Source organism: Cetorhinus maximus, chromosome 3 (genome assembly GCF_964194155.1).
Source record: "Cetorhinus maximus chromosome 3, sCetMax3.hap1.1, whole genome shotgun sequence".
NCBI lineage: Eukaryota > Metazoa > Chordata > Chondrichthyes > Lamniformes > Cetorhinidae > Cetorhinus > Cetorhinus maximus.
In genome coordinates this window covers 8,265,853-8,410,031 of record NC_135881.1, presented here as the reverse complement: position 1 = coordinate 8,410,031, position 144,179 = coordinate 8,265,853, and the positions used below count along the sequence as shown (strand labels likewise).

General features: G+C 49.8%; 1 pseudogene; it reads left to right on the top strand.

Annotated features, from left to right (window-relative positions):
* The first annotated feature begins 33,914 nt into the window (after window positions 1-33,914).
* LOC144672620 (DNA polymerase epsilon subunit 3 pseudogene) lies at window positions 33,915-34,365 on the top strand (annotated as a pseudogene).
* The last annotated feature ends 109,814 nt before the right edge of the window (window positions 34,366-144,179 follow it).

Genomic DNA, 144,179 nt, shown 5'->3' with positions numbered 1-144,179 from the left:
CATGGCTGATCTCATTTTGGCCTCAACTCCAATTTCCCGCCCATAACCTTTCAATCCTTTGCTAATTAAAAATCTATATCTCCTCAAATTTATTCAGCGTACCGGCATCCACTGCACTCTGAGGTAGTGAATTCCACAGATTCACGACCCTTTTGAGAAAAGTAATTCCTCCCGATCTCCTCTGATTTAAATCTACCACCCCTTAGACTAAAACTATGGCCTCTCATTCTAGAATGCCCCACGAGGGGAAACATCCGCTCCACGTCTATTTTGTCTATCTCTTTTAGCATCTTATATACCTCAATTAGATCTCCTCTCATCCTTCTAAACTCTAGCGAGTATAGGTCAAAACTGCTCAATCTCTCCTCATAAGACAAGCCCCGTATCTCCAGAATCAATCTAGTAAACCTAGGAGATCGATTCTCTCCTTCAGAATTTTTGCCAATAGTTTCCCTACCACTGACGTGAGACTCACTGGCCTGTAGTTCCCTGGCTTCTCTCTACAACCCTTCTTAAACAGTGGAACCACATTAGCTGTTCTCCAGTCCTCTGGCACCTCCCCCATGGCCAGAGAGGAATTAAAAATTTGGGTCAGAGCCCCTGCGATCTCCTCCCTTGCCTCCTTCAGCAATCTGGGACACAAATCATCCAGACCTGGAGATTTGTCCACTTTTAAGCCTGCCTACACTTCCAATACCTTGTCACTCCCTCTATCAATTTGCTCAAGAACCTCGCAGTCTCTCTCCCTGAGTTCCATACCTTCATCCACATTCTCTTGGGTGGGTAAAGACAGATGTGAAGTATCCGTTCAACACTCTACCGATGTCTTCTGGCTCCACCCATAGATTGCCCCCTTGGTCCCTAATGGACCCAATTCTTTCCCTGGTTATCCGCTTCCCATTGATATACTTATGGAATATTTTGGGATTTTCCCAACTTTTACCAGCCAGAGTTTTCTCATATCCCCTCTTTGCTCTCCTAATTGCTTTCTTAAGCTCCATCCTGCACTGTCTGTACCACATTGATCCCTCCGCTGACATGCTCCCCTTTGTACCTGCTAAAAGCCTCTCTTTTCCTTCTCATCGTAACCTGAATATCTCTGGTCATCCATGGTTCTCTGGGCTTGTTACTCCTTCCTATCACCCAGAGGGAACATGTTGAGCCTGTACCCTCCCCATTTCCTTTTTGAATGTCCCCCCCACTGCTCTTCTACAGATTTCCCCACAAGTAACTGTTCCCAGTCTAACTTGGCCAGATCCTTCCTTATTTTAATAAAATCTGCTCTCCCCAATCCAAAACATTTTTTTTGCAATTTGTCTACTTCTTTGTCCATAACAAGCTTAAATTGTACCATGTTATGGTCGCTATCACTAAAATGCTCCCCCACCACCACCTCAGCCACTTGTCCAGCTTCATTCCCCAGAATTAGGTCCAGCACTGCGCCCGTCCCTTGTTGGACCCTCTACATATTGACCTAAAAAGTTCTCCTGTGTACACTTCGAGAAATCCACTCCATCCAAGCCCTTAACACTGTCTATCCCAATTAATGTTGGGAAAGTTGAAATCATCGAACATAATTACCCTATCGTTATTGTTTTTATACACCTCCACAAATTGTGTACATATTTGCTCTTCAATTTCCCACTGACTATCTGGGAGTCTATCATCACCTAACAATGTGGCTGCCCCTTTTTTATTCCTAAACTCTACCCACAAAGCTTCATTCGATGCCCTCTCCAAGATATCTTCTCTCCTTACTGCTGTAACTGACTTCATTAATAATGCAATGCCTCCTCCTCTTCTACCCCCTCCCCTATCTCGCCCGAAGATTCTATATCCCGGAATGTTGAGCTGCCAATCCTGCCCCTCCTTCAACCATGTCTCAGTGATGGCTACTATATGACAATTCCATGTATTAATCCTCACTCTTAACGCATCCGTTTTACCTGTAATACTCCTGGCGTTAAGGTAGAGGCCATCTAGCCATGCCTTACTCCCTTGAAACTTAATACAGCTGTACTCCCTTTGACTTTATTGTATTATGATGTGCCCCTATTCTGCTAACGTTGTGTCCCCTCCCCCTGCTGAATTAGTTTAACTCCTTCCAACAGCACTAGCAAACCCGCCTGTAAAGATGTTCGTTCCGCTCAGGTTCAGATGTAGACTGGTCCCACTTGTACAGGTCCCACCTCTCCCAGAAACGGCCCCAGTGATCCAGGAATCTAAAACTCTCCCTCCTGCACCAATTCTTAAGCCACGTATTCATCTGCGCTATTCTCCTATTTCTGAGCTCGCTAGCACGTGGCACTGGGAGTAATCCAGACATTAAAACCTGAGAGGTCCTGCTTTTCAGTCTACTGCCTAACTCCCTGAATTCTTGATGCAAGACCTCATCCCTCTTTCTACCTATGTCATTGGTACCAACATGTACCATGACCTCTGCCTTATCACCCTCCCCCTTCAGGATGCCCTGCAGCTGTTCAGTGACATCCCAGACCCTGGCGCCAGGGAGGCAACACACCATCCTGGAGTCACAGGAGTGCCTATCTATTCCCCTGACTATAGAATCCCCTATTACTATTGCTCTTCCTCCCTTCCTGTACAGACAGGCTGCTTGTGGTGCCAGAAGCTTGGGTCTGTCTGCACTCCCTGGAGGAACCAGCCTCAGCCTCCAAAATGGAATATTGATTTGCGAGTGGGACCCCAGGGGACTCCTGAACTTCAAGTCCCTTCATCTGCGGTGTGACCACCTCTCTAAACGTGCTATCTACGGTGCTCTCAGACTCGCGGATGCTCCACAGTGTCCCCAGCCGCCATTCCAGCTCTGAAACCTGAGCTTCCAGGAGCTGCAGCTGGACACACTTCCTGCACACATGCTGGTCCCGGGCACTGGAAATGTCCCCGGCTTCCCACATGGAGCATACCACGGCTTTGAGCTCTCCTGCCATGACTTATCCCTTTAAATTAAACCTTTTTTGAATCAATTACTCTAGGGCACTTTTTCCCTGATTCTCATTAGTACAGAACATACAAACTATAAACCACAAAAAAACCTTAAACTATAAGCGATAAAAGTAGTAAATACTTACCGACCTTACCCTACTTACCAGTCATTTCTCTCCCTTGTATCCTCTACTGCTACAGTAGGGCTAGGCCCCTCTCTGAAGATTTAAGTTGGATAGCAAAGAAAAAAGGCAAAGAGCACCTCTTTCCCCTCTGCACCTAATTCCCACTGTGCACCAAATTGCCAATACCCACACTCACTCTGTCTCACTCAGGGTGAGGTCTCTCCCCTGCTCGTGTGCAAGATCACTGATCATATGCTTCTAATAGTCCCTTTCTCAAATAGGGCTGAGACACTAATTAAGCTTCAAATAGTAATCAGCACCTATTCAGGCCCTAATCCTGCTTCAGGTGATTGACAGTTAACTGTCACACAGCTACCCTTTTAACTAGACAAATTGAGCTCTGAAGGCATGAGAGGAAATGGAAGAGATGATGTGAGATCGGGCATAGGGGATGGGGTGAGCTTTTAGAGGAATCCGGCCCCATTGGCTAGTGGAAGGGGGAGATACGGCAGAGGCAACTTGAATTGGATGGACTCATTTCTTGGTCACAAGTCCATGAGCTCCTCGCACTGGTTGGAGGTGAAGGTGGTGGGGACAGTGGAGGGGGATTTTGATGCACAGTCTGCAATAGAGAAAAGAAGCTGAGGGTTACAGTTGCACTCAGGATGTTGCAGGAATTGTGAGCAGTTTGTGCTGTGGCGTTTGAAGTCCATCCCAGTCTGGCAGAGGATGTTGAAACCAGGTGTCTTTATCCTTTCAAGTCAGTGTGCTTGAACTTGGTCAAGTGAAGATGAGCGCGTGAGCAACCTGGGGAGTTAGCCATGTAAAATGAATAACTATCTCTCTTCCTCATGTTGTGGATTGTTGGAGATCGTTGCTTTTAAAGCAACTGAATAATTATTTGAAACAGTGGAAGATCTAGGGAGAATAAGAGCATGGAGCAGAGATTCAATTTGGATTGTTCCAGCCAAGAACTGGGAAATATTTAGTGGTCTAAATGGTAACTTTCAGTGCTGTAAACTTCTATGGTTCTTGTGGTGACAGTGTCATTGATGTAAGAATTCATGGATGTGACAGTCATTTGGTAGAACTTTTTTATCACTTAAACCAGGCAATACTTGTAGATGACTGCATGCTTTATTTCCTGTAACCTTGAACATGAAGCATGCTACTCTGCTTGGACCTTATTGCTGCTGCCTTGTCTTGTCTTCACAATGGACAGCTTCGACCATGTCATGTTCCTCATCTGCCTTCCCTTCCTCATCTGGCTTCTCTGTTAGGTCCACCTGGCTGTGCTCTTTCCTGTTTCAGATGTGCGGGTTCCATTGTGTGTGATCCGTTCTCTACCTGAGGTTCTGAAGGCACGTAACAATTGTGATTGGTCCAAGTTGGCTTGGCTCTGTCCATGTGTCTTACACTCATAAACATGGAATGTTGAAGAAATGCAGTCACACTGAATCATCAGAATATTTGAGGGGACAGTTGATTAATGGTGGGTAAAGTGGATACAAGATCTTGCAACTGGTTAATTTGGAAATGAGATCCTGACTTCTAATGCATTAAAACGGTGGTGAATTGATGTTTTTGGTAAAAATCAAAGTATTTTGAATAAAGATTTCTATCCCCTTGGCATTTGAAACTGTTACTGGGATTGAAATCACAACTATCATCAAACTGAGCTACCTGGGATGTGAGGGATTCCCTGCACAAAGCCTTAACATGTTGGGGGAAAATAGCATTTGAATAAACTCGCTTACTTAGTCTTGGAGAGCCACTACATTTGTGGATGTAGTGAACCATGAGGATGAATCCCATCGTATGAGCTACAAGGCAGCTTCGCTACACTTACAGGAATGTAACAAATGTCTTTGCAACCTGGGGCAGAATTTTCTGCTTGACATGTTGGGGGGCAGGCCCCACACGTCAGGGCGTAAAATGACGCGCGGTGACGTCGGACGAGCCATCGCGGTATTTAGCTGGGCGGGCGAGTGATTAAGTTTGAAGCATGCCTGCCACTAATTAACCAGCTAGTTAAGGCCCTTAAATCGGCAATCGACGCCGATTTTCAGATGCCCGGGCAATCTTCGCCTCGGCGCAACGGGCAGGTGGGTGAGAGATTTTTTAATAAAACTCATCCACGGGCGGGATAAGAGGGCTCAGTGGGGTTGTCAATCTGGTCTGAGTATTGATAGCAAATAGTTTTTTAAACTTGCCTCTGTGATCTGTAACAGCTCAGAACGAATTCTAGCAGCTTTCTGTGTACTTCGAACTTCTGCTCCGCCTCCTAGCCCTGCTCCAATGATGCTGAAAGGAAGAACAAGGACAGTGGATCAGTTAACGTGGAGACAATTGACAAAGTGCATCCCAGTCCCCCAGATCATCATGCGCTCATCCTTCCATAAGCAATGGTCAAACCATGTTGCAAAACTAAATCAATTAACATTCAGCACTATTGGGAGAACAATGTTGACTTCACTAGGCATAAATATCTGGCCGTGGCACCCCAGCCTCACCGACACCAGTGGACCTGGGCACATGGCGCCTCTCCAAATCCAGGGCCTCCCCTCGAACCGGCTAAGAATGGTGATCTGCGCCTGGCCGTCGCCAGTCCTCACACGCCCTGCCGCGTTATGAGCATTCTCCTCCTGAAAATGAGACGAGCGTTGATTGGTGCAAATTATACATGGACTGGCTTCGCGCCCCGGCCCACCCCAACCAGAGTGGGACATATCAGGGCTCCAGAGCCTCCTCACCCCACTGCTGCCGAACACTCTCTCAAAGATGCTCAGCCTGTTTCTCTCCCAACCGCCCCCCACCCCACCCATATGTTGCCCAGATCGCATTAGGCACCCCACGGTATATCCTTCCATAGCAAGGAGGCGCAAGCACGTGGAGCGCAGAGGGCAGCAGATGGTTCGTTGCCAACGCCACCTTGAAGCTCCCCTCCCAGCATCTCATCACCCTGACTTTGACATGTCCTGGAGTTCCAGCACTGCGTCTAGGTGCAGCTCCTCCAGGTTGCCCCCAAACCAGCCATGTGGGTCTCAGTGTACCACATGCTGCGGGGGCAAAACACATCTCTTCACCACCCTCTCAGGGTGACCTCGGCACGGGCAATATCTGCTGGCCCACCCAGCGAAGGACACATTCTGTCAATGATTCAATGCAGCCACTACACTCAGACTTGGGGGTGGCGAGGGTGGGTGTGGGTAGCAGTGGGGGAAGCCGACCTGGGTTAAATGACCAATGCCAACATGGTACTCACCCTGCCAGAGTGCAACTAGTCATTGACGCACTTGAGACACTGGATCCAGGTGCGCTGCACCACTTGCAGGAGCTCACCACCACCTCCCCAGGCACATTCCGTCATGTGGGGGGGGGGCTGCCTCCTCCCATCCTGGGGAACCAGCACCTCCCCCTGTGCTGCCACTTCCTCGGAGGGCAGCAAGGCAGTCGTCTGAAAAACGATGGGCACACTGGCCCCCTGGCCTGCCCCGAAGGTCTACCCTCCGGACTTGCATGACCGTCATTGCCCCCCCTCTGTACAGCCCTTCGTCCAGCCATTGACAGCCGCCTTTCTGAGGCTGCCAGGGATCTTCCTTTATACAGGCTGCCGGGTCCCCATTGGATCTGGCAGCTTGAGCGTGCCCGCCCACTCCCGCTATGCACAGGAGTCGTGAAGTACACTGGGCGGACCTTAATTGGCCTGCCCGTGTAAAATGGCGGCTGCGACCCAACTGCAAGCGGCGATCAGGTCCGCTCCTGCTCCGCCCTCCCCCCACCAGCCAGAAAATTCAGCCCATAGTGAAAAGCACTCAGCTGAGGTATTATGACGGTATTCATGTCCTGTCTCATATCTCTGAAATCTTTAATATCAAATTCCCCCCCCTGCCTTCACTGGTCACACTTATCTGGTGCCCCAAGTCCCGTCCCTATCCATTTCTGCACATATTTATTAAATAGCCCCTTGCTGTATATTACAATACTAAACCCTGTAACAACAACTTAAATTTATATATCGCCTTTAACATAATAAAACATCCCAATGCGCTTCGGAGGATCATCATAAAGTGAAGTATGATACTGCACCACGTAAGGAAATGTTTGGTCAGTTGACTGAATGCTTGATCAGAGGTAGGTTTTAAGGAGTGTCAGAGACAAGCCAGATGGAAGATGTAAAGGGAGGGAATTCGAGGTTGGGGCCAAGGCAGCTGAAAGCATAGCCACCAATGGTGGAGAAATGATGATTGGGAATGCACAGATATCTCAGTGTGGGGTTAGAGATTGGAGATCGGTGTTGTTTCAATCCCAAGCCAGCTGAAGCATGAAACTAGTGAATATTAATCTTGATAATGGCTTTATTCACACACGCAGCATTACAGGCATGTCTGCTTCCTCGGTACCAACCCATCAGTCTCTCTATTTGGCAAACTAATCAAAACATACATTCAAGTGACAGTCCCTCTTTTTTTAAAAAAAAAAAGGCAAAATCTGAATGAAACCTTAGCAAACCTGTTATTTCCAGGGCTGACTATGCACTCCAGCCCCTACGGTGCCCACTGGCTGCGGAAGGTCTCGAGTGTGCCAGTGGACATTGCTTGCTCCCTCTCCAAAGACACCTGGTCATGAATGTAGCTGTGAAAGAGGGGCAGTCAGTTGGGCTGATGCTCCCCCCCCCCCCTCAACCCACACACCACCTGGGCCTGTTGATAACCACCTTGGCCAGGCCCAAGAGCAGGCTTACAAGGAGGTTCTCCTCCTTGCCTGCACACCCCTCACCCCCTGCACCAGGTGGCCAAAGATCAGGGGTTGGCGGGGGTTGTGGCTGAAGTGCAACTAAAACTTAAGTAATTCACGAAACAAATAAAAAGGGAGTACAATCTCTCTCAATCTATGGACGCATGGAACACTGAATCCTCAAGGCCACAAAAATACTGGTGGCTTGGGAGTCCTTGAGCCATCATATAGCATCGGATTGTACAGGACTGCTGTATACAACTCCCTCCACACCAGATTTCCAATGGGAAAAGGGAGGTCTCACACGTAGAGAGTCCTCCACTGGAGATCCCTGCCACTGTTGGATGTCAGGATGTGAAGGGTGTGCAGCAGCAGCCTTTAAAAAGCCCTCTGCACCAAATGGAAAGTCTTATGACCGATGCAGTTGGTAAAGCGGAAGTTATTTAAAAATCCCAGAGGGAAACTTTAAACAACTGTCATAACCAATAATTTAAAGTGTTAGGTTTGAGATGCAGCTCTAAATTCAGGAATCAGACCACCAGTTCTCGAGGTTTTACTTTCAAATAAAGGGAACATTTTATTAATTTACACAGGTTAAAATATATATACACATGGTGTCAAATTACTATTGTAACTTATAACAAATTCCCAAACTAATCTCCATTAAGGCAACAGCAACCCATAGACTTAACTAGACACCAGGCAAAGCATTTTCACCTTACGAATTCAGACTGAGGTTCTTTACACTGGAGCCAGTTGGAGGTTTACAGCTGCGTTTTGATCCTTCTTTGCCTCTGCCTCTGCGCTGCGCACACAAAAACTAGTTGAAGTTATACCCTACCACCACTGAATTCAAATTCTCATTGTCTCACCAGCCTCTTTGAACTTCACCTTTTAACAATGAAACTTCTTTCACAGTACCAATTTTATGAGTAATATAAACATGTTGCTTGGTTCCCATCAAAGCACCCAGACTAGCTGGCTTTAATCCAATTAAGACACCCACGGACTAACCTCCATTTTAAAAAATATACATGAATAGCTTCATGATACCTCCCACGGTAATGCCGTACCCTGTCCATGTTAATACCAGATGGAAGAATCCCCATGCTGCCAAACCTCGACAGCAGTGCTGTCAAACTTCAGGACCTCAGTCTGGTTCTTCAAATTGTTCCACCATGCTGTCCAAATCCAGGATAATCCCCATGTGCGACCTGAGCACAGCTGCATCCCATTTCTCCTCCGCACTGCTCACTACAAGATACCTATTTCCATTTGCATATCATCTTGCTGTGTATGTTTAGCTTTAAAAGGCAAGGGCTAAAAATGAAATACTTAATGGGCAGAATTTTATGGCTGATGTGTGGGTGGTGGAGCACGCAGGTCAGCGCGATATTTAGGTGGGTGGACGCGCTATGAAACATGACGCGCGCCCGCCATTAATTAAAGGCCTTGTTAAGGCCCTTAACTCGGCAATCGACGCCGATTTTGAGGAGCCCGTGAGATCTTCGCCTCGACGCACGGGCCCAACGGGCAGGCGGGTTACTGATTTTTTAACAAACCTCATCCACGGGCGGGATATGTGGGCTCAGAGGGGTTGTTAATCCTTTTTCTGAAGTATTTAATGCAGAAAGTGTTTTAAACTTGCCTGTGTGATTGTTAACAGTTCAGATCGATTTCCAACAGCTTTCTCTGTACTCTGAAGTTTCAGCTCACCAGTCTGCAGACAGTAATCTTTATCGGGCCTGCAGCTTTCCGGAGGCCTCCATTTAGCCTGGGTATGGGTTCTGACATCTCCATTGGAGGCAGCTCCTCTGAGGAGGAAGGGAGGGCTAGAATAAGGAGGAGGCCAGGAGTGGACAATCAGCCTCCAGGGGAGCCATATTTGGGAGGCCAGGTGCGGGGCAAAGAGGTTGTCCAAGGTGGAAGGGGCCGCACAAGATGCCACTATCCTGCTGCCGAGGTATACAGGCGGAGAAGCAGCTACCTCAATATGACTGAAGTGCAGTGTCGAAGGACTCTCAAGGGGGATAGTGAACTATATCTGTCAGATGATTGGCACTGAGATCTCCCCTAACCCTGTGGGTGGACACCCCATGCCAGCGGCTCTGAAGGTCACAGTTGCCCTCCACTTCTATGTCTCTGGCTCCTTCCAGGGCTTGGTGGGTGATCTTTGTGGTGTCTCCCAATCAGTTGTCCACACTTGTGTCAAGCAGGTTACAGACGCTCTGTTCAGACGTGCATTGACCTTCATCCACTTACGCTGGGACCAGGCAAGTCAGACACAGTGAGCCAGAGGCTTCGCGGCCATTGCTGGCTTCCCCCGCGTCCAGGGTGCAATAGACTGTACGCGTGTGGCCATCAACGCGCCAGTAGGTGAACCCGGTGCCTTCGTCAACAGGAAGGGCTTCCATGAACGTGCAGATGGTGTGTGATCACAGGAAGCCGATTCTACAAGTTTGTGCAAGGTACCCAAGCAGCTCCCATGACGCCTACATCCTCAGACACTCTTCGGTGCTCCGGCTCAGCTGGATGGTTGGCTGGTGGGTGACGAGGGCTATCCCCTCAGAAGGTGGCTCATGATGCCTCTCCGCCATCCAAGAACAGAAGCTGAGGAGCGCTACAATAGTAGCCACGGCACCACAAGGGCTGTGGTGGAGAGAACCATCGGTCTTCTCGAGATGCGCTTCCGTTGCCTGGACCGTTCAGGGGACACACTCCAGAACCCCCCCAGATCATGTCTCTGTGATAGTGGTAGCATGCTGCGCTCTGCACAATCTTGCGCTGGAAAGGGGGGATGCAGTTGACGATGAAGACCTTGATGCAGTGGATGAGGCTGCACATGATGAATCCAGCAGTGGCTCAGAGGGTGAGGAAGCACAGGCCAATGATGAGGGGCAGCACGCTGACCCACTACTACACCAAGGAGGCAGGGACATCCGGGACACATTAATCCAACGAACCTTCAGCCAGCTCCACACACACGTGGATCAGCAGGACCAGCATTGCCTGGCTCTTCCACACGTGGCACTTAGGTGCTACATCTTCCACCTCATCAGCTGCAACTAAGGGCTTAGTACAGAAACATCAATGTCCACTCAAACACTCGAGATGTCTGTGAAACATACAAATGCAGCACAAAGGAAACACCCTCAGTCATGGTCAGAAAAGTGGACTTTATTGCCACCAAAATAAAACACAACCGTTGCTCAGACGTACATAATGATAGATTCCCTAATCTAGGGCCAACACAAAATCACCAGTGACAAACCCGTAGAGTGCCTAATGTGTCTTATGCTTACGTTTGCGGGTGCTACGTCTAGGTGTCGCCCCATCGCTCGGAGTGGCTTGTGAGACAGCCTGCTGACTCTGCTGTCCTGTTGGCCTCGATGACCTTGGCGGCCGTCCTCTGGCCCGTGGAGCCTGTGCTGGCCCCGACTGGGAGGGAGTGGCCAGTTACAGAACTGGCACCTCCCCAGTTGTCGCAGCCTCAACGGATGCAACGGTCACTGGTAGAGGGGCGGAGGAGCTGCTGTTCTCATCCAGAGCGCCGAGAGGAGCTCACAGCGACAACAGGCAGCTGCTGCGCCAACATGAGGTCACATTGGACCTACCTGCTCACTGCAGATGGATGGGCACCGAGCAGCAACACTTGGTGCCTAGAACATCTCCCACATTGCGAATGACCACCTGTGGCCGTTAGTGCTGTGAGGGCTTGCAGGTCAGAGCATAACCCAATCAGAAGATGCTCAATCCACTGGAAGCCCCTCTCCATGAGAGTTGTCAATCTCTCAATGGAGGAAACCTGAAGCTCTGTCCTGAGGTTCATGCCTTCACTGACACTCTGCCTGGATTCTTCCGCCACAGAGACCAAGTGAAGCACACCCTCGTGCAACCCTGCCAGATGCTCCCGCGCACCCTGCCGCTTGTCCTGCAGCTGCTGCATGGCTGACATCTCCAGAGGCACATCATCGCTGCCGGACTCAGCATATGCCTGGTCCCCTGCAGTCCTCCGGCTGCTGGCACCATCGGCACTCTGTCCGTGCCATCTCCTCCAGAGATTGTGAAGTGCCCTCTCCACTGTGCCCTGGGACACTAGCCGACGTCATAATCCCCATGAAGTGTTTGTCTGGTGCCTAGTTCGCTGAAAGGATGTGACGCAAGTTGCAAGTCTTGGCCCTCAGATGTGGAGGGGGGCTCTGGACGTGTTGGGGGAGGCTATGCAGTGGTGATGCTGAAATTAACAACAAGGACACTGCATCAGTTAGCGTTCAGTCAGTAACACCTTTCATCCCTCCCCCCCACCCCACCCCCCCAAGCCTCATAAGTCTCTCACCCTTCAAGAACTTAAGGAGATGAACATTGATGGTGTGGTAGTCAAGGGGAGGCCCAAACATTACATGCACATACAGACAGGCTGGTCAGATGGCACAAGGAATGCCACATGGTATGTTATGTGCCATTAGAGTGGGGAGAGTGCAGAGGTTCCTGACCTGGATGCATGCTGGCCTGGAGAGTTGGAGTGATGAGGAAACATTGCAAACACTTGCAACATTTGCCGTGGAGCACAGGAGATTGACAGGTCACATTATTGACCTTCATAACGTTATGAGGGGCATAGAACGGGTGGGTAGAAGGCAACATTTCCCCCTGGCACAGGGATGAGTAACGTGGTGGCATTTGAGTGCCATGAGGTTGACAGGTGAGGCGCCGAGGACCTTTTGGACAGAGTAATGTGGAACGCACTGGCTGAAAGGGTGGTGGAGGTACAAACCCTCCTAAGATGCAAAACGTCTTTGGATGTGCAGCAGCGATGCCATGGCATGTTAGACCATGGGGATAGTGGTCACAAGTGGGATAAGGCAACTTTGGAAGGTGCTGGAGACGCGCATCCTCAAGGGGCCGAGGGACCTTTATGTATGACCCACATGTCAGAGTCTCAGTCTATGAATGAGCAGTGTTGCTGCATTAACCATTGCAGCAATCAACAGTGCTTTGGATGGTGGGGGGACAGAGTGGATGGGACTGTGGCCCTCAAATACCTGGCCGCTGCACCCCAGCTTCGCCGACACCTGCCTCCTCCCCAGCTCCATGACCTGCTCCTCAAAGGTGGTGAGGCACTGGAGCAGGGCGTGCCCACCACCAGTCCTCTGGTGCTCCCTGAGATTGTGCTCAGTTTGCCTGCAGGAGAGGATTTATTGGGGTTGATCGCTCATGTACTCTGCACGCGCACCCCAACCACAGTGGCCCATCTGAGGCCTCCAGTGGCTCCTGGCCACACTACTGGTGATCAGTCCCCAGAAGACAGTACGGCTGGTCCCAAACCCCTCCCCCCAACGGCCACCTTGGACACATTCAGCGTCCATCACTTTGAATATCACATGGGTTTTAGCGCCCATGACAAGGAGGCGTAACTAGGTGCGGCGCCGAGGCCAGCAGATGGCTCTTGGCCACGACACCTTGAAGCTCCCCTTCCACCATCTCATCACCATCAAAGAGACATGTGTTGGAGTTGAGTATGTGCTGAGCTGCCTCCCCTGCAGGTTGCCCCCAGACTACTCAAATGTGACAAACACCAACATCTGCTGCGGGGAGAACCCATCTTCTCCTCAACCACTAAGGCTGATGTAAGCATGGTCACTATCTGTTTGCCCACCCAGCGTGTGTCAAATACCCAATACAATAAGTAAGATTGATGGGGGGGCGGTCAAAGGCTAAGGCTACCTGCTGGGTAAAATGGCCAAGGCCGACATGGTACTCACCCTTCCAGAGCGCAGCAAATCATTGAAGTGTTTACAACACCGGGTCCCTGTGCGCTGCACATCATGGGCGCTTACTGCCTTACCCACTTCCTGCCAGGCCTGCCTGGTGACGTGGGGGGCCCTCCTCCCATCCCCATCCTCTGGATACAAAATATCCTGATGGCTGGACACCTCTTCGAGGAGGGCAGCAAGGCAGGCATCTGAGAAGCGAGGGGCACAGTGGCACAGCCTGCGCCCATCCTCCTCCTCCTGCTCCTGTGCTCTGAAAGTAGCATGTCACTCTGAGTGGCCATGGTGCACTGCCTCAACGAGGCTGCCGGGCCACACTTTATACAGACTGCCAATTCCCCATTGGAACCGGCGGTCTGAACACGCCCGCCTCCGCAACGATTTTCCCCTTCTCCACGGGAGTCGCTAACCCGCTGGGCGGGCTGTGGCCCACCCGCACAAAATGGCGGCGCAGCCCGTTTCGGCGCCGGCGATTGGCTGACCGCCCGCAGCAGAGTCGGTCGGGCATGCCCGTTTAGGGCAAAATTCTGCCCATGGTTTTTTCCGTACTCGTGGCTGGCTCTGGGTAGCACCAGCTGACCCATGTAAGGCAAGGGAGGGCAGAGTGGGGTGCAGCTGTCTTTTTTCACAGCATGTGGTCCAGCATTTATTGCCCATCCCTAGTTGTAAAGATTGTGACGTCACCGCGTGCTAGTGCGATATTTTGGTGGGCGGGCGCGCGATGATCTGATGCATGCGCCCACCATTAATTAACGGGCCTCTTGAGGCATCAGTTGCCAGCGATTTTTTTTTTTTTTTCCATCGCCCGTGTGATCTTCGGGTCGTCGCACGGGCGCAATGGGCAGGGTAAGAGACATTTGTATAAACCTCATCCACGGGTGGGGTAAGAGGGCTCAGTAGGGTCGTGAGTGTGCTGTCAAATATTCAATTTGCAAAGTAACTGATACTTGCCTGTGTGAGCTGCAATACTTCAAAACGCGTACCAGCTGCTCAGACTGGACTCTCAACCTTCAGGTTAGCACTGCAGTGAAGAATTGTTTTGGGGCCTGCAGGTTTCAGCAAGCCTTCCCTTAGCCTGGGAATGGGAGATGAACTCTCCACTGGAGGCAAATCCTCTGAGGAGGAAAGGAGGGCTAGAAGGGGGAGGAGGAGGCCAGGAGTGCACATTCAGCCTCCAGGGGAGCCTCCTTTGGGAGGATGGTGCAGGGCCAAGAGGTAGTCCAAGGCAGAAGGGGCTGCAGAAGATGTCACTATCCTGCTGCCAGGGTATACAGGCGGCAAAGCAGCTACCTCAATATGTCTGAGGTGCAATGCTGAAGGAGGCTCCGTCTCTCAAGGGAAATGCTCAGATGATTGGGCCTGAGGTCTCTAGAACCACTGGCATGGGGTGTCCACCCGCAGAGTTAGCAAAGGTCACAGCTGCCTTCAACTTCTATGCCTCTGGCTCCTGCCAGGGCTCAGTGGGTGATCTTTGCAGTGTCTCCCAATGAGCTGTCCACACGTGTGTCAAGCAGTTTACAGACACTCTGTTCAGGCGTGCATTGACGTTCATCCACTTCTGTTGGGACCAGGCAAGCCAGACACAGGGTTCACGGCCATTGCTGGCTTCCCCCGTGTCCAGGGTTCTATAGACTGTACACACGTGGCCATCAAGGCACCAGCAGGTGAGCCCAGTGCCTTCGTCAACAGGAAGGGCTTCCACTCCATGAACGTGCAGATAGTGTGTGATCACAGGATGCAGATTCTACAAGTCTGTGCAAGGTACCCAGGCAGCTCCCACAACGTCTACATCCTCAGACACTGTCATGTGCCGGGGCTCTTCAGTGCTCCAGCCCAGCTGGATGGGTGGCTGCTGGGTGACGAGGGCGATCCCCTCAAGGTGGCTCATGATGCCTCTCCGCCATCCAAGAACAGAAGCTGAGCAGTGGCACAATAGGAGCCACGGCACCACAAGGGCTGCAACGGAGAGAGACATCAGTCTTCTCAATGTGCTTCCAATGCCTGGACTGTTCAGGGGGCATACTCCAGTAACCCCTGCCCCCAGATCGTGTGTCACTGATGGTGGTTAGATGCTGCACTCTCAGCAATCTTGGTCTGGGAAGGGGGGATGCTGTGGACGATGTGCAGCCTCAGCATCTACATGATGAGTCCGAGGATGAGCATGCACAGGGAAATGCTGAGGGGGTAGATGCTGACCCGGGCATACTCCAGGGAGGCAGGGGCACCCAGGAGGCTTTAATCCAAAGAACCTTCAGCTAGCACGGCACATATGGACCTGCAGGCTCCATACTCGATACTTGAGTGCAAAATCTGCCTGGATAAGAACATGAACTAACTAAGGGCCTTGTCAATAAAGTTCAATGTCCCACAAACTGCTAACCATCCACCTGCAGAAGAAAAGAGGCACCTCAGCCATGGTGACATGTCTAAATTTAATGGTATAATGGAAAACAAAATGACAAAGATGTTAAATGTCACACCAGCTCATAAAGACCTCATCTCAGGCCAACACAAAAGCACCAGTGATAAATATGTGGTGTGCCTAAGGTGCCTTATGTTTACGCCTTTGGGTGCTACGTCTTGGTGCTGCCCCTCGCTGAGTGTGGCATCTGAGACAGCCTGCTCACTCTGCTGTCCTGTTGGCCTCGAAGACCTTGGCGGCCGTCCTCTGGCCCGTGGAGCCTGTGCTGGCCCCGCCTGGGAGCAAGCTGCCAGTTCCACAGCTGGCATCTCCCCAGTTGCCGTTGCCTCACCGGATGCAACGGTCACTGGCAGACGGGTGGAGGAGCTGCTGCCCTGAGAAGAGCCCACAGACAACAGGCAGCTGCAATGTGAGGTCGCTTTGGACCTCCCTGCTCAGCCACTGACTGAGCATATGCCTCGTCCCCTGCAGTCCTCCAAATGCTGGTGCCTTGGGCACACTGTCTCCTCCAACGTCTGTGAAATGCCCTCACCCCTGTGCCCCAGGACACTAGCTGATGATCTAATTCCCACCGAGGTGCTAGAATCTGCGCTGGTGCCTGCCTGGCAGAGATGGTGAGACGCTGGTGACTCTGAGACTTCAGGACCCTCCGGTGTGAGAAGGGGCCCCTGTGCTGCCTCCTCCTGGCTCTGATCCACTGATGCTGAAAGGAAGAACAAGGACATTTGATTAGTTAACGTGGAGACAATGTTAATGTTCATCCCTGCCCCCCAGATCATTATGCACTCATCCTTCCATAAGCAATGGTCAAGCCTTGCTACAAACTTCAATCACTGAACATTCAACAGTGCCACGGTTGCTGGGACACTAATGGTGACCTCAGTGCTAGGCTAACATACCTGCTTGTGGCATCCCAGTCTCACTGACAACGGTGCACCTGGGCGCATGGCGCCTCTCCAGGTCGAGGGCATCCTGCTCAAACTGGCTAAGCATCGCCACCTGGGCCGACCCTCCACCAGTCCTCACCCGCTCGGCGGCATAATGTGCATTCTTCTCCTGAATAACAGAATCTCACAGTGCAGAAGAGGCCCTTCAGCCCATCGAGTCTGCACCGACACGTGGGAAACACCTGACCTACCTACCTAATCCCAGTTACCTGCACTTGGCCCATAACCTTGAATGATATGACGTGCCAAGTGCTCATCCAGGTACTTTTTAAAGGATGTGAGGCAACCCGAATCCACCACCCTCCCAGGCAGCGCATTCCAGACCATCACCGCCTTCTAGGTAAAGTTTTTCCTTACATCCCACACCCCACCCCCACAAACCCTAAACCTCCTGCCCCTCACCTTGAACTTATGCCCCCTTCAACTAAGGGGAACAGCTGCTCCCTATCCACCCTTTCCATGCCCCTCAATCTTGTACATCACGATCAGGTCACTCCTCAGTCTTCTCTGCTCCAACGAAAACAACCCAAGTCTATCCAACCTCTCTTCATAACTTAAATGTTTCTCCCAGGCAACATCCTGGTGAATCTCCTCTGCACCCTCTCCAGTGCAAACACATCCTTCCTATAATGTGGTGACCAGAACTGCACACAGTACTGCAGCTGAGGCCTCACCAATGTTCTATACAACTCCGACATGACCTCCCTACTTTGGTAATCTATGCCTCGATTGATAAAGGGAAGTGTCCCAAATGCCTCTTTCACCACCCCACTAACATGCCCCTCTGCCTTCAGAGATCTATAAACAAAGACAAAAGTCCCTTTGTTCCTCAGAACTTCCTAGTGTCATACTGTTCATTGAATACTTCCTTGTCAAATTACTCCTTCCAAAGTATATCACCTCACACTTTTCAGGGTTAAATTCCATCTGCCACTTATCTGCCCATTTGACCATCCCGTCTATATCTTCCTACAGCCCAAGACACTCAACCTCACTGTTAACCACCCAGCAATTCTTTGTGTCATCTGCAAACTTACTAATCGTAACCCCCACATAGTCATCTATGTCGTTTATATAAATGCCGAATAATAGGGGACCCAGCACAGATCCCTGTGGTATGCCACTGGATATGGGCTTCCAGTCACTAAAGCAGCCTTCTGTCATCACCCTCTGCCTCCTACAACTAAGCCAATTTTGAATCCATCTTGTCAAATTACCCTGTATCCCATGTGTATTTACCTTCTTTATAAGTCTCCTATGTGGGACCTTGTCAAAGGTTCTGCTGAAATCCACAAACTATATCAACTACACGACCCTCATCTACACACCTGGTCACCTCCTGAAAAAAATTCAGTCAAATTTGTTAGGCATGAGCTCCCTCTGACAAAGCCATGCTGACTATCCCTAATCAAACCTTGCCTCTCCAAGTGGAGATAGATACTCTCCTTCAGAATTTTCTCCAATTTTCTCCAATAGTTTCCCTACCACTAATGTAAGACACACTGGTCTGCAGTTCCCTGGCTTATCTCTACAACCCTTCTTAAATAGCGGAACCACATTAGCTGTTCTCCAGTTCTCTGGCACCTCCCCCGAGGCCAGAGAGGAATTAAAAATTTGGGTCAGAGCCCCTGTCATCTCATCCCTTGCCTCCCCCAGCAGTCTGGGTCACAAATCATCCAGACCTGGAGATTTGTCCACTTTTAAGCCTGCCAACATCTCCAAAACCTTGTCACTCCCTATATCAATTTGCTCAAGAACCTCATCCATACCTTCATCCTCATTATCTTGGGTGAAGACGGATGTTAAGTATTCGTTCAACACTCTGACGTCCTCTGGCTCCACCCATAGATTGCCCCCTTGGTCCCTAATGGGCCCTACTCTTACCCTGGTTATCCTCTTCCAATTGATATACTTATAGAATATCTTGGGATTTTCCCTACTTTTACCAGCCAGAGCTTTCTCATATCCCCTCTTTGCTCTCCTAATTGCTTTAAGCTCCACCCTGCACTTTCTGTACTCCACTAATGCCTCCACTGATTTGCTCCCCTTGTACCTGCTAAAAGCCTCTTTTCCTTCTCATAGTAACCTGAATATCTCTGGTCATCCATGGTTCTCTGGGCTTGTTACTCCTTCCTATCACCCTAGAGGGAACATGTTGAGCCTGTACCCTCCCCATTTCCTTTTTGAACACCCCCCACTGCTCTTCTGTAGATTTCTCCACAAGTAACTGTTCCCAGTCTAACTTGGCCAGATCCTGCCTTATTTTACTAAAATCCGCTCTCCCCCAATCCAAAACATTTATTAGTCCATAACAAGCTTAAATTGTACCATGTTGTGGTCACTATCACTAAAATGCTCCCCCACCACCACCTCAGCCACCTGTCCAGCTTCATTCCCCAGATTAGGTCCAGCACTGCGCCGTCCCTTGTTGGACCCTCTACATATTGACCTAAAAAGTTCTCCTGTACACAGTTCAGGAAATCCACTCCATCCAATCCCTGAACACTGTCTATCCCAATTAATGTTGGGAAAGTTGAAATCATCTAATATAATTACCCTATTACTGTTTTCTCACACCTCCGCAAATTGTGCACATATTTGCTCCTCAATTTCCTGCTGACTATCTGGGGGTCTATAATAAAAACCTAACAATGTGGCTGCCCCTTTTTTATTCCTAAGCTCTACCCACAAAGCTTCATTTGATGCCCCCTCCAAGATATCAGTTCTCCTTACTGCAGCAAACTGACTCCTTAACTAATAATGCAATGCCTCCTCATTTCATCCCCTCCTCTGTCTTACCTGAAGATTCTATATCCCAGAATGTTGAGCTGCCAATCCTGCCCCTCCCTCAACCATGTCTCTGTGATGGCTACTATATCACAATTCCACGTGTCAATCCTCACCCTTAACTCATCCGTTTTACCTGTTATACTCCTGGCATTAAAGTAGAGGGCATCCAGCCTTGCCTTACTCTCTTGAAACTTAATGCAGCTGTACTCCCTCTGACTTGATTGTTTTACTATATTGTGATGTGTCCCTATCCTGCTAACATTGTCCCCCTCCTCCTGCCAAATTAATTTAAACTGCTTCCAACAGCACTAGCAAACCCGCCCACAAGGATGTTAGTGTTGTTTGTCCCGCTCTGGTTCAGATGTAGATCGTCCCACTTGTACAGGTCTCACCTTCCCCAGAAACAGTCCAGTGATCCAGCATTCTAAAACGCTCCCTCCTGCACCAACTCTTAAGCCACGTATTTATCTGTACTATTCTCCTATTTCTGTGCTCGCTAGCACGTGGCACTTGGAGTAATCCAGAGATTACAACTGCTTTTCAGTCTACTGCCTAACTCCCTGAATTCTTGATGCAAGACCTCATTCCTCTTTCTATCTATGTCATTGGTACCAACATGTACCATGACCTCTGCCTTATCACCCCGCCCCCCTTCAGGATGTCCTGCAGCTGTTCAGTGACATCCCGGACCCTGGCACCAGGGAGGCAACACACCAGCCTGGAGTCACACTGACATTAGCGCCTATCTGTTCCCCTGACTATAGAATCCCCTATTACTATTGCTCTTCCTCCCCTCCTGTACAGACAGGCTGCTTGTGGCGCCAGAAATTTGGCTCTGTCCGTACTTCCTGGAGGAACTAGTGCCCTCATCAGCCTCCAAAATGGAACACCGATTTGCGAGCGGGACCCCAGGGGACTCCTGAACTACTTGCCTGTTTCTCTTGGACTGCCTGGTGGTCACCCATTCCCTTCCTTCCTCAAGACCCTTCAGCTGCAGTGTGACCACCTCTCTAAATGTGCTATCCACGATGCTCTCAGACTCACAGGTGCTCCACAGTCTCCCCAGCTGCTGTTCCAGCTCTGAAACCTGAGCTTCCAGGAGCTGCAGCTGGACACACTTCTTGCGCACATGCTGGTCCCGGGCGCTGGAAATGTTCCCGGCTTCCCACATGGAGCACACCACGGCTTTGAGCTCTTCTGCCATGACTCATCCCTTTAAATTAAACCTTTTAAATCAATTACTCTAGGGCCCTTCTTTCCTGATCCTCATTACTACAGAATATACAAACTATAAACCACAAAAAGACCTTAAGCTATAAGGGATAAAAGTAGTTAATACTTACCTGCCCTTACCTACTATTTACCAGTCATTTCTCTTCCTTGTAACCTCTATTGTTGCAGCAGGGCAAGAGCACTCTCTGAAGATTTAAGAAGTTGGATAGCAAAGAAAAAATGCAAAGAGCACCTCTTCCCCTGTGTACCGAATTCCCGCTGTGCACCAAATTGCCAATACCCACACTCACTCTGGCTGTCTCACACTCAGGATGAAGGGTCTCTCCTGCTCGTGTGCAAGCTCATTGATCGTGTGCTTCTAATAGTCCCTTTCTTAACTAGTGAGACTCATCTCAGCTCTATTTAAGCTTCAATTAGCAATCAACAACTATTCGGGCCCTAATCAGGCTTCAGGTGATTGTCACACAGTCGGCTGAATCAGTTACCTTACCAACCTTTTAAGTAGACTACTGAACTTACAAAAATCTAAAGAGAAATTAAAGAGAAGAGCGTTGATTAGTGCTACTTGTACCTGGATTCTCTTCACGGCCGGCCCACCCCAACCAGAATGAGACATTGCAGGGCTCCAGTGCCTCCTCTCCCTTGCTGTTGCCGAGCACTTACAGAAAATGCCCCAAAACAGTAACATGGGTCTCAGTGCAGCACATGCTGTGAGTGCAGAACCCATCTCATCACCACGCTCTCGGGGTGACCTTGGCATAGGCAATATCCGCTGGCCCACCCAGCGAAGGACACATGCTGTCAATGATTCAATGCAGTCACTACACTCAGACTTGGCGAGGGGGGCGGGGGGGGGCGTCGGCCAGCGGGGAAAGCCTACCTGCTGGGTTAAGTGACCAATGCCAACATGGTACTCACCCTTCCCGAGTGCAAGAGGTTGTTGCAGCGCTTGCGGCACTGGGTCCAGGTGCGCCGCACCACATCGTGGGAGCTCACTATCTCCACCACCTCCTCCCGCCAGGCACGTTTGGTCATGGCGGGGGGCCCTCCTCCTGTCCTGGGGAACGAGGACCACCTGCTGTGCTACCACCTTCGTGATCAGCAAGGCAATCGTCTGGAAAAATGAGTGGCACTGCCCCATCCTCCTGCCTTGCTCACCGGCAGTGCTCTGCATGTTTGACAGCTTTTGAAAGGCTGCAGCAGCTTTTTTAAACAGTCTGCCGCGTTGCCATTGGATTTAGCGTTCATTGCAGTCCCTCCCGCTCCTGCTGTCCTCAGGAACCACGATTCACACTGGGCGGGCTTTAATTGGCCCGATCGCAGATGGTGATCATGTCCCGCTCCACCTGCCTGCCAGCCAGAAAATCCTGCCCAATGGTACAAGCGTCTCTGACTCAACCACCCTTTCAGGCAGTGAGTTCCAGCCTCCCAACAAAAACATTTCTCCTCAACTCTCCTCTTATCCTTCTACCTCTTGCCTTAAATTTATGCCCCCTAGTTATTGACCCCTCTGCTAATAGAAAAAGTGACTTCCTCTTCACCCTATCTATACACCTCCTATCAGGTCCCCCCTCGATCTTTGCTGCTGCTCCAAGGAAAGCAACCCCAGCCTATCTAATCTTTCCTCATGGCTCAGATCCTCCATCCCAGGCAGCATCCTGGTGAATCTCCTGTGCACCCTCTCCAGTGCAATCACATCCTTCCTATAATGTGGGGATCACTACTGCACACACTACTCCAGCTGCGGCCTAACCAGCCTTTTATACTGTTCCAGCATAACCTCAGCTAATGAAGGCAAGTATCCCATATGCCTTAACCACCTTATCTACCAACCCTGCTATTTAAATACACTCACACAAGTGCCTTATCCCAGTCTTTACGTGGCTGGTCCACATGTTGTAGACCTTTAGCGTTCCACAGCTGGGGAGCCACTGGCCACACCGATGTTAGGTTGAGGACAGGGGCTGCGATTTTCCGGTCCCGTTTGCGGGTGGGGCGGCACTTGCGGAAGATCCCGCCCAGGGGCTGGGGATATACAACATGATCCAAGATCGGATCACTGGGCCATGCCACCAGGGGCAGGTGTGGGTCATCACCAGGACAATGCTGAGCAATTCAAAAAATCTTAACACATTTCATCTGTCACTAAAAATTTGCGAAATTGAGCGTTAAGGATATCACAAGTCTAGATATTTGTTGGGCAAAGGACTCCTATTTCTACATGTTCAAGAACTGCATAAGGCTGTTATTCAGTTCAAGCCATTTCCCTCTTGCACCTAAAACAAAACCAAAGAATTTTTGGGCTCAAGACCCCCTGTCAATTCCATAATCTCTACCTCTAGATGTTTATTTCTGTCTTTTCCTCCCATGCCTTCTCGAGCGCTATTATCATCTTCGTTAAGGATTGTTACATTAGCCAAAGCGACCTTAGTTCCTTTCCAGAAAATGTCAGGTTTCCATAACGATCCTTCTTTAGCTGTAAGCCTTGGCTCCGGGTATGATGACCAGCCGTACTTGGCGACATACCTTATGGTGGCGCTTAATTCTCACATTCTTTACAAACAGGCAATATCCAGAAATATGGGCAAGGGATTCATTAGGGGCCTCACACCTCCTGCAACTTTTGATCATGTATGGCCGGCCTTGAGTTAAGGTCGATCGTGCGGGATACAGGTTTCTCCGTAATAAAATATTGATAAAACGGGATGATTTGATATAATAAGCAGACTTAATCCAAGTATTTGAAATCTTGTCATTTTTGTAATATGAAATACCAGCTCCTTGGCTTGGAAGCCTAGACCATTTTGCAAATTCCCATTCCCTCCCAGCCACGTAACTGGACGTCGGTTTTCGTCTGACCTGGACCTGGCTGCTTGGGACTTCCAAGGTAGATTTGGTAGGGTCTTTCTCTTCCCAGATACGGCCATGTTTCTTCGTCAGAAATCGTCCATTTCCTTGAGGACTTGAAGTTCTTGCGCTCTTCTAACCTTGTCACTGTCTCTCTCACCCCAGAATTCGAAAGACGCTCGTATCACCACATCCATAGATCTTTCGAGTGCAGCTCGTTTATAAATAATTAATTATTTATATAATAAATAAATAAATAAAACTGGAATTTGAACTTGGAGCTTGGGCATGCCAAGCCCACCATTCCTGTTACTCGAGTACAGGAGGCCATCGGTTACGTGGGAAGGGAGATGTAGGAACTGTTTCATGGCATTTTTGATAATTTAATTCAGTTTAACAACTGTGTTCTGCAACACCTCAGGATTAAGTGGAAATGCACTCTGGGGACGATATGTGTCTTCAAGATCTCGATTCCTTGTATTGGTCGAAGGGCAGCTGCCCGTAAGCTTTCTATCGAGGCCTTAAGCTTCTCCTCCCAGTCACCTCTGTCACACCACACCTGTCCGGGGATCTATCCGGACAACCAGGTATTTCTCAACCTCTCCTGGGGGATAAAGGGTACAGATTCAGTCCTCTGCTTCCATTTTTTTGCTGTGGTTATATAAAAAGATCTTCCCCTTGTATGTGAAGTGGAAACCTTTCATTTTTGAAACATTAATTTTTAGTCCCGTATTATTGCAAGTTGACTGGGCTAGCTTAAGGTTCCGTTTCACCCCAGCGTGAGTCGCTTAGAAGGGCAATGCAGAGCAGTTGACTTTCTTGCCACCCAGGAGCAAAGAGACACCTGAGTTGGCCTTCTCCGAGGAGCATAGCAGTGGGTCCAGTACTATGTTGAATAGAATTGGTGATAATGAGTCACCTTGCTTGACTCTCCTAGCAATTTTTATTGCAGAGGTCTTAAATCTGTTTCCTTCGACCACCATAGTGTTGTCAGAGTACAGATCTTCAACCAACGAAATGAAATCTGTGGATAGACTCATTCTGTGTAATGCTTTAACAAGTAATTTACGTCCAGAGTCGAAAGCTTTGGCAAGACCAACAAAGACAACTGCAAGGTCCTTCCGGTTGTTTTTAGAGTCTATAGTGTTTTCAAAGATGGCGATGTTTTCATTGCATCCAGGAGTTGCTGCCAAGAAGCCCTCCTGCCTGGGATTAATTTCAACCTTCTCACTTGGCCGTTTTGCCACGATCTTCGTAAAGAGGCGGAGCAGCATCGGACCTATGGTGGTAGGGTGCCAGTTGTCAATGTCTCTCGAGCGCTCTGTGTCCTCAGACTTTGGAATTAGGACCATTCGACTCTTAAGGATGTCTGAGATTACACTTGATTTCAACCATAAAGAGAAGAGTCGAGGAAGCCTGGTGGCATCTTATTAATATCCTGGATAGCTTCTAGGTTCATTCCATCTGGGTCTGTTGCACTTTAGATCCCCTGGATTGCAGCACTCACTTCCTTTTCCTCTATTGGCTTCATCAGTGACCTGTCATCCTTCTGACCAGAGTATTTAGCAAATTTACTGAGATTTGCTTTATTGCTGGCTGTTGACAATTTATGAAAATTCTGCTCCAGCTTTTCCCTGGTGAGAGAGCATGAAGGTATGGATAGCACCCCTGTGATCTGTCTAGCAAGTCGATGCCTATTGAATTTGTAGAGTAGCTGGATTACTCTAAATAATGCTTTCTTGGTTGTGCGTCTTTTCCTTGCACCGGTGTTACCCTAACACTTTTTTCTTTCCTTAACCTTCCTTCCTGACCTCTCAGGGATCCTTTAGCTTTACATGCGAGTCTGTCGCTGTCCATCAGCATTTCAGTGATGTTTTCCACTAGCCCAATACCTAGAGCCCTATTTTTATGGTTGTCAGACATGTCCATCAGTTCTTCGGCCTGGGTGAGTTGGTCATCGACATACCGATGCCTCAGGATGATGGCCAGGACGTAGAGCTCTCCCACTGGGGTTGCTGTATTCCCCCTCTAGCCCGACTTCAGGGACATCTTCCGTGAGATTATCTGCTGTTGTTTCTGGGCCGACACCCGGATGCGCCGCAAAACACTAGGTTTATCTGAGATTTGTTTAGCAGTCTTTGTCTTGAGTGTGCTTGCTATTTCCTTGTTGATCCTGTATCCTGCAAGTTTCAGTTCTGTCTCTTGAAGGGGATTAATTTCTTCCTTGGACCACTTCTGAGCCCTCCTTCCTGTTGTAGATTTAGGTTTTTGACCTTACTGGCATTTCTCGTTTCGCAGTTTGGCGTGCCTATGCCTCTCATATTGGCCGAGTCCAGACTTAAGTCGTAAACCTCATCTTGCACTCACTGCATTGGTAAGCCCCCATTGCCATGCCACTGCACTTTGGGTAGTGGGTAAGCAATTGCATTGTACTCTCTGCTTTTATTACAGCATGCGCATCTACTTCGCATGTCCTTGACCTGGTCCTTTCCAGCCATATGTATGTTAAATAGGCCGACTGTCAGGGGGATGGTGTTGCAGAGTTTGTAGAACAGCCCATCAGTGGGGTAATGCATCACCACCGCCTGAGTTGATATTCAATTTTGCGTTGGCTCGATTATGACCCCTTCAATGTAGGCAGTCGTCTTGAGATGTTTCACAACCCGCTATGTCATCAATCTTATTGGCCGTAGTCACCATTCCCACGTTCGAAATCTGATGTTTTTTGTTATAGGTTTGTGCTGTCACAAGAATCGCATTATCCGGTGGGTGAGGGGGGGGGCAGTCTGTCTGGACTCCTCTATAACATCGATGTTGTCAACGTCCCTCGGGGTTGCTGATCTTTCTGGTCTGGCTCCTGGACGCCATTCCCAATAGGGTAGATAATTTTGTTTGTTGGGTCTCGGGTCCCCCTCATTCAAGGTCGAGGAGGATTTTGAGGGTTGGCCTGATGGGAACAAGGCTAGCACTTATGGGGCATAGACATTTGGCACAGTACACTGATACTGACACTGCAGGAATGTTGTTTATCCAGGACACTTCCCAACTGGGCTTCTCTAAACCATCTGGGTTCTTCATTTTTGAGGACTGATACCGTCGCGAGACTAGGTATCCAATTTCCGCAGATCAACAGCTGTTTCGTGTTTTTCCAAAGTCATTTAGCCAGCGGGGAGGCACGGCTTGTTGCTGTGGTTGGCCAAAACACAAGCACCACAAAAATAACTAGCCAGAATTGACTCTCCGTAGAGACCCAATTTATAACGCACAAATTTTGTAGCACCCAATCTGAGTATTTACGTGGCTCGTCCGCATTGTGACTTAATCCAGGAGTGACCACAAGGGAAATGTCGCTGATGGTAACAGAGTTGGGGTAAAAGCAACTGGCCTTGAACCTCTGTCGACCAAGTGTGGAAATTCATCACCAAAGGTACTAGCAACTAGGTAGCCGATCGCATAGTTCGTGGTCCGAAGACCTACCCTGAATACATTGTGATGTGAGTTGCCGCTTTTATTAATTTACTACATTAGCACAGGAAAAGCCGATTTAAGTTAACACATTGATAATTAACAGCATGCACCCACCACCAAAATAATGCTAGAGGTAAACGCCAAAACCATGAAGCTAGATTAACCCAGTCAACAGTCCATTTTAAACAAATATCCACTCTACCCGCCCACCGGGAATCAGGAGTTGGACTTCCCACTCTGGGGGCAGAATTTTCTGGCTGACATGCGGGTGGCGGAGCTCACACGTCAGCACAAATGTCGCGCGAGCGTCCCGACGTCAGTGCGCGGCATCATGATATCTAGCTGGGCGCACTATGAAACGTCACGTGCGCCCGCCATTAATTAAAGGCCTTGTTAAGGCCCTTAACTCGGCAATTGAAGCCGATTTTGAGGAGCCCGTGCGATCTCCACCTCGGCGCACGGGCCCAACGGGCAGGCGGGTAACTGATTTTTTAACAAACCTCATCCACGGGCGGGATATGTGGGCTCAGAGGGGTTGTTCATGTTTTTTCTGAAGTATTTAATGCAGAAAGTGTTTTAAACTTGCCTGTGTGATTGTTAACAGTTCAGATCGATTTCCAATAGCTTTCTCTGTACTTTGAAGTTTCAGCTCAGCACTCTGCAGACAGTAATCTTTATCGGGCCTGCAGCTTTCCGGAGGCCTCCATTTAGCCTGGGTATGGGTTCTGACATCTCCACTGGAGGCAGCTCCCCTGAGGAGGAAGGGAGGGATAGAACGAGGAGGAGGCCAGGAGTGGACAATTAGCCTCCAGGGGAACCTCCTTTGGGAGGCCAGGCGCAGGCACAAGGGGCGCAGGGCCAAGAGGTTGTCCAAGGTGGAAGGAGCTGCAGAAGACGTCACTAACCTGCTGCCAGGGTATACAGGCGGCGAAGCAGCTACCTCAATATGACTGAGGTGCAGTGCCGAAGGAGGCTCTGACTGTCAAGGGGGACAGTCAACCATATCTGTCAGATGATTGGCCCTGAGATCTCCCCGAACTGTGTGTGGGTTGACATCCCATGCCAGCGGCTCTGAAGGTCACAGTTGCCCTCCACTTCTATGCATCTGGCTCCTTCCAGGGTTCGGTGGGTGATCTTTGCGGTGCCTCCCAATCAGTTGTCCACACTTGTCAAGCAGGTTACAGATGCTCTGTCAGATTGGTATCCACCTTCATCCACTTCCGCTGCGACCAGGCAAGTCAAACACAGCGAGCCAGAGGCTTTGCGGCCATTGCTGGCTTCCACTGTGTCCAGGGTGCTATAGACTGTACGCATGTGGGCATCAAGGCGCCAGCAGGTGAGCCCGGTGCCTTCGTCAACAGGAATGGCTTCCACTCCATGAACGTGCAGATAGTGTGTGATCACAGGATACAGATTCTGCAAGTTTGTGCAACTTGGCAGCTCCCACGATGCCTACATCCTCAGACACTCCCAGGTGCCGGGGCTCTTCAGTACTCTGGCTCGGCTGGATGGTTGGCTGCTGGGTGACAAGGGCTATCCCCTCAGAAGGTGGCTCATGACGCCTCTCCGCCATCCAAGAACAGAAGCTAAGCAGCGCTACAATAGGAGCCATGGCTCCACAATGGCTGTGCTGGAGAGAGCCATCTGTCTTCTCAAGATGCGCTTCAGTTGCCTGGACCGTTCAGGGGGCACACTCCAGTTCCCCCCAGATTGCATCTCTGTGATAGTGGTAGCATGCTGCGCTCTGCACAATCTTGCGCTGGAAAGGGGGGGGATGCAGTTGACGATGAAGACCTTGACGCAGTGGATGAGGCTGCACATGATGAATCCAGCAGTGGCTCAGAGGGTGAGGAATCACAGGGCAATGATGAGGGGCAGCACGCTGACCCGCTACTACACCAAGGAGGCAGGGACACCCGGGACACTTTAATCCAATGACCCTTCAGCTAGCTCCACACACATGGATCAGCAGGACCAGCATTGCCTGGCTCTTCCACACGTGGCACTTAGGTGCTACATCTTCCACCTCATCAGCTTAGTACAGAAACATCAAAGTCCACTCAAACACTCATGAGATGTCTGTGAAACATACAAATGCAGCACAAAGGAAACACCCTCAGCCATGGTCAGAAAAGTGGACTTTATTGCCACCAAAATAAAACTCAAAGGTCGCTCTGACGCACATAATGATATATTCCCTAATCTAGGGCCAACACAAAAGCACCAGTGACAAACCCATGGAGTCCTTAACATGCCTTATGCTTACGTTTGCGGGAGCTACGTCGAGGTGCCGCCCCATCGCTCGGAGTGGCTTGTGAGACAGCCTGCTGACTCTGCTGTCCTGTTGGTCTTGATGACCTTGGCGGGCGTCCTCTGGCCCGTGGAGCCTGTGCTGGCCCTGCCTGGGAGGGAGTGGCCAGTTCCTGAACTGGCACCTGCCCAGTTGTCGCAGCCTCAACAGATGCAACGGTCACTGGCAGAGGGGCGGAAGAGCTGCTGCCCTCATACAGAGTGCCGAGAGGAGCTCACAGCGACGACAGGCAGCTGCTGCGCCAACGTGAGGTCACATTGGAACCCCCTGCTCACTGCAGGTGGATGGGCACCGAGCTGGGACACTTGGTGCCCAGAACATCTCCCACGTTGCCAATGACTACCTGTGTCCATTAGTGCTGTGAGGGTTTGCAGGTCAGAGCGTAACCCAATCAGAAGATTCTCAATCCGTTGGAAGCCCCTCTCCATGAGAGTCGTCAATCTCTCAATGGAGGAAGCCTGAAGCTCTGTCCTGAGGTTCATGCCTTCACTGACACTCTGCCTGGATTCCTCCACCACAGAGACCAACTGAAGCACACCCTCATGCAACCCTGCCAGATGCTCCCGCGATTCCTGCCACTGGTCCTGCAGCTGCTGCATGGCTGACGTCTCCAGAGACACAGCATCACTCCTGGACTCAGCATATGACTGGTGCCCTGCAGTCCTCTGGCTGCTGGCACCATCAGCACTTTCTGTCCGTGCCATCTCCTCCAGCAATTGTGAAGTGCCCTCTCCACTGTGAACCGGGGCACTAGCCGACGTCATAATCCCCACCGATGTGGTAGTCGCTGCGCTGGTGACTGGCTCACTGAAAGGATGTGACACAAGTTGCAAGTGTTGGCCCTCAGGTGTGGAGGGGGGGCTCTGGACGTGTTGGGGGCAATGTTGAAATTAACAAGGACAGTGCATCAGTTAGCGTTCAGTCAGTAACACCTTTCATCCCTTTTTCCCCCCCCCAGCCTCATAAGTCACTCACCCTTCAAGAACCTAAGAAGATGAACATTGGCGGAGTGGTAAATAGTGAAGAGGCGGCCCAAACATTACATGCGCATACAGACAGGCTGGTCAGATGGCCTAAGGAATGCCACATGGAATGTTATGTGGATAAGTGTGCCGTTAAGCACTTGGGCAAGACAAGCAAGGCACGGGAATACATGAGTAATGGTAGGACCGTGGAAAGTCACGACGATTACAGGGACCTTGCTGGACAGACCCGTTAAGGTAGCAGAACAGGAACGTAAGGCGTTTAACAAGGTCGAAGCCAAACTTGCCTTTATTTGACGTGGAATAGAATGTAGGAAAAGGGAGGTCATGTTGCGAGTGTAGAAAACACTGTCGAGGCCACAGCTACATTTCTGATTTCAGTTGTGACCTACGCTTAATGGGAGGGATGGCATTAGAGTGGGGAGAGTGCAGAGGTTCCTGACCTGGATGCATGCTGGCCCGGAGAGTTGGAGTGACGAGGAAACATTGCAAACACTTGCAACATTTGCCGTGGAGCACAGGAGATTGACAGGTCACATTATTGACCTTCATACCGTTATGAGGGGCATAGAACGGGTGGACAGAAGGCAACGGTGATGACTAACGTGGTGGCATTTATTTAAGTTGAGTGCCATGAGGTTGACAGGTGAGGTGCTGAGGACCTTTTGGACAGAGTAATGTGGGAAGCAGTGGCTGAAAGGGTGGTGGAGGTACAAACCCTCCTAAGATGCAATAAGGTAAGAAGATAGCACGGCTGCTCCCAACCCCCTCCCCCAACAGACACCTTGGACACATTTGGCATCCATCACTTTGAATAACACACAGGTCTTAGCGCCCATGGCAAGGAAGCGCAACTAGGTGTGGCGCCGAGGCCAGCAGATGGCTCTTGGCCATGACACCTTGAGGCTTCCCTTCCACCATCTCATCACCATCAATAAGACATGTGTTGGAGTTCTCTGAAGTCTCCCCCCACGTCTGTGTCGTTACTGCATTGGGCATTTGGCGCACGCTGGGTGGGCGAACAGATAGTGACCATGCTTACATCAGCCTTAGTGGTTGAGGAGAAGATGGGTTCTCCCTGCAGCATATGTTGGTGTTTGTCACATTTGAGTAGTCTGGGGGCAACCTGCAGGGGAGGCAGCTAGACACATACTAAGGCTAAGGCTACCTGCTGGGTAAAATGGCCAAGGCTGACCTTGGTACTCACCCTTCCAGAGCGCAACAAATCATTGAAGCGCTTGTGGCACCGGGTTCCGGTGCGCTGCACAGCATCTTGAGAGCTAACAGCCTCCGCCACCTCCTGCCATGTCTGCCTGGTCACGTGGGGGACCCTCCTCCTCCCATCCTCCGGAAACAAGACCTCCCGATGGTTGGACACCTCTTCCAGGAGGACAGCAAGGCAGGTATCGGAGAACCGAGGGGCACAGTGACCCCCCCCCCGGTGGCCTACCCTGCAGCCTGCCCCCCTCCTCCTCCTCTGCCCTCACCTCGTGGTGCCTGGTCGCTGGCCATGGTCAACAGCCTAAAGAAGGCTGCCTGACCGCTCTTTATACAGACTGCCAGTTCCCCACTGGAAGCGGCGGTCTGAACACGCAGGCCGCCGATTTAATTTTCGCGATGAGCACTGGAGTCTGAAACATTCTGGGCGGGCCTTAATTGGCCTGCCGATGCAAAATGGCAGCGTGACCCGTTTCGGTGGTGGGGATCGACTCCCCGCCGATTCGGTCGGGCCCACCCGCCCGACAAACGCAAAATTCAGCCCTGGAGGTATACAATACCCATCTCTTACGTACATCCTGTCTTCCGTCTTGGGTCTTGTAGCATCAAACCAGGTGGGCTCTGGGCGATCCTCTGATCACCTTGTCTCTGAAAATTTATAAGAGTTCCAAAGTCAGAGATCATTGGTCTTGAGATAAGCTGGGTGAAGGACTTATACTTATGAATTCCAACGAATGGCGTGAGGCTGTCGTTCCTTTCAAGCCACTTTCCTCTTGCTCCCATAATGAAACCCAAGAAGTTGACTGACGTACCCCCGGTCAGTTCTCTTATTTCATCATTCAGGTGTTGGTGGTACTTCTCTTTCTCTGCCCAAGCTTTCTCCAACAGGTTATTGTTCTCGAAGCATACTGTAACATTGACAACCGCCACTGCTCCGTCTTTAATGAATACCAAATCTGGTTTCCAGAGTGTCCAGTCCTTCGTGAAGAGTCTCTGTTCTAAGTGGGATGTCCAGCCGAATTTTGAGACAAACTGCTGCAGGTGGTCCAGGGCTTTGTCTCTTGATTCTTGCATCCTTTACGTACAATTAGCAGAGATTGTGAGGCAGTGATTCAAATGGGGTCTCATCTTCTACGAGATTTAACTGTGCCCAACAAGATCCACCATGACACAGGGACACCCCTACAGAGGTTGCACTGTAACAGTATACTATTAATGAGTTTGGCTTGTTTTGAGATTGAAACATGTTTTGAGCCAGGAGTTGGAGGTGTAGTCATTACCATAATATTTGATGCCTGATCCTTGACTTTGAAGTTTGGTCCACTTTAGGTATACTACCTCCCTCCAAGCCGCATATCTGTTCACTGGTTTGGGTCTGGACATTTGGGTAATGTCTGCCCAGTCCATGTCAATGATATATATCCTCTTGGCTCTTTTCACCTTAGCTCCCTCTCTCTCCGTACTTCTGTCTGAGGGTGTCCTCGATCTCCTGGAGCATTTTAAGGTTCCTCAAGGAGTCAGTTGATTTGTTATTGGTAACACTGTATTCGAATGAGGCTTGAGTCACCATGTCTGGCCAGCTCTCCAACGCCTCTAACTTGCGAATAATAGCCAAAAGGATCTGAACTTCCAGCTTTAGCACGGCTAGCCCTCTGTTTCTGTTACTGCTGTATAGTACTCCGTCTGTAACGTGTAGCGGAAGGTGGAGGATTTCTTATGCGTTTGTGATGGTCTGGTTGAACTTGACCAATGTGTTCTGGGATACCTCAGCAAGAATCAAATGGAAGTATATTCTCAGAATCATGTGAGTTTTTAGGATTTCAATCCTCTGGTTAGGTCGAAGTGCTACCGCCTTCAAACTCTCGATCCATGAATCAAGTTTGGGCCCCACTGCTCCTCAGCTACCCACTCCCAAGGGTTGATTCTTGCTCCCAGGTATTCCTCTGCGTCGCCAGGTGTTATATACAAGATGGGGCCGTCTCGCAACTGCCAGTTCACCATAAAGTTGTAGCCAGGTGGGTGAGCGTGTGGTGAAAACCAGAGAAGCGGTTATTATAATGAGCCGGCGATAATTATTATAACTTAACTGATTTCGATGGTGTCCGTTTAAGTGACAGAGATGGCTGAGAGACCAGAAGACTTGAATCTGCTGAATGCAGTCATTACCAGGATTATTAAAGAGGCCCTTCCAGATGGAGAGAATGTCTCAAAGGAAGCTCGTAGCGCAATATCCCGAGCAGCAAGTGTCTTCGTTCTTTACGCAACCTCGTGCGCAAATAACTTTGCAATGAAGAGCAAGAGGAAAACACAGTGCCTCTGATGCGCTTGCAGAAATGGAAGAGATGGAGTTTGATCGCTTCATAACCCCACTGAAAGATGCATTGGGAGCTTACAAGCGAGAGCAGAAAAGAAAGAAAGAAGCTTCAGAACAGAAGAAGGATAAGAAGCCTGAGAGTGAGGAACATGGCAAGAGCAAGGAAGATGAGAATAAGGAAGAGACTGAAGTGGTGAAAATGATGGAAGATGATCAAAAGGAGATAGAAAACGAGGAAGAGGATGTAGAAAATTGAGATGGCTGCGAATGCTGTGCAGGGGCTGAGAATGATGCTGTGTTGGAGTTTGGGCACGATCACATGGATTACCCCTATACGCTTCCACAGGCCTGTTTAAGGACTTTGTGCCATTGAGTTGGCATCACAAGGAGGCAGTGGTGGAGCTGCACTGTGCTATTTGTTTTTTGTATAGTTGGGTGAAATTGAAACCTTTTCTAATTTGTTAATCATTTGTCATCTCTTTGTAAAATTGAAATTTTGAATAAGGCATTCAAAAAGACAAAAAAAATTCTACAGGAAGGTCTTAGCTTGCGTATGAGGTGGAAGCCCTTGGTCTTCCCGGAATTCACTTCTAGGCCTGTACTCTGACAGAAGTCCTGGTCGATGGCCAAGCTCTTGACCGTACCTGCGTGGGAGTCGCTGAGCAGAGCAATGTCATGGGTGAATGCCAGTGCTGAGCAATTGATCTTCCCTCCCTGAAGGGGCAACTGGATGCCCAACTTTGCCTCCTATGAGGAACAGATCAAAGGGTCCACAGTGATGTTAAACAGAATTGGGGGATAGCAGGTCCTTGCTTCACCCCTCTCTCGATATTGATTGGGTTGGCCTGACTGCCTTTGCCCTCTATAACTCTGCTGGTTTCAGAGTATAAGTCTGTAATCAGTGAGGTGAATCTCTTTGACAGCCCCAAACCATCACAGGTCATGAAACATTGTATGCCTGACTGAATCAAACGCTTTTGCCAAATCGACAAAGACAACGGCCAGCTCTTTTCTGTTATGTTTAGCCCCTTTCACGTTTTGCAATATGGCTACATTTTCGTTACAGCCTGGGGACGCCACCAGAAACCCATTCTGCCGAGGGTTGATCTGTACTGCCTCACTCAATCATCTGGCAATGATTTTGATAGAGCTGCAGTAGGATTGGGCCGATTGTGATTGGTTGCCCAGTTGTCCGTTATTCAGCTTCTCGGCGTTGTCTGATTTAGGAAGGAGAACTGTGCAACTCTTTTTCAGAACTCTCGGGATGGAACCTGACTTAAGCCAGAGGGAGAGACGAGACGTGGGAGGAGCCTGTCTTGTATACTACCTGTGTATCCATGATGTCAACTGCCTTCAATCGCAGCCTCTACTACTTCCCTTCGTATGGGTTCATTCAAAGAATCATATCTCTCCTTCCTTTGTATTGTGCAAACTTGTTGAGGTTTGCTTTATTATTCAGATTTGAGAGTTTACTGGTGAAACTCTGTTCAAGTTCAGCTTTGCTGAGTGAACATTCCCGGGTGGACGGCGCACCCATGATTTGCTGTGCTCTTTTCCCTTTATCTGTTTTGTAAAGGTCCTGAGTGGCCTTGACTCTGGCTTTCTTAGCTGCCCGTTTTCTTCTTTGAGTCCTTGCTTCAGTCTTTGCAGTGGATCTCTCTCTTTCCTGGACCTCCTGCCAGTTTTCTCTTTTCTGCCTTCAGTTATTAGAGTCTCTGTTGTATTTTCAACGAGGCCGATACCCAGGGCTCTCGTCTACGGGTCATTTTGTACTGCCATTAATTCTTCAGCCAATTTCAGCTCACGATCCAGATCCCGGTGCCTAGGGATACTGTCTGGGGGTCGCACCTCTCGTACTATTTGGGGCCTATTGCCCACCTCTCCCTCTTCGTCTTGCCCCTCGTGTGGCATCTCCATGCCCCAAGCAACCTTGGGGCTAGTCACTTTGTGACGATGGTGCATTTACCACGTTCTGCAGAGCGGATCTTTTCTTTGTAGCAATCTACTTACTGGTTTTGGTTGTAATGCGGACTGCTATTTGCTTTATATAGGAGCAGCCTTCGTACCACTTCATTAAACCTCGGAGGTCCGATTCCTCTTTGGTCCACTTGTAATCCTTCCGACTGGGTTTTTTATGTGACATGTGCGTTGCCAGTCATTTTGCATTACGTACTTTGTGTCTGTGATGCTCATGCTGGTTAAGACCGATCTGCGATGTAAATTGCAGTTTGCAGTTTTCACATGTGAAGATCTTTCCAGATACAGGTGGTCTTCCACTGTTGCATCTGGCCCTGGCGAAGGAACTCTTAGAGGCGGGGCAATGCTTCCATGCATGGCATTGCACACCGTACGCTGACCGGAAGACCTTGTATCCAATCCCCTTGTGCTCTACAAGGAACCCGCCCTCCAGTACCACTCCCCAGGCCAGGATTATAAACACCTGGCGCCAGGAGTGTACATGGCATAGGCCAGCCTGCCTCAGGCCAAGCATGACCCTGGACCTGATCTCTCCAAGATGGTGGAAGTGGGGGAGGAGGAACTCACCAAGTATAAAGGGCAGGGACATTAGAGAGGAAAATTCTCTGTGCGGTAGCCTGAAATAGGTCCACCAACAGGAATGACCTGCTCAAGGTGAGTCCCTTGGCCAGGACCAGGTGCACTGTCTGCTCAGTCCTTAGGAAAAATACAGCCTTGCTGTACACGTGGGAGGTGGCAACAATGGCTAAGGGGCTGACAACCCAGCCATGGCTTTCACGCATTCCTCGATGGTCATGTTGGGATGGGTGTAGCTCTTTACCTTGGGGTCCTTTTGGTTAGATGCTTGAAAGGTGATGGGGCCCAGGAGCAGCAGGGGCTGAGGAGGCAGCCACCCCTGCATAGGACTTGAGGGCCCTGCCATCGGCAAAGACTGTGTTGCCATAGCATTGAGAGCCAACCCTTGTTTTTGGTTGGCATGTCCAGTCCCAGGCCTTCATGGGCTGCCTCCTGTCTGCAGGGTTCTACACTTAACTCAGCAGTTGTGTCTCTGCCATAAAAGTCCCAAAGTCATATCCTTGTTGATGATATGAAAAATGTGGCAATTTTGAGAACCCTTCACTCCTCTCCCCATTGCAGCGCCAGGTTGTAACGGGTACAGCAGACGGTAACGATGCGTGACACTTTCTGTGGACTGTATTGCAGGGCTCCACCAGACCGGTCCAGGCACCAGAACCGCATCTTCAGCATCCCGATGGTCTGCTCCACCAAGTTGTGAGCTGCAGCATGAGCCTCATTATACCTTCGCTCTGCTGCAGCCTCAGGCCGCCACACGGGTGTCATCAGCCACGGCCTCTGTGGGTGTCCCTTGTCCCCAAGGAGCCAACCCGGCAGCCTCTGTGGACCCTGGAAGACTGCAGGGATCTGCGAGCGACTCAGGATGTCGGCATCGTGCACACTCCCTGGAAACCGTGCTCATACCTGCAGGATGTGTTTCTGGTGGTTGTACACCAGCTGCACGTTCAGTGAGTGGAAGCCCTTGCGGTTGATGAAGTTCACTGAGTGTAGCGATGGAGACCTGAGCACCACATGGGTGCAGTCAATCGCACCCTGCACCTGTGGGAATCCTGAGATCCAGGCGAATCCAATGGCCCTTGTATCCTGGCTGTCCCGGTCCCAGGCAAAATGCACAAAGTTGTGTGCCATGGAGAAGATGGCATCCGTGACCTCATGGATGCATTTGTGGGTGGCAGGTTGTGAAATCCCACAGAGGTCACCTGTGGAGCCCTGAAAGGACCCCTGAAATGTCCCCTTGGCACCAGGTCCCTGGACATGCGCAGTCGTCAGCAACACTGGTTCTTAGTCATCTGCAGGAATGGCAGGTGGCGTCTATAGACCCTGGGTGTCGCTAGGCGCTGACTAGCCATGGCTCACTGCCGGTCCTGGGCAGTGTGCACAGGAGCCCCTGCTGCCCCTTCATGAGGTTGCTGCTCCTGCCTTTGCACGGCCAGGAGCCTCAGTCACTCTCTCCTCCATCTTCTACAGTCTCTCTAGGCCATCAGGCACACAGCTAGGTCACCAGGATCCAGGATCCTGACGTGGAGCATGAAAAAGAGAGATGCAGTTATCATGGCAGCACTTAGCGTCTTTCCTGGCCCTTGTGACCGCCCCTTAATGTTTCCCGGAGAGTGCTGCTCACCCCCAGATGGCCAGAGATGAGTGCGCTGCATGGCTGCCCTATCAGCCTGCAACATGGGGGACACTGGTCCAAACCAGGATGCTGAGATTACAAGGGGCTGTGAGCGTCTCCAGCAGTGACTGCTACATGGCCAGTGTTGGTGAGGAGATTGTACAACGTGTGCAGTCCAACTGCTCCACGGTCCAATAAAGTGGTGGTGGACTCCAAGTCTGTGCCGGGGGGTGAAGGGGAGGGGTAAGGTTTGGAGCGTTTGGTGACCCTTTGGTGCCTCTGCGATGTTTGTGTGAGTGGGCAGGCTAGGAGCCTGACCCCAATCATATCCCTGTGGCTGTGCCTGATCTGTCTCAGTTACAGAGACATGGTCAGTTTATACAGGGTGTCCCTAATGCACGGCCACTCCCCTCACTTACCCTGCCCCCCACCTCGATTGCCTGTGCGCGGGAATGAAAACAACCCAAATCTATCCAACCTCTCTTCATATCTTAAATGTTTCATCCCAGGCAATATCCTGGTGAATCTCCTCTGCACCCCCTCCAGTGCAATCACATCCTCCCTATAATGTGGCGGCCAGAACTGCACACAGTACTCCAGCTGTGGCCTCACCAAGGTTCTATACAACTCCAACATGACCTCCCTACTTTTGTAATCTATGCCTCGATTGATAAAGGCAAGTGTCCCATATGCCTTTCTCACCACCCTACTAACATGCCCCTCTGCCTTCAGTGATCTATGGACACACATGCCAAGGTCCCTTTGTTCCTCAGAACTTCCTAGTGTCATGCCGTTCATTGAATACTTCCTTGTCAAATTACCCCTTCCAAAGTGCATCACCTCTCACTTTTCAGGGTTAAATTCCATCTGCCACTTATCTGCCCATTTGACCATCCCGTTTATATCTTCCTGTAGCCCAAGATACTCAACCTCACTGTTAACCACCTGGCCTATCTTCGTGTCATCTGCAAACTTACTAATCCTACCCCCCACATAATCATCTATGTTTACATAAATGACTAACAATAGGGGACCCAGCACAGATCCCTGTGGTACGCCACTGGACACTGGCTTCCAGTCACTAAAGCATCCTTCTGACATCACCCTCTGTCTCCGACAACCATGTCTCTGTGATGGCTACTATATCATAATTCCGTGTCAATCCTCACCCTTAACTCACCTGTTTTACCTGTAATACTCCTGGCATTAAAGTGGAGACTATCCAGCCTTGCCTTACTCCCTTGAAACTTAATGCAGCTGTACTCCCTCTGACTTGATTGTTTTACTGTATTATGATGTGTCCCCTCCCCCTGCTGAATTAGTTTAAACTCCTCCCAACAGCACTAGCAAACCCGCCCACAAGGATGTTAGTCCCGCTCTGGTTCAGATGTAGACCGTCCCATTTGTACAGGTCCCACCTTCCCCAGAAACCGTCCCAGTGATCCAGGAATCTAAAACCCTCCCTCCCTGCACCAACTCTTAAGCCACGAATTCATCTGTGCTATTCTCCTATTTCTGAGCTCGGTAGCATGTGGCACTGGGAGTAATCCAGAGATTACAACACAAGGTCTTGCTTTTTAGTCTACTGCCTAACTCCCTGAATTCTTGATGCAAAACCTCATCCCTCTTTCTACCTATGTCATTGGTACCAACATGTACCATGACCTCTGCCTTATCACCCTCCCCCTTCAGGATGTTCTGCAGCTGTTCAGTGACATCCTGGACCCTGGCACCAGGGAGGCAACACACCATCCTGGAGTCACGTTGATGGCCACAGTAGCACCTATCTGTTCCCCTGACTATAGAATCCCCTATTACTGTTGCTCTTCCTCCCCTCCTGTACAGACAGGCTGCTTGTGGTGCCAGAAGCTTGGCTCTGTCCGCACTCCCTGGAGGAACCAGCGCCCTCATCAGCATCCAAAATGGAATACCGATTTGCGAGCGGGACCCCAGGGGACTCCTGAACTACCTGCCTGTTTCTCTTGGACTGCCTGGTGGTCACCCATTCCCTTCCTTCCTCAAGTCCCTTCATCTGTGGTGTGACCACCTCTCTAAACGTGTTATCCATGATACTCTCAGACTCGCGGATGCTCCACAATGTCCCCAGCCGCCGTTCCAGCTCTGAAACCCGAGCTTCCAGGAGCTGCAGCTGGACACACTTCCTGCACACATGCTGGTCCCGGGCACTGGAAATGTTCCCGGCTTCCCACATGGAGCACAAGGAGCACACCACGGCTTTGAGCTCTCCTGCCATGACTCATCCCTTTAAATTAACACTTTTAAAACAATCACTCCAGGGCCCTTCTTTCCTGATCCTCATTACTGTAGAATATACAAACCATAAACCACAAAAAGACCTTAAACTATAAGCGATTAAAGTAATAAATACTTAGCTGACCTGACCCACTACTTACCAGTCATTTCTCTCCCATGTAGCCTCTACTGCTGCAGCAGAGCAAGACCACTCTCTGAAGATTTAAGAAGTTGAATAGAAAAGTAAAAATGCAAAGAGCATCTCTTCCCCTGTGCACCAAATTGCCAATACCCACACTCACTCTGTCTCACTCAGGATGAGGTCTCTCCCCTGCTCGTGTACAAGACAAGGGATCTGTCATTGGCCCAGCAGCGTAAAGAGCTGCTGATGGACCCTGTGCCTTTTTTCCAGCGAGTAGAAGAAGGGGGAGCCACGGTCCAGGTCCGTGAGGAACCGGATCCGTGACCTCACGAACGTGCCCCGGGACCCGACGAGTTGCAGGTCCCGCAGCGCGCCCTTCTTCTCATCGTACACCGACCGCAGGGCCGGGTCCGCGTCGGGCTGATGGAGACCTGCCTCCAGGTCGAGCACCTCCTTCTCCAACTCCTTGACCCTGGATTTCCACCTCTTTATCGACCCCCTCGCATACTCCTGACAGAAAACACGGACGTGAGTCTTGCCCACGTCCCACCCGAGCCTCAAGGAGGGGAGGCCTCCCCGCTTCCTTCTCCAGCCGGCCCAGAAACGCCGAAACGAGTCCACGAACCGCTCGTCCTTCAGCAACAGGTTGTTAAAGGGCCAGTACGCGGACCCCGTCCGAGCGCAGAACGGAGTGAGCTCCGCCCACACCAGACGGTGGTCCGTGCACGGCACCTGCTGCACAGAAGCCGCCGGAACGCAGGACACGTACGCCTTCGAAACGTAAAGACGGTCGAGTCTGGACGCTCCGACTCCAGGTGACACAAAGGTGAAAACGCTGGAATCGGGATGGAGATTTCACCAGACGTCCACCAAGTCGAAGGACCCGACCAGGTCCCGTTACTCACACCGAGCGAGCGGTGCTGGGAACCGTGACGGTCCCGGGCCTCGAGGGTGCAATTAAAATCCCCCCCGAGGACGATGCACTCGCCCGTGTCGATGGAGCCCAGATGAGTGGACACTTCCCCAAAGAGTCTCGCTTGCTGCTGCGCGCCCAGGGGAGTGACACATTCACACAGTGAAGCGCCGCCCCCCAGGCGCACAGTCAGGTGCAGCAACCGGCCTGGCACCGGCTCCTTCACCCCCAAGATCTCCGGCTGAAAATGCGGGGCCAACAAGATAGTCACCCCGCCAGAATTGGAGGCTGGGTGACTCATGTACACCCCTCCCTCGCCACTCCAGGAGCCACGTAGCTTTGTCTCCCGGAACGGTCTGGGTTTCCTGCAGGAAGCACACCGCATACTTCCCATCCCGGAGGACCGAGAGGTTCTGGAACCTGCGCTGTGCGTCCCTGCTGCCCTGGATGTTGAGGCTGGCTATAGTCGTCTTCATTGTCAAAGAGTACATACAACCGTCACCTTATTTAAAAGGAGAGGACTTTTAATCCTTCCTCTCCCTCAGGAGCCCAGTGAGAAACGTGTGGACCCTCCGCCGGGCGTTCCTGTCCAACTTGGGAGCCTTGAGAGCCTGGTGAGTGAACCAGAACACCAGCGGAAACGAATACCACCGGGCCAAGGCCAACTGGACTCTGTTTCGGCGACCGCGGTGACTCGCCAAAAAGTCCCGGAGTTCCCGTGGGGGGATGAGGGGCGAGTCTGTGGAGGGCACCAGGGGATCCACCGCCTCGCTTGAGAACGAGTCAAGGTCATCCCCGGTGCTCACCACCGAAACTCCGTTCTCCTCCGGGTCGTCGCCTCCAGCTTCCAACCCCTCCCCCGTATTGAGTATGGGGGCTGGTCCGGAGCTGCCAGTCGGCTCCACCTCCACCTCGATCCCACCCCCAGGATCAAGGCCAGAGGGGTCCACTCTGGTCTCCTCTAATAGATTCGGGTCAGAGGGTGGCGGCACTACGGATGCCCCCCTCCTCCCGGCACCGGGTCGTCCGGGGAGCTCAGGACGAGCTCCTGACCTAAAACTATGACGCCCGGTGCTAAGTTTTGGGAGGGAGCAGGAAGGCCTTCCTCACCACCACCACCCAATGACCCAGTTAAATTTTTTAAATCGGGGAGGCTGCAGTCCCCCGATGGGCCAGAGGATACCTCGGGGGTATTCAGTGGGTCTAAAATAGGCACCCCCACAAGGGAGGTGCCCTCAGTGACCCCCGAGGGGCCCTGCTCAGGGGACTGCAGCAGGTTGATGGGGGGAACTGTGGGTGTGGGTGTTGGGGATTCCCCCAGAGGGCAGGTCGAGGTCTTATTGGGTGGTGGAGACGCCACCACCTCCTCATCAGGGGAGGGGACACACCCAACCTCTTCAGATTGGGCGTCGCTCTCCCCCTCCTCTTCCTTCTCCGAGGGGTGGCGTCTCTTCCGAGGGAGGCTGGGGGGCTAGGGAGACCTCCATCTCTGGGGCCCCCTCCACCTTGTCCAGCCTTCCCGGACGCCCCGCCCTCAGGGGTTTGGGATTGTCTCCTACCGGCTCGGGGGCACGAGTCTCGCCCCCGCTGGCCCCGGGAACCCGCGCAGGGACGACGCCGGGCCCAGCACATGGAGCCTCAGCGCCCACGGGCCCGGGAGCTCGCGGGGAGACGGGGCCGGGCCCAGCACATGGCGCCTCAGCAGCCACGGCCCCGGGAGCTCGCGGGGAGACGGGGCCGGGCCCAGCACATGGACCCTCAGCGCCCACGGGCCCGGGAGCTCGCAGGAAGACGGGGCCGGGCCCAGCACATGGCGCCTCAGCGCCCACGGCCCCAGGAGCTCGCGGGGAGACGACGCAGGGGCCGGATGTTGTTGTTTCCCCCGAGCCGGTGTCTACAGGTGTTTGGGGCATTTGAGGGGTTTGGGGAGTCTCGGGCCGCCCCCAGGTTGCGGGTCTTCCTCCGCGCCTTCTTATGACGCGGAGGCTCTCCCCCCCCGCCTCACCGACAACCGAGATGGCAGCAGCTGCCGGCGACGCCTCCCCTTGCGGGGATGGAGATGGAGTAGTGACGGTGGGGGGGGGAGGGGCGGTGCCAGCCGCGGCCGCCTGAGTGGAGCTGGCGGCCTTGAGGACGGGGCAGTTCTTCCTTGCAAGCCCCGCCCCCTTACAAGCCCTGGCACCGCACGCCCTCCGCGGTCCAGAACACCCGGTAGGCGGTCCCCTCAGTTTATATTAAAGGCCCCCCCCCCACCACCCCCCAGGCACTCCTCCTGGGGCAAGCGGACGAATACCTGGCGTCGGAAGGAGTACACGTGGCGGAGGGGCCACGTCCCTGAGTCCGAGCGGGATCGGCGCTACCCCCGACCTGACCCCCCCCAGTTTAGAGGGTGGGGGAGGTGGAGCTCACTGGACATAAAGGACGGGACGTTGGAGATAATAATCCTCTGGGCGGTGGCCTCGAGGGTCCCCGGCCAGAAAGGTCCCGCCCACAGTGAGTCCCTTTTGCAGGGCGAGGTGCACCGCCCGCTCGGACCTCAGGAAGAATATGGCCTTTCCGTACATCTTCGAGGCCGCGACTATGGCCGAGGGGCCGACGACCCCAGCCAGAGCCTTAACGCAGGCCTCTATTGTCATTTCAGGGTGAGCGTAGCTCTTTACCCCTAGGGCCCTCGTGAGGAGGTGGAAAGGTGACAGGGCTGCGGGAGCAGCAGGAGCTGCAGAAGCAGCCACCCCCGCATTGGGCTTTATCGAAGGCCCTGCCACCGGTGACAACATCCCCTCCACATTAGCCTTTGAGGGCCTGGCCACAGGTGATGGCAAACTGGCCTTTGGGCCAGAGCCCCACACACCACGGGAAGTATTGGCCATGATATGTTTTTTTAAATTATAGCTATTAGTTTTTTTAAATAAATTCCTCCCTGGAGAGAGGAGAGGGGAGAAAGGTTGAAATATCCTCCCCCTTTTATGCAGGAGAGGAGAGGAGGGAGAGGGATAGAGGACAGGGAGGCACAGGAGGGAAAGGGGGGAAACTCTAGGTGGGTGTCTCTGGTTCTAAGATGGATGGTGGGTGGGGGCTTGTTGGTCTTCCGGTAGGGGGAGGCGATGGCTTCAGCCAACACTGGCCACTGGAAAAGGCTGGGTTGGGGGTGGGGGAGGAGGGGTGGCAGCAAGATGGTTTGTAACCACACACACCCTCCCTCTTCCTTCCCCAAGTCCTCCGGATGGTCTTCTGGCCTCCCCCTACAATACACTGTTTTGTTTTCAGGTGGGGGTTATTAAGAACTAAGTCCAAGCACCCACCTAGGATGTTAACAGTCTCAAGGTCAGGCCTCCTGGCCTTCACGTCCTGTAGCAGCCAAACAAAAGAAAGTGGTCGTCTTCCTCTCTGGCCTCTCAGGAGCAGCAACAGCAGTATCCAAAAGTTGAACTCAGTGTTAGTCAATCCTCAGCAGCAGGCACAGCAGCAGTAACACCTCCTCTCTCCTCAGGAACCTGCTCCACACTGAGCAACCAACGATTTCAATGAGGTCGTTGGATGTAACTCTTTGAGTTATCAAGAGTCACAGATTGTAACTCTTTCGAGGACATTCACAGTTCTTGGTTTCCGGGAGTGGGACATGAACCCACAACCCTCTGATTCAAAGGCGAGGGTGCTATGAACTGAGCCACAGCTGACACCTCGTTGAGGTCGTTAGATGTAACTCTTTTCGAGTCAAAACAATTAACTAAATTAACAATAACAAGGGTGAAACCAAGCACAGCCCCTAAGTCAGGTCAGCTGTAAGATCAAGGACAAAGTTTAAAGGAAACTTACAAACATTAAACCAAAATGTGATTAAAGGGGTCAACAAACCACCCCAGTCCCTGCGGTGCCCACCGGGCACGGAAGGCCTCGATGGTGCCGGCAGACACCGCGTGCTCCCTTTCCAGGGACACCCAGCCACGAACGTAGTCGCGGAAGAGGGACAAACAATCGGGCGGGACTCCCCCCTCGATCGCCCGCTGCCTGGACCTGTTAATGGCCAACCTGGCCAAGCCCAGGAGCAGGTTCACGAGGAGGTCCTCCTCCTTCCCGACCCCCTTCCGCACCGGGTGTCCGTAGATCAGGAGAGTGGGACTGAAGTGCAGACAAAACAGTAACAAAAGGTTCTTCAAATAACTGAAAAGGGAGTGCAGCCTATCACACCCGATATAAACGTGGTCCACGGACTCCACAAGACAACGAAGAATAAAAATGTTTGGGCTTTTGAAACTCAAACCTCCCAGGCGGGATCTGAACTGCACAAAACAAAAAAACCCTCTGTTTTTACTGCGACTGCCGAAGATGTGAAATGTCGATGACGTCCTCGCTGGGAGAGAGCGGAAGCGGCACCCACCAGTTTAGCGGAGGCCATGCTAAGATCTACCAGGACTCCAACTGCTGAGCAGGATTCTGTAGGATCTTTTACAGAGTCCATTTAGGTTGCTGATCTCCCAATTTCAGAACCGGCTGAAGGGGATAAGCCAGGGATGGATACAAACAAGGAGCTGAATTACAGAAAGGAGAAGCGATGTATTTGGAACCATCCTTCGGATGAAGAGAACTTCAATTTTTATAATAATTCGAGACGGAGATTTCCACCGGGGGACTTGTTCAGATTCTATTAGCCTGTTTAATACATTGAACGCTGTTATAGGTAACGAATCGAATAAAGGCTCTAATGTTACTAATTAAAGATCGGGTGCGGATGAGGTACGAGGGCGTGACAGTGCCCCCGGAGGAAGGAGGAGGAGGGGGCACAATGATAATATCATGATCCATTATCCGAGTGATCATCTTACTTGCAGGTGCCGCTTGGAAATTTAACACCTCAGTCAGTTCCTTTAGAAAGATAAACATTTGATTAAAAGATTTTGAGCGATCTGTAGTAAATGTGGGAAGGAAGGTGACTCTCATTCCAGCGTCTATCTTTATGCTAAAGGTGGTGGTCAAAATGGGGGAGATCCAATGTAATATTTGTCGGATGATATTCGAGACCGTGCGGGTCTAGGACAGCAAGCAAGGCTTCGTCATGTTGAAGTACAGGTTGGAGAGAATGGATTAGGCCAAGGTTCCCCAGAAGATAACGGATAAGAAACCTAGATGGACAAAGGAGGAAATCTCTTATCTGCTTAGATTAGAAAAGGAATACAAGAGTCATTAATAGGATTAGAAAGGGACTTTCAATCAAGGCCAATAAACACACTTTGGACAAAAGGAGATGCCTGAATTTGTTAAACTTATAAAAAGAGTGCAAAGTTAAACCCCACTTGAACAATTACAGAAGTTGGTGAACTGGTATTAGAGGCAGAAATTATAGAGCTCCAGGGTGATGATACTTCTCTTCATATCACTGAATTAGGCACTAGAGTGGAAAATGAATTGGAATAGGATCATATCTTTGATTAACTTAATGGAACAAGTATAATGAATGAGGAGACCGGTGATTGGGACTGTTTGGTAAATGAAGAAACAAATTGGGAAGAATTGGATGTAAACAAATCAAAAGGTAAAGGAATCAAATTGTGGGTAAAGATATAAATGGCAAGGAACATTTAAGAATACAGCTGCAGGGAATAGACTGGCTCGGAAGGAGTCTTTTTAAATAGTCACAACAGTGTTTGGCAAGAAGAATCATTGGGAGGAAAGATCAAATTATATGTCCCTTAGGTGTCGGGAATTGGAGACCTATTTGGAGCGAAAATAATCCATTCTTAATAAAGCTGATGTTGGAAAATTCTTTGCAAAAAAAATAAAATTAGAGTCAGTGAGATGGCGAAGCTGCCACTGTTCTTTATCCCAGGGAGAGAGGTCCTGTGGGAAGGGGAAAAGAGGACAGGAGTAAGTAGCGTGTGTGTCTGTATGTCCTAGACTCACTCAGCAGAGCCTGGTCTCCAGTCGTCTCGGACTCTCTTGCCCCTGGACCAAGGCCTTGCTCCATGAAGCCCGTGTGGTAGCTGGTGTGAAACGGCCGCCCCACATTAAAGGAACTCACACAGGCATCTTCCATCGCCTTAAAATGAAGCTCGGGACCTGGAATACAAGGGCCCTCATGGACAACCCCACCAATGAGAGACCGGGATGATGTACTGCTATCGTTACCCAGGAGCTCAGACATTTCGACATTGACGTCGGTGGCCTAAGTGAGACCCAGCGGGCAGGGGAAGGCCAGCTCAAGGACCCAGGTGGCGGTTACACCTTCTTCTGGAAAGGTAAAGCAGTGGAAGATCACCGCCTCCATGGGGTTGGCTTCAAAATTAAAGAACAAACTAGTTGGCCATCATAAAAGGTACCGCGTGCGGGATAAATGAGCGCTTCATGACCCTTCGGCTCACCCTAGCCCAGAACCAATGCACTATAGTCCTCAGCACGTATGCCCCAGCACTGGATGCTGCAGACGAGTCCAAAGAGGAATTTTACTCCAGTCCCGAACAATCCATGGCCCTAATCCCAGCGGGCGATAAGCTGATCCTCCTCAGCAGCTTCAACACCAGAGTTGGGAAGGATAGAGACATAGAGACTGAGGCACTCGAGGAGCCTGATAAGAGAGCCGTATTCAGCCAGTGCCTCACTGCCAACCTGGTGCCTCCCGGTGCCCCAGAGATGCTGAGTGTCCACAGCGCCTGGTCTGTCCTCATCAGCAGCTGAGAAGAGACGCTTGGTCACTCGACCAGGAAACACCAAGACTGGTTTGATGAGAACGACCCAGAGATCCAGGAGCTGCTAAGCTGCAAGCGCAAGGCATTTCGGAACCTGAAACAGCCCAACTCGAGAGCAAGTAAACAGCTCTACAGGCGGCTGAAGGCTGAGGTCCAGCCAAAAAAAACCCACGACCTAAAGATCAGACGGTGGGTGGGGGAAGCACAGGAGATCCAACAGTTATCCAACAGCCATGATGTGTGAGGTTTCTTTAGCGCAGCCAAGGCCCCACTCCACTGCTGGCCAAGAACGGAGAGGTGCTCATCAAGGACAGAGAGGCAGTCAGCGCCCGCTGGAAGGAGCACTTCAGAGATCTTCTTAACAGAGGCTCTGTCTTCAACGTGAGTGTCCTCGACTCCATCCCGCAGCACGTTACCCGCCACCATCTCAGCACAACTCCAACCCGGCACGAGGTAGAAAAGTCCATTCGACAGCTAAAGAGCAACAAGGCATCAGGAGTAGATGGAATCCCCGCTTAAGCACTAAAGCATAGCGGAAAAGCACTATTGGCCCAAATACAAGGCCTCATCTCCCTTATCTGGACAGAGGAGATCTCGGAGACGCCATAATCTTGACTATCTTCAAGAAAGGTGACAAGTCTGACTGAGGGAACTACAGAGGAATCTCTCGGCCGTCGGCCACAGCGAAGGTCATCTCAAGAATCCTCCTCAATCACCTCCTCCCAGTGGCTGAAGAGCTCCTCCCAGAGTCACAATGTGGATTCCACCCACTAAGTGGCACAATGGACATGATCTTCACCGTGCGGCAACAGCAAGAGAAATGCAGGGAACAGCACCAACCCTTGTACATGGCCTTCAACCTCTGAAAAGCCTCCGACCGTCAACCGCAAAGGATTATGGGGCATCCTCCTCCATTTTGGCTGCACTCTGGTGTTCGTCACCATCCTCTGTCTGCTCCACGATGAGATGCAAGCCGTGATCCTGACCAACGGATCCACCACAGACCCGATCCACATTCGGACTGGGGACAAGCCAGGCTGTGTCATCACACCGACCCTCTTCTCGATCTTCCTTGCTGCAATGCTCCATCTCACCCTCAGCAAGCTCCCCGCTGGAGTGGAGATAAACGACAGAACACGCGGGAACCTGTTTACCCTCCACCGCCTGCAGGCCAGATCCAAAGTCGTCCCATCCTCTGTCATTGAGCTACAGTATTCAGACGACGCTTGTGTCTGCGCACACTCGGAGACCGAGCTCCAAGCCATCGTCAGCACCTTCACCGAGGTGATGTGGCCCAGAGACGTGGACTATGTACAGGGGGCAACTCAAAACTCTGGAGAGGTACCACCAGCGCTGCCTCCGCAAGATCCTGCAAACCCATTAGCAGGATAGGCGCACCAATGGCAGTGTTCTCACTCAGGCCAACATCCCCAGCATCGAAACATTGACCGAGCTGGATCAGCTCCGCCCGCCAGGCCACATCGTCCACATGCCTGACACGTGACTCCCGAAACAAGCCCTCTACTCGAAGCTTCGACACGGCAAGCGAGCCCCAGGAGGGCAGAGGAAACGCTTCAAGGACACCCTCAAAACCTCCGTGAAAAAGTGCAACATCCCCACCGACATCTGGGAATCCCTGGCCCATTCCACCCGAAATGGAGGGAAAGCATCCGGGGAGGAGCTGAACACCTCGAGTCTCATCACCAAGGGCCAGCTGAAGCCAAGTGTCAACAGCGAAAGGAACGCGTGGCAACCCGGGCATCCCACCCACCCCGGGCACCCCACCCACCCCGGGCACCCCACCCACCCATTCCCCTCCTACCACCACCTGCCCCACCTGTGACAGAGACTGTAGGTCACACATTGGACTCTTCAGTCACCTGAGAACTCATTTTGAGTGTGGAAGGGGAAGCCAGTGGAGTAGTGGTATTGTCACTGGGCTGGGAATCCAGAGACCCAGGGTAATGTTCTGGGGGCCCAGGTTTAAATCCAGCCACAGCAGATGGTGGGATTTGTATTCAATAAAAATGAGTCTAATGGTGACCATGAAACCATTGCCAATTGTTGTAAAAACCCATCTGGTTCACTAATGTCCTTTAGGGAAGGAAATCTGCCGCCCTTACCTGGTCTGGCCTCCTTATGACTCCAGATCTGCAATAACGTGGTTGACTCTTAAATGCCCTCTGAACTAGGGATGTGAAATAAATGCTGGCCTAGACAGCAACGCCCACATCCCCTGAACAAATGATAAAAATAAAAATAGCAAGTGCCCCTCGCCTGCCCGAGAACAACAACAACACCGGCTCTGATACAATCAGTCAAATCATCCACAGTTAGTTTATTATATACACATCCCAGGATTCTGGCAAATCTCCGGATTCACATTTAAGTGGTTCCTGATAATATTTCAATATTACTTAGAAGCATTTTAACACAGATTGGAAGAGCTGGAAGTGTTCAGGAATATCAATCACTGTGGCCCTATTACCACCGGTTCAGTTTTATTGTGCCTATTTACAAAAATTATAGCAAGAAGATTGGCCAGTGCCATAACTAATCAGCCCCGGGTAAAGGGGCTTCATAACTGGGACCCCAGGTCGTAACGAGATGACCAAACTGTTTGAACGGGGCAAAGTGAAATAAAATATTTGGCAGCGGGGTATCCGATTCTCCTACCAAAGCCTCATAAACTGATCCTGAGGAGTTTACAGTGACTGGGACTGTGCAGCAGATTGATTGAAAATCTGTACATCATCGAGTACGTTGAGAGATTGACAGGTTTCTAAATGCCAATGGCAAAGGGATATGGGGATAGTGTGGAGAAAAAGGCCTTGATCCTGTTGAATGGCGGAGCAGGCTCGATGGGCTGAATGGCCTTCTCCTATGTCCCAGTGTAACCACCACAAGGGAGACAAAACCAATTTTACTTCACAAAGGTGTTGTATAGGATACGTATTTGTACTCTGAATGGGAAAAGGTACAGGCACAGGGAGAATGGTCAATCTGTCCACTTTAGCACTTGCAGGTGACATTACCTTATGGACCGACTCTTACATCGGTTTGGCCTGGAATCTGGAGATCTTAGAATTATTTACAGAAAGGCTGGTTTGGAGATGAGCATTTTAAAGAGTGCAGGGTTCAACACGATTGCAAAGGACAAAACCTTTCATTATAATAGAGAAAAATTTCTTCTGAAACAGATGAGAATCAAATCACATTACACTAAGAAATTCCCTGGGATCGTGTAGCCCACCCACTCCTGAGTAGCCGGGGGTGCTGGGTTTGAAAGTGAAGAGACTGCAGTTCAGATCAGTGCTCTCATTTCCCAGTTTTTACTGGTGTTCCATTTTAAGGTAGACGAGACCAGTTTGGACCAGTGTCCCCATTTCCCAGTTTTCACTGTTTCTTTGTTCAGGGAGCAGAAGACAGAGAGAAGGCCACATATCACCCAAGATGAAATCGGGAAGCAAGAACTACATTGAGCCAGGAAAGTTGCTGCCTAGCTTTGTTAAGGAACAAGGTAACACTGAACTCCCCTGAAGGGCATCGCCAGACTGATCCCTATTGGCTGAATGGTTAAAGTCTGGAAAGGAGAAATTAAACTCCAGTTCGGAATTAAACATCTCGGCCCGAGTTTTACCCTCGGCGGGCGTGCGCAATGGGCCTGCCTGGGACAGGTCAGGGAACAGGCCCCCGCCCGCGATTTCACATTGCCCGGCCAATTAAGGCCCACCCAGCATTCAACGCATCTTCCCAGTGGTCGGGAAGGGCCAGGCGGTGGTGGGGACCCTGTCAGGCGCCGGGCCCAATGAAGACCTGGCGGACGGTTTAAAAACAGCAGAGGCAGCTCCTTGAAGGCTGCCACGGAATCATATATTCTGCCTTCTGGAGAGTGAAGCAATGGCCTCAACAGCGGCTGGAGACACCGAGTGACAGGGCAGGTCGAGTGGGCACTCGGCCCCCTGTTTTTCCAGACGGGTGCCTCGCGGTGCTCTTGGAGGAGGTGTCCGCCAAGAGGGACACCCTCGTTCCCAGAGATGGCAGGAGGAGGCCACCCCACCAGACTAAAATAGCTTGAGAGGAGGTGGCAGCTGAGGTCAGCAGCCGTGACGTTGTGAGGCTCACATGGGTGCAGTGCCGCAAAAGATTCAATGACCTGCTGCGCTTGGCAAGGGTGAGTACTGTGTTGGTATGGACCAGTGCGGCCAAGTGTTAAGGGTGGGCCTTCCCCCCCGTGGAGCTGAGGGGTGTTAGAGTCTGTGTGCCAACTGTCAATGACGCCGGAGCTGGCCAAGGGGGTGAGCCCTGTCTGCTGGGACTGAGTGCCTTGCGGCTCGAGGGCCATGACTCGGATGTGCCCTGCGAGGTGTTCCTCAGGTGGGGTTGGCCAGGCTGCAATGGCGCTGCAGGTAGAGAGAGGACTAATCCGTGCTCCTCTGTCCTTTCAGGAGAAGACGACCCATAACAACACTGAAAGGTCGAGTACAGGCGGAGGTCCCCCAAACTTCCTAATCCTATCCAGATTCGAGCAGGACACCTTGGAGCTGGAGAGGCGCCATGCAGCTCGGTCAACTGGCCGCAGAGATGCTGGGGTGTCAGAAGAAGGTAAGAGTGCAGTGCACAGAGGTGAGTGTTTCAGATGGTGCAAACATTCTTGTGTAGTCTCATCACCGATGGGAGCCTCAAAACTGGATTCCCCATTGATCATTGAAAGACGATGGCACCATGATGCAGATCTCCATTGTCTCACCAGGGTGCCTGGCATGTAGTGACAGTGCGATGACTGAAACTAATGACATGTCGCTGTTCTCCCTTAGATTCACCAGCACGCACTCAATCGCAGGACCCCGAAGAACCACCCCTGATGCCAGAGGACCACCAGGCTCCACATGCACCTGCGCCACACCCGCTCTCTGAACCAGGCACCAGCACAGATACCAGCAGCTTAGGTGGCTAGAATGTTGGTGCACATTGGTGAGGGCACTTCACACTTGCTTGAGGCGGAGGCAGAGTGTGCCCAGGGTGCCGGCAGCCGGAGGATGATGATGGGTCGGAGGCAGATGAGACTCTGGAGTTGTGCATTAGGCGGCAGATGCTGATGTCCAGCAGGATGTGTGGGAGAATCTGGCGGAGATCCATGAGGGTCTGCGTGTCATGGTTTCCATTGTGGAGGGAGTGTGAGCACTGCATTCACCCTCATGGCCGAGCGCATTGCCTCCTCCATTGAGAGAGCAGCGATTCTCATGGAGAGGCAGCTCCAGGGACAGGATCAGGGGATCCTGGAGATGTCCTCGGACCTGCAAACCCTCTGACGTGCAATGAGCTCAGGTGGTCAGTGCCAGATGGATGAGGCTCCCTGTATCCTGAGTATGCTTCACCTTTTTGTTTGGCGCAGGGTATGCCAACATGAGGGGCATGGACAGGGTGGATAGGGAGCAGCTGTTTCCCTTAGTTGAAAGGCCAGTCACAAGGGGACACAAGTTCAAGGTGAGGGGCAGGAGGTTTAGGGGGGATGTGAGGAAAAGTTTTTTTTACCCAGAGGGTGGTGACGGTCTGGAATGCGCTGCCTGGGAGGGTGGTGGAGGCAGGTTGCCTCACATCCTTTAAAAAGTACCTGGATGAGCACTTGGCATGTCATAACATTCAAGGCTATGGGCCAAGTGCTGGTAAATGGGATTAGGTAGGTAGGTCAGGTGTTTCTCACGTGTCGGTGCAGACTCGATGGGCCGAATGGCCTCTTCTGCACTGTGATTCTGTGATTCTATGTAATGCTGGGCGTGAGTGGCTCTAAACTTTATTGCACAGGCACTGAGTGGACTTTGGGTTCAAATGAAAGGGTCATTTCAGACATCCTGGATGGAGGGAGCAGCCCTGGCATGAGGTGAAAACAGATCTTTGGCAGCCTAGCTGAAGGAGCTTTGGATCAAGGTGTCCCTGGTGTCACTGCCTCCCTGAAGGATACAGAGGTCTACCTCCACACCTTCAGCGTTCTCCTCACCGTGTTCCTCTTCTGACTCACTACTGGATTCATCCTCTGTGGCCTGTGGAGCTGCGTCAAGGATCCTCTTCCTCCAGTGGGACCCCCCCTGCCAGTGCCAGATTGTGGAGAGCACAACATGCAACCACTATCAGTGACACCCGCTCTGTGGGGTATTGTACTGCTCCCCCTGAATGGTCCAGGCATCGGAAGCACATCTTGAGAAGACCTAAGATCCTCTCTATCGCTGCCCTTGTGGAGACATGACTCCTATTCTAATGCTGCACTGCCTCTGTTCTTGGGTGGTGGAGAGGCGTAACAAGCCACCTTTTCAACAGATAGCCCTGGTCACCCAGCAGCCATCCATCCAATTGGGCTGGGGCACTGAAGATCCACGTGCACATCAAGTGCAATCTCTTCCTGTTGACGAAGACACCCGGCTGACCCACTGGCGCCTTGATGGCCACATGTGTACAGTCTATAGCACCCTGGATGTGGGGGAACCCAGCAATCACTGTAAAGTATCTGACTCACTCAGCCTGGCCTCATCCATACGGAAATGAATAATTGTCAGTACCGCCTGAACAGAGCTTCTGTCACCAGCTTGAGACAACTGTGGACAGCTGATTGGGAGACTCCACACAGATCCCCCACTGACCCCTGGAAAGAGCCAGAGGCATAGAAGTTGAGGGCCACTGTGACCTTCAGGGCCACTGGCATGGGGTGTCCATCCAGACAGTCGGAGCTGATCTCAGGGCCGATCATCTGACAAATGGAGGTCAGGGTCTCCCTGGAGAGGTGGACCCTCCTTTGGCATTGCACCTCGGACATATTGAGGTAGCTGCATCACTGCCTTTAACCCTGGCAGCAGGATACTGGCATCTTCTGCAGCCCCTCCCGCCTTGGACTACCTGCTGGCCCTGTGCCCCTTGTGCCTGCATCTCTCCTCCCACAGGACCCTCCCCTGGAAGCTGCATTGGGACACCCGGCCTCCTCTCCCTTCTGCCCCTCTCTTCCTCCTCAGAGGAGGTGGCACCAGCGGAGACCACAATCCCCATCGCCAGGGTAAGGGAAGGCTGTCTGATACCTGGAAGGGTCCACACGGTCTGAATCCTCCGGGGGCCTTGGAGACACCAATTGGTCCAGAAATGAAGCCTAGAAATGCTAAGAGTGAAGCTCAGAACAGAGATGAAGCTGTCAAGTTCCAATAAGCAACCAGCAGCAAACTCTCTCCTAAACTCCTCACTCCTCACACTGGCAATGCTGCTGACCCTTTTTATCCCGCCCTTGGATGAGGTTTTGTAAAATGTGGGCTGCCCACCCGCCCGTGACTAGTGCGAAATCGCAGGGGCAAAACGTACAACCTGAATCCATTGGGTTTTTAATGGCCTTGAGTGGCCTTTTAATTGATGGCGGGCGCGGCTCTGACACCCACGCGTGCCCGCCGACCTGAAGATTGTCCCGACTGTCACCCCGCACACTCGCTCGATGTCTTCTCGCGCAATTTTACCCCCAATCGGGGGTTGGGAGTGCGCCAGCCCGTGAGGTGTAAAATTCTGCCCCCACCATTGGCACTCACCCAGTGTTAAAACACACCAAACATTACACACTGAAGTGTTTAAGGCTGTTCGACTTTAGTAGTTAGCTTTACATTGATATCTTCCATAATGTGTTGATTTTATGGTTTAACTGCGATTAAGATCTCTAAAATTAGTGGTTTAGTTCTCAATCAGGTTTGTTGATTTTAAGTTAGATTTTTAACATCTGCAGTCAGGGGATAAACTAATTCGTGGCTGTATTATCCGGATGAGACCTTGGCCTGAATTTTGCAGTGTCCGTGGGGGTGCCCGGCACTCCCGCTGCCCCATGAAACGGAGCGTGATGATATTGGCAGGGGTCATCACGCTGCTTCGCGGGTGGGGCCTGAATGTCGGGAGCCTGTCCAAGGTCAATTCAAAGGGGCAATTGAGGAAATTCAGTCGGCAATGGGCTGCAATTTTAAGCAGCTGGTGTGTTTTTGTGGTCGGCGCATGGGCTGAATGGGTGGGCGGGCGGGGAACATGCAATTTGCACTCGGTCAATCCGGGACAGGATCCGAGGCTGAGGATGAAGCGTTGGGTGTGGGAGTTTATATCCCCAGAGAGAGAGTCTGGTGGGATGAGGTCCTGCCCTCCAGTCCTTATGAGCAGCAGCCAGTATCTCAAAGCACAGGGCACTCCCTGCACTAGTTAGAAACGTTAATAGGATGTTATCATTTATTGGGAGGAGAATTGAAAACAGAAGTAGGGAGGGTATGTTTCAGTTATACAGAGCAGCAGTGAGATCTGGAGTACTGTGTACAGTATTGGTCTCCTTATGTTAATGAGTTAGAAGCAGTTCAGAGAAGGTTTACCAGACTAATACCTGGAATGGGCGGGTTGTCTTATGAGGAAAGGCTGGACAGGTTAGGCTTGTATCCACTTGAGTTTAGAAGAGTAAGAGGCGACTTGATTGAAACATAAAAGATCCTGTGGGGTCTTGACAGGGTGGATGTGGAGAGGATGTTTCCTCTTGTGGGAAAATCTAGAACTAAAAGGTCACTGTTCAAAAAATAAGGAGTCACTCACTTAAAACTGAGATGAGGGGAAATTTTTTTTTTTTAAAAGGTTGGTGAGTCTTTGGAACTCTCTTCGTTATGACACAGCAGTCGGTAAAGGCTGAGTTGTTTAAATCCCAGAGGGAAACTTGGACAACTGTCATAACCTATATTTTCAATTGGTGCTTGAGATGCAGCTCTGAATTCAGGAATAAGACCACCAAGCCTCAAGAGGTTTTTTTAAAAAAAAAATAAAACTAGCTTCAACATTTATTGATTTAACAACTAATTAAACACACACACGTCTACAAATTACCACCGGAATAACTTTTAATCAAATCACCAAATTGAATCACTCCCAGGTAAATCTTCGCCAAGGTAACAATAACCCATAGACCTAAACAGACACCAGGCAAAGCTCATTTTACCTTATGAATTCAAAATGAGGTCCCTTGCAGTTTGGTTAGACCTTACACCCTCTGACCTGCACATACAAAACTCCTTTTCTTTATACCCAGCCCTCCCTTTGAATGTAAACTCTCATTGTATCACCAAGCCCTTTGAACTCCACCTCCTTGAACAATAAAACCCCTTTCATGGTACCAATTTTATTAGTAATATGAACATTTGCTTGGTGTCTCCTAGCTAGGTGCAAGATTTTACTCCCTTCTTTTGAATGGTTTATTCCACAAATGCAAATATACTCTTTACCTTCTCGCTTCACGTTTATCTGATTAACATTTCAAAGCACCCAGACTAGTTGGCTTTAATCCAGTTAAGCCACATACACACACACCCTGAGACAGAAGTGGATAGATTCTTGGTAAGCAAGGGGGGTGATAAGTTACTGGGGGGTGGGCAGGATGCAGATTTGAAGTTACTATCAGATCAGCCATGATCTTGTTAAATGACAGAACAGGCTCGAGGCGCTGAATGGCCTACTCCCGTTCTTTGTTCGTATGATGACCGGGAGGGTCATGTTGGTACCGGTCCTGACCGAAACCCAAATTAGGGAGGTAACTCGGGACAGGCTCGTAGAAGATCTGTGCGAGTCCCTGAGGAAAGGCACAGTTGGGAAGCAGTGGATAAGATGGGAAGCCAGCACAAGGATAAAATGCTGTTGGAGCCACAGTCGTAGAGGGTAGGGGACCAGGTCACGTGGAAGGAAGAGCAAGGGATTGATGTCTGTGTGGGAGGGTCAGAACGCAGGTGACGGAGGGGGCTGGCTATTGCTTTGAAAAGGCAATGGCAGGACTCAGGATCTGCTATGCACTGGACTCAAAGGTTAGACTCCTGTGGGGTGTGGTCTCAGATCCTCCAAATACAGCGGACTGCGAGCTTACCAAAGGAAGCCCCTACCAACAGGCCCAAAGACCCGGGATAAAGAGGTTAAGTGCCCCATGATGACAACCAGCCCCAGGAATGGGTTGGTGCTGATTCCAACAGGGGAGCTGTTGTACCATGATGTCCATTATGAGGTAGCTTCTGTCCTCCTTAATTTAACGGAGGTATGGCTGCCCCTGTAGTGCCCACCAGAGACGGAAAAATCATACGCCAAGTGGTGAAGGGAAATGCTCCAACGGTTTTGAGCTGGGTTATGGGCGGCTGGGTTTATACCAGTTTTGCCGATGACAGTCACACCAGTTGGGAGGGACGGAAGAGGGAATTGATGAATACACACAGCCACGGTGTTTAATACACGGACGTGACTGGTCAATAGTTAGATGATGCCCAGCTGCAAATGCAGGGCAACACCTTGTAGGATCAGTTCAAGAAAATACTGGGGGAGGGGGATGAGATTGAGGGGCAATTATTGGGGGCACCACATGTTGGTCATTTACTTAAAGGAAATTACAGCTGAGCTGGAGACTCATGCCCAGGCTATAAACAAACTGATAGGAGGGGGACTGGAACGCGTCAGACCAGGCTGCCCAGAATGATGTGTGCGTCATGTCCGACGCTGGGCCTCAGTAAGTTAGAGACCTGGAGCAAGATTGTGTACCTTCCTGGATTAACAACAGGCACTTAAGAGCCATGTGCACGATGCCTCCATCCCAAGTCGCTCGCAGACCCCTGCAGTCTTCCAGGGTCCACAGGGGCTGCAGGGTTGGCTCCTTGGGGAGAAGGGACACCCACAGAGGCCGTGGCTGACTACACCCGTGTGGCGGCCTCAGGCTGCAGCAGAGCGACGATATAATGAGGCTCATGCTGCAGCTCACAACTTGGTGGAGCAGACCACCGGGATGCTGAAGATGCGGTTCTGGTGCCTGGACCGGTCTGGAGGAGCCCTGCAATACAGTCCACAGAGAGTGTCACACATCATCACCGTCTGCTGTGCCCTTTACACGGCGCTGCAACAGGGAGAGGAGCTGGCTGAGGAGGAGATGGAGGAGCTGCACGTCTCCTCCGATGAGGAGGACACCGACGGGGATGAGGGTGAGGGGGTCCTCGGTGGTGATGATGATGGGGACGAGGCTCTCGCACTGGCTAGACGAGGCAGGCGTGCTCAGGAGGCCCTCATAGCTGCCAGATTTGTGGAATCTTGGACAAATGGACCACAGGAGTCTCAGGTACAGGCTACGATCATTTATTCGAGCAATTGCAAAGAGAGAACCACCTCAAGGCAATCTGAGGTAGCACTCTGCTAAATTACAAGTGTTCAGCATATTTATGCTTAACTGATTACGCATATCTCTGGAATCAGGTACATCCCACATTTCGGCCAGGTTGGCCATTAGCAGGTCCAGGCAGCGGGTGATCGAGGGGGGAGTCCCGCCCGATTGTTTGTCCCTCTTCCGCGGCTACGTTCGCGGCCGGATGTCCCTGGAAAGGGAGCACGCGGTGTCTGCCGGCACCATCGAGGCCTTCCGTGCCCGGTAGGCACCATGGGGACTGGGGTGTTTTGTTGACCCCTTTCATCACATCTTGGTTTGATGTTTGTGAGGTTCCTTTAAAGTTTTTTTTCCTTGATTTTACAGCTGACCTGACTTAGGGGCTGTGCTTGATTTCTCCCTTGTTATTGTTAATTTAGTTAATTGTTTTGACTCGAAAAGAGTTACATCCCACATTTCACCCAGGCAGAGACCTTCCCTCCTACCTAAGCTGCGACCATCTGTCCTTCCCCCATCTGTTGAAGAGCACACTTAATCTTAGTTGTTTTCTAACCTAAGTTTCTAGTCTGACTCCCAGGACACCCAATCTATCTTATTTTTAATTCCTTCATGTCCAGTCTAGCTCCCAGGACCTTGGAGGCCCTGCAGGTGTACAAAGTGCATCTGGTTTAACTGTTTATTTACTGGTTTGCACTGACCTGCCTGTTGATTCTAATTTAAGTAATTCATTCCCTTATAATGAATTCTCCCTTAATATAAATTCTCACTTACTTTCTTCCCCCTAACAATGATGACATGCAGTGAGGTGTCCCCATAGATCCTCAAAGACAAAGCAGCCCGCTTGATTGACACCACATTCCCAAACATTCACTCCCTTCACCACTAATGCACAGTAGCAGCAGTGTGTATCATCTACAAGGAGGAATTCACCAGGACTCCTTTGACAGCACCTTCCAAATCCACGACCACTAACATCTAGAAGGAGAAGGACAAGGATAGCAGATAGATGGGAACAGCACCACCTGGAAGTTCCCCTCCACATCACTCACCACCCTGACTTGGAAATATATCGCCGTTCCTTCACTGTCGCTGGGTCAAAATCCTGGAACTCCCTCCCTAACAGCACTGTGGGTGTACTTACACCACATGGACTCCAGAGATTCAAAAAGACATCCCACTTTTCACCCAGGCAGAGACCTTCCCTCCTACCCAAGCTGCGACCATCTGTCCTTCCCCCATCTGTTGAAGAGCACACTTAATCTTAGATTGGGTGTCCTGGGAGTCAGACTAGAAACTTAGATTGGAAAACAGCTATCTTATTTTTAATTCCTTCATGTCCAGTCTAGTTCCCAGGGCCTTGCTGGTGATCACAAGCCCTGAGGGTGTACTAAGTGCATCTGGTTTAACTGCTGATTTACTGGTTTGCGCTGACCTGCCTGTAGATTCTAATTTAAGTAATTCATTCCCTTATAATGAATTCTCTCTTAGCATAAATTCTCACTTACTTTCTTCCCCCTAACAATGATGACATGCAGGGAGGTGTCCCTATAGATCCTCACAGCACAGTTGTGAACGTTTGACTCCAGTCTGGCTTATCGCAGCACCAATACCCTCTGTGAGAATGCTCCTATCATGGAGATGCAGCAGAGGCCCGAATAGTCACTCGATCGCAGGAGGATGATGATGACGACATGCAGTGAGGACACTCCATAGATCTTCACACAGCCTCTGAGAATGCCTGACTGCTGTCTGGCTGAGGGCAGCTCGCTTGCGCTCCATGATCAGGGCTATCTCAGAGACGCAGCCATGAAACTTTAGACGCATCTGATGCTGTGTCTATCTTCAGCACCTCAGTCCTTCAGGAGCTGGTGCACAGCATCACCAAAAGGGGGAAGGAAGAGCTGCTGTTGCCGGTGCTACAGGACAGGGAGGCCAGGACTGAATAATATAACATCCTAGGTGGGGGTCTGGACTTTCTATTTGCTCAGATGGGGTCTGGAAAAGAGAACTGTGTTTTGTAGGGGGAGGGCAGAGGACTGTCCTAGAGACTCGGGGAAGAAAAAGGGTGTGTGTGTGCCTGTGTAAAATCTTACCACCCCCCCTTCCCCCACCCCACCCCCATACCAGGGGATTGGGAAGCCTACAAAGACCAACAGAGGACAACTAAAAAATAAATAAGGAGGGAGAAGATTCAATATGAGGGTAAACGAGCCAGTAATATAAAAAGAAGATTGCAAGAGTTTTTTTAGATATATAAAGGGTAAGAGAGAGGCAAAAGTGGACATTGGGCCGCTGGAAAATGACGCTGGAGAAGTAGTAGTGGGGAACAAAGAAATGGCAGAGGAACTGAATAGGTACTTTGTGTCAGTCTTCACAGTGGAAGACACGAGTAACATCCCCAAAGTTCAAGAGAGTCAGCGGGGATGGGGCAGAGGTGAGTATGGTGGCCATTACCAAGGAGAAGGTGCTAGGAAAACTGAAAGGTCTCAAGGTGGATAAATCACCTGGACCGGATGGATTACACCCCAGAGTTCTGAAGGAGATAGCTGAAGAGATAGTGGAGGCATTAGTGGTGATCTTTCAGGAATCACTCGTGTCAGGGAGGGTCCCAGAGGACTGGAAAATCGCTAATGTAACCCCCCCTGTTTAAGAAGGGAGTGAGGCAAAAGACGGGAAATTATAGGCCGATTAGCCAGACTTCGGTCATTGGTAAGATTTTAGAGTCCGTTATTAAGGATGAGATTTCAGAATACTTGGAAGCACATGGTAAAATAGGGCAAAGTCAGCATGTTTTCATCAAGGGGAGGTCATGCCTGACAAATCTGTTAGAATTCTTTGGAGGAGGTAACGAGCAGGTTAGACAAAGGAGAGCCAATGGATGTTATCTACTTGGAATTCCAGAAGGCCTTTGACAAGGTGCCGCACAGGAGGCTGCTCAGTAAGATAAGAGCCCATTGCGTTAGAGGCAAGGTACTAGCATGGGTAGAAGATTGGTTGTCTGGCAGGAGGCAGAGTGTCGGGATAAGGGGGTCCTTCCACAAGGGTCAGTGTTGGGACCACAACTTTTCACTTTATACATTAATGATCTGGATGAAGGAACTGAGGGCATTCTGGCTAAGTTTGCAGATGATACAAGGATAGGTGGAGGGACAGATAGTATTGAGGAGGCATGGAGGCTGCAGAGGGATTTAGACAGGTTAGGAGAATGGGCAAAGAAGTGGCAGATGGAATACAACGTGGGGAAGTGTGAGGTCATGCACTTTGATCGGGAGAATAGAGGCATAGACTATTTTCTAAATGGGAAGAGAATTCAGAAATCTGGAGTGCAAAGGGACTTGGGAGTCCTCGTCCAGGATTCTCTTAAGGTTAACTTTCAGGTTGAGTTGGTAGTTAGGAAGGCAAATGCAGCACTCTCCGGGAAACATTAAGGGGCGGTCACACAGAGTTAGGAAAGATGCTAAGTGCTGCCATGATAACTGTGTCTCTCTTTTTCATGCTCCATGTCAGGATCATGGATCCTGGTGACCTAGCTGTGTGCCTGATGGCCTAGAGAGGCCGTAGAAGATGGAGGAGAGAGTGACTGAGGCTCCTGGCCGTGCAAAGGCAGGAGCAGCAACCTCATGAAGAAGGGGCAGCAGGGACTCCTGCACACACTGCCCAAGAGCGACAGTGAGCCGTGGCTGGTCAGTGCCTAGTGACACCCAGGGTCTATAGACGCCGCCTGCCGTTCCGGCAGATGACTGAGAACCAGTGTTGCTGACGACTGCGCATGTCCAGGGACGTGGTGCCAAGGGGGCATTTCAGGGGTCCTTTCAGGGCTCCACAGGTGACCTTTGTGGGATTTCACAACCTGCCACCCGCAAATGCATCCATGAGGTCATGGATGCCATCTTCTCCATGGCACACAACTTTGTGCATTTTGCCCGGGACCGGGACAGCCAGGATACAAGGGCCATTGGATTCGCCTGGATCTCGGGATTCCCACAGGTGCAGGGTGCGATTGACTGCACCCATGTGGTGCTCAGGTCTCCATCGCTACACTCAGTGAACTTCATCAACCGCAAGGGCTTCCACTCACTGAACGTGCAGCTGGTGTACAACCACCAGAAACACATCCTGCAGGTATGAGCACGGTTTCCAGGGAGTGTGCACGATGCCGACATCCTGAGTCGCTCGCAGATCCCTGCAGTCTTCCAGGGTCCACAGAGGCTGCAGGGTTGGCTCCTTGGGGTAAGAGGCCGTGGCTGATGACACCCGTGTGGTGCCTCAGGCTGCAGCAGAGCGACGGTATAATGAGGCTCATGCAGCAGCTCACAACTTGGTGGAGCAGACCATCGGGATGCTGAAGATGTGGTTCTGGTGCCTGGACCGGTCTGGTGGAGCCCTGCAATACAGTCCACAGAGAGTGTCACACATCATCACCGTCTGCTGTGCCCTTTACAACCTGGCGCTGCAACGGGGTGAGGAGTGAAGGGTTCTCAAAATTGCCACATTTTTCATATCATCAACAAGGATATGACTTTTGGACTTTTATGGCAGAGGACACAACTGCTGAGTTAAGTGTAGAACCCTGCAGACAGGAGGCAGCCCATGAAGGCCTGGGACTGGACATGCCCGGGCTTGTTGAGTGCAGTGTGGATTGTTGCCTGTAACAAGACAACGAGAGGAGACAGAATACGCATTCTTCCCTTTAAAACAATCAACCCAGGGAAAGACTTCATCTTACACGAAACTAAACCCATCAAAATCTTGCACAAATAATCGCTACTAACTACTAAGGCAGGAAGACAGCAATCAATGCAATTATGCAAACCTATCAATACTCCACATATACAATATTGTTCAGTTCAAGACTAGTTACGGGGACAGGAAGACAACGATAAACATCATGCGAGCCCATTAAAAACAACGGAACGGCAATCACCTGAAGCCCAAATCAGACAAAGAACTAACCTTGATTTGGTTTCAGATAAGAAATTCCAAAAAACAGTATAACTGGGCAGTCAGTTATGAAGGTGAAGCTGACACAGGAGGGTGAGCAGTTTTGGAGTGGTTGAAGCAGAGTTTAAACAGGGGGTAGGTGAGCCAAGCGGAGGAAGGAGATCTGGAGGTTTGCAGGCCCGCAGGCAACATCACGGCGAGGGGCACGGGGTGGCAGGCTCAACCGAAGACAACAAGGCCCCGACCGCAGCCTCCACGAAGATCGACCACCCACAACCGCACCTTCCACCCAACTGAAGAACCTTCGCAGATTCCACAGACCAGGACCACGTGGGGACGGCAGGTCCCAGAGGACACAGAGCGTACCCCAAAACTGCAACCGGCTTACCTGGCTGGATTTCAAACTGTCAAGGAACCCTGGTTGGTGAGCATGATCCCTGACCTCTCCTAGTTCAATTTAGTTAGGTTCTGGGGGTGGGACAAGGGGAAGGGGATTAGTAGCGTGATTTTCCCTCGTTATGCCGTGTGTTCCCCATTCTTAACTAAGTGTACTTTGTAGGTCTGTATAATCTCAGTGTAATCCTAATGTTATAAATTCATTTGTGACTTCCATAAACCCAGTTTTTTTCTTGCACCAAAACCAGTGTCTGCTGCACTTTGTCACAACCCCCAAATAGGTTCAATGTCTAGAACCCAGGGAGTGGGAGCGATTCGAACCGCTCACAAGTCAGAGGTGAAGCTGACACACACACCACCCCCTACAGGAGCTGGCTGAGGAGGATATGGAGGAGCTGCACGTCTCCTCCGATGAGGAGGACGCTGACCGGGATGAGGGTGAGAGTCCTCGGTGGTGATGACATCGGGGATGAGGCTCTCGCACTGGCTAGACGAGGCAGGCACACTCAGGAGGCCCTCATAGCGGCCAGATTTGGGGATGATGATGACAACATGCAGTGAGGACACTCCATAGATCTTCACACAGCCTCTGAGAATGTCTGACTCCTGTCTGGCCGAGGGCAGCTCGCTTGCGCTCCATGATCAGGGCCATCTCAGAGACGCAGCCATGAAACTTTAGACGCATCTGATGCTGTGTCCGTCTTCAGCACCTCAGTCCTTCAGGAGCTGGTGCACAGCATCACTGGTCACAGATGCTGGTGCTGGGGGCACACACAGTATGAGGGAACTCTGTGGCACCAGCCCAATACATTCTGGCAGCAATGACCAGCACCGCCGAGGTACAGGCATCAGTAATGTGTCCAGGGAGTGAGAGGCTGGACCATCACTGTGGTCTGAAGGCTGCACAGAGCACAGGGAAGAGACTCTGGACTGAGACACCTGCCTTTACCTTGTGCTGAAAGGTTTCACATCTGAGTGACACGAACAGTGTTCATCAGAACATGGAGCCACAGGCAGGGAGACATGTTTGGGAGTTTAGTGACAATCGTGAACAGTGTGTACAAGTGATTAACGCCTGTGCCCAGGATGGACAAATAATTCTCCATTGCTCGGAGCTGTGGCTCGTTTCCTGCTTCAGTTGCAGCCAGAGAGTGAGGAGAGTTGGGAGCTGCTGCTGTGTTCCTGCTTGCTGACTGAGTCAACTACTGCAGTTGGATTCCTCCAGTTGTTTACTGCCTGTTTACCTGCCTCAAGAAGCCTTCCAAACTTCATCAATTTCCTCATCCTCCTCCATTGCCTGGGGGAGTTGGAACCTGGAGGGCCTGTGGGGCCAACAGGGGGAAGGAGAGAGAGAGAGGGAGAGGAAGAGCTGCTGTTGCTGGTGCTACAGGACAGGGAGGCCAGGACTGAATAATATAACATCCCAGGTGGGGGCTGGAAAAGATTTGTGTTTTGTAGGGGGAGGGCAGAGGACTGTCCTAGAGACTCGGGGGAGAAAAAGGGTGGGTGTGTGTGCCTGTGTAAAATCTTACCACCACCCCCCCACCCCCCATACCATCACCAGTCCCCACTAGGCCTCAACCCAGGTAGCTGGTGCTGCCTGGTGAAGAGGAACAGGCCTCACTCCTGTGTGCCAGGCAGTACCAGCTGCCTGGCAAAGACATCGCCCTCCCCCTACCGGAAGATGGGAGATACCATCTATCTCCCATCAAGACGCCCACCTACACTTTCCCCTTTCCCTCCTGTGTCTCCCTGTCCTCTACCCCTCTCCATCAACATCTCAGAGGGGGAGGTTATTTACACCTTTCTCCCCCACTCCCTTGGGGAGGAGCTTTATTTAAAACTTCAGTAAGTAACAAAAATATTAACACCAATATTTCTCAGGGTGGGTGTGACTCAGCCCCTCAGCTTTACCATCACCTGTAGCCGGGCCTTCAGGGGCTAATGTGGGGGCGATGCTGTCACCGGTGGAGGGACCCCCCAAAAAGACCTACGCGGGGGCAGCAGCTCCTGTGGCTCCTGCAGCCCCGTCACCTTTCCACCTCCTCACGAGGGCCCTGGGGGTGAAGAGCTACACCCACCCCGAGATGACCATTGAGGCCTGCGTGAGGACTATGGCTGGAGTCATCGGCCCCTCAGCCACAGTCGCCACCTCGACGATGTACGGTAAAGCCGCCATTTTCCTGAGGTCCGAGCGGGCGGTGCACCTGACCCTGGAAAAGGGGCTCACTGTGGGGGGGGGGGGGGGGACCCCCTTAAGGCCACCGCCCAGAGACTCATCATTTCGAACGTCCCGCCCTTTATCCCCAGTGAGCTCCTCCTCCCCCCCACCTCCATCAACAGGGGGGGGGGGGGTCAGGTCCGGGGTTGTGCTGATCCCGCTGGGCCTCAAGGACGCGGCCGTGCACCACGTCTACTCCTTCCGACGCCAGGTTTTCATCCGCTTGGCCCGGGAGGAGCGCCTGGGGGGGGCCTTGTCTATAGATTGAGGGAACCGCCTACCGGGTATTTTGGACCGTGGATGGTGTGCGGTGCCAGGACTGTAAGGGGGTGGGGCACATGAGGAAGAACTGCCCCCACCTCCAAGGCTGCCAACTCTAACCAAGCAGCTGTGGTTGGCACCACCCCTCCTCCCCCCGTCACCGCTCCATCTTCCTCCGCACCAGGGGAGGTGTCGCCGGCAGCTACCGCCATCTCGGCTGCCGGTGAGCTGGGAGGGGAGAGCCCCTGTAAACCATGGCAGCTGGATAGTGGTGTCTTCTGCAGCCCCTTCCACCCTGGACTACCTGCTGGCCCTGTGCCCCTGGTGCCTGCATCTCTCCTCCCACAGGCCCCTCCCCTGGAAGCTGCATTGGGACACCCGGCCTCCTCTCCCTTCTGCCCCTCTCTTCCTCAGACCGGGAGGTGGCACCAGCAGAGACCACAATCCCCATTCCCAGGGTTATGGAAGGCTGTCTGATACCTGGAAGGACCCACACGGTCTGAATCCTCCAGGGATCTGGAAGACAACGAGTCCGGAAATGAAGCCTAGAAATGATCAGAATGCAGCCCTGAAGTGAGATGAAGGTGTCCAGTTCACAAAAACCGACCAGCAGCAGCACCATCTCCAACACTCTTCACAACTCACACTGACAATGCTTCTTATCCCGCCCGTGGATGAGCTTTTGCTAATTGTGACCTGCCCGTTTTGCCCGTGTGATGGCCGGAAATTCACACGCACTACGTAAACTCGGAGACAATTGTTGTGTCAAAGGCCTTAACTGGCCTCATAATTAATGGCGGGCGGGCCTCAGTCTCCCTCACCCGCCTAGTGAGACATGGAGAGCGTGCGGGTTGACATCAGCACGCTCGAGCGGGTTGGGTACATGTCCGCCCGCTGTGTGAACATTTCTGCCCATAGTGTTGTGTCCATATCACCTGAATAACTTGGACTGGTTTGTGGGTTGGAACCGGAAGGGGTACAGCCTGTCGACTGCACAATGGAGGTTACGGCTCAGAACCATGTCCTGCACAGGTTGCATATGAGGGTCCGGGACCTACTATGTCACCATTAGCACAATGATACCTGTCACCCAGTTTATGGCCAGACCTGCTTCAGACACCGAACTGAGCTGCAAATAGCCCAGGAGAGGATGATTGTCTATCTCGGATCACAACCCAATAAATCCCACGGTGAGAGAGCGTTTATCAAACCCTCAGGGAAACATATCCTATTTTGGGTATGATATCCCACCACTACCCAAGTGTTTGACAAACCTGCTGAAAGCTGAGGAACATTCACAGAAACATTATTATACTGTCCAACAGGAGAATAGGAAAATGAGAGACGAGATCAGGGAGATAACGACCCCACCTTGGTGGGATATTGGCCTCAGTATCAAAGTCCCCCTCTTGGATCTGAATTGCATCTTGTGTTAGTAATTGTACAGTTGATTATGGTGTTGGATCTAAAAGGTAAAGCGTAAAGGGTGAAATTGGAAGGATTATTTAAAAGGGGTTTTGGGACAATGGATTTAAATGTAAGATTTGGCTGGAAACTACAATACCGCATCATGGTGGAAAATTTGTCAACCACATATCTCGTCTAAGGAATGAAAGGCATTATTAAAAAGGGGGGAGTTGTAGGATCGGAATCCCCTTCAACTGGGAAATTTAAGGAATAAAAAGAAATCCAATCCCACAGACATGTTTTGACCTTTTCTTTGGAACTATAAAATACAAAGTCCCAGCTGCAGCCAACAGCACAGGGCTGGGCAGCAAGGGGTTAATTCTGACAGTTAGTTAAAAAACTGTGACTCTGCTACCAGAGTGACTATTGTACCAGGAATAGGGTCATTCAAACTCTCATCAACCCTGGAGCCAGGAGCTGTTACAGTGTTACCTCAAACAGCAGGAGAAATGTTCATACACTGAACTGATCATGTTGGTCTGGGATATCCCAGACCGAGATTTCCCAGATATCTCGTATCCCAGATATCCCATGGGAAAACCCTGTATTGTTTCAACCAGCATTATTCCATCACATTCATTGGGACTACACGTGGAATAAACCGAGTGCTAACTACTGGACATCGGAACAGCAGGAAATCAGTTTTGATGTGTCTGAGTTGAATCATTGATGTGCTCTTTTTATAGAGTGTCTGCTGCAGTCGGGAAGCGGTTCAGGACTGGTCACCTTGACCCAGGACCTACAATTAACACCGGAACAGACCTGGCGTGTTGGGGATTGTAAATGCTTTCAGACCAATATCACTACGATTTGGCTGAGGGTTTTGGGACAAGACAGTGTTTTTTACCTGTATTTTGAGAGTTTAACCGGGTCGTGGTGACTGTGTTGGGTTAGCTGGGAACTGGGGTGTCAATTCCAGACACAGGAGGTTTTGTACTGTGGACATGTTGTTTTAATTTTGTTGTTTTAATTTTGTTGTTTTCCTGTGTTATTCGGGACATCACTGGGTTCAGTAAAACATCAAAATCTTGGTTGAGCCAAACACCGTCTGTGACATTTTGTTCTTTATAAATCTTAAAGTCCAAGGGCCAGTTAAAGGAGGGAACAGGAACCCTGACACCTCGGCCAGGGCATCCTCTGGTCACCGGAGGCAGTGAGGGGCCCCGTCTGGGCAGGAGAGTGGGACACTCCTCAGTCACCACGATTTCTCGAGGCCTCCTCTCGCTGTCACGTGGCCGCGGTGATCACTTACTGCCTGACCGAGCGTCCGCAAGCAGTTATCTGAAAAACGAGGGGCTGTTTGACTGCGGCCATTTCCATTCCTGCTCCAACCTCTGGACAACATGGACTCAGTTCCTGACACAAGTGGCTCCTGTCACAGCCCTCGCTCCGAAAACTGCTCCCCACCACCTTCACTGCATCCTTCTCTCTGTCCTTTTAAATCCATCCCCCCGCCCGCAGTTAGCTCCATGGAGGCACCTGCCCTGTTCCCAGCACTCTCCTCACTCCCAGCAGTGCTGTCCCTCTCAGACGGCTGTTCACCAGCCCAGCCTGCGAGCAGTTGCTTTCAGCTGCCAGTCTGGTGCTGAAGCGGAGTTTATATCCACTTCCGTGCCCGCCGATCGCATGCACAGGCCGAGGGACAAAGTGAGGCCCTGGTCTCCCCCACTGTGGGTGTGATACACAATGGAGATATCACATGGCTCCAATACAGGCTTCAGTTTTATTTCATTAACCCTGTGCAGTAATTATGGTTTTAATTATGGGCTTTAAGAATAATACCTTAAGATCAGATGATCTGTAACCAATAGGAGAGTAGCGCGGGCTACCTCAGTCAGTGTTGAGATAGAGTTGGAGTTGAAAGCACGCGTGTAGTTGCTGCTGAGGATACTGTAAATAAACTTAATCTTTCCACCCAAGAAGCATCTGCAGACCAACTCTATCATTAACAGGAGCTACTCAGACACCCAACAACACCCGAGGAGATTTTAGCCACATTCCTGGCCAAGACTCTCCGGACAAACCACGTCAATATTTTGAATATTCACACAATTTATTAAGCAGATGATCTAATGGAGGTGTTTATGATGATTAAAATAGTCATTATTTCTCCTTCTCCAGAACCTTCACGGAATGAAAAAGACAGTAGTGGCTGTCACTGTGTCATATTTTGAGATGTTGTTTCCTGTATTCACCCAGCAGCTGCCAAACCACCACCACCTGTCCTTATCTCTGCCTTCAAAATCATTGTGTGTCTCTATCAGTATTGCCTCTTTACCTGCATGATCACTGTTTGGTTGCAGAGAGCCAGAGTCTGATGAAGAAGTTGGCTGTGTTATGCTCTTGAAGGGGAGAGAATTTTGTTACCTCTCTTTCCTCAAGACCAAAGGTTAAATTTCAAGTAAACGAACACTGAGGTTGCTACTTAGAATGTCACACCATTGTATTTGTTTCAGGAATGATATTTCTATAAATTGTGAAAGAAATTATAGAGAAACTATTTCTCCTGATGGGCCTGTACAGGACAAAGGGGGGAGCCAGAGTCTTAAAATCAGAACCAGGTCAATTCAGGAGTGATATCGGGAAACACTTCTTCACACAAAGGGTGTTGGAAATCTGGAACATCCACCCCTCCCCCACCCTTAAACAAACCATCCAATTTGAGGTCAGTGGAACGGAGGTTTTTGTTAGGTCCGATTATGAAGGTTTACAGAACTGAGGTGGGTAGATGGAGTTGTGCGAGAGCGAGGGTGAGCTCAATCACTGAAACATGACCCAAGGACAGGGAGGCAGTCAGTGCTCCCCGGAGAGAACATTTGGAAGAATTCCTCAACCGAGACTCTGCCCTGGACTGGAACACAGTCAACTCAGTTCCTCAAAACCCGTCTGGCTCCAACCCGGCACTACCCTGGTCCGGAGTGAAGTCGACATGGACAATAAATCTCCCAGAGCACAAACGGATCTTTTGCTGATTGGCAGAATGTGATGAGTGGAGTCCTGCAGGGGTCAGTGCTGGGCAAAAATCTGGCAGATTCAGGAATATAATGTGGGAAAATGGGCAGTTTGGACCAGTGTCCCCCATGTTGCAGGCTGATAGGGCAGCCATGCAGCGCACTCATCTCTGGCCATCTGGGGGTGAGCAGCACTCTCCGGAAGAATTAAGGGGCGGTCACAAGGGCCAGGAAAGATGCTAAGTGCTGCCATGATAACTGCGTCTCTCTCCTTTTCATGCTCCACGTCAGGATCCTGGATCCTGGTGACCTAGCTGTGTGCCTGATGGCCTACAGAGACTGTAGAAGATAGAGGAGAGAGTGACTGAGGCACCTGGCCGTGCAAAGGCAGGAGCAGCAACCTCATGAAGGGGGAGCAGGGGCTCCCGCACACACTGCCCAGGAACGACAGTGAGCCGTGGCTGGTCAGCGCCTAGCGACACCCAGGGTCTATAGACGCCGCCTGCCATTCCTGCAGATGACTGAGAACCAGTGTTGCTGACGACTGCGCATGTCCAGGGACCTGGTGCCAAGGGGACATTTCAGGAGTCCTTTCAGGGCCCCACAGGTGACCTCTGTGGGATTTCACAATCTGCCACCCGCAAATGCACCCATGAGGTCACGGATGCCATCATCTCCATGGCACACAACTTTGTGCATTATGCCCGGGACCGGGACAGCCAGGATGCAAGGGCCATTGGATTCGCCTGGATCTCGGGATTCCCACAGGTGCAGGGTGTGATTGACTGCACCCATGTGGTGCTCAGGTCTCCATCACTACACTCAGTGAACTTCATCAACCGCAAGGGCTTCCACTCACTGAACGTGCAGCTGGTGTACAACCACCAGAAACACATCCTGCAGGTTTGAGCACGGTTTCCAGGGAGTGTGCACGATGCCGACATCCTGAGTCGCTCGCAGATCCCTGCAGTCTTCCAGGGTCCACAGAGGCTGCAGGGTTGGCTCCTTGGGGACAAGGGACACCCGCAGAGGCCGTGGGTGATGACACCTGTGTGGCGGCCTCAGGCTGCAGCAGAGCGACGGTACAATAAGGCTCATGCTGCAGCTCACAACTTGGTGGAGCAGACCATCGGGATGCTGAAGATGCAGTTCTGGTGCCTGGACCAGTCTGGTGGAGCCCTGCAATACAGTCCACAGGGAGTGTCACACACCATCACTGTCTGCTGTACCCTTTTCAACCTGGCGCTACAATGGGGTGAAGAGCTGGCCGAGGAGGAGATGGAGGAGCTGCACGTCTCCTCCCATGAGGAGGATGCTGTAGGGGTTAAGGGTGAGAGTCCTCAGTGGTGACGTAGTCAGGGATGAGGCTCTCGCACTGCCTAGACGAGGCAGGCGCGCTCAGGAAGCCCTCATAGCTGCCAGATTTGGGGAGCATGACGACAACATGCAGTGAGGACACTCCATAAATATTCTCACAGCCTCTGAGAATGTCTGACTCCTGTCTGGCCGAGGACAGCTCGCTTGCGCTCCATGATCAGGGACATCTCGCAGACGCAGCCATGAAACTTTAGACGCACCTGATGCTGTGTCCGTCTTCAGCACCTCAGCCCTTCAGGAGCTGCTGCACAGCATCACTGGTCACAGATGCTGGTGCTGGGGGCACACACAGTATGAGGGAACTCTGTCACCAGCCCAATACATTCTGGCAGCAATGACCAGCACCGCCGAGGTACAGGTATCAGTAATGTGTCCAGGGAGTGTGAGGCTGGACCATCACTGTGGTCTGAAGGCTGCACAGAGCACAGGGAAGAGGCCCTGGACTGAGACACCTGCCTTTACCTTGTGCTGAAAGGTTTCACATCTGAGTGACACGAACAGTGTTCATCAGAACATGGAGCCACAGGCAGGGAGACATGTTTGGGAGTTTATTGACAATAGTGAACAGTGTACAAGTGATTAACGCCTGGGCCCAGGCTGGACAAATAATTCTCCGCAGGGAGAGTTGGTTGCTGTGCTGCTGAATTCTGGTTACAGACTGCTGGCTGCTAACTACTGACTCCAGGCTCTGGCTGTGGCTTCTGGCTGCCTTTCCAGTGTGACCTTCAGTTTTGCTGCTGCTCGAAGTGTGCCTGTAACTGAGGCCTGAGGCCCATTCAAGACCTGGGCTGCCTGTTGTGGTGCTGCTGCTGCATGACACCTGCAAGAGGGGAGGCCTGCAGCTTGAGGCCTGAGGCTTTTCGGGCCTACAGGGAGAGGAGTGGACCAGGAGGGAGAAGAACTTTCCATCTTCTAGAGGTGTGTGTTTTGGACTGGAGTGGGGAGGGTTCTTGTTTGGAATTGGACTGTGTTACGAGCGGGGAGGAAGAAGTGGAGGAACAACGACTGAGGAGTATGGGTGCATTTAGACAGCGTTTTAGACTTGGGTCATCCGCTATCCACCCCACCCCTCCTCTTCCCGGTTGTGGGAGTCCAGGCTAGCTGGGGCTGCCTGGTGAAGAGCAACTATTCCAGCTTCTGTGTGTCAAGCAGTCCCTCGAGGCCCGGGACTGTCACGGTTCCCAGCACCGCTCGCTCGGTGAGAGTAAGTTACGGGACCTGGTCGGGTCCTTTGACTTGGTGGACATCTGGCGATAACTTTACATTCAGCCCCCTCCGAGATGGTTGCCCTGGCGACGTATTTCTTCCACCAGGTGCACGGCCTGAATTATGACGTGCGCCTCCTGTTTATAGGCCTGAGGGGCCTTGGTGTCTCCTTGCAGGCGTTGCCCATCTTTTACCAGGACCTGATCAAAGTCTGGACCATGGTCGCCTCGCGACGCAGCTCTCCCCCGTCAGGAGTAGCGGCTATCGTCAGAGAGCCGCTGCTCAGGAATCCGCCCATCCGTTCCTTTCAGTGGCTGGCGGAGAGGAGGGCTGTGGCTGCCGGGGTGACCAGGATCTGGGACGTGCTGGGTGGCGGAGGAGTGGGCTGGATGCTCCCGCAGGAGTTGGCTCGTCTGGCTCATGTCCGATGCCATCCAAGACCTCAGGACAGGAAGTTAGGAGATAAATTAAAATGCAGGACCTCAAATGTAGTAATCTCAGGATTACTCCCAGTTCCACGTGCTAGCGAGAGCAGGAATAAGAGGATAGACCAAATGAACACGTGGCTGGAGAGATGGTGTAGCTGGGAGGGATTCAGATTCATGAGGCACTGGGACCGGTTCTGGGGAAGGTGGGACCTGTACTAACCGGACGGGCTGCACCCAGGCAGAGCTGGGACCAGTGTCCTTACGGGGGCTTTTACTAGTTCTGTTGGGGAGTATTTAAACTAGTGTGGCAGGGGGGTGGGATCGCAGGGGTAGGATCAGATAGGTCAGATTCAGATCAGAAAAATGGAGGTAGAACATTAGCTAGGGACGTTGTGATAGACATGGAATTACAGGAGAAGCAAAGTTTACAAAGTGTCCAGCAGGGGAAATTGATGGGGTTAAACTGTTTATACTTCAATGCAAGGAGCATTACAAACAAGGTAGATGAGTTAAGGGCACAGGTAGACACATGGCAGCAGGATGTCATTGCTATAATGGAGACCTGGCTATAGGAGGGACAAAACTGGCAGTTAAATATCCCTGGTTAGAGTCTTCAGACACGATAGAGTAGGAGATAAAAAAGGAGGGGGGAGTAGCACTTATGGTTAAAGAATCAATTCCAGTTGTGAGAAGGGATGATATACTAAATGGGTCAACCAACTAGGCTTTATGGATTGAGCTTAGAAATAAAAAAGAGGCAGTCACACGACTGGGAATATACTACAGGCCCCCAAATAGTGAAAGGAGAACAAATATGTAGGCAAATTTCTGCTTGTAAGAACAAGAGGGCAATAATAGTAGGAGACTTCAACTATCCTAATATCAACTGGGATTCAAACAATATAAGGGGCACTAAGGGAGAAAAATTCATGCAGTGTGTCCAGGAAAAAATTTTCAACCAATTAGTGACAGACCAACAAGAGGAGATGCAATTCTAGACCTAGTCTTGGGGAATGAAGAAGGGCAAGTGGGTGAAGTGACAGTTGGCGACCATATCGGGGACAGTGATCACAATTCAGTTAGATTTAGCATTACCATGGAAAAGGACAGAGATAAGGCAGGAGTAAAAGTCTTGAACTGGGGGAAGGCAAATTTTGCAGGAAAGTGAAGGGATTTGGCTGAGGTGGACTGAACAGCACTGCTGGAGGATAAAACAGTGGAAAACCAATGGGTAGCACTAAAAAGCAAGATCCTAATTATACAAAGTAGACATGTCCCCTACAAAAATAAGAGTGGTACTGCCAAATCTAGACCTCCCTGGTTGTCTAGAAGAATACAGGGGAAGATCAAACAGAAAAAGAAAGCGTACGATAGGCACAAAGAACTAAGCACTGCAGATAGCCTAGACAAATATAGGAAGTGCAGGGACGAAGTAAAAAAGGAAATAAGGAAATCAAAGAGAGGGCATGAAAAACGATTAGCAAGGAAAGTTAAAGGTAACACAAAAGCTGTTTTACCAACACATTAACGCTAAAAGGTTAAAGAAAAAGCGGGACCCATCAGAGATGAAGATGGAAACTTGGGTGTAGATGCAGAGGCTGTGGGAAGGGTTTTAAATTAATATTTTGTCTCCATGTTTACAAAGGAAAGGGAGGATGTAGATATAGTAGTCCAGGAGGAACACTGTGAGATATTGGACGGGATAGTCATAAAGAGAGAGGAAGTACTCAAAGGGTTGAAATTCTTGAAAGTTGATAAGTCACCAGGGCCAGATGGATTGTTTCCGAGGCTGCTGAAGGAAGTCAGGGAAGAGATAGCAGATGCTCTGAGGATGATTTTCCAATCTTCACTAGATACAGGGGAGGTACCGGAGGACTGGAGAAATGCAAATGTAGTTCCATTGTTTAAAAAGGGATCAAAGGAAATGCCAAACAATTATAGGCCAGTTAGTCTTACATCGGTGGTGAGCAAATTAGTAGAATCAATCCTGAGAGATAGGATTAGCTGTCATGTGGAAAGGCATGAACTAGTCAGGGATGGTCAGCATGGATTTGTTAATGGAAGGTCTTGCCTCACAAATTTGATTGAATTCTTTGAGGAAGTGACAAGAAGGGTTGATGAAGGTAGTGCAGTGGATGTTGTGTACATGGATTTGAGCAAGGCATTTGACAAGGTCCCACATGGCAGATTGGTCAGGAAAGTAAAAGCCCATGGGATTCAGGGTAACGTGGCAAACTGGATAAAAGTTTGGCTTTGTAACAGGAAACAAAGGATAATGGTCGATGGATGCCCTTGCGAATGGAAAGTTGTCTCAAGTGGTGTTCCACAGGGCTCAGTGTTGGGACCCTTGCTGTTTGTGTTATATATTAATGATTTGGACGTGAAGGTGGGGGGAACGATTTTGAAATTTGCAGATGACACAAAGATTGGCCGAGTAGTGGATAGTGTAGAGGATAGCCATAATCTCCAAAACGATATAGATGGGTTGGTAGAGCGGGCGATAAAGTGGCAGATGGATTTTAACATAGAGAAGGGGGAGGTCATACATTTAGGGAGGTCAAACAGTTACAGGGATTACACAATAAATGGGAATATACTAAGAGGGGTAGATGAAGTGAGAGATCTTGGCGTACAAGTAAACAAGTACCTGAAGGAAGCAGTTCAAGTAGACAAGGTTGTGAAGAAGGCATATGGAATGCTCTCCTTCATTGGCAGAGGTATAGAATATAAAAGTAAGGATATAATGTTGGAATTGTATAAAACACTGGTGAGGCCATAACTGGAGTATTGTGTGCAGTTTTGGTCACCACATTACAGGAAGGACGTAATAGCTCTGGAGAGAGTGCAGAGGAGGTTTACAAGAATGTTGCCAGGGTTAGAAAAGTGTAGCTACGATGAGAAATTGGATAGGTTGGGGTTATTCTCCCTAGAACAAAGGCGGCTGAGAGGTGACTTGATTGAGGTGTACAAAATTATGAGGGGAATAAATAGAGTGGACAGGATAAAATTGTTTCCCTTGGTGGAGAATTCTAGAACCAGGGGACATAGATTCAAGGTAAATGGCAGAAGGTGTAGGGGGGACATGAAGAACTTTTTTTTTTTTACACAGAGGGTAGTGGGTGTCTGGAATTCGCTGCCCAAGTTGGTGGTAGAGGCAGAAACTTTAAACTCTTTTAAAAAGTACCTGGATCTGCAGCTTAAGTGCTGTAAGCTGCAGGGCTATGGGCCGGGTGCAGGAAGGCGGGATTAAAAAGGGCATCCGGGTCTCCTCGGGCTGGCATGGCCAAGATGGGCCGAATGGCCTCCTCCTGTGCTGTAACTTTTCTATGGTTCTATGATGAGGTTCTGCAAATTGTCAGCTCCCACCTGCCCGCGCAATGAGCGTAAAATCACAAGGGCAACGTGAAATCTTGGTCAATCGCCTTTTTAACCGCCTTAACTGGCCTCTTCAATCAATGGCAGGTGCAGCTCCAACACCGCGCGCGCCAACCCGAATATCGTGCAAGCTCAGGACAACGTTGGGACGCTCGCCCTGTGCTTTATTTTTCAGTTACGGTGTCTCTAAGGGGTTGATGTACTTTTAGATAATTTGACCAGGCTAATACTCTGGGGGACAGGGGTTCAAATACCAGCACAGCAGCCGGTGGAATTTGAATTCAATTCCTAAAATCTGGACTTGAAATCTAGTCTGAGAGACGGTGACCACGAAACTAATTGTCGATTGTTGTAAAAACCCATCTGGTTTACTGATGTCCTTTAGGGAAGGAAATCTGCCGTCCTTACCCAGTCTGGCCTAGATGTGACTCCAGACCCACAGCGATGTGGTTGACTCCTCACTGCCCTCTGAAATGGCCCAGCCGGCGATGGCCCGATCATGTCAACAAGTCAAAAAGGCCAGTTTTATTTTTTTGCAGAGATTCTCGAAGATCTCCAAGGTTTTTAAGTCACACCCACGTGAGTCACTAAGCAGGACTGATCAGGTAAAGCTGGTGAGACAGACAGTGGCAAGCTGAGAACTAGAGAAGGTGTGGTTCCTCAATCTCATTTCTGAACATTGCACGCACATGACAGAAAATCATAGGTTGTAACATCTTCCATCTTCTGAAGCAGAAAGTGACCATTGCGAGTGGGTATATGTAGAGTTCGGACTTGCAATTCCCACCTGACTTAATATTGCTGAAAGGTCGGGACATCGCTGCAGTCTATTTCACAGCCAGGTTTGAAGATAATACACGACTCTCTGGAATGTGACTGGACTGGACAGAACATCAGCAAGAACATGCTCCTGGAAAACCCCATTAAAGATACGATGAAGGGACAAAACATCAGGTTCTTCAGTTTCAGTGAGATGAGGAAAATGGTTCAAACTCAACGGGCTGAATTTTACCTTTTACAAACTGGACCGTTTTAGTCTCGCTGTGACATCATGTCCAGCGCGATGACATCAGGTGACAGCACCGACATGGCACCAGTCAGAAATGATATGGTGGGTGGGCGGCCTCCAGAATTGGGAGCAGGTCATGGTCACCATCTCTCAGACTAGATTTTGAAAAAGCAATTATCGATGGTTTAAGCTGATTAGTACAATGGAGAAATGTTGGACTAGTCTATGATGAGACACTCTGGGGCAGTCAAGAATCCAAGTTAAAGGAAAGCAAGCCTGCTTCAAAGCTAAGAGGTGTTCTCCATAATCTGCAGATGTTAAATTAAATGTGAGCATCTTTATAGCTAGCATTCTTCAGACATCTTTGCAACTACTCCAACCTAACAACAATATAATTAGTCGTCTAAATCGAGTGCAGTATGTCCGAATTCCATAATATGTTCCCAGCATGTGAAATACACCAGTTTTTTTATTTCTATTGTCAGTTGCAAGGGTGGACAGGCGAGAGGTGGGTCTAAGCCTGCTTTTAGCCGGAGGGGCTGCTGACAGGCTTTTGACTTCCAAATCCTTGGAGTGCATGAATCCCTGGAGAATATCAGGAGTATTGATCATTTTACTGTTTCCAAGCTAGTAGACACTGCTAACATCACCGCAGCATTCCTGCTGTGCCCAACACCAGCATCGCTTATTCTGTTGGGAGGTTCATCCTCCAGTGAGGAGGCAGTGGCGGCACAGGCAGCCCAAAGGAACATGAGCCAGAGTCTGTCCGAAGCAGCAAAACCCGCTGAGGACAGGCTGCAGCAGGTCAGGGGCACGTGCAGAGACCACCCGTTTACAGGGTGTGCAAGACTGAGATGACAAAGGCAGTGCCCTGAGGAGACTTGCCCTGTCGAGAGTCACAATGCCATCTGTGTGGCACGGGGCTGAATAATCCAGTCAGGCTCAGCAAGGGGCAGCCTTCCCATTCCCAGCCCCCGCCATCCAAGAACACCGGATTAAATGCAAACTATGCAAACTGGGGCCGGGGGAGCAGGTTTCCCAGCCTCGAGGCCCCAAGGGAGTGAGCTCTCTGCCCAGTGCTAGAGGGCAGGATGTCTGCTGTCAGGTGGTTGGATGTGACCTGGAAGGAGATCAGTCATTTAAAAAGGGTCACCTGGCATGGGGGCAGTGTCAGATGACCCGGTAAATGTGCGCATTTTACTCAAATCTGCAGCATTATCTAACCAAATTCACTATCAGACTTCATTTTAGTGAAGTGTGAATGTTTTTAATCTCTCTGAAATGATCAGAGTTTCGGTTCTTTGCCACTGATCACAGGTGGAATTCAATTTGAGCATGAACAACTCCCAGCTCCTAACAGAGTTGTTGTCTAATTATTGCACGTTTCCCTCCAGAGATGGCCAAGGCAACGGAGCGAGGGAGAGGCAGGGGAGAAGGACCAGAGCAGCCCAGACTTGGTGATGAATCTCTCCGCACCCTCCTCTGTGCTGTGTCTGCCAGGTGTGAGCAGCTAACATCAGCTGACAGGGAGAGGGGAGCTCCCTCTGGGAGATGTGCAGCCTGGGAGGAGGTTGGAGCAGAGGTCAGCAGTGTTGGGCGAGTGGACAATGCCAGAAGACCCTCAATGACCACCTGAGGTGGGCCAGGGTGACTAAGTCCTCAGTGGGTGTATTCTTGTGCCAGGAAGCTGCACAGGAGCATTGCAAATGCTGGAGGCCTGCAAGATTGTCTGGGAGATCCAAGGCAGCAGGGTGCAGTGAAGGCCTTGGTCTTAGCACCGATGTCAGTGTGCACTTCCCCGTTTGGTCCGGCGGGGTTGGGGGTGGCGTGGTTGGGGGGGTTGGGAGTCTGTGCTGATGGGGAAGGTGGACAGCATCTTGGCCGCCCAGCATTGTGATCATGCGTAGGCAGGATGACATCAAATAACCCAGCAGTGTTGGTGCTTGCAATGTTACACCTACTCTCAGGATAAGTGTGCTCACAATGCCCATTGAAAAGGGCAAAACTGGAGGCAGTATTCCAGACCTTGGTGATTCCGTTCACAGAGGTGGTGCATGTGCTCTACCCTGATACAGTATGCTGATGACCTTATAGTGGCCTCACCTACCCTGGTGGACTGTGTAGAGGACTCAGTGACTTTGCTCCATTTCTTAGCTACAAGAGGCCATAGGGTATTGAGATCTAAACTACAGTTCTGCCAGTCACAAGTCCAGTACCGGGGATTTACCTTGAAGGCTGGAACTCGGCAAATAGGACCTGATCGAGTACAGGCTATCCTACGAATACCCACTCCTAAAACAAAGGAGATCCTTTCTTTTCTAGGCATGGTTGGCTATTGTCGACAATGGATACCCGATTATCGCCTGCATGATGCTGTCCTCCGTGCTGCTAATCTGAAAGAAGCACCCGCGCTCGTTCAATGGACTCCAGAACGGAGTCAGCATTCAGAGTCCTCAAGACAGCTGTAACCACGGCCCTGGCCTTGGGGCTACCCAACTATGAGCGCCCTTTTCAGTTGCACGTTTGTGAAAAGGAAGGGTTTGCCACGGGAGTGCTTACCCAGGACCATAGAGGAGGAAGACTGGTTGCTTACTACTCTATGGCTCTCCCTGTAGTACTGGGAATGCCTGCTTGTCTCTGTGCCATCGCAGCCACCGCTGCCATAGTCGAGAAGTCTTTGCCGTTGGTCCTCGACCACCCTTGTCAGGTGCGAGTACCCCATGCTGTTATGCTACTTTTAAACTCAGCCACTACATAACATTTTACCACCTCACGACGTACAGGATACGAGGTTATTTTGCTATCACACCCCAATTACACTTACTGCCGATCGCCTGCGATTAAACCTGCCACCTTTGTGCCGAAGCCCTCAACTGATGCGGAGCATGACTGCCTCACAGTGGTCGAACAGTGCACTTCCCCCAGGGAGGATCTGCGGATAGACCCCCTGCTCGATCCGGATGTTATCTTTTTCACCGACCGCTCTTCTCATCGACCAAGAGACTATTTACTCCTCGCCGGTTATGCCATTGTGGACCCGCACTGCACCGTGGAAGCCTATGCATTGCCCCCTGGCACTTCAGCGCAGGCAGCGGAACTCTTTGCCCTCACCCGAGCTTGCATCTTGGCCGGTGATCGGGCGGCTAATATTTATACCGATTCCCGCTATGCCTTTGGCGTTGTTCATGATTTCGGCCAGATATGGAAAAATCAGGGTTTTATTACATCAGCAGGAAAGTCCATCAAACATTCCCAACTTGTATTAAACCTCCTCGCAGCAATTCAGTTGCCGAAGCGCCTGGCAATTGTTAAATGCCAAGCACATACTAATTTGACTGATAATGTTTCCCAAGGGAATGCCCGAGCGGATCAGGCGGCCAAAGAATTAGCTGCCACACAAATGCCTCTCCTGCAAGCTCTTCGACCTCAAGTTGCTCTCCCATCCCTGCTTTAGGGTCTTTTGAATTACAGGCAGCGCAACAAAATTCTACCCTACAGGAAAAGCGGACATGGGAGCGGGCGCAATGCAGTTTTAAGGAAGGTTTTTGGTTTCATCTGGATGGGCGGGTGGTCTGTCCCCGCAGTCTGTTTTTGCCCCTCTGCCACCTAGTGCATGCACAGGCACACATGGACAAAGGAGGGATGTAACATGTGATTAACCAAGAATTGTTTGCGCCAGGCATAACCCCAACCATACAAAAAAAATCACTCACTCTTGTTCAATTTGCCAGCAGAATAACAAAGGGGCAGCAGCCAAGTATGATCACCTCCCGATGCCCAAGATACCCTTCGAAAATTTACAAATTGATTTTGTGCATATGCCCCTGGCCTCGGGATATAAGTATATGTTAGTAATAGTAGACATGTTCACCCGATGGGTAGAAGCTTACCCCACACGAAAAGATGATGCTCGAACGGTAGTGAAAATATTGTGGAAAGACATAATACCTAGATACGGAATACCCATGGTAATAAATAGTGACCGAAGGACTCACTTTACCGGAAAGATAGTAAAAGACTTAGTGCAGGTTATGGGATTTCAGTGGAAATTGCATATTCCCTACCAGCCACAGTCCTCAGGGATGGTAGAAAGGGTAAATGGGGAATTAAAGAACACCCTATCTAAAGTTTGTCAGGATAATAACCTCTCATGGCCAGAAGCACTCCTAGTGATTTATGCTATGCAAAATAGAAAAAATAGAACCACTGGAATAACACCCCATGAAGCTCTTATGGGACGTCCTGTGACTACCGGAGCCCAGCCCCCTGTATGTGCCGAAAAATTGGCCTTAATATGGAATGATAAGCAGACCTTGGCTTACGCCCAAGCACTATGCAAAACTGCAGCTGAATTGCATGAGGGGGTAAGGCAGTCTCAGGTGACCGTAGGAGATACTCCTATACACTTGATCACCTGGCTGGAAGGCGTGTATGTAAAAAATCTAAACAAAGACTCTTTCTCTGAGGTGGAAAGGACCCTACCTTGTGCTGCTAACAACTCGGACGGCCTTGAAGGTTAAAGGGAAGGAAGACTGGGTCCACGCCACCGGCTGTAAACAATATTGTCCGGCGATAATATAGCCGCTGTTACCAAGTGATCTAACTTGTATTATGTATCGAAACGGAAAGTTTGAGTAATTTTTATAAAGAAAGATTCTTGGTGGTCTGTAATACTAGGTTGGTTCTCCGGTTGGGGAAGTTGGTTGCTATACGTTTTAATTGGGTTGGTCGTAGCATGTGTTATAGGGTGTTGTGCATGTGTTGCTTTGTGGATTTGCTGCTCCCAGATTATCAGCGGTCTCTCTACTGGATTAGGTGGTGCCCCAATTATTCCCCAAATGATGTGCACTGGCCCCAGCGAAGCCCACAGGTTGGGAGAGAAAGTTTAACCTGCCAGGGACCGGCCTTTTCCTTACGGTTATGAACCCTCGTATGATGAAGAAGATACTATTCCTCACTGGTGTTAATCTAAAACATTAACAAGGAGGGATTGTGGAAGAATAAAATACATGTATAATGAAATTACTACAGAGTGTCCTTGAGCAGTCACGCAAGCAGTACATAAACTAATAGACTAGTCGCGCTATCAGCTACCTTCCCAGACTAATGGGCGCCAGATGTCAGATATGTTTGTAAACTAAGAAAGAACTCTTGTGTGCATGCCCAAGATATTTCACCATAACCATGTTAACAATTAGTGAGGGTTAAGCAACCATGAAACTGCCTAACCTCTAACCATTGAAACTGCCTAATCTCTGTCACGTACATTTTTGCTATAACTATGTGTACTCTAATGCTTCTCAGAGTGCCGGATCGCTCCATTGTATGCGACTGGGCTCTCCGTGATATCACAATTCAATAAAGACTTCCAAGACAAACCTCCTGGGTCCGAGTGTTCACTCCGTTTTCCGCGACAGTCCATGACTGAGTCTAGCTTTATATTCCAGATTTATTAATTGTATTTAAAATCCACCAGCTGCCACAGTGGGATTGAACCCCCGACCCCGGAGTATGAAGCCTGGGCCTTCTGTCTTTATTTTAGATCGATTAAATATGCGACTGGAGAACTGGTGTCGGAGGGAGGACATCAGATTTCTGAGGCATTGGGCTGGTTCTGGGGCCGGTGGGACCTGTACAAGCTGGATGGGTTACATCTTAACAGGACTGGGACTGATATACTCACAGGGAGATTTACTAGTGCTGTTGGGGTCGCTTTAAACTAGCTTGTCAGTGGGGTGGAAACCTGAGGGGTGGCCCAAATTGGAAGGAAGTAAAGTTGGTAACAGGAATTAGTAGTGAGATAAGGAGGCAGGAGAAACAAAGCAGAGCATTGAGTCTGCTTCGAATGGAGAATGATATCAAAAAGACAACGTTAAGGGCTCTCTACCTGAATGTGCGCAGAATTCACAATAAGGTAGATGATCTAAAGGCACAAAGAGAGAAATGGGTGTGATATAATTACCACTACAGAAACATGACTGCTTGGTGACCAAGACTGGGAACTGAATATTTAAGGTTACATTCGATGTTTAGGAAGGACAGACAAAGGAAAGGAGGTGGAGCTGCGCTGATGATAAGGGATGGGATCAGTTCATTAGTAAAGAAGAACAATGGGTGGAATCTGGGTGGAGCTAAGAAACAGCAAAGGGCAGCAAACATTGGTTGGAGTTGTTTATAGGCCACCAAACCGTGATGGTGATGTGGGGCATGATGTTAATCAGGAGATGAGAGAAGCCTGGGCCATACAGTCATCATGGGTGACTTCAATCTGCATATAGACTGGGTAAACTAATTGAGCACTAATGCTGTGGAAGACGAGTTTCTGGAGTGTGTTAGGGATGGTTTTCTAGAGAAGTATGTTGAGGAGCCGACTAGAGGACAGGCTTAATTAGATCTAGCATTATGTAATGAGAAAGAGCTAATTAATAATCTCATTGTAAAAGAACCTTTAGGGATGAGTGACCACAATATGATAGAATTTCACATTATGTTTGAAAATGAGGAGTTCCAGGCGTTAAAGTTGAATAAGGGAAACTATGAAGGCACGAGGGACAAATTGGCTGAGGTGGATTGGGAAAATACATTAATGGTCTGACCGTACATATGCAATGGGTAGTCTTCAAAGAACTATTACATAGCTTACAGCACCTATACATTCCTTCAAGGTGCAAAACCCCAAAAAAGTCAATCAACCACGGCTGAGAAAGGAAGCTAAGGGTTGTTTCAGATTAAAAGAAAAGACTTAGGCCAGAATTTTCCGTTTGTCGGTCGGCCGGCTGATCGACACTAAAGGAACGGGCCGGGCCGCCATTTTACACGGGTGGGCCAATTAAGACCCGCTCCACAGGTAAGCGACTCCCGTGGAGAGCGGGAAAATAGTCACAGGGGTGGGCGGCCTCAGACTGTCGGTTCCAATGGGGAACCTGCAGTCTGGATAAAGAGTGACCAGGCAGCCTGCTCGAGACAGTGCACCATGGCCACTCGGGGAGAGAGGGAGGGAGGGAGGTGCGAGTGGAGAGCAGCATGAGCAGGAGGAGGGGGGCAGGCTGCAGGAGAGGCCAGCGGGGGACAATGTGCCCCCCGATTTCCCGACTCATGCCTTGCTGTCCTCCTGCAAGAGGTGGGCATCCGTCAGCACCTTCTGTATCCGGAGGATGGGAGGAGGAGAGCCCCCCCATGTCACTAGCCAGGCGTGGGAGGAGGTGGGTGACGCTGTAAGTGCCCATGGTGTGCGGCGCACTAGCACACAGTGCAGGAAATGATTCAATGATTTGCTGCACTCTGGACTGCTGAGTACCATGTCTGTCTTGGCCATTTGACCCAGAAAGCAGCCTTAGCCTTTGACCCCCCCACCATGTGTTGCTGTCGTTACTGCAGAGGGCATCTGTCACACGCTGGGTGGGCAAATGGGTACTGACCATGCTTACATCAGCCTTAGTGGTTGAGAAGATGGGTTCTCCCTGCAGATGTTGGTGTTTGTGGGTTTTGAGTAGTCTGGGGGCAATCTGCAGGGGAGGCAGCTGGACACATAGTCAGAACTCCAACACATGTCTTATTGATGGTGATGAGATGGTGCAAGGGGAGCCTCAAGGTGTTGTGGCCAAGAGCCATCTGCTGGCCTCGGCGCTGCACCTAGTTGTGCCTCCTTGCCATGGGCACCAAGACCCGTGTGTTATTCAAAGTGATGGACGCCGAATGTGTCCATTGGGGGAGGGGGTTGGGAGCAACCGTACAATCTTCTGGGGACTGATCACCAGTAGTGTGGCCAGGAGCCGCTGGAGGCCTCAGATGGGCCACTGTGGTTGGGGTGCGGCATGTGCGTGCCGAGTACATGAGCGATCAGCCCCAATAAATCCTCTTGTTTTGCAGGCAAAAAACTCACCACAATGCCTGGGAGCGCCAGAGGACTGGAGGTGGGGGCGTCCTCCTGCAGCACCTCACCCCATTCGAGGAGCAGGCCATGGAGCTGGGCAGGAGGCAGGAGGCAGGAGGCCAGGGCGGCCGGGGGCAGTGAGGCTGGGGTCCAGCGGACAGGTATTTGAGGTCCACAGTCCCATCCACTCTGTCTGCCCACCATCCAAACCACTGATAGTTGCTACAATCGATAATGCTGAAACACTGCTCATTCACAGAGTGAGACATTCTGACGTGTGAGTTATACAGGAGGGACCCTCATCCCCTTGAGGAATCACATCTTCACCACCTTCCAAAGTCACCTCATCCCATTTGTGACCACTATCACCATGGTCTAACACGCCATTGGATCGCTGCTGCACAGCCAAAGACTTATTGTATCTGAGGGGGTTTGGGACCTCCAGCACCCTTTCAGCCATCCCTGCGCCAAGGGGAAATGTTGCCTTCTGCCCACCCGGTCTATGCCCCTCTTTATGGAATGAAGGCCAATAATGTGACCTCTCAATCTCCTGTGATCCATGGTAAATGTCGCTACTGTTTGCGATGTTTCCTCAGCCCCGCAACTATCCAGGCCCCAGTGCATCCAGGTCAGGTACCTCTGCACTCTCCCCACTCCTCTGGTTCATAACATGCCATGTAGCTTTCCTGAGGCCATCTGACCAGCCTGTCTGCATGTGCGATTAATGGTTCGGGCTCGTCTGGACTCTTTTCCACCTCCCCAATGTTCTTCTCCTTAGGGTCTTGAAGGGTGAGCGACTTATGAGGCTGGGGGTAGGAAGGGATGAAAGGTTGAACCGAATGTCGGCTAACTGATGCACTGTCCTTGTTGTTAATTTCGGCATCACCACCAGAGTGACCCACACCTCAACCCTCCCTCCACACCCGAGGACCAACATGTGCAACTTGCAGCATATTTCAGCCAGACAGGCACCAGCGCAGACAACTTGAGGCTGCGACAACTGGGGAGGTGCCAGTTCAGGAACTGGCCACTCCCTCCCAGTCGGGGCCATCACAGGCTCCATGGGCCAGAGGACGCCCGCCAAGGTCATGGAGGCCAACAGGACAGCAGAGTCAGCAGGCTGTCTCACAAGCCACTCCGAGCGATGGGGTGGCACCTAGATGTAGCACCCGCAAACGTAAGCTTAAGGCACATTAGGCACTCAATGGGTATGTCACTGGTGATTTTGTGTTGGCCTTCGAATAGGGACCCATATTTTTGTGATCACTGACAAGTGATGTGTGTTTTTGTTCTGAACAAAATAAAGTCCACCTTTGTAACCATGGCTGAGGGTCTTTTGTTTGCGGTGCATTTTTCTTTTTCACAGATTTATGAGTGTTTGAGTGGACATTGACATTTCTGTAACAAGCCCTTATCTGCAGCTGAACAGGTGGAAGATGTGGCACCCAAGTGCCACGTGTGGAAGTGCCAGGCAATGCTGGTCCTGCTGATCCATGTGTGTGGAGCTAGCTGAAGGTTCGTTGGATTAAGTTGTCCCGGGTGTCCCTGCCTCCTTGGTATAGTAGTGGGTCAGCGTGCTGCCCCTCATCATCGCCCTGTGGTTCCTCATCCTCTGAGCCACTGCTGGATTCATCATGTGCAGCCTCATCCACTGCATCAAGGTCTTCATCGTCAACTGCATCCCCCCTTTCCAGCCCAAGATTGTGCAGAGCGCAGCATGCTACCACTATCACAGAGACACGATCTGGGGGTTACTGGAGTGTGTCCCCTGAACGGTCCAGGCAACGGAAGCACATCTTGAGAAGACCGATGGCTCTCTCCAGCACAGCCCTTGTGGAGCCCTGGCTCCTATTGTAGTGCTGCTCAGCTTCTGTTCCTGGATGGCGGAGAGGCGTCATGAGCCACCTTTGCAGGGGATAGCCCTTGTCACCCAGCAGCCAACCATCCAGCTGAGCTCTTCGCCCTGGCACCTGGGAATGTCTGAGGATGTTGGCTTGTCGGGAGCTACCTGGGTATCTTGCACAGACTTGTAGAATCAGCATCCTGTGATCACACACTATCTGCACGTTCATGGAGTGGAAGCCCTTCCTGTTGACAAAGGCACCAGGCTCACCTGCTGGCGCCTTGATGCCCACGTGTGTACAGTCTATAGCACCCTGGACACGGGGGAAGCCAGCAATGGCCACGAAGCCTCTGGCTCACTGTGTCTGACTTAACTGGTCCCAGCGGAAGTGGATGAAGTTCAATGCCCATCTGAACAGAGCGTCTGTAACCTGCTTGACACAAGTGTGGACAGCTGATTGGGAGACAGCACAAAGATCACCCACCGAGCCCTGGAAGGAGCCAGATGCATAGAAGTGGAGGGCAACTGTGACCTTCAGAGCCGCTGGCATGGGGTGTCCACCCACACAGTTAGGGGAGATCTCAGGGCCAATCATCTGACAGATATAGTTGACTGTCTCCCTTGAGAGTCGGAGCCTCCTTCGGCACTGCACCTCAGTCATATTGAGGTAGCTGCTTCTCCGCCTGTATACCCCGGCAGCAGGATAGTGGCATCTTCTGCGGCCCCTTCCTCCTTGGACAACCTCTTTGCCCCGCGCCTGGCCTCCCAAAAATGGCTCCCCTGGAGGCTGATTGTCCACTCCTGGCCTCCTCCTCGTTCTATCCCTCCCTTCCTCCTCAGAGGAGCTGCCTCCAGTGGAGATGTCAGAACCCATACCCAGGCTAAATGGAGGCCTCCGGAAAGCTGCAGGCCCGATAAAGATTACTGTCTGCAGAGTGCTGAGCTGAAGCTTCAAAGTACAGAGAAAGCTGTTGGAAATCGATCTGAACGGTTAACAATCACACAGGCAAGTTTAAAACACTTTCTGCATTAAATACTTCAGACAAAGGATAACAACCCCTCTGAGCCCACATATCTCGCCCGTGGATGAGGTTTGTTAAAAAATCAGTTACCCGCCTGCCCGTTGGGCCCGTGCGTCGAGGCGAAGATCGCACGGGCTCCTCAAAATCGGTGTCGATTGCCGAGTTAAGGGCCTTAACAAGGCCTTTAATTAATGGCTGGCACGCGTCACGCTTCATAGTGTCCGCCCACCTAAATATCGCGCTGACCTGCGGGCTCCACCACCCACACATCAGCCATAAAATTCTGCCCATTAAGTATTTCATTTTTAAGCCCTTGCCTTTTAAAGCTAAACATACACAGCAAGTTGGTATGCAAATGGAAATAGGTATCTTGTAGTGAGCAGTGCTGAGGAGAAATGGGATGCAGCTGTACTCAGGTCGCACATGGGGATTATCCTGGATTTGGACAGCATGGTGGAACAATTTGAAGAACCAGACTGAGGTCCTGAAGTTTGACAGCACTGCTGTCGAGGTTTGGCAGCATGGGGATTCTTCCATCTGGTATTAACATGGACAGGGTACGGCATTACTGTGGGAGGTGTCATGAAGCTATTCATGTATATTTTTTAAAATGGAGTTTTAGTCTGTGGGTGTCTTAACTGGATTAAAGCCAGCTAGTCTGGGTGCTTTGATGGGTACCAAGCAACATGTTTATATTACTAATAAAATTGGTACTGTGAAAGAAGTTTCATTGTTAAAAGGTGAAGTTCAAAGAGGCTGGTGAGACAATGAGAATTTGAATTCAGTGGTGGTGGGGTATAACTTCAACTAGTTTTCGGGTGTGCAGAGCAGAGGCAGAGGCAGAGGCAAAGAAGGATCAAAAGGCAGCTGTAAACCTCCAACTGGCTCCAGTGTAAAGAACCTCAGTCTGAATTCGTAAGGTGAAAATGCTTTGTCTGGTGTCTGGTTAAGTCTATGGGTTGCTGTTGCCTTCATGGAAATTAGTTTGGGAATTTGACACCATGTGTATATATATTTTAACCTATGGAAATTGATAAAATGTTCCCTTTATTTGAATGTAAAACCTCGAGAACTGGTGGTCTGATTCCTGAATTTAGAGCTGCATCTCAAACCTAACACTTAAAATTATTGGTTATGACAGTTGTTTAAAGCTTCCCTCTGGGATTTTTAAATAACTTCCGCTTTACCAACTGCATCGGTCATAAGACTTTCCATTTGGTGCAGAGGGCTTTTTAAAGGCTGCTGCTGCACACCCTTCACATCCTGCCATCCAACAGTGGCAGGGATCTCCAGTGGAGGACTCTCTACGTGTGAGACCTCCCTTTTCCCATTGGCAATCTGGTGTGGAGGGAGTTGTATACAGCAGTCCTGTACAATCCTGTGCTATATGATGGCTCAAGGACTCCCAAGCCACCTTTATTTTTGTGGCCTTGAGGATTCAGTGTTCCAGGCATCCATAGATTGAGAGAGATTGTACTCCCTTTTTATTTGTTTCGTGAATTACTTAAGTTTTAGTTGCACTTCAGCCACAACCCCCACCTCCCCACCAACCCCCGATCGTTGGCCACCTGGTGCAGGGGGCAGGGGGTGTGCAGGCAAGGAGGAGAACCTGCTTGTAAGCCTGCTCTTGGGCCTGGCCAAGGTGGCTATCAACAGGCCCGGGTGGTGTGTGTGGGGGGGGTCATCAGCCCAACTGACTGCCCCTCTTTCACAGCTTCATTCGTGACCAGGTGTCTTTGGAGAGGGAGTAGCAATGTCCACTGGCACACTCGAGACCTTCCGCAGCCAGTGGGCACCATAGGGGCTGGAGTGCATAGTCAGCCCTGGAAATAACAGGTTTGCTAAGGTTTCATTCAGATTTTGCCTTTTTTAAAAGAAAGGAGGGACTGTCACTTGAAAGTATGTTTTGATTAGTTTGCCAAATAGAGAGACTGATGGGTTGGTACCGAGGAAGCAGACATGCCTGTAATGCTGCGTGTGTGAATAAAGCCATTATCAAGATTAATATTCACTAGTTTCACGCTTCAGCTGGCTTGGGATTGAAACAACACCGATCTCCAATCTCTAACCCCACAGCCGAGATATCTGTGCATTCCCAATCATCATTTCTCCACCATTGGCAGCTATGCTTTCAGCTGCCTTGGCCCCAATCTCGAATTCCCTCCCTTTCCATCTTCCATCTGGCTTGTCTCTGACACTCCTTAAAACCTACCTCTGATCAAGCATTCAGTCAACTGACCGAACATTTCCTTATGTGGTGCAGTATCATACTTCACTTTATGATGATCCTCCGAAGCGCATTGGGATGTTTTATTATGTTAAAGGCGATATATAAATTTAAGTTGTTGTTACAGGGTTTAGTATTGTAATATACAGTAAGGGGTTATTTAATAAAAATGCGCAGAAATGGATAGGGACGGGACTTGGGGCACCAGGTAAGTGTGACCAGTGAAGGTGGTGGGGGGGGAATTTGATATTAAAGATTTCAGAGATGTGAGACAGGACATGAATACCGTCATAATACCTCAGCTGAGTGCTTTTCACTATGGGCTGAATTTTCTGGCTGGTGGGGGTCGGGCGGAGCAGGAGCGGACCTGATCGCCGCTTGCAGTTGGATCTGCAGCCACCATTTTACACGGACAGGCCAATTAAGGTCCGCCCAGTGTACTTCACGACTCCTGTGCATAGCGGGAGTGGGCGGGCACGCTCAAGCTGCCAGATCCAATGGGGACCCGGCAGCCTGTATAAAGGAAGATCCCTGGCAGCCTCAGAAAGGCTGCTGTCAATGGCTGGGCGAAGGGCTGTGCAGAGGGGGGGCAATGACGGTCATGCAAGTCCGGAGGGTAGACCTTCAGGGCAGGCCAGGGGGCCAGTGTGCCCATCGTTTTTCAGACGACTGCCTTGCTGCCCTCCGAGGAAGTGGCAGCACAGGGGAAGGTGCTGGTTCCCCAGGATGGGAGGAGGCAGCCCCCCCCCCACATGACGGAATGTGCCTGGGGAGGTGGTGGTGAGCTCCTGCAAGTGGTGCAGCGCACCTGGATCCAGTGTCTCAAGTGCTTCAATGACTTGTTGTGCTCTGGCAGGGTGAGTACCATGTTGGCATTGGTCATTTAACCCAGGTTGGCTTCTCCCACTGCTACCCACACCCACCCTCGCCACCGCCAAGTCTGAGTGTAGCGGCTGCATTGAATCATTGACAGAATATGTCCTTCGCTGGGTGGGCCAGCAGATATTGCCTATGCCGAGGTCACCCTGAGAGGGTGGTGAAGAGATGTGTTTTGCCCCCGCAGCATGTGGTACACTGAGACCCACATGGCTGGTTTGGGGGAAACCTGGAGGAGCTGCACCTAGACGCAGTGCTGGAACTCCAGGGCATGTCCAAGTCAGGGTGATGAGATGCTGGGAGGGGAGCTACAAGGTGGCGTTGGCAGTGAACCATCTGCTGCCCTCTGCGCTCCACGTGCTTGCGCCTCCTTGCTATGGAAGGATATACCGTGGGGTGCCTAATGTGATGTAGGCAACATATGGCCGGGGGTGGGGTGGGGGGCGGTTGGGAGAGAAACAGGCCTAGAATCTTTGAGTGTGTTCGGCAGCAGTGGGGTGAGGAGGCTCTGGAGCCCTGATATGTCCCATTCTGGTTGGGGTGGGCCGGGGCGCGAAGAGAGTCCATGTACAATTTGCACTAATCAACGCTCGTCTCATTTTCAGGAGGAGAATGTTCATAACGCAGCAGAGCGTGTGAGGAGTGGCAATGGCCAGGCGCAGATCACCATTCTTAGCCGGTTCGAGAGGAGGCCCTGGATTTGGAGAGGCGCCATGTGCCCAGTTCCACTGGTGTCGGTGAGGCTGGGGTGCCACGGCCAGATATTTATGCCTAGTGAAGTCAGCATTGTTCTCCCAATAGTGCTGAATGTTAATTGATTTAGTTTTGCAACATGGCTTGACCATTGCTTATGGAAGGATGAGTGCATGATGATCTGGGGGACAGGGATGCACTTTGTCAATTGTCTCCACGTTAACTGATCCACTGTCCTTGTTCTTCCTTTCAGCATCATTGGAATAGGGCTAGGAGGAGGAGCAGAGGCCCTCTCACACCTGAAGGGCCTGAAGTCTCACCAGTGTCACACCATCTCTGCGAGGCAGCCGGCAGTGCAGATACTAGCACCTCAGTAGGAATTCGAACATCAGCTAGTGTCCCTGGGCACAGTGGTGAATGCACTTCAGTCGCTGGAGGAGCTGGCAGAGAGTGCCCTTGGCGCCAGCAGTCAGAGGACTGCAGGGTACCAGGCACATGCTCAGTCGGTGCCAGAGTCATCCGGGGCACAGCAGGGGCAGGAATTGCGGCCGGGTGTGCGGGAGCATCTGGGGAAGATACATGAGGCTATGCTTGTCTTAGTCTCCGTAATGGAGGAATCCACGCAGATGATCGCCAAAGCAATGAGCCACATGTCCGAGTGCCATGCGTCCTGTGTGGAGAGAGTGGCGACTCTAGCGTAGAGGCAGAAAATTCTGCCCCAGGTTGCAAAGACATTTGTTACACTCCTGTAAGTGTAGCAAAGCTGCCTTGTTGCCTCTTTCCTCAAGACCAAAGGTTAAATTTCAAGAAAACAAACACTGAGGTTGCTACTTAGAATGTCCCACCATTGTATTTGTTTCAGGAATGATATTTCTATAAATTATGAAAGAAATTATAGAGAAACTATTTCTCCTCTTAGGCCTGCACAGGACAAAGGGGGGAGACAGAGCCTTAAAATGAGAGCCAGGTTAATTCAGGAGTGATATCGGGAAACACTTCTTCACACAAAGGGTGTTGGAAATCTGGAACATCCACCCCTCACCCCCCTTAAACAAACCACCCAATTTGAGGTCAGTGGAACGGAGGTTTTTGTTAGGTCCGATTATGAAGGTTTACAGAACTGAGGTGGGTAGATGGAGTTGTGCGAGAGCGAGGGTGAGCTCAATCACTGAAACATGACCCAAGGACAGGGAGGCAGTCAGTGCTCCCCGGAGAGAACATTTGGAAGAATTCCTCCACCGAGACTCGGCCCTGGACTTGAACACAGTCAACTCCGTTCCTCAAAACCCGTCTGGCTCCAACCCGGCACTACCCTGGTCTGGAGTGAAGTCGACATGGACAATAAATCTCCCAGAGCACAAATGGATCTTTTGCTGATTGGCAGAATGTGATGAGTGGAGTCCTGCAGGGGTCAGTGCTGGGCACAAATCTGGCAGATTCAGGAATATAATGTGGGAAAATGGCAAGTTTTTCACTTTGGCAGGAAGAATAAAAAAAGCAGAGTATTACTTAAACAGAGAACAGCGGCAGAATTCCGAGATGCAGAGGGATCTGGGTGTTCTAGTGCAGGTACAGAAAGTCATTCAAGGATAACATACCATTAGCCTTCATATTACAAGAGGAATTGAACAGAAAAGTAAGGATGTTATGCTTCAGTTATCCAGGGCACTGGTGAGACCACAGGTGGAATTTTTCAGGCCCACTGGGGGTGGGTGTGATAGTTGGGCATGCGGGGAAAATATGGCGGGACCCACTTCACGACGGTGTGAAGGCAGCTCACAATCTTCCGCTCAGCCCGCTGATGGCGGGGCCGCGTTTCCCGCCATCGGTCGGCGGGGAGCTAATTGTAATACATTAGCATATAATTAAAGTGCCATCCCGCCAGGCTGTTGGAACCCCGCTGTATCGTCCATCGACGTCAGTGGGAAAGCAACACCGACCTGTTTCACAACAGCACACAGGCAACGTGCACTTGGCGGCCTTCACTTTGGGGGAACGGAGGGGAGTGAACAGCAACGTCCTCCACAGCTCGCCTGTTGTTCACTCACTGGAAGAATTAAGGGGCGGTCACAAGGGCCAGGAAAGATGCTAAGTGCTGCCATGATAACTGCATCTCTCTTTTTCATGCTCCACGTCAGGATCATGGATCCTGGTGACCTAGCTGTGTGCCTGATGGCCTAGAGAGACTGTAGAAGATGGAGGAGAGAGTGACTGAGGCTCCTGGCCATGCAAAAGCAGGAGCAGCAACCTCATGAAGGTGCAGCAGGGACTCCCGTGCACACTGCCCAGGAACGACAGTGAGCCGTGGCTGGTCAGTGCCTAGCGACACACAGGGTCTATAGACGCCGCCTGCCATTCCTGCAGATGACTGAGTACCAGTGTTGCTGACGACTGCACATGTCCAGGGACCTGGTGCCAAGGGGACATTTCAGGGGTCCTTTCAGGGCTCCACAGGTGACCTCTGTGGGATTTCACAATCTGCCACCCGCAAATGCATCCATGAGGTCACGGATCCATCATCTCCATGGCACACAATTTTGTGCATTTTGCCCGGGACCGGGACAGCCAGGATGTAAGGGCCATTGGATTCGCCTGGATCTCGGGATTCCCACAGGTGCAGGGTGCGATTGACTGCACCCATGTGGAGCTCAGGTCTCCATCGCTACACTCAGTGAACTTCATCAACCGCAAGGGCTTCCACTCACTGAACGTGCAGCTGGTGTACAACCACCAGAAACACATCCTGCAGGTATGAGCACGGTTTCCAGGGAGTGTGCACGATGCCGACATCCTGAGTCGCTCGCAGATCCCTGCAGTCTTCCAGGGTCCACAGAGGCTGCAGGGTTGGCTCCTTGGGGACAAGGGACACCTGCAGAGGCCGTGGCTGATGACAACCGTGTGGCGGCCTCAGGCTGCAGCAGAGCGACGGTATAATGAGGCTCATGCTGCAGCTCACAACTTGGTGGAGCAGACCATCGGGATGCTGAAGATGCGGTTCTGGTGCCTGGACCGGTCTGGTGGAGCCCTGGAACAGTCCACAGAGAGTGTCACGCATAGTCGTCGTCTGCTGTACCCTTTACAACCTGGCGCTGCAGCAGGGAGAGGAGTGAAGGGTTCTCAAAATTGCCACATTTTTCATATCATCAACAAGGATATGACTTTTGGACTTTTATGGAAGAGGACACAAATGCTGAGTTAAGTGTAGAACCCTGCAGACAGGAGGCAGCCCATCAAGGCCTGGGACTGGACATGCCCGGGCTTGTTGAGTGCAGTGTGGATTGTTGCCTGTAACAAGACAACGAGAGGAGACAGAATACGCATTCTTCCCTTTAAAACAATCAACCCAGAGAAAGACTTCATCTTACATGAAACTAAAGCCCGTCAAAATCATGCACAAATAATCGCTACTAACTACTGAGGCAGGAAGACAGTAAACAATGCAATTATGTGAACCTATCAATACTCCACATATACAATATCTTTCAGTTCAAGACTAGTTACGGGGACAGGAAGACACCGATAAACATCATGCGAGCCCATTAAAAACAACGAGACAACAATCACCTGAAGAAGCCCAAATCAGACAAAGAACTAACCTTGATTTGGTTTCAGATAAGAAATTCAAAAAAACAGTATAACTGAGCAGTCAGTTATGAAGGTGAAGCTGACACAGGAGGGTGAGCAGTTTTGGAGTGGTTGAAGCAAAGTTTAAACAGGGGGTAGGTGAGCCAAGCAGAGGGAGGAGATCTGGAGGTTTGCAGGCCCGCAGGCAACATCACGGTGAGGGGCACGGGGTGGCAGGCTCAACCGAAGACAACAAGGCCGCAACCGCAGCCTCCATGAAGATCGACCACCCACAACCGCACCTTCCACCCAACTGAAGAACCTTCGCAGATTCCACAGACCAGGACCACGTGGGGACGGCAGGACCCAGAGGACACAAAGAGCGTACCCCAAAACTGTAACCGGCTTACCTGGCTGGATTTCGCGCTGTCAAGGAACCCTGGTTGGTGAACATGACCCCTGACCTCTCCTAGTTCAATTTAGTTAGGTTTTGGGGGTGGGACAAGGGGAAGGGGATTAGTAGCGTGATTTTCCCACGTTATGCTGTGTGTTCCCCATTCTTAACTAAGTGTACTTTGTAGGTCTGTATAATCTCAGTGTAATCCTAATGTTATAAATTCATTTGTGACTTCAATAAACTCAGTTTTTCTTGCACCAAAACCAGTTGTCTGCTGCACTTTGTCACAACCCCCAAATAAGTCCAAGGTCTAGAACCCAGGGAGTGGGAGCGATTCGAACCGCTCAGAATTCAGAGGTGAAGCTGACACACACACCACCCCCTACAGGAGCTGTCTGAGGGGGAGATGGAGGAGCTGCACGTCTCCTCCGATGAGGAGGAAGCTGACAGGGATGAGGGTGAGAGTCCTCGGTGGTGATGACATCGGGGACGAGGCAGGCACACTCGGGAGGCCCTCATAGCTGCCAGATTAGGGGAGGATGATGATAACAACATGCAGTGAGGACACTCCATAGATCTTCACACAGCCCCTGAGAATGTCTGACTCCTGTCTGGCCGAGGTTCAGCTCGCTTACGCTCCATGATCAGGGACATCTCAGAGACACAGCCATGAAACTTTAGACGCATCTGATGCTGTGTCCACCTTCAGCACCTCAGCCCTTCAGGAGCTGGTGCACAGCATCACTGGTCACAGATGCTGGTGCTGGGGGCACACACAGTATGAGGGAACTCTGTGGCACCAGCCCAATACATTCTGGCAGCAATGACCAGCACCGCCGAGGTACAGGTATCAGTAATGTGTCCAGGGAGTGAGAGGCTGGACCATCACTGTGGTCTGAAGGCTGCACAGAGCACAGGGAAGAGGCCCTGGACTGAGACACCTGCCTTTACCTTGTGCTGAAAGGTTTCACATCTGAGTGACACGAACAGTGTTCATCAGAACATGGAGCCACAGGCAGGGAGATATGTTTGGGAGTTTATTGACAATAGTGAACAGTGTGTACAAGTGATTAACGCCTGTGCCCAGGCTGGACAAATAATTCTCCATTGTTCTGAGCTGTGGCTGGTTTCCTGCTTCAGTTGCAGCCAGAGAGTGAGGAGAGTCGGGAGCTGCTGCTGTGTTCCTGCTTCTGCTGCTCTGCTGTTGCTGCTGTATTCCTCCTATAGAGAGGAGAGTTGGATGCTGCTGCTGTGTTCCTGCTTGCTGACTGAGTGAACTACTGCAGTTGGATTCCTCCAGTTGTTTTCTGCCTGTTTACCTGCCTCAAGAAGCCTTCCAAACTTCATCAATTTCCTCAACCTCCTCCATTGCCTGGGGGAGTTGGAACCTGGAGAGCATTTGTGTGGAACCGACAGGGGACCGGTGAGACAGGGGGAGGAGAGACCCCCGCACTGTAAGAAGGCGCGGAGGAAGACCCACAACCTGGGGGCGACCCCCGAGACTCCGCAGGACCACCAGCCCCCTGAAGATACCGGCTCGGGGGAAATAACAACATCCGGCCCCGGCGTTGTCCCTGTGCGGGTTCCCGGGCCCGGTGGTGCTGTTAAAAAGGGTGGACCAGCCCAAAATCCAGAGGGTGGAGCATCCGGGAGGGGACCTCTCAAATGGAGGTCTCCCCAGCCCCCAACCTACCCCGGAAGAGACGTCACCCCTTAGAGGTACTCCACCCTGATCCACCTCATACCCGAGATGCCCTCTGGCCCGCCAGGCACCCCCATTTTTACCCTCCGTGTCCGTTAGCGCGGAGAGGTTTCCTGTACAGGCTGCTGCTGCTGCAGACCCTTCACCTGGACACAACCTGGCTGCCTTGTTACCGTCCGGCGGTGGAGGTCCCCGTTGGGAGGTGTCCTCCCGCTTTCCATCGGGGACCCGGTGCGGAGGGGGGGCCGGGAGGGAGGGGGACCTCCTTGTGAACCTGGGCCTGGGCAAGTCGGCCATTAACAGGTCCAGGCAGCGGGCGATGGAGGGGGTCGTCCCACCCGACTCTCTGCCCCTTTTCCGCGGCCGGGTGTCCCTGGATAGGGAGCACGCGGTTTCTGCCGGCATCTTCGAGGTCTCCCGTGCCCGGTGGGCACCGCAGGAACTGGGGTGTTTTATCGAGAAGATAGAGGAGAGAGTGACTGAGGCAACTGGCCGTGCAAAGGCAGGAGCAGCAACCTCATGAAGGGGCAGCAGGGGCTCCTGTACATACTGCCCAGGAGCGACAGTGAGCAGTGGCTGGTCGGTGCCTAGCGACACCCAGGGTCTATAGACGCCGCCTGCCATTCCTGCAGATGACTGAGAACCAGTGTTGCTGACGACTGCGCATGTCCAGGGACCTGGTGCCAAGGGGACATTTCAGGGGTCCTTTCAGGACTCCACAGGTGACCTCTGTGGGATTTCACAACCTGCCACCCGCAAATGCATCCATGAGGTCACGGATACCATCTTCTCCATGGCACACAACTTTGTGCATTTTGCCCGGGACCCATATATTTGGGATCACGGACAAGTGATGTGTGTTTTTGTTTTGGACAAAATAAAGTCCACCTTTGTAACCATGGCTGAGGGTCTTTTGTTTGTGGTGCATTTGACTTTTTCACAGATTTATCATTTTCACAGATATATCATGAGTGTTTGAGTTGACATGTATGTTTCTGTATTAACCCTTATTTGCAGCTGAACAAGTGGAAGATGTAGCATCAAAGTGCCACGTGTGGAAGCGCCAGGCAATGCTGGTCCTGCTGATCCATGTGTGTGGAGCAAGCTGAAGGTTCTTTGGATTAAAGTGTCCCGGGTGTCCCTGCCTCCTTGGTGTAGTAGTGGGTCAGCGTGCTGCCCCTCATCATTGCCCTGTGATTCCTCACCCTCTGAGCCACTGCTGGATTCATCATGAGCAGCCTCATCCACTGCGTCAAGGTCTTCATCGTCAACTGCATCCCCCCTTTCCAGCGCAAGATAGTGGTAGCATGCTGCGCTCTGCACAATCACAGAGACGTGATCTGGGGGGTACTGGAGTGTGTCCCGAGTGGTCCAGGCATCGGAAGTGCATCTTGAGAAGACCAGTGGTTCTCTCCACCACAGCCCTTGTGGTGCCGTGGCTCCTATTGTAGCGCCGCTCAGCTTCTGTTCTTGGATGGCGGAGAGGCATCATGAGCCACCTTCTGAGGGGAGAGCCCTTGTCACCCAGCAGCCAACCATCCAGCCGAGCCAAAGAACTGAAGAGCCTCGGCAACTGGGAGAGTCTGAGGATGTAGGCGTCGTGGGAGCTGCCTGGTTACCTTGCACAGACTTGTAGAATCAGCATCCTGTGATCACACACTATCTGCACGTTCATGGAGTGGAAGCCCTTCCTGTTGGCGAAGGCACCGGGCTCACCTGCTGGTACCTTGATGGCTACATGTGTACAGTCTACAGCACCCTGGACACAGTGGAAGCCAGCAATGACCGCGAAGCCTCTGGCTCGCTGTGTCTGACTTGCCTGGTCCCAGCGGAAGTGGATGAAGGTCAATGCCCGTCTGAACAGAGCGTCTGCAACCTGCTTGACACAAGTGTGGGCAGCTGATTGGGAGATACCGCAAAGATGACCCACCGAGCCCTGGAAGGAGCCAGATGTATAGAAGTGGAGGGCAACTGTGATCTTGAGAGCTGCTGGCATTGGGTGTCCACCCACACAGGAGATCTCAGGGCCAATCATTTGACAGATGTACTGTACTTTCTCCCTTGACAGACGGAGCCTCCTTCAGCACTGCACCTCAGTCATATTGAGATAGCTGCTTTGCCACCTGCATACCCTGGCAGCAATTAGGGATGGGCAATACATGCTGGGCCTAGCTAGTGAACCACATCCCATTAATAAAATTTAACATAAAGACTGCTGGATGGACCACCACCTAATTCGCTCTAACATCATTAACGTAGCCCCAAAGCAGCGATGTAACTGTATAAAACGCTGGTTAGACCACAGCTAGAATTTTGTACAGAGTTCTGGTCACCACGTCACGGGAAGGACAATTGCTCCAGAGAAAGTGCAGAGGAGATTTACAAGAATGTTACCGGAAAATTGCAGCTAATGGAGGAGAGATTGGATAGGCTGGGGCTGGTTTCCTTAGAGCAGAGGAGGCTGAGGGGTGACCTAATTGAGGTGTACAAAATTATAAAGGGGCCTAGATATAAGGTGGACAGGAAAGCCTTGTTTCCCATAGCTGAGGGGTCGATTACCAGAGACATAGATTTAAAGACGATTGGTAGACAGATTAGAGGGGATGTGAGGAAAAACACTCACCCAGAGGAATTCACTGCCCAGGTCGGTGGTTGAGGCCAAAACAGTCAACTCATTTGAGAAAGGTACCTGGATCTGCACCTGAAGCGCTGTAACCTCCAGAGCTACGGACCAGGCGCTGGAAAGTGGGATTGAAATTAATTGCTCCACTATTGGTGGCTGTACCTTCAGTTCCCTGGGCCCCAAGCACTGGGATTCCCTCCCTACACCTCTGACACAAACCTTCCTTTCCTCTTTTCTGACACTGATTCAAACCCACCCATTGACTAAGCTTTTGGTCACCTGACCTAATATTTCCATGTGTCTTGGTTCACTTTGTTGTATAATGTTCCTGTGAAGCACCCGGGGACATTTCATGAGGTTAATGGGGCTGAAGCCCAGCACTTTCAATTCTGGTTCAGAGCAAGAAAGTCCCGAGGCTTTTAAGCAGAGCAAGTCTCCTTTACACAGGCTGCAGATTAGCCCCTGATGTTCTGCATATCCTACACAGACAGAAAGACTAAATGAGGACACGCTGCAAGAGGCTGGAGGGGGAAATTAGTGCCCAGCATCAAAGATAGATGCAACATTTTGTTCACATCATTAGAGCAGGTGACAAGGTAGAAAATCACCTTCACTCACCTCCCGGGAGTGGAAACAGCCCGACCTGCGAGGGACACCTCAACTCGGGCAGCTGATAAATAGAGGGCGAGGCCACAGTGAGATTTCTACTGTTCTTTAGCTCTGAAGTAGTGTCAGACAGACTCGAAACATTAACTGATTCTCTCTCCACAGATGCTGTGACCTGAATTTTTCCAGCATCCACAATAATTGGCTTTTATCTTAGTGTTTAATTCACTGCCACTTCTCTTCCGGGAATGCCCACCTTGAAGAGGTACTGCTCTCCTCTCCGACAGGATTTCAGTTCATCTCTTTCACCCTGTTCACCTTCATTGTTTTCCATTTCCTCCCTGGTGTATGGCTGCGAGGTTTGTTAGTGTCACTCGGGAGGGTTTAAACTAGTATGGCAGGGGGGTGGGAACCAGAGCAATAGGTCAGCAGGTGAAATGAATGACTGGGAACCAGTGAATATGGCCAGTAGGACTAAGAGGAAGGGCAGGCAGGGAGAAATTACTGAACACAGTGGGACTGGGGGTCTGAAATGCATTTGTTTCAATGCGAGAAGTATAACAGGCAAGGCAGATGAGCTTAGAGCTTGGATTAGTATTTGGGACTATGATGTTATTGCTATTACAGAGAATTGGTTGAAGGATGGACAGGATTGGCAGATAAACGTTCCAGGATTTCAATGTTTCAGGCAGGATAGAGAGGGATGTAGAAGAGGTGGGGGAGTTGCACTGCTGGTTAAGGAGAATATAACAGCTGTACGACAGGAGGACACCTCGGTGGGCTCATGCAGCGAGGCATTATGGGTAGAGCTCCGGAATAGGAAGGGTGCAGTCACAATGTTGGGGGTTTACTGTAGGCCTCCTAATTGCCGGCGGGAGATTGAGGAACAGTTCTGTCAGCAGATTTTGGAAAGATGTAAAAGCGATAGGGTTGTTCTGGTGGGTGATTTTAACTTTCCCTATATTGACTGGGAATCACTTAGTGCTAGGGGTTTGGATGGTGCAGAATTTGTAAGGTGCATCCAGGAGGGCTTCCTGAGACAATATGTAGATAGTCCAACTAGGGAAGGGGCAATACTGGACCTGGTATTAGGGAATGAACCCGGACAGGTGGTCGAAGTTTCAGTAGGGGAGCATTTCAGGAAAAGTGACCATAATTCAGTAAGTTTCAAGGTACTGGTGGATAAGGATAACAGGAGTCCTCAGGTTAAGGTGCTTAATTGGGGGAAGGCTAATTATAACAATATTAGGCAGGAACTGAGGAATCTAGACTGGAGGCGGATGTTTGAGGGCAAATCAACAACTGACATGTGGGGGGCTTTCAAAAGTTAATTGATAAGAATTCAGGACTGGCATGTTCCTGCTAGGATGGTGGATAAGCATGGCAAGTTTCAGGAACCTTGGATAACGAAGGATATTGTGAGATTAGTAAAAAGAAAAGGGAAGCATTCCTAAGGGCTAGAAGGCTGGGAACAGATGAAGCCCGTGGAGAATATAAAGAAAGTAGGAAGAAACTTAAGCAAGGAGTCAGGAGGGCTAAAAAGGGGTCATGAAAAGTCACTGGCAACCAGGATTAAGGAAAATCCCAAGGTCTTTTATACATATGTAAAAAGCAAGAGGGTAGCCAGGGAAAGGGTAGGCCCACTCAGGGACAGAGGTGGGAATCTGTGTGTGGAGCCAGAAGAAATGGGAGAGATACTAAATGAGCACTTCTCGGATCAGTATTCAGCAAAGAGAAGGACTTAGCGGTCGATTTGTCTAGGGAAGAGTGTGTCGATAGCCTGGATCATGTGATAAAAAAAAAGGGTTAGGCGTCTTGAAGAATATTAAGGTGGATAAGTCCCCAGGGCCAGATGGGATCTATCTCAGAGTGCTGAGGGAGGCAAGGGAGGAGATTGCTGGGGCCCTGACAGAAATTTTTGTATCCTCACTGGCTATGGGTGAGGTCCCAGAGGACTGGAAAATGGCCAATATTGTTCCATTGTTTAAGGAGGGTAGCAGGGATAATCCAGGAAATTACAGGCCGGTGAGCCTTACGTCAATAGTAGGGAAATTATTGGAGAAGATCCTTCGTGACAGGATTTACTACCATTTGGAAGCAAATGGCCATATTAGTGAGAATCAGCATGGTTTTGTGAAGGGGAAGTCGTGTCTCACTAACTTGATCGAGTTTTGAGGAGGTGACAAAGATGATCGACAATGGAGGGGCAGTGCATTTATAAACATGGATTTCAGTAAGGCCTTTGAGAAGGTCCCTCATGGCAGACTGGTACAGAAGGTAAAGTCGCACAGGATCAGAGGTGAGCTGGCAGGATGGATACAGAATTGGCTTCGTCATAGAAGACAGTGTAGCAGTGGAAGGGTGCTTTTCTGAATGGAGAGCTGTGACTAGTGGTGTTCCGCAGGGATCAGTGCTGGGACCTTTGCTGTTTCTAGTGTACATAAATGATTTGGAGGAAAATGTAACTGGGCTAATTAGTAAGTTTGCAGATGACACTAAGGTTGGAGGAGTTGCAGATAGTGAAGAGGATTGTCAAAGGATACAACAGGATTTGATCGGTTCAAGATTTGGGCGGAGAAATGGCAGATGGAGTTTAATCCTGACAAATGCGAGCTAATGCATTTTGGAAGGTCTAATACAGGCAGGAATTATACAGTAAATGGCAGAACCCTTAAGTGCATTGACGGGCAGAGGGATCTGGGCGTACAGGTCCACAGGTGACTGAAAGTGGCAATGCAGATGGATAAGGTAGTCAGGAAGGTATATGGCATGCTTGCCTTCATTGGCAGGGGTATTGAGTATAAAAGCTGGGAAGTCATGCTGCAGCTGTATAGAACCTTGGTTAGGCCACACTTGGAATATTGCATGAAATTCTGGTCACCACATTACCAGAAGGATATGGAGGCATTGGACAGTGTGTAGAGGAGATTTATCAGGATGCTGCCTGGTCTGGAGGTTATTAGCTATGAGGAGAGGTTGGAGAAACTCGGATTGTTCTCACTAGAGTGACGGAGATTGAGGGGCGACTTGAAAGAACTTTACAAAATTATGAGAACATGGACAGAGTAGATAGTCAGAAGCTTTTTCCCAGGGTGGAAGAGTCAATTACTAGGTGACATAGATTTAATGTGAGGAGAAAACTATAGAGGAGATGTGCTGGGCAAGTTTTTTTAGACAGAGGGTATTGAGTGTCTGGAATTCGCTGCCAGAGGTGGTGGTGGATACGATAGTGGTGTTTAAGAGGCAGCTTGACAAATACATGAATAGGATGGGAATAGAGGGATATGGACCCCGGAAGTGCAAAATGTTTTAGTTGACGGGCAATATGATCGGCGCAGGCTTGGAGTGTCGAAGGGCCCGTTCCTGTCCTGTACTTTTCTTTGTTTGACCAGGTGTTTACTAAAACCTGCTTTCATAGCCATATTTCCTTCCTCAGTGACTGTCTGCCTCTGTCTCACCCCCATGTTGGTTCCAACTGAAGTTCCATCCCTCATGTCTCAAGTCCACCCAGGATTACAGCTAAGGCTCCTCAGCCTGCTGTTCTCACTACATCCTGATTTCCATATTCAGTGCCATGTGCTGCCATATGTACACTCAGCCTCTCCCTCCATTAGCACCGACTCACCCTCTCTCAAAAGCTGCCCTTGTCCCCAGTTTCCTTTTTGTTCTTCGTCTCATCTGACGCCTTAACAAGAAACTCTTCCTTTCAGGTGTTAAGGAACGCAAGCTCCAACAACTGATTGATACCAATGCCCATCCAGGACCCTCCACCCCTTCCCGTCCCTCTGACCCCATCCCCGTCTTCTAATCCCAGCCGATCCTGTGTATTCACTATACCCTCTGACCTTCCCCTCTGATGCTGAATGTTCAGTGCTCAACGAAGGACTCAGTTTCATACTCTTCCACCCTCACCTCAATGAATTCCAGATGCTGAACTCTTCTTCCACCACTTTCGTCTCCGTGCTCACTTCTTTGGGCAGGAGTCCTCCCCCCGTTCAATGGATCCTTTCACCCGCCTCCAGTATTCTCCCTCCAGCTGGACCCCTCCCTCTGGCCTCTTACCTGCTATTGATCTTTTCATTGAGAACTGTCGGCGTGACATTGACCATCTCAATTTCTCTTCCCCCCCCCTCACCCACTCTAACCTGTCACCTTCTGAACTTGCTGCTCTCCGTTCTCTCAGGTCCAACCCTGACTTTGTTAGCACCACCCTTGTCAGGTCTGATGTTGTCTGGCGTACTGACGACTATCTCAGAGGCTGAGCGCCAACTCTCAGACACTTCTTCCCACCTTCAGCTGGATCATGACCCCACCACTGAACATCAAGCCACCGTTTCTAGGATGGTCACTGATCCCATCTCCTCTGGAGATGTCCACCCCCACCCAAACAGCTTCCAACCTCAGGCTCCCAACCTCGGAAAGCCCACTTCTACTTCCTTCCCAAAATCCACACACAGGACTGTCCTAACAGACCAATCGTATCAGCCTGTTCCTCCCCCAAAGGAACATTTCTTCCTATCTTGACTCCATTCTCTTTCCCCTCATCCAGTCTCTTCACACCTACATCCGTGATTCTTATGCCCTACATCATATCAACAATTTCCAGCTCCCTGTCCTGAACTGCCTCCTCTTCACCAAGGACGTCCAATCCCTGTACACCTCCATCCCCCACCGGGATGGTCTGAGGGCTCTCCGCTTCTTCCTTGAACAGAGGCCTGAACAATCCCTATCCACCACTACTCTGGTCTGCTTGGCTGAACTTGTCTTCTCACTGAACAATTTCTCCTTCAACTGCGTGTGAGCGGCCCAGTGAAGGAGTGGAGCTTTGAGGCTTTGTCTCGAGAGGCTTCGGCGAGCAGAGGCTGAAGACGAGCTCGCTCCCAGTGAGGTAAGGCCGGGTAAGTTCCTTTAATTAAATTAGGAGTAGGTAATGGAGGCAGCAGTTAGGGCAGTCAAGTGCTCCGAATGCAGCATGTGGGAAGTCTGGGACAGCACAATTGTCCCTGGTGACTACACCTGCAAAAGATGCATCCAGCTGCAGCTCCTGACAAACCGAGTTAGGGAACTGGAGCTGGATGAACTTCGGATCATACGGGAGGCAGAGGCAGTAATAGACAGCAGTTTCAGGGAGACAGTCACCCCTAAAAGGCAGGAGGCAGGGAGCTGGGTGACTGCCAGGAGAGGGAAGGGGAATAGACAGAAAGAGCAGAGCACCCCTGTGGCCGTTCCCATCAACAATATGTATACCGTTTTGGATACTGTTGGTGGGGACGACCCACCAGGGACAAGTTGTAGTGGTCGCGTCTCTGGCACCGAGACTGGACCCTCAGCTCAGAAAGGAGGGAGGGAAAAGAGGAGAGTAGTGATAGGGGATTCGATAGTTAGGGGGACAGATAAGAGGTTCTGTGGGAGAGATCGAGAATCCCGGATGGTCTGTTGCCTCCCTGGTGCCAGGGTCCGCGATATCTCGGATCGAGTTCTCAGTATTCTCAGGAGGGAGGGTGAGCAGCCAGATGTCGTGGTCCATGTAGGGACCAATGACGTGGATAGGAAGGAGGAGGAGGTCCTGCAAAGAGAGTTTAGGGAGTTAGGTGCAAAGTTGAAGGACAGGACCTCCAGGGTTATGATCTCAGGAGTGCTACCCGTGCCACGTGCTAGTGAGGCTAGAAATAGGAGGATAATGCAGCTAAATACGTGGCTAAGGAGATGGTGCAGGAGGGAGGGCTTCATGTTTCTGGACAATTGGGCTCTGTTCCAGGGAAGGTGGGACCTGTTCCGACGGGATGGTTTGCGCCTGAACTGGAGGGGGACTAACATCCTTGCGGGTAGGTTTACTAGTGCTGCTCTGGGGGGTTTAAACTAGATTTGCAGGGGGAGGTGAACCAGAGTGTTAGAGCAGATAGTGAGGTGGAGGAGGTTAAAGGTCAAGCGAGGAATGCATGTATAGACAGAAATCAAAGGTTTGTACGTGATAGAAATGTTCTCAGGTGCATCTATTTCAATGCAAGGACTATTGTCGGAAAGGCAGATGAGTTTAGGGCGTGGATTGGCACGTGGGATTACGACATTATTGGTATTAGTGAGACTTGGTTGCAGGAGGGGCAGGACTGGCAGCTCAATGTTCCGGGGTTCCGTTGTTTCAGACGTGATAGAGGGGGAGGGATGAAAGGGGGAGGAGTGGCATTACTAGTCAGGGAAAATATCACAGCTGTGCGTAGACAGGACAGCCCGGAGGGCTCGTCTACAGAGGCCATATGGGTGGAGCTGAGGAACGGGAAAGGTGTGACCACACTAATAGGGTTGTATTATAGACCGCCCAATAGTCAAAGAGAATTGGAGGAGCAAATCTGTAGAGAGATAGCAGACCGATATAAGAAATAGAAAGTTGTGATAGTAGGAGATTTTAACTTTCCACATATTGACTGGGACTCCAATACTGTAAAAGGGCTGGATGGCTTGGAGTTTGTCAAATGTGTTCAGGAAAGTTTTCTAAATCAATATGTAGAGGTACCAACGACAGAGGATGCAATACTTGATCTCCTATTAGGGAACCAGACAGGTCAGGTGACAGAAGTACGTGTAGGCAAACATTTTGGGTCCAGTGACCACAATGTCATTAGTTTTAAGTTAATTATGGATAAGGATAGGTCTGGTCCTCGAGTTGAGATTCTAAATTGGAGAAAGGCCAATTTTGTGGAAATGAGAAAGGATCTAGGAAGAGTGGATTGGGACAAGTTGTTTTCTGGCAAGGATGTGTTCAGTAAGTGGAAGGCATTCAAAGGCGAAATTTTGAGAGTGCAGAGTTTGCATGTTCCTGTCAGGATTAAAGGCAAAGTTAACAGGCATAGGGAACCTTGGTTTTCAAGGGATATTGGCGATCTGGTCAAGAAGAGGAGAGAGGTGTATAGCAGGTATAGGCATCAAGGAGCAAATGAGGTACTTGTAGAGTATATTAAATGTAATAAAATACTAAAGGAGGAAATCAGGAAGGCAAAAAGACGACATGAGGTTGCTTTGGCAGATAATGTGAAGGTAAACCCGAAGGGTTTCTACAAGTATATTAAGAGTAAAAGGATAGTAAGGGACACAATTGGACCCCTTGAAGATCAGAGTGGTCGTCTATGTGTGGAGCCTTACGAGATGGGGGAGATTTTAAACAGTTTTTTTGCATCAGTATTTACTCAGGAAACTGGCATAGTGTATGAGGAAGGCAGTAGGGTCATGGAACATATAGAGATTAATGAGGTGCTTGCTGCCTTACAGTGAATAAAGGTAGATAAATCCACCGGGTCTGACATGATATTTCCTGGGGCCTGAGGGAGACTAGTGTAGAAATTGCGGGGGCCCTGGCAGAAATATTTAAAATGTCCTTAGCCACGGGTGAGGTGCCAGAGGATTGGAGGGTAGCTCACTTTGTTCAGTTGTTTAAAAAAGGCTCCAAAGGTAAACCAGGTAATTACAGGCCAGTGAGCCTGACGTCAGTAGTAGGTAAATAATTGGAAGGAGTTCTGAGAGATCAGATATACAATTATTTGGAGCCAAGGGCTGATTAAGGATAGTCAGCATGGCTTTGTGCGTGGTAGGTCGTGTTTAACAAACCTTGTAGAGTTTTTCGAGGAGGTTACCAAGAAAGTAGATGAAGGAAAGGCTGTGGATGTTGTCTACATGGACTTTAGTAAGGCCATTGACAAGGTCCCACATGGGAGGTTAGTTCAGAAGGTTCAGACACTTGGTATCCATGGAGAGGTTGTAAACTGGATTTGAAATTGGCTGTGTGGGAGAAGACAGAGTGGTAGTGGATGATTGCTTCTCAGACTGGAGGCCTGTGACTAGTGGTGTGCCTCAGGGATCTGTACTGGGACCATTGTTGTTTGTTGTCTATATCAATGATCTGGATGATAACGTGGTGAATTGGATCAGCAGGTTTGCTGATGTCACTAAGATTGGAGGCGTTGTGGACAGTGAGGAAGGCTTTCAAAGCTTGCAGAGGGATCTGGACCAACTGGAAAAATGGGCCAGAAAATGGCAGATGGAATTTAATGCACAAAAAAGTGTGAGGTGTTGCATTTTGGAAGGACAAACCAAAGTAGGACATACACAGTAAATGGTAGGGCACTGAGGAGTGTGGAGGAACAAAGGGATCTGGGAGTTCAGATACATAATTCCCTGAAAGAGGCATCACAGGTAGACAAGGTTGTGAAGAAAGCTTTTGGCATACTGGCCTTCATAAATCAAAGTATTGAGTATAGGAGTTGGGATGTTATGGTGAGGTTGTATAAGACATTGGTGAGACCAACTTTGCAGTATTGTGTGCAGTTCTGGTCGCCTAACTACAGGAAGGATATCAATAAGATTGAAAGAGCGCAGAGAAGATTTACTAGGATGTTGCCGGGTCTTCAGGAATTGAGTTCCAGGGAAAGATTAAACAGGTTAGGACTTTATTCCTTGGAGCGTGGAAGAATGAGGGGAGATTTGATAGAAGTTTACAAAATTGTGAAGGGTATAGACAGAGTAAATTTGAGTAGGCACTTTCCACTTAGATTAGGAGATAAACACGAGAGGACATGGCTTTAGGGTGAAATGAGAAAGGTTCAGGGGGAACTTCTTCACTCACATTGGTGGGAGTGTGGAACGAGCTGCCATCTGACGTGGTAAATGTGGGCTCACTCTTAGGTTTTAAGAATAAATTAGATAGATACATGGATGGGAGAGGTCTGGAGGGTGAGGACTGGGTGCAGGTCAATGGGACTAGCTGAATAATATTTCTGCACAGACTAGAAGGGCCGAATGGCCTGTTTTTCTGTGCTGTAGTGTTCTATGTTTCTATGGTTCTATATCTCGTATCCCAGATATCCCATGGAAAAACCCTGTATTGTTTCAACCAGCATTATTCGATCACATTCATTGGGACTACACGTGGAATAAACCGAGTGCTAACTACTGGACATCGGAACAGCAGGAAATCAGTTTTGATGTGTCTGAGTTGAATCATTGATGTGCTCTTTTTATAGAGTGTCTGCCGCAGTCGGGAAGCGGTTCAGGACTGGTCACCTTGACCCAGGACCTACAATTAACACCGGAACAGACTACGCGTGTTGGGGATTGGAAATGCTTTCAGGCAAATCGTAGTGATATTGGTCTGAGGGTTTTGGAACAAGACAGTGTTTTTAACCTGTATTTTGAGAGTTTAACTGGGTCGTGGTGACTGTGCGTTGGGTTAGCTGGGAACTGGGGTGTCAATTCCAGACACAGGAGGTTTTGACTTGTGGCCCTGTTGTTTTAATTTTGTTGTTTTCCTGTGTTATTCGGGACATCACTGGGTTCAATGAAAGATCAAAATCTTGGTTGACACAAACACCGTCTGTGACATTTTGTTTTTTATAAATCCTGAAGTCCAAGAACCAGGTAAAGGAGGGAACGGGAACCCTGACACTTCAGCCAGGGCCATTGGATTCGCCAGGATCTCGGGATTCCCACAGGTGCAGGGTGCGATTGACTGCACCCATGTGGTGCTCAGGTCTCCATCGCTACACTCAGTGAACTTCATCAACTGCAAGGGCTTCCACTCACTGAACGTGCAGCTGGTGTACAACCACCAGAAACACATCCTGCAGGTATGAGCACGGTTTCCAGGGAGTGTGCACGATGCCTACATCCTGAGTCGCTCGCAGATCCCTGCAGTCTTCCAGGGTCCAGAGGCTGCAGGGTTGGCTCCTTGGGGACAAGGGACACCCACAGAGGCCGTGGGTGATGACACCCGTGTGGCGGCCTCAGGCTGCAGCAGAGCGATGGTATAATGAGGCTCATGCAGCAGCTCACAACTTGGTGGAGCAGACCATCGGGATGCTGAAGATGAGGTTCCGGTACCTGGACTGGTCTGGTGGAGCCCTGCAATACAGTCTGCAGAGAGTGTCACGCATCGTCATTGTCTGCTGTACCATTTACAACCTGGCGCTGCAACAGGGAGAGGAGTGAAGGGTTCTCAAACTTGCCACATTTTTCATATCATCAACAAGGATATGACTTTTGGACTTTTATGGAAGAGGACACAACTGCTGAGTTAAGTGTAGAACCCTGCAGACAGGAGGCAGCCCATCAAGGCCTGGGACTGGACATGCCCGGGCTTGTTGAGTGCAGTGTGGATTGTTGCCTGTAACAAGACAACGAGGGGAGACAGAATACGCATTCTTCCCTTTAAAACAATCAATCCAGAGAAAGACTTCATCTTACACGAAACTAAACCCATCAAAGTCTTGCACAAATAATCGCTACTAACTACTAAGGCAGGAAGACAGCAATCAATGCAATTATGCAAACCTATCAATACTCCACATATACAATAACTTTCAGTTCAAGACTAGTTACGGGGACAGGTAGACAACGATAAACATCATGCGAGCCCATTAAAAACGAGACAACAATCACCTGAAGAAGCCCAAATCAGACAGAACTAACCTTGATTTAGTTTCAGATAAGAAATTCAAAAAAACAGTATAACTGGGCAGTCAGTTATGAAGGTGAAGCTGACACAGGAGGGTGAGCAGTTTTGAAGTGGTTGAAGCAGAGTTTAAACAGTGGGTAGGTGAGCCAAGCGGAGGGAGGAGATCTGGAGGTTCGCAGGCCCGCAGGCAACATCACAGCGAGGGGCACGGGGTGGCAGGCTCAACCGAAGACAACAAGGCCCCAACCGCAGTCTCCACGAAGATCGACCACCCACAACTGCACCTTCCACCCAACTGAAGAACCTTCGCAGATTCCACAGACCAGGACCGTGTGGGGATGGCAGGTCCCAGAGGACACAAAGAGCGTACCCCAAAACTGCAACCGGCTTACCTGGCTGGATTTCAAACTGTCAAGGAACCCTGGTTGGTGAGCATGACCCCTGACCTCTCCTAGTTCAATTTAGTTAGGTTTTGGGGGTGGGACAAGGGGAAGGGGATTAGTAGCGTGATTTTCCCTCGTTATGCCGTGTTTTCCCCATTCTTAACTAAGTGTACTTTGTAGGTCTGTATAATCTCAGTGTAATCCTAATGTTATAAGTTCATTTGTGACTTCAATAAACCCAGTTTTTCTTGCACCAAAACCAGTGTCTGCTGCACTTTGTCACAACCCCCAAATAGGTTCAATGTCTAGAACCCAGGGAGTGGGAGCAATTTGAACCGCTCAGAAGTCAGAGGTGAAGCTGACACACACACACACCACCCCCTACAGGAGCTGGCTGAGGAGGAGATGGAGGAGCTGCACGTCTCCTCCGATGAGGAGGATGCTGACCGGGATGAGGGTGAGAGTCCTCGGTGGTGATGACATCGGGGATGAGGCTCTCGCACTGGCTAGATGAGGCAGGCATACTCGAGAGGCCCTCATAGCTGCCAGATTATGGGGATGATGATGACGACATGCAGCGAGGACAGTCCACAGATCTTCTCACAGCCTCTGAGAATGTCTGACTCCTGTTTGGCCGAGGACAGCTCACTTGCGCTCCACGATCAGGGCCATCTCAGAGACGCAGCCATGAAACTTTAGACGCACCTGATGCTGTGTCCGCCTTCAGCACCTCAACCCTTCAGGAGCTGGTGCACAGCATCACTGGTCACAGATGCTGGTGCTGAGGGCACACACTGTATGAGGGAATTCTGTGGCACCAGCCCAATACATTCTGGCAGCAATGACCAGCACCGCCGAGGTACAGGTATCAGTAATGTGTCCAGGGAGTGTTAGGCTGGACCATCACTGTGGTCTGAAGGCTGCACAGAGCACAGGGAAGAGGCCCTGGACTGAGACGCCTGCCTTTACCTTGTGCTGAAAGGTTTCACATCTGAGTGACACGAACAGTGTTCATCAGAACATGGAGCCACAGGCAGGGAGACATGTTTGGGAGTTTATTGACAATAGTGAACAGTGTGTACAAGTGATTAACGCCTGTGCCCAGGCTGGACAAATAATTCTCCGCAGGGGGAGGGTCTACATGAGTCACCGAGCCTCCAATTCTGGCGGGGTGACTATCTTGTTGGCCCCACATTTTCAGCCGGAGATCTTGGGGGTGAAGGAGCCGGTGCCAGGCCGGTTGCTGCACCTGACTGTGCGCCTGGGGGGCGCGGCGCTTCACTGTGTGAATGTGTCGCTCCCCTGGGCGCGCGGCAGCAAGCGAGACTCTTTGAGGAAGTGTCCACTCATCTTGGTTCCATCGACACGGGCGAGTGCATCGTCCTCGGGGGGGATTTTAATGTACCCTCGAGGCCCGGGACCGTCACGGTTCCCAGCACCGCTCGCTCGGTGTGAGTAAGTTGCAGGACCTGGTCGGGTCCTTCAACTTGGTGGACGTCTGGCGATAACTTTACGTTCAGTCCCATCCGAGATGGTTGCCCTGGCGACGTACTTCTTCCACCAGGTGCACGGCCTGAATGATGACGTGCGGCTCCTGTTCATAGACCTGAGGGGCCTTGATGCCTCCTTGCGGGCATTGCCCGTCTTTTACCAGGACCTGATCAAAGTCTGGAACAATGTTGCCTCGTGACGCAGCTCTCCATCAGGAGTAGCGACTATAGTCAGAGAGCCGCTGCTCAGGAATCCGCCACTCCGTCCCTTTCGGTGGCTGGCGGAGAGGAGGGCTATGACTGCCGGGGTGACCAGGATCGGGGAAGTGTTGGGTGGTGGAGTGGGCTGGATGCTCCCGCAGGAGTTGGCTCATCTGCCTCATGGCTGATGCCGCTCAAGACCTCAGGACAGGAAGTTAGGAGATAAGTTAAAAGCAGGACCTCAAATGTAGTAATCTCAGGATTACTCCCAGTTCCACGTGCTAGCGAGAGTAGGAATAAGAGGATAGACCAAATATACACGTGGCTGGAGAGATTCAGATTCTTAAGGCACTGGGACTGGTTCTGGGGAAGGTGGGACCTGTACAAACCGGACAGGCACCACCCAGGCAGAGCTGGGTCCAGTGTCCTTGCAGGGGCTTTTGCTAGTTCTGTTGGGGAGTATTTAAACTAGTGTGGCAGGGGGATGGGATCCCAGGAGTAGGATCAGATAGGTCAGATTCAGATCAGAAAAATGGAGGTAGAACATTAGCTAGGGACGTTGTGATAGACATGGAGTTACAGGAGAAGCAAAGTTTAACAAGTGTCCAGCAAGGGAAATGATGGGGTTAAACTGTTTATAATTCAATGCAAGGAGTATTACATACAAGGTAGATGAGTTAAGGGCACAGGTAGACACATGGCAGCAGGATGTCATTGCTATAACGGAGACCTGGCTAAAGGAGGGACAAAACTGGCAGCTAAATATCCCTGGTTATAGAGTCTTCAGACACGATAGAGTTGGAGATAAAAAAGGAGGGGGGGGTAGCGCTAATGGTTAAAGAATCAATTCCAGTTGTGAGAAGGGATGATATACTAAATGGGTCAACAAACTAGGCTTTATGGATTGAGCTTAGAAATAAAAAGAGGCAGTCACACTACTGGGAGTATACTGCAGACCCCCAAATAGTGAAAGGGAGATAGAAGAACTAATATGTAGGCAAATTTCTGCTTGTAAGAACAAGAGGGCAATAATAGTAGGAGACTTCAACTATCCTAATATCAACTGGGATTCAAACAATATAAGGGGCACTGAGGGAGAAAAGTTCACGCAGTGTGTCCAGGAAAATTTTTCAACCAATTAGTGACAAACCCAACAAGAGGAGATGCAATTCTAGACCTAGTCTTGGGGAACGAAGAAGGGCAAGTGGGTGAAGTGACAGTTGGCGACCATATCGGGGAGAGTGATCACAATTCAGTTAGATTTAGCATTACCACGGAAAAAGGACAGAGATAAGGCAGGAGTAAAAGTTTTGAATTGGGATAAGGCAAATTTTGCAGGAAAGTGAAGGGATTTGGCTGAGGTGGACTGGACAGCACTGCTGGAGGATAACAACAGTGGAAAACCAGAGGGAAGCACTAAAAAGCGAGATCCTAACCTAATTGTAAAAAGTAGACATGTCCCCTACAAAAATATGAGTGGTACTGCCAAATCTAGACCTCCCTGGTTGTCTAGAGGAATACAGGGGAAGATCAAACAGAAAAAGAAAGCGTACGATAGGCACAAAGAACTAAGAACTGCAGATAGCCTAGACAAATATAGGAAGTGCAGGGACGAAGTAAAAAAGGAAATAAGGAAATCAAAGAGGGCATGAAAAAAGATTAGCAAGGAAAGTTAAAGGTAACACAAAAGATGTTTTACCAACACATTAACGCAAAAGGTTAGTTAAAGAAAAAGCAGGACCTAGCAGAGATGAAGATGGAAACTTGGGTGTAGATGCAGAGGCTGTGGGAAGGGTTTTAAATTAATATTTTGTCTCCATGTTAACAAAGGAAAGGGAGGATGTAGATATAGTAGTCCAGGAGGAACACAGATATTGGACGGGATAAAGAGAGAGGAAGTACTCGAAGGATTGAAATCCTTGAAAGTTGATTCTGACCAGGGGCAGATGGATTATTTCAGAGGCTGCTGAAGGAAGTCAGGGAAGAGATAGCAGATGCTCTGAGGATGATTTTCCAATCTTCACTAGATACAGGGGAGGTACCGGAGGACTGGAGAAATGCAAACGTAGTTTCATTGTTTAAAAAGGGATCTAAGGAACTGCCAAACAATTATAGGCAAGTTAGTCTTACATCGGTGGTGAGCAAATTAGTAGAATCAATCCTGAGAGATAGGATTAACTGTCATGTGGAAAGACATGGACTAGTCAGGGATGGTCAGCATGGATTTGTTAATGGAAGGTCTTGCCTCACAAATTTGATTGAATTCTTTGAGGAAGTGAGAAGAAGGGTTGATGAAGGTAGTGTAGTGGATGTTGTGTTCATGGGTTTTAGCAAGGCATTTGACAAGGTCCCACATGGCAGATTGGTCAGGAAAGTAAAAGCCCATGGGATTCAGGGTAATGTGGCAAACTGGATAAAAGTTTGGCTTTGTAACAGGAAACAAAGGATAATGGTCGATGGATGCCCTTGCAAATGGAAAGTTGTCTCAGAAGGTGTTCCACAGGGCTCGGTGTTGGGACCCTTGCTGTTTGTGTTATATATTAACGATTTGGATGTGAACGTGGGGGGAACGATTGGGAAATTTGCAGCTGACACAAAGATTGGCTGAGTAGTGGATAGTGTAGAGGATAGCCATAATCTCCAAAACGATATAGATGGGTTGGTGGAGTGGGCGGTAAAGTGGCAGATGGATTTTAACAGAGAAGTGTGAGGTCATACATTTAGGGAGGTCAAACAGTTACAGGGATTACACAATAAATGGGAATATACTAAGAGGGGTAGATGAAGTGAGAGATCTTGGCGTACATGTAAACAGGTCCCTGAAGGCAGCAGTTCAAGTAGACAAGGTTGTAAAGAAGGCATATGGAATGCTCTCCTTCACTGGCAGAGGTATAGAATATAAAAGTAAGACTATAATGTTGGAATTGTATAAAACACTGGTGAGGCCACAACTGGAGTATTGTGTGCAGTTCTGGTCACCGCATTACAGGAAGGATGTAATAGCTCTGGAGAGAGTGCAGAGGTGGTTTACAAGAATGTTGCCAGGGTTAGAAAAGTGTAGCTACGATGAGAGATTGGATAGGTTGGGGTTATTGTCCTCAGAACAAAGGCGGCTGAGATGTGACTTGATTGAGGTGTACAAAATTATGAGGGGAATAGATAAGAGTGGACAGGATAAAATTGTTTCCCTTGGTGGAGAATTCTAGAACCAGGGGACATAGATTCAAGATAAGTGGCATAAGGTGTAGGGGGGACATGAGGAAGAATTTTTTTTTTTTTTTTTTTATACACAGAGGGTAGTGGGTGTCTGGAATTCGCTGCCCAAGTTGGTGGTAGAGGCAGAAACTTTAAACTCTTTTAAAAAGTACCGGGATCTGCACCTTAAGTGCTGTAAGCTGCAGGGCTATGGGCCGGGTGCAGGAAGGCGGGATTAGAAAGGGCATCCGGGTCTCCTCGGGCTGGCATGGCCAAGATGGGCCGAATGGCCTCTTCCTGTGCTGTAACTTTTCTATGGTTCTATGATGAGGTTCTGCAAATTGTCAGCTCCCACCTGTCCGCGCAATGAGCGTAAAATCACGAGGGCAACGTGAAATCTTGGTCAATCGCCTTTTTAACGGCCTTAACTGGCCTCTTCAATCAATGGCAGGTGCAGCTCCAACACCGCGCGCGCCAACCCGAATATCGTGCAAGCTCAGGACAACGTTGGGACGCTCGCCCTGAGCTTTATTTTTCAGTTATGGTGTCTCTAAGGGGTTTATGTACTTTTAGATAATTTGACCAGGCTAATACTCTGGGGGACAGGGGTTCCAATCCCAGCACAGCAGACGGTGGGATTTGAATTCAATTCCTAAAATCTGGACTTGAAATCTAGTCTGCGAGACGGTGACCACGAAACCAATTGTCGATTGTTGTAAAAACCCATCTGGTTTACTGATGTCCTTTAGGGAAGGAAATCTGCCGTACTTACCCAGTCTGGCCTAGATGTGACTCCAGACCCACAGCGATGTGGTTGACTCCTCACTGCCCTCTGAAATGGCCCAGCCGGCGATGGCCCGATCATGTCAACAAGTCAAAAAGGCCAGTTTTATTTTTTTGCAGAGATTCTCGAAGATCTCCAAGGTTTTTAAGTCACACCCACGTGAGTCACTAAGCAGGACTGATCAGGTAAAGCTGGTGAGACAGACAGTGACAAGCTGAGAACTAGAGAAGGTGTGGTTCCTCAATCTCATTTCTGAACATTGCACGCACATGACAGAAAATCATAGGTTGTAACATCTTCCATCTTCTGCAGCAGAAAGTGACCATTGCGACTGGGTATATGTAGAGTTCGGACTTGCAATTCCCACCTGACTTAATATTGCTGAAAGGTCGGGACATCGCTGCAGTCTATTTCACAGCCAGGTTTGAAGATAATACACGACTCTCTGGAATGTGACTGGACAGAACATCAGCAAGAACATGCTCCTGGAAAACCCCATTAAAGATACGATGAAGGGACAAAACATCAGGTTCTTCAGTTTCAGTGAGATGAGGAAAGTGGTTCAAACTCAACGGGCTGACTTTTACATTTTTCAAACTGGACCGTTATAGTCCTGCTGTGACATCATGTCCAGCGCGATGACATCAGGTGACAGCACCGACATGGCGCCAGTCAGAAATGATATGGTGGGTGGGCAGCCTCCAGAATTGGGAGCAGGTCATGGTCACCATCTCTCAGACTAGATTTTGAAACAGCAATTATCGATGGTTTAAGCTGATTAGTACAATGGAGAAATGTCAGACTAGTCTATGATGAGACACTGTGGGGCAGTCAAGAATCAAAGTTAAAGGAAAGCAAGCCTGCTTCAAAGCTAAGAGGTGTTCTCCATAATCTGCAAATGTGAAATTAAATGTTAGCATCTTTATAGCTAGCATTCTTCAGACATCATTGCAACTACTCCAACCTAACAACAATATAATTAGTCGTCTAAATCGAGTGCACTATGTCCCAATGCCAGAATATGTTCCCAGCATGACAAATACACCAGTTTTTTTATTTCTATTGTTAGTTGGAAGGGTGGACAGGCGAGAGGTGGGTCTAAGCCTGCTTTTAGCCGGAGGGGCTGCTGACAGGCTTTTGACTTCCAAATCCTTGGAGCGCATGCATCCCTGGAGAATATCAGGAGTATTGATCATTTTACTGTTTCCAAACTAGTAGACACTGCTAACATCACCACAGCATCCCTGCTGTGCCCAACACCAGCATCGCTTATTCTGTTGGGAGGTTCATCCTCCAGTGAGGAGGCAGGGGAGAAGGACCAGAGCAGCCCAGACTTGGTGATGAATCTCTCCGCCCCCTCCTCTGTGCTGTGTCTGCCAGGTGTGAGCAGCTAATACCAGCTGACGGGGAGAGGGGAGCTCCCTCTGGGAGATGTGCAGCCTGGGAGGAGGTCAGCAGTGTTGGGCAAGTGGACAATGCCAGAAGACCCTCAATGACTACCTGAGGTTGGCCAGGGTGACTAAGTCCTCAGTGGGTGTATTCTTGTGCCAGAAAGCTGCGGAGGAGCATTGCAAATGCTGGAGGCCTGCAAGATTGTCTGGGAGATCCAAGGCAGCAGGGTGCAGTGAAGGCCTTGGTCTTAGCACCGATGTCAGTGTGCACTTGCCCGTTTGGTCCGGCGGGGTTGGGGGTGGGATGGATGGGGGGGTTGGGAGTCTGTGCTGATGGGGAAGGCGGACAGCATCTTGGCTGCCCAGCATCGTGATCATGCGTAGGCAGGATTACATCAAATAACCCAGCAGTGTTGGTGCTTGCAATGTTACTCCTACTCTCAGGATAAGTGTGCTCACAATGCCCATTGAAAAGGGCAGGACTGGAGGCAGTATTCCAGACCTTGGTGATTCCGTTCACAGAGGTGGTTCATGTGCTCTCCGCATCTGAATCCTCCAGGTTAATTGGCAGAGGCAGGAGGAAGAGGGCCAGTTGCAGGTGGATAGATGCTGACAGCATTGGAATGACAAATCTCTTCCCCAGGCTAAAACCCAGGGAAGCGGCATCAGATGACAATTTGGGAAGCATTGTAAACTGAGGTGAGTGCAGAATTTCAGGTGACAGATGAAGTTCATTGTGCAGAAGTGTGAGGTGATGCATTTTGGTAGGAAGAACATGGGGGGATAAGAGAAAATAAGGGGTGAAATTTTGAAGGGGGTGCAGGAGCTGAGAGACCTGGGTGTATATGTGCAGCGATCATTGAAGGTAGCAGTTAATAAAGCATATAGTATCCTGGGCTTTATTAATAGGGGCATAGAGTACAAGAGCAGGGAGATTATGCTGAATTTATATAAGACCTTGTTTGGACCTCAGCTGGAATATTGTGTGCAGTTCTGGGCACCGTATTATAGGAAGGATGTGAACACATTGGAGAGAGTGCAGAAGAGGTTTACGAAAATGGTTCCAAGGATGAAAAACTTCTGTTGTGAGGAAAGATTGGAGAAGTTGGGACTGTTCTCCTTGGAGAAGAGAAGGCTAAGAGGAGATTTAATAGACATGTTCCAAATCATGAGGGGGCTGGATAGAGTAGACAGGGAGAAGCTGTTCCTGCTCATAAAAGGATCAAGGAGGCGAAGGCTCAGATTTGAAGTGATTTGCAAAAGAAACCAGTGTGACATGAGAAAAAGCCTTTTCACATCAGTGGTTCGGGTCTCGAATGCACTGCCTAGAAGTCAGATGGAGGCAGGTTCAATCGAGGCATCGAAGAGAGGATTGGATGATTATTGGAAAAGAAAACATGCAGGGTTACGGGGAGATTGGCACCAGGTCAATGTTCATTTGGAGAGACGGTGCAGACATGATGGGCCGAGTGGCCTCCTCCTGTACTGTAACATTGGGGGGGAATTTTTGGCATATCAGGTGGGCTGTGCGGGAGCGGGTACAGGGCTGAACACCACCCGCAATCGGGTCCGCACCGTTATTTTACATGGGCGGGCCCAAGGCCTGCCCAGCGTCAATCACGGCTCTCGGGGAGGGGGGAGGGGTTGGGGTAGGTGGCAGCAGGACTCCAATGACCACCGGGACCACCCGGCGGCCTGTTTAAAAACCGCGCAAAAAGGCCGGCAACGATGGCGCACAGGAGGATTCCCGAGAGCGCTCTTGGAGAGGCGGCTGGGCAGGAGGGCAGGTCACAAGTGCCTCGCTGCCCTTGAGGAGGGGGCAGCACGGCACGAAAATCATAGTGCCAGGGGGCACGAGGAGCTGAACCCCCACCCCACATGACAAAACGTGCCTGGGAGGTGGAGCAGAAAGGATCAGCCCACATGATGTGGTGCGACACACCTGGGTTCAGTGCCACAAGCGCTTCAATGACCTCTTGTGATGGGGAAGGGTGAGTACCTGCCCCTACCAACCAACATCAAAACTCTGGCCATTGAGATTGCAAAGTTTGATGTTGCTGCAGGTGTGCGTAGTGTTTACATTGCATCATCTCATGGTGCCCGTGACTGTCATGGTGCTGAGTACTGTGACTTCACACAGCTGTGGAAAGGGTTTCGAAGACAACCAACATCCTTTCTTCTGGCACAGGTGAAACCCTTTTCCACTGACCTGAAGGTCAATGCTGGGCCCATCAAGAGCGAGGAAGAACTCCCTAAGGAAGCACCAGCGGAGATCCACACATCACAACAAGACACACACACAATCTGGCCAGGGCACTTGACATTGACGGGTGCAGCTGCTGGGAGAGTGTGTGGTGAGCAGGCCTTGGGCAGTCAGGAGAGTCTGAGGTGATAGAGAGACTAAGTCAGAGTTGGAGGATGAGCCTCTGGAGTCACCTATGAAACAGCAGATGCTGGGCATCCAGCGCGAGGCACATGGGGATTGGATGGTTATATCAGACGGGTTGCACGCTCTGGCCCGGGCTATGGAGATGTCCATCCAAGCTACATGCACCATCACCCACTTGAAGCGCTAAGCTTCCTCTGGACAGATTGGCAACTGTCCTGGAGGGACAAAGTGACATATTGCAGACAGAGTCATGTGTATGTGTACCGACCAACACACCATCATATCCTGGCACTGAATTCAGGGGCCTGGAGCCAGGGCGAGAGGGGGACTGGGAGACTCAACATTGAGCCAGCTCCTGGGGCCTCATGGGAAGGCAGGGAGGACCGAGTGGCAGAGGATGAGCCAGCGAAGCCCATATCCTGCAACCACCACCATCTGGTGTTATGATAGCAGATCACAGATATGGATTACTTACCAGGCAAACCGAACTGAATGAGTGGCTGCAGGACATTCTCCTTGGGGATGGTGATCAGCCAGAGGGCATGGCCTATGCCGGTACCAATGACTTAGGTAGGAGAGGGGATGAGACGCTGAAAGCAGGCTTTAGGGAGCTAGGAAGGAGATTGAAAAGCAGGATCTCTAAAGCGGTAATCTCAGGATTACTCCCAGTCCCACGTGCAAGCGAGTACAGAAACAGGGGAATTGAGCGAATAAACATGTGGCTGGAAAGCTGGTGTAGGAGGGAGTGCATCAGATTTCTGAGGCATTGGGGCCAGTTCTGGGGAAGGTGGGACCTGTACAAGCCGGACGGTCTACACCTGAACAGGACTGGAATGGATATCCTCGCAGGGAGATTGGCTAGTGCTGTTGGGGGTGGTGTTTAAACTAGATTGGCAGTGAGATGAGAACCTGAGGGGTAATTCAGAGCAGGGAATGGGAGATGGAGAATTGGTGAGTGACTGAAAGACAGAAGCAGCACAGGTTAAAAAGTGTACAGCACAGGAATTTGGCAGTGTTAAAAGGTATATATGTAAATGCAAGGAGCTTAGTAAATAAAGCCGATGAGCTGAGGGCACAGATACACACATGGCAACATGATATCATCACTATAATGGAAACCTGGCTTGGGGAGAGGCAAAAAATGGCAGCTCAACATCCCTGGATATAGAGTTTTCAGGCAGGATAGGGAGGGGGATATAAAAGGTGGGGGTGTAGCATTATCGGGTAAAGAATCAATTACAGCTGTGAGGAGGGATGATATACTAAATGAAGCATCAAATGAGGCCATATGGGTTGAGCTCAAATAAAAAAAAGGGGCAGCCACACTGCTAGGAGTGTACTATAGACCCCCAAATAGTGGAACAGAGTTAGAAGAGCAAATATGCAGACAGATTTCTGAGTGCAAAAACAATAGGGCAGTAATTGTTGGGACTTTAACTACCCTAATATCAATTGGGATATGAACAGTGTGAAGGACACAGAGGGCACAAAATTCTTGAACTGAATACAAGAGAACTTTTTTAGCCAACATGTAACAAGCCCAACGAGTGGGAGCACAATTCTAGATTTAGTCTTAGGAAATGAAGCTGGGCAAGTGGATGAAGTAGCAGTGGGCGGCCATTTTGAAGATGGTGACCATAATATAACTAAATTTAGCATCATTCACTGCCACTTCTCTTCCGGGAATGCCCACCTTGAAGAGGTACTGCTCTCCTCTCCGACAGGATTTCAGTTCATCTCTTTCACCCTGTTCACCTTCATTGTTATGCATTTCCTCCCTGGTGTATGGCTGCGAGGTTTCCTAGTGTCACTCGGGAGGGTTTAAACTAGTATGGCAGGGGGGTGGGAACCAGAGCAATAGGTCAGCCGGTGAAATGAATGACTGGGAACCAGTGAATATGGCCAGTAGGACTAAGAGGAAGGGCAGGCAGGGAGAAATTACTGAACACAGTGGGACTGGGGGTCTGAAATGCATTTGTTTCAATGCGAGAAGTATAACAGGCAAGGCAGATGAGCTTAGAGCTTGGATTAGTACTTGGGACTATGATGTTATTGCTGTTACAGAGACTTGGTTGAAGGATGGACAGGATTGGCAGATAAACGTTCCAGGATTTCAATGTTTCAGGCAGGATAGAGGGGGATGTAGAAGAGGTGGGGGAGTTGCACTGCTGGTTAAGGAGAATATCACAGCTGTACGACAGGAGGACACCTCGGTGGGCTCGTGCAGTGAGGTAATATGGGCAAAGCTCCGGAATAGGAAGGGTGCAGTCACAATGTTAGGGGTTTACTATAGGCCTCCCAATTGCCAGTGGGACATTGAGGAACAGTTATGTAGGCAGATTTTGGAAAGATGTAAAAGCAATAGGGTTGTTGTGGTGGGTGATTTTAACTTTCCCTATATTGACTGGGAATCACTTAGTGCTAGGGGTTTGGATGGTGCAGAATTTGTAAGGTGCATCCAGGAGGGCTTCCTGAGGCAATATGTAGATAGTTCAACTAGGGAAGGGGCAATACTGGACCTGGTATTAGGGAATGAACCCAGCCAGGTGGTCAAAGTTTCAGTAGGGGAGCATTTCGGGGAAAGTGACCATAATTCAGTAAGTTTCAAGGTACTGGTGGATAAGGATAACAGGAATCCTCGGTTTAAGGTGCTTATTTGGGGGAAGGCTAATTATAACAATATTAGGCAGGAACTGAGGAATCTAGACTGGAGGCGGATGTTTGAGGGCATATCAACAACTGACATGTGGGGGGCTTTCAAACTTCAGTTGATAAGAATTCAGGACCGGCATGTTCCTGCTAAGATGAAGGATAAGTATGGCAACTTTCAGGAACCTTAGATAACGAAGGATATTGTGAGATTAGTCAAAAAGAAAGGGGAGGCATTCCTAAGGGCTAGAAGGCTGGGAACAGATGAAGCCCGTGGAGAATACAAAGAAAGTAGGAAGAAACTTAAGCAAGGAGTCAGGAGCATTAAAAAGAGGTCATGTAAAGTCACTGGCAACCAGGATTAAGGAAAATCTCAAGGCCTTTTATACATATGTAAAAAGCAAGAGGGTAGCCAGGGAAAGGGTAGGCCCACTCAGGGACAGAGGTGGGAATCTGTGTGTGGAGCTAGAAGAAATGGGAGAGATACTTAATGAGAACTTCGCATCATTATTCACCAAAGAGAAGGATTTAGCGGTCGATTTGTCGAGGGAAGGGTGTGTAGATAGCATGGATCATGTGATAAAAAAGGGGTTAGGCATCTTTAAGAATATTACAGTGGATAAGTCCCCAGGGCCAGATGGGATATACCCCAGAGTACTGAGGGAGGTAAGGGAGGAGATTGCTGGGGCCCTGACTGAAATCTTTGTATCCTCATTGGCTACGGGTGAGGTCCCAGAGGACTGGAAAATGGCCAATGTTATTCCATTGCTTAAGAAGGGTAGCAGGGATAATCCAGGAAAATACAGGCCGGTGAACCTTACGTCAGTGGTAGGGAAATTATTGGAGAAGATTCTGTGACAGGATTTACTACCATTTGGAAGCAAATGGGCGTATTAGAGAGAGGCAGCATGGTTTTGTTAAGGAGAGGTCATGTCTCAATAACTTGATTGAGTTTTGAGAAAGTGACAAAGATGATCGACGATGGAAGGGCAGTGGATGTTATCTACATGATTTCAGTAAGGCCTTTGACAAGGTCCCTCATGGCAGACTGGTACAGAAGGTAAAGTCGCATGGGATCAGAGGTGAGCTGGCAAGATGGATACAGAATTGGCTTGGTCATAGAAGACAGGGTACAGTGGAAAGGTGCTTTTCTGAATGGAGAGCTGTGACTAGTGGTGTTCCGCAGGGATCAGTGCTGGGACCTTTGCTGTTTGTAGTATACATAAATGATTTGGAGGAAAATGTAACTGGGCTAATTAGTAAGTTTGCAGACGACACTCAGGTTGGAGGAGTTGCAGATAATGAAGAGGATTGTCAAAGGATACAACGGGATATAGATCGGTTGGAGACTTGGGCGGAGAAATGGCAGATGGAGTTTAATCCAGACAAATGCGAGGTAATGCATTTTGGAATGTCTAATACAGGTAGGAATTTTACAGTAAATGGCAGAACCCTTAAGTGTATCAACGGGCAGAAGGATCTGGGTGTACAGGTCCACAGGTGACTGAAAGTGGCAACGCAGGTGGATAAGGCAGTCAGGAAGGCATATGGCATGCTTGCCTTCATTGGCAGGGGTATTGAGTATAAAAGCTGGGAAGTCATGCTGCAGCTGTATAGAACCTTGGTTAGGCCACACTTGGAATATTGCATGGTAGTCACATTACCAGAAGGATATGGAGGCGTTGGGGAGGGTGCAGAGGAGGTTTACCAGGATGCTGCCTGGTGTGGAGGTTATTAGCTATGGGGAGAGGTTGGAGAAACTCGGATTGTTCTCACTAGAGAGACGGAGATTGAGGGGCGACTTGATAGAAGTTTACAAAATTATGAGTGGCATGGACAGAGGAGATAGTCAGAATCTTTTCCCAGGGTGGAAGAGTCAATTACTAGGGGACAGAGATTTAAGGTGAGAGGAGTAAACCAAAGAGATGTGCAGGGCAAGTTTTTTTGCGCAAAGGGTAGTGAGTGTCTGGAATTCGCTGCCAGAGGTGGTGGTGGATACGATAGCGGTGTTTAAGAGGCAGCTTGACAAATACATGAATAGGATGGGAATAGAGGGATATGGACCCCGGATGTGCAAAATGTTTTAGTTTGACAGGCAATATGATCGGCGCAGGCTTGGAGGGCCGAAGGGCCTGTTCCTGTGCTGTACTTTTTGTTCTATCACAGGTTCCATGGGCCAGAGGACGCCCGCCAAGGTCATCAAGGCCAATAGGACAGCAAAGTCAGCAGGTTCTCAAGCCACTCCGAGCAATGGGGCAGCATGTAGACGTAGCACCTGAAAACGTAAGCATAAGGCACCTTATGGCTCTCCACGTGTATGTCACTGGTGATTTTGTGTGGGCCTTAGAATAGGGACCCATGTTTTTAAATCACAAAAGATTGCTGTGAGCTTTTCTTTTGGACATCATAAAGTCCATCTTTGTAACCATGGCTGAGGGTCTTTTGTTTGTGGTGCATTTTTCTTTTTCACAGATTTATCTTGTGTTTGAGTGGACATTGATGTTTCTGTATTAAGCCTTTATCTGCAGCTGATGAGGTGGAAGATGTGGCATCTTAGTGCCACGTGTGGAAGTGCCAGGCAATGCTGGTCCTGCTGATCCATGTGTGTAGAGCTAGCTGAAGGGTTATTGGATTAAAGTGTCCCGGGTGTCCCTGCCTCCTTGGTGTAGTAGTAGGTCAGCGTGCTGCATCTCATCATCGCCCTGTGCTTCCTCATCCTCTGAGCCACTGCTGGATTCATCATGTGCAGCCTCATCCACTGTATCAAGGTCTTCATCGTCAACTGCATCCCCCCTTTCCAGCACAAGATTGTGCAGAGCGCAGCATGCTACCACTATCACAGAGACATGATCTGGGGGGTACTGTAGTGCGCCCCGAGCGGTCCAGGAAACGAAAGCGCATCTTAAGACCGATGGTTCTCTCCACCACAGCCCTTGTGGTGCCGTGGCTCCTATTGTAGCCCTCCTCAGCTTCTGGCCTCCTCCTCATTCTATCCCTCCCTTCCTCCTCAGGGGAGCTGCCTCCAGTGGAGGGGTCAGAACCCATACCCCCAGGTTAAATGGAGGCCTCCGGAAAGCCGCAGGCCCGAGAAAGATTACTGTCCTCAGACTGGTTTCAAAGTACAGAAGAAGCTCTTGGAAATCGATGTGAACGGCTAACAATCACACAGGCAACTTTTAAACACTTTCAGCAATTAAAACTTCATGGAAAACATGAACAACCTGAGTCCACATATCCCGACATTGCATGAGTTTCCTTAAAAAACATCTCCTACCCGCCTGCCCATTGGGCCTGTGCTCCGACCCAAAGTTCACACGGGCCCCTCAAAATCCTGGACAATTGGCAAGTTAAGGGCCTTAACGAGGCCTCAATTAATGGCGGGCCAACGTCCCGCTGCTGAACGCACGCCCGCTGACTGAAATATCGCCATGCCGTGCGCTGGCGTCAGCACACGACATTTTAAGTGCCGACGTGCTGGCTCTGCCACCTGCAAAATTCTGGCCATTGAATTAGAGTACAAAATGGTCAAATCACTCAAATTATTGGTTTTGAAACTACCAAGTGCTTTTAGCTGTTTCTCACCGTGGGGGTAGTACTGTACTCAGTCCCACATTAACCCTGTATGGACAGACCCTTATACTACAACACGGAGTCAAACCAGATGGACCACCTGGCATCAACTTAAGGACCATATACGACAACGGCAAACCTGACATTGTCAACCCTGCAAAGTCCTCCTTGAGAAACATCTGGGGGCTTGTGCCCAAATTGGGAGCGCTGTCCCCCACAGCAGTCAAGCAACAGCCTGGCTCATGGAATCATAGCTTGGGGGTCAATGGCCAGAATATTCCATTTTGCAATCCAAGTTTTGTGGCAGGTGGAGAGAGTGCTGCTCTCTGTGGGCAGCATGGCAGACCACACCGTCTTGCACAGTTCAGCTCATCACATCTGCCTCTGCAAGGAGCTAGCCAAAATCGTGGCTAAAAGGAGGCAGAAGTCACCGTCCCTGCCGAGCTGGAGGTATACTCCGACCACTACCAGACACCTACAGGCCAGCGTGACCAGAAACCAACAGATCTGCCAAGAGCAGCTCCATGAAGACACTGCCCACATCCGCACCCACTGGCCACATCCGCACCCACTGCCATCAGGGGGCGGCCTCGTCAGAAACCAAGCTGTGTTGCAGCCAAAATGCAGTTTGAACAGCAGAGCCGACGGGGAAAATTCTAGATTATTCAGTAAGATCCTAGTCTTAGTTCCAGAAGGTATACAGAGTATATATTTGTCATAGACAACCTCCTGATCTAACAGCGAATGGCTGCTTATTCTAGCCTCTCTACAGGTGGATGTCCTTCAGAAGGTACACCAAGGTCATCTGGGGGGATCGGTGAAGTGCAGGGCACTGGTCCCATCCACCATCTGGTGGTCAGGTATGTCCAAAGAAATAGAAAAGACCATCACAAAATTGACAGGTTTGTCTAACACTGCCTGCCAAGATCAGAGGGAACCACTCATTCCCACACAATTCCCCAACAGACCACGGGAAAGACCCGTTTGTCCACACTGGCAGGTGCTTCCTCAGGCATAGACTACTTCTGCAGATGCGTGGATGTAACGCAAATTTATACAACCAGAGATGGTCAAAGTACTCAAGTTAGATGTTTGCAAGTCATGGCATCCCAGACCAGCTCATATCAGATAACAGCCCTCAGTTCTCTAACAAATGCTTCGCACTCTTGCAGCTGTAGCTGGCTTTCATCACACCACCAGCTCCCCAAGATACCCATGGTCAAACAGTGAGGCGGAATGGGGAGTCTGTACAGTGAATTGCAGCATTACATCAACTGCTCCTGTAATACCCTGAAACCCATCAGTAACACTTCTGCCATTGTGGTATTGGTCAGTCCTCTCGAAAGCACCTTCAAGGCATCCAAACCTCCCCTACGCAGTGGTGCTTTCTGATGGACGGGACAAGATTCCTATATGGACGATTGGAGAGACAATAACCACACCTTCCACTTACAGGTCACTGACTCTTTGCAGGTCAGGCTGACACTATCCCAAATGGTGCAGTTAGTAATATGTTGGCTGATGAAGGATCTAACCCAGTATCCACAAAGCTCTCCTCCCAAGGAATATGGAAGTTGAGGAGTTTGGTATCTAATGAGATGGTGGTTCTGGACTTAGCCTAGTTCAGTAGGACTTCAACCAATCAAGCCTGAAGAGCAGAGTAGTGTAACCGATCCAATAGTTCACTCGACTGTAGTAGGATCCCTAGACTATTGGTGGGTCGAAGGTCTTGGGAATATCCCACCTCAGCCAGCCAAAAGGGACTGAAGGATTATTTTTTAAGAAAATATGTTCATGGGATGTGGGCATCACTGACTGGGCCAGCACTTATTGACCATCCCGAAATACGAAAGAACTGCTAGGGCTTGCTAAGCCAATTCAGAGTGCAGTTAAGAGTCAACTACATTGTTGTGGGTCTGGAGTCACATGTAGGCTAGACCAGGCAAGGATAGCACATTTCCTTCCCCAAAAGGATATTAGTGGATCAGATGGGTTTTTATAGCAAAAACAACATTGGTTTAGTGGCTGGACTTTTAATTCCAGATTTCTTTTGTAGGATTCAAAATTTGACCATCTGCTGTGGTGGGATTTGAACCCTGGTCCCCAGACCATTACCCTGGGTCTCTGGATTACCAGTCCAGTGACAATGCCACACTATGCCACCACCTCCCCCTTAGCCCTTTGAGCATGTTGGGATATTACTGCCATTACTGTGGGAGCCTAGATGAGAATGCATATTGTAAAACTTAATGGCCTTCACAGTGTGGGTAAACAAAGTGTTTCAGGAGATAAGAAAACAGGCATGAGGTTATTGCACAGACACAAACAAATCTCCCAATGCCAAAAGGGAGCGATAACAGGGAACATCTGAGTTTGCATTGTCCAGCTCACTTATGGAGGCTCTGGGGATATATGATAAAGTAATTGAAAACTTTGCCAAGTAGTGTAGTGAAATGTAATAAAAGCTAAAAAATTGCTACAGACTTTGTATCAGTGAGAGAAACCAACCAGGATTCATCTCCCAGCATATGCTTGAAATAAAGTCTTTACTTTCTGGAGACACAGTGGTATTATCACTGACTAGTGTTCCTGAGACCCAGGTTCAAATCCCACCATAGATGGTGACATTTGAATTCAATACAAACCAGGAATTAAAAGTCTAATTATGATGTATGATAAATTGTAAAAACCCATCACTACAGACCCACATTGCTGACTCAAATGCCCTCTGAACAAGGGCAATTAAAGATGGGCAATAAATGCTGGCCTAGCCAGTGATGCCCAGGAACGAATAATGAAGAAAACTCAAGACTGTGGTTTTTAAACCATATTAGTGTAAACTGGGTTCAGCAGGACTTCTGAATCACATGCACTTTGCCTGTTTATTCAAAGTCCATCAGAAAATTTATATTAGTCGTCAGGTGTTCAACAGGAGACATCTTTATTTGCTGACTTGCCCAGGAAGTCAGGAACTCTCCCGGGTCTTCCCATTTGTTTCTTCACAGCAAGTACTTGAGGTGAAGCAAATGTAATGCAACATTCTCTCCACTCATTACAACGAGATGGCTGTTGTGCACCAGACTGGGGGGTATTTGCTTCCCTTAGTGCTCAGTCTGAGCAGCAGGACTAATGATCAAAATGACATTTCCTCTTCCTGGCAGAAGATTCAGTCAATAAAGAGACATCCCCAGTCAATGTTCTCTGTCTTGTGCTTATAACCAGCAGAGTAAAGGTGCTCTTGGTGTCTGATTCGATCCCTCAGGTGAGAGAAAAAAGAATTTCAACTTTTAGCCTTGAAGAGATTTATACCTCAACTGTTAACCTTGCATTTCATAATGGAAATTAAATGAATTAATTAGCTGGAAGATGACTTTTGGATTGTCCAACTAGATAGACCACCTGGACGATCCTTCGCTTGCTTAGGGGAGAGTAACAAGATCTTTTATCTTCATTTCTCCTGGTCTCTTTCCTAGGGACAAAAAGACCTCCCTCCACACTGCCAATCCCAGTTACATCTTGGCTAATTGACCATTGCAATCAGTTGGTCACAGCTGTAGTTACTGATGATGTTTAAGAGAACCCATTAAAACAGTTTCATACTTTCCCCAAATCAATCAACTCTTTGTATTGTAGTTTGACAGCCTGAGAGCACAATAGCCATGAGATCATGCAAGGTCCAAGGGGAGAATGGGTTAAGGACTGCAAACAGCAGCTACTAGTCCTTTTAGATAGTTTACTTCAGACTGTGACCACAGAAACATATCTTTGTAATGTTTCTATTTTGTGTAATGAGGTACCTTAAGAATGCAACATGACCTATGTGGAAGATTTGAATATCATTGCATTTCGTGAGAATATCTACAAGACATTTCAAAATGGCTATGAGCACAGTATATTTTTGCAAAAAGTACAGAATGGAATATCAGCAGCAAGGTACACAGCAGGTCCACATGGTTAGTGTCTCCTAGAGATGAGCAAGGCTATAACCCGAGTACTGCTGGCCTGTGTCAATGAATAACTTAGTCAGAGTCAGTTACAGTAGAAGAGGCCATTCAGCCCATCAAGTCTTTGCTACCTCCCTCCAGTCCCACTCACCCATTTGGCTCCCACAGAAGGGGGTTCCCATAGGAAAGGGGAAGTATTTCTTTCAAATGCCCAGTTCCTTCCGAAATCATTGATTGCTTCCACTTCTACCATCCTTGTGGGCATTGGGTTCTATAGTCACTCTAGAATTAGTTATGCCCCTAAGCCAACCTGTTCCAGTACAGCTACAACACTGGGACCTATCCAGCAATGTGCAAAATTGCCCAGGTTATGTCCTGTTCACAAAAGCAGCACAAATCCAACCCAGTCAATTACTGCTCCATCAGTCTACTCTCCATCATCAGTAAAGTAATGGAAGGGGTCATCAACAGTGCTATCAAGCAGCACTTGCTTAGCAATAACCTGCTCACTGATGCCCAGTTTGGGTTCTGCCAGGGCCACTCAGCTCCTGACCTCATTACAGCCTTGGTTCAAATATGGACAAAGGGGTTGAACTTCCAAGGTAAGGAGTGTAACTGCCCTTGACATCAAGGCCACATTTGACCAAGTGTGGCATCAAGGAGCTCTAGCTAAACTGGAGTCTATAGGAACTGCAGGAAAACACTCCACTGGTTGGAGTTACACCTAGCAGAAAAGTAAAATGGTTGTTGGAGGTCAGTAATCTCAGCTCCAGGACATCACTACAGGAGTTCCTCAGGGCAGTGTCCTAGGCCCAACCAACTTCATCAATGACCTTCCTTCATAAAGTTAGAAATAGTGAGAACGTTCACTCATGACTGCACAATGCTCAGCACCATTCACAACTCAGATCTTGAGGCCGTCTACGTTCAAATGCAAATATCACTGGAAAGGCCAGCATTCAATACCCATCCCTAATTGCCCTCAAGGTGGTGATAAGCTGACAAAGATTGTAAGATTATGACTAGGTTCTAGTGAAAGGTGGCCAGAAACATCAATTATTTTTCTCACTGCCAATTCAGCCAGTGAGAGTGAGTGTTTCCAGCATTTAGTTTCATTCCACTCAAGCCTCCACTTGCCTAGAGCAGAGTCAGAGCTGTGACCACATCTCAGCAATAAACATTTAACTGGACCTTATCAGATATAATTCAATAGCCAGCATGTATACAAACTCTATCCAATCTCATGGTAGACAGGAACTATACAACCTGCACAACACAGGAATTGAGTGTCTGCAGACATCAGTTGCTCCCAGTTCAAGTCAACTATTCCCAGTAAATTACAGCCAGTCACAGGCAAAAATCAACTGTCAAATTTCAGATACCAAATAATTTCCAGGTATTTCTGGTTATTCCCAATGAAGGCCAATTAAATAGTTATCAATAATTATCAGTTTAGCTTTCCTTATTACAAGACCCCCAATATCATCTCAAGTGTGAATTGATAAGAGGAAGGAAGGACATTATGGTGATAAAAGGCTGAAATAGACCAGGCTTGTATTCCCAGCTATAGTCTCTCCACTCATTCAGCCCCAATGAGCTTTCTATCACTCAAATTAAATTATAGCCAATCTGTACAAAACATCATTATGTCAATAGTGGCTCCGTAACACTCATCTTTGCTCTAGAAATCTATCAATCTCAATTTCAAAATAATCTTAAGTAAGTTGTACTGTTGGAAAACCAACATTGGGAGCATTCAAAATAGCCCCCATTATAAAGATAACTATTTCATCAAAGAAACCCAATTTCATGGGTTTCATAAACAAAAGCTAATTTAAAACTGAACACAAACATGTTCAGCCTTTCTCAAGCCCCCACATACAACTCCAACACATTCCCCTTTCTGTTGTAAGTTTCCCGTTGTTTGTCTCTATTTATAGAGGGATGGTAAGGCCAACAACCTGCGAGGGACAGAAAGCTCACTCTGCTGTAGGAAAGACTTGCAGTCTTACAAATTGGCGCCATCTGCTGAACTGCTTTCAACTACACAGTCCATTTACACAGCGCCTTTCATCATCAAACAGGATTAAAATCCTCCAGGCAGCAGATGGTGATGTTTCCCCCCCCCCCCAAAAAAACTTTCCTGACCGAGAGTGACCATTCTTTCCCTCTCAATTGATTAAGGCTTGTTGCTCCCAAACCCCAACCACCACCTCTTCCCTTCAGTATAAATACAGGCTTGATCATGGTCTTATTACTGCTTTTGCAGTATGCATTGGCAGTGTGAGGAAGGGACTGAGAAGGCTTGAATCCTAATGGTTTGTACTCTAAAGGATTCTTGTCAGTTAGGAATGGCAAGGAGGTTATCAAAATCCTGCTACCCAGTTTGAGTTTTAATGTTTGATTCTAGAGAAACAGAAACCTAACTCAACTGGGTTTCCTGTTTTAACTCCATATATAAAAGGAGGTATTAGATTTAAATTTCAATTTAAATTCAACAGAAGTGCAATTTGAGGGGAGAGAGCTTTCAATTTGTTAAAATTGGGACCTGATTCTAGAGCTGCTTTTAAAAAGGAGCTTGTGTAAAACCTGTTGTAGAAATGAATTGCTTGAAGGATAGCTGGCTGAGCTGTCTCAGCTAAAAGCTGTCACTATGACAAACCCACCAGAAGACAATTTCATAAGATTGTCCTGTTTCAACAAACATTTAGCTTTTCAAATGTGACTTCATAATACAAAATGGTTAAGTAGTTGTTAGTTTTCATTCCAACTCATGTTGGGGATGTTGAAGCAAAGCTTTGACACAGCAGTGATTTTTCAAATCTAATTAACAGAACTCAGTAATAAAAAGCCCTGGAGTAGGGGCAGTGGAGAGGGAGCAGGTGCTGATGTGGTAATTGGTGAAGTTATCAATTGCTAACAAGGTGGTCTAAGCAATGGCCTGGCCTATTATCATGGAATTGCTGGAACTGGATGCAATGATGTAGTGATATTAGGCCAATATTGCAAGTCATAGCCCAGCTTTATATCATTAATGTTTTAAGGTGTTGGTTTCATTTTGGAAATAAAATGCCCTTGTCTCTCACACTAATGGACAGTATGGTCTGCTTGCTTATTCAACACATACTACAGGTAGTATGACCTGCTTGCTCAGTATCCACAGAACTTACCTTTAATGATCTAAAGGTGACTGATTAAAAGGGATGATAAAGGACCTGAAATGAACCAGATCATAACATAAATGGGAGCTGGAGACCATTTAGCCTCTTGAGCCTGTTCTGCCATTTTATTGAGACTGATCTTGAACCTCCAAGTCCACCTTCACATACTATCGCCTTATCCTTAATTTCCTTAATACCAAAACATTTATCAAGATGTTTGAAAATACTCATAAGCACTCACAGCTGAGTCAATGAGATTCAAAAGCCTTTGAGGGAAGAAATTTAATATTAAATCAGGCAATTTGGCTAATTGTTTTTATTCTGAGATTATCACAAGCTACTGATAAAAACTGCATTTGAGGAACACCTTAGAGGTTCTGAAGTAATGTTGTGCTTCAAGGCCTGGCCAGTATACGGTTGGTTATTGAATGCTCTGGACAGCTCACTGTCAATCCAGGTTTTGGGGCAGCCATGCACTGATGTTGCACGCATCAGTCAAATTTATCATTTTCAGGTTATCTTAATTCCATTTAGCTTTCTCAAAGCTTATCTTAACTGTATAGTCCTCCATTTGTAATTTGGGTGATGGTTAATGCAGCTATTGAACTAATAAACTTCTATTACATGCGCTCCTTTTTTGAGTAATAGAAATAAGCAGTGTGTACATGTTGGTTTTTCAGGTTGCACTAACTACACAAGCTCTCTTGTAGGGCAGATAGAACATTGCAATGGTGCTAGTGTGAAGACCAGGTGGTGAGGAGTTAAAAGACTCCCCTCCCCTGCCTCATTGGATTGTAACAGGTTTCTCTGGTTATTTTGATCCTGCACAATTAATGCAGCATCCAATCCGAGTGTTTACGTGGCTCGTCCACGTTGTGACTTAACTCCAGGAAACCACAACCAAGGGGAGTGACTCAGGTGAAAGCGGAGCTCAGGGATAACTGACCATGATCCTCGATGTTTGACCTAATGTGAATGTTTGTCACATCGGTACTGATGAAACTAGGTAGCCAATCACATAGTTAGTGGTTTGAAGACCTACCCTGAATTATATCATATGAAAGTGCATTACTTTTATTAATTACTTACATTAACAAAGGAAAAGCCATTACAGTTAATGTAATTATAATTAACATCATGCAACCACCTCCCTAATAACTAATCAAGGTAATTTCCAAAATCCTTATGCTAGACTAAACATGATCAACTAACTCATATATACAAATTATTCACCTTACCTGCCCATGGGGGATCAGGTGTTGGACTTCTCACTCTGGAGCGATACAATACCCATCTCATAGAACCTCCCCGTCCTTCATCTTGGGTCTTGTGATATCTCACCAGGTGAGCTCTGAACGATTCTAATTACTGGTCTCCAAAAATTTGCAGAACTTCCAAGGTCAGAGATCGTCAGTCTCGATAAGCTGGGTGAAGGACTTGTATTTTTGAATCTTCAGGAATCGTATGAGGCTGTTGTTTAAGTGCAGCCACTTCCCTCTTGCTCCCACGACGAATCCAAAGAATTGTAGGGACGTGACCCGGTCAGTTCTAGTATTTCGTCCTTCAGATGTTGGTACTTTCGCTCTATCTCGGCCCAAGCTTTCTCCAACGATTTGTTGTTGTCCTCGAATTGCACTGACATCTACCACCCCTACTACTCCGTCCTTGACAAGGACCAGGTCTGGTTTCCAGAGGGTCCCGTCCTTTCCCAAGAGTCTCAGTTCCAAGCGAGATGTCCGGCTGTATTTGGGGATAAACTTTTGCAAGCGGTCCAGGATTTTGTGTCTTTTGATCCGAGCGTTTTTAACAAATGGACAGTTACCGGAGATGTGAGCCTGTGATTCGAAAGGGGCCTCACATCGTCTGCAAGATTTGTTAGTGTGTTGTCTTCCCCTGTTTATGCTGGATCTCGTTGGATAGAGATTACACCGTAATAATGAACAATCTAGACTCATTAAGAGTTTGAGGTTAAAGCAGGTTTTGATCCAGGAGTTTGAGGTATAGTCACTGCCGTAGTACTTGATGCCCGATCCTTGGCATTGGAGTTTGGTCCACTTTAAATATACAACTTCTCTCCAAGCCACATATCTGTTGATGGGTTTGGAGCGGAATGTTTGGGTAATATCCGTCCATCCCATGTCGATGACAATTTCATCCGCGCCATTTCCTTCATGCGTCCCTCTTGGACCCCCTTTATCCTTGAGGGATTCTTCGATTTTCCCTGAGCACTTTAAGATTCCTCAGGGATTCGATTGTCTGTTTGTTATTGATGCCACTGAATTCAAATGAGGTCTTTATCACCCCGTCCGGTGAGCTCTCCAACACTTCTAGTTTCCGGATAAAGGCCGAAGGAATCTGGATTTCAAATCTCGGCATAGCTAGACCTCCATTTCGGTTGCTGCTGTAAAGTACTCCATCCGTTGTATGCAGTGGAAGGTGGAGGATTTCTGTTGCATTTTTGATGGATTGATCTAGTTTAACCAGTGTGTTTTGTGAAACCTCTGCGAGGATTAAGTGAAAGTAGATTCTTGGAATCATATGGGTTTTAAGGATTTAGATCCTTTGGATAGGTCAAAGTGCTGCCTCCTTCAAATTCTCTATCCATACACCGATTTTGGATCCCCATTGCTCCTCAGTTACCCCCGCCCAGGGGTCGATTCTGGCACCCAGATATTTCTCCATCTCTCCTGGTGATAGGTAAGAGATCGGACCTCCTCTCAGCTGCCAGTTAGCCATGCTGTTGTACAGAAACATCTTCCTCTTGTGGATGAAGTGAAGCCCTTAGTCTTCCCAGCATTCATCTCCAACCCCGTCTTTTGGCAGAAGTCCTGTACAATGGCCAAGTTCTTGGTCATGCTGGCATGGGAGTCACTGAGCAAAGCAATGTCATCAGCCAACGCCAGAGCTGAACAACTAATCTGCGTTCCCCGAAAGGGCAAGTGGACACCCAACTGTGCCTCCTGTAGGGAGCAGATTAGAGGATCCATCGCTATGTTAAACAGTATTGGTTATAACGGGTCACCTCACTTGACCCCTCATGATGTTGATGCGTTTTGTTTGGCCGTCTTTACATTCAATGTATGTATTTGTTTGTTTCTGAATACAGATCTGTGATCATTGCGATGAATGATTTTGGCAGCCCCACTCTCTGAAGTGCCTTGAGCATTTTATGCCCTATGGAATCGAATGCCTTAGACAGATCCACAAAGACAACGGCCAGCTCTCTCCTGTTGTGTTTCACCCCTTTTAATGATATTACTGAGAACCATGATGTTCTCATTACAACCAGGAGTCACCACCAGAAACCCTTGCTGCCTGGGGTTGATCTGGACCGCTTCACTTAAGCGTTTGGTGATGATCTTAGTGAAGAGCTGTAATAAAATCAGGCCTATCATTATTGGCCGCCAGTTGTCAATGCTTTTCAGTTTCTCAGCGTCGTCTGTCTTGGAATGAGAACCGTACGACTCTTTTTCACATGGATGGAACTTGACATGAGCCAGAGGGTGAAGAGGTGTGGAATCCTGTCCTCATACTCCACCTGGATGTCACTGATGTCTTCCCACTTGATCCCATCAGGACCTGTCGTGTTCTTATCAATGCCCTTTATCACCCGCTCAACCTCTTCCTTCTGTATGGGCTCTTTCAAAGAATCGTAACTTCTCGTTCCCTTATACGATGCAAACTTTTGAAGGTTTGCTTTGTTATTTGGCTTGGCGAGTTTATCTGTAAGACTTTCTTCCAGTTCATCTCTGCTGAGTGGACATTGCAGGGTGGACTGTGCACCCATGATTTGCTGTGCTACCTTTCATCTGTCGGTTTTGTACGCCAACTGCGTAGATTTGAAATGTGCATTTTTAGCTGCCCACTTTTTCTTTGCATTCATGTTTCTGCTTCTGTCCTTGGGGTGAGCAACTGTCTTCCTGGACCACTTGCCAGTTTGCTCTTCCTTCCCTTCAGTCAGTATCGCATCTGTGATGCTTTCAACAAGGCCGATGACCAGGGCTCTCGTTTCAGGGTCATCCCGTACCGCCATAAATTCCTCAGCTGATCATCCAGATCCCTGTGTTTAGGGATACTGGCCGGGAGTCACACATTCCTTGTCGTTTGGGGACTGTTCCCCAACACCACCTCTGCATCATCCCCCTCTTGTGGAGTTTCCATTCCCAAAGCACCTTCTGTCTGGCTGCTTTGCAGTGTTGGTATGCTCATTGTATTCTGCTCTGCTTTCAGGCTCTTTGTTTGTAACGTTAGATGGACTGCAATTTGTTAATATCTGCACGGCCTTCGTACCGCTTCACCAATGCTGTGAGGAGGTCCGTTTCCTCTTTAGTCGATTTGTAATCTCTCCGGCCAGGCTTTCCCTGTGGTAGGTGAGCTGCTAATCGTTTTGCGTTTCATACTTCGGCGTGCCTGGGACGCTCGTGCTGGCTGAGCCCAATTTGCCATGTGAATTGCATTTGGCAGTGTTCACATGCATAGATCGTACTGGTGAGGGGTGGCCTGACCCCTTTACACTTGCTATAGTGACAAGCAATGGAATGGTACTCGCCAGTTTTTCTGCACTGGGAACATTATCGTACGAACGTGTTTGATCTGGTGTCTAACGGCCATGTGTTAGCAGAACTCACCCACCCCGGGGAGTAGCAGATTGCACTGACTGCAGAGCAGACCATCAATGGGATATTGGATCTCCACTTCTCTGTGTGGTTTTGTCACTGGGTGGCATCACCACAGGCTCGACATAGGTGGGGCACCTGTCTCATCTTGGGGTTCCACCACCCCATTCCCGTCCAAAGTTAACGTTCCCTCCAACTTCGTGTTATAAAAGGTCAGCGTTCTTATGGCTGTCGTGCCCTCCCTTTCGCTGAGAGGGCTTGACTCCGATAGCTTCTCTTGTTGAATGACATTCACTACTGGGGGTTCTGGACCTTGCAGTCTGGCTTGTTTCACTGCTTCCCAGTAGGGTAGGTAATGTCTATACAGCCTCGAGTCCCCCTCGGTGGTTTGTGTTGAGATGGACTTTTTCTCTAGTCCGTTGAGCTTGGAACTAGCACTTGTGTAGCAATTGCAATTTACACAGTGACCTGCTACAGAAGGTACAACTGCCGGGATGTTTTTTATCCGGGTCGCTTCCCAACCGGGCCACTCTGACCAACGGTCATCCATTTTTTTACAAAATTGCTGGTCTCCGCAGACCACAACCAACACGGTGCTCTTTGTAAGGTCCTTCAGCCAACGAAACCTTTTCTGTGCCAACTGGGATAACGGTGACATTGTTACCGGCAGGAGGCACGACAAACGCTGTGGATGGCGAGAGCACCAAACCAACACAGGTCACGTAACTACTAACCAGACAGGCTCACAGGGGAGACCACCACCAGAGAGTCATAGTTACTCTCACCAGTACTAGCAATTTGTTGAGTACTTGCCTGTTTGTGTGCCGTGATGATGGAGTTAGTCAGGAAGGTTTTCCTGGTTGAACAAAGGAAGGGGTTAGTTTTCTCCATATTGAAAAAACTGACCTGGGTAAAATATAACCAGATCTGACTTGTACAACAAACACAGGCCCAAACACTGAAAAGTACAGATTACAGGAGGAGGGGGGAACTGTGTAAAAATAAAATGTCAGTTTGTAGTTTGCTGTCTTGACCGGCTGCAGATTGGATCTGATGGTAGTGAAGCTTCTAATGTCAAGATGAGGACAACAGTTGACATTTCTCTAGGGTCACAGCTGTGGAGTTTCTTTAAAAATCTGTCCATTGTAAATGGGAGTCCCAGTCAAATTAGACAAGGCCCCTCTGAGCTGGAGAGAGGGAGGTGGGCAGGAGGATTCCCTTCACTTTTTTTGAAAAATATATTTATATACTTGGAAGAACATTCCAAACCATTTCAAAATCACCATCACAAAAATACAATCAGGTTCAACTTTAACACATGGATCACAAGGTGCATCAATACAATCAATGAATATTACAATCATTTCAATCTGGTCAATGCAGACAATCAGACAATGGTATTGGAGTTGTCAACATACATCATGTTGCACTCTGAGGTGCTTCAATACATTTATAATACAGTTAGTATTCAATGCAGACATTCATTGTGAGCTGTACAGCCCGAGGGGCTCTCGACAGTTCCCAGTCCCTAGGTGCACTGTGGCAGAAAGGTCTTAGACAGCGACCTTTCCCCATTGCGCCTTTGCAGTGGCTGCCCCAAGCTTTAGTGTGTCCCTCAGCACATAGTCCTGGACTTTGGAATGTGCCAGTCTGCAAAACTCGGTCGGGGACAACTCTTTGCACTGGAAGACCAACAAGTTTTGGGCAGACCAAAGAGGGTCTTCCACTGAGTTGATGATCCTCCAGCTGCAGTTGATGTTTGTCTTGGTGTGTCCCCCTGGGAACAGCCCGTAGAGCAGAGACCTGTGTCACAGAACTGCTCGGGATGAACCTCGACAGAAACCACTGCATCTCTCTCCAGACCTTCTTTGCAAAGGCACAATCCACAAGGAGGTGAACAACGGCCTCGTCCCCACCACAGCCACCTCGAGGGCAACGTGCAGAGGGGGTGAGACTCCTGGCGTGTTGGAAGGATCTGACGAGGGCCTTTCTCACCACCAGCCAAGCTACGTCTTGCTGCTTGTTGGAAAGTTCTGGCAATGAGGCATTCTGCCAAATGACTTTGACAGTCTGCTCGGGGAACCATCCCACAGGATCCACCCTTCTTTTCCCTCAGGTCCTCTAAGACGTTACGTGCCAACCACTGCCTGATGGACTTGTGGTCAAAGGTGTTTCTCTGCATAAATTTTTCCATGAGGGACAGGTGGTACAGCACGGTCCAACTACTTGGAGCGTTCCACGGCAGCGTGGCCAGACCCAACCTTCGCAACACCGGGGACAGGTAGAACCTCAGCACATAGTGGCACTAGGTGTTTGCGTACCAAGGGTCCACGCACAGCTTGATGCAGCCGCACACAAAGGTGGCCATCAGTATGAGGGCGATGTTGGGCATGTTTTTTTCCCCCATTATCTAGAGGCTTGTACATCGCGTCCCTGCAGACGTGATCCATTTTCGACCTCCAGATAAAGCGGAACATGGATCGGGTGATCGCCATTGCGCAGGAGTCTGGAATGGGCTAGACCTGTGCCATGTACAGCGAGAGTGCCTCACTCCTGATGACCAGGTTCTTACCCGCAATGGAGAGGGAGCGTTGCTCCCACATGCCCAGTTTTCTTTTAACCATAGACACTCGCTCCTTCCAGTTTCTAACACATGCCCCGGTCCCTCCGAACTATATCCCCAGCACCTTCAGGCCATCAGCCCTGACAGTGAAGGGGTCAAAGGATCGGTCAGCCCAGTTCCCAAAGAACATGGTCTCGCTCTTCCCAGAATTTAGCTTGGCTCCTGAGGCCAGTTGGAACTGGTCGCAGATGTGGATCAGTCTGCGCACCGACAGCGGATCCGAGCAGAAGATGGTGACATCGTCCATGTACAGGGAGGCTTTGACCCGAGTGCCTCCACTGCCTGGGATCATCACTCCTCTTATGCCCGGAACCTTCCTGATGGACTCAGCAAAGGGTTCGATGCAACACACAAACAGGACGGGAGAGAGGGCAGCCCTGCCTGACTCCAGATTTATAGGAAAGCTATGTGATTCCCACCCACTGAGACTGGGCTACTGATAGTGTAGAGCAGTTGGATCCATTAGCGAATTCCCTCGCCAAACCCCATTTTGGATAGCACATCCACCATGTAGGTGTGCGATATTCTGTCAAAGGCCTTCTCCTGATCCAGGCTGATGAAGCAGGTGTCCACACCCCTGGCCTTCACATAGGCAATCGTATCCCTGAGCAGCGCTAGACTGTCAGATCTTCCTGCCCGGCACAGTGCAGGTCTGGTCAGGGTGGATCACCAATTCCAAAGCGGACTTGACCCGATTGGCATTGACCTTGGACAGAATCTAATAGTCCACATTCAACAGTGAAATGGGTCACCAATTTCTAATTTCCTCCCTTTCCCCCTTGTGCTGGTAGACGAGGGTGATGATGCCTTTCCTCGTGGATTCTGACATGCTGCCGGCCAGGAGCATACTCTCGTACA